This window comes from Esox lucius, chromosome 6, assembly GCF_011004845.1.
Source record: "Esox lucius isolate fEsoLuc1 chromosome 6, fEsoLuc1.pri, whole genome shotgun sequence".
NCBI lineage: Eukaryota > Metazoa > Chordata > Actinopteri > Esociformes > Esocidae > Esox > Esox lucius.
In genome coordinates, this window is record NC_047574.1 from 19,769,271 (window position 1) to 19,913,449 (window position 144,179).

Consider the following 144,179-nt stretch of genomic DNA (forward strand, 5'->3'; position numbering starts at 1 on the left):
CCTGCTGCAAGCTTCTTCAAACAGGGGACCAGCAGCCAACATCAATGGGTCTTTCTACTAGGTAGGGAAACCCCACACACACACACTCACTCGCAAACAGCCATAAAGGACAACCCTCTTGTCCATACACCTCTCCAGGCCAGTGTAAATGTCAGATCCAGGGTTTGTCTTGGAGCAGCGATGTATTTTTCCACCTTTCATAACAACGTCTCATGTAGACATACAGATGAGACAGACACACAGATATGGACTTTAACTGACAATATCACTGCACTCTTTCTCTACGCAGAGCCTTCTCTTCCTCAGCACCTCCCTAAGCAGACTGTTTAGCCTGTGGCTAATGATGCTTAACTGGGCAATAACAATTGTCTACTGCACTTATTTTAAAGCAATGGTATGGTGAAACTATATATGTACAGCCACATCATGAGTCTTACGATGATTAAGGTGTTTAACATTATTTCATGGAAATTTAAGAACGAGGGCCTTGCCTTTTTTAGCCTTGCCCACACAAGATGTTCCTGTCAAAATGTCCGCAAATTCAATTTGCATACCTACAAAACAAACATGACCGCTAATACTATTAGACCCTCTTTCTGTAATCACCATCCTCTGTCACCCATTCATCGCAAGCAGATAAGCTTTAACAGACTTTCCACCTTCCCATCCCGGAACACACCCACTCAGAGCTCAGTGTTACGGCGTACACATCCATGCCTCTGTCCTTCCCAGCCTCTAGCACCCTCTATCTTTCTGGCCTCTCTTTGTTCCTTCAACAATGTGTCCTACCCCCTAGAGAACGGGCCCTAATAGAGCTCAATGACATACATTGTTCCTGAAGGAGAATTTAAAGCCTGTCTCTTGCCTTGCCCCTCCACTGGCTACCAACAGACAGGCCGGGACCGAGACTGTGACGAATGTCCTCCCTATAGACCTGGTTGGCCGTGCGTGAGTGCGGGCGTGTGTGCGTGTGCGTGACTAATGTAGAATATACATCGGGAGGCTATTAGTAGTTTAGGCTCCTGGAGGACACAGCGGGGATAGTCATTGTTGAGGCCTCCATCCTCCCCTATCGCATTCCTAAAGCACTGGGGTCCATTATCCAGATACTACGTGTCTTATAGAGGTTAGAGAAACAAACAACAGGGCCACATTTTGGGATGTGTTGATCTAGTGCAGGGCTTTATGCAGTCAGATTGTTTTTGTCCACTGTGCGGCATTGAGAAAAACTTTGGCAAACGTTTGTTTTTTGTTTTTTTTTTAGACTGAGAGGAATTAGGGGAAACGTATTCATCTGCATGGTCACGTGGATGGGTGTGATCTTACCACTGTGACGTTTTCCCACACACCAGGAAACTCTGTTCTGTGATGCCCTCTTATGTGGGCTTCAAATAGACAACTTCATGGCATTGTATACACACACCTCTTGGAACCGCTGTGTATTTGTGCAAGCGTCTAATGTGCATGTTTATTGTGCCACTTCCTCTTATTTTATTTTTTTATCCAAGACCTAGTTGTAACTGAAAATGGACTCTACTGTTCACTAGTGGACTCTACTATTCACTACTCTAAAGGAGGTCCATGGTCCACCAGCTACCGCTCTCTGACCTAAAGCAATTGCCCTATGTTATTTGACGTTACTCATTCTAACCCTGTTCATTTCATAGGCCTCCACCTCCGAGTCTCACACACGACTGTAACTCAACCGTGACCACACGACTGTAACTCAACTGTGACCACACGACTGTAACTCAACCGTTACCACACGACCGTAACTCAACTGTGACCACAGTGCCTTATAAAACACACAGGGCCTGTGACCTTATAAAGGAGCAGTAAAAAAAACATGCAGGGTGCTTTCATTTACTCTCCGTTACACTGGAGATTTAAGAGACTCAGAATTCTTCTCATTCCTCCTGGTGTGATTCACCTCTGCCCTGTTGTCTGTCTGTTTGACTGTCTCGCCTTCTATTTCTCCCTTCTCTCACATCCTCTCTCTTACATTGCCTTCCATTCTCTCTCTCTAAGATTCTACCAATCATTCTACTCTTTCATGCACACAAAGGCAATTTTTAAACTGCAGTCCCTTAGAATGGCTGCTACTGAAACATGATGTCCATAGGAAAACATATTTGGGCCTAGTTCGGTTTCACATCCTTGCAACAGTTTTGTAAAGACTCGAACAGATTCAAGTGTGTGGGCCAGCACGTGTTTATGTGCTTGGGTTTTAAGAAACTCTGTTTGTTTTCCACCATTGGAAAGTCAAACAAGCTGGCAAGAGATGTAGGGGGATTCCATTTGTGCAAACACCTCATAGGGCTTTCCTCAACGTCTAGGTTGTTCCTACACCTGTGCAACACGTGCACACAGCTGTGCACACACACATACACAAAAACATACACAACGTCGTTTACATGCTGCTTCTCTTGGACAAAGACGAACGTTTGCAGGATTGCCAGGCAGTTACATCTTGATTCCAAGGAGATTAAAGAAGAACAACTACGCTTTTTCTAAGTTCTCCATGTGTTTAATCTGTCGTTAGCCTTCTGAAGGAGCCTTCAATATACACACAAGCCTACACACAGTCTATTTGTTTAGCTAGTATCACTGACTGAGGTTAAGGACTAAGGAGACAGCTACTGCTTTCAACTACAACTATGATTAATTATCTGTTTTGTAACCTGAAGCCACTGCTGTGTGTGTGTGTGTGTGTGTGTGTGTGTGTGCGATCCTGGTTTTACTATGTGTGGGGCTCCCACAAAGATTGTAAAGTTCTGACAATGTAGGTTTAGGTTTAGGCATTTAGGGTTAGGGTTTGGAGTAGATTAAATGTAGTCGTAACGGTTAGTTTAATGGGGGTAACTTCGGATTAGAGTTAGTGTACAGGGAAAATGAAGAATTATTTTTCTGGTCCCCACAGGGATTCAAAAGAAATGCGTGTGCATTGGGGTGCCTGTGTATAGGTCTGTATGTGGTTGCGTGCATGTGTGTGTGTGTGTGTGTGTGTGTGTGTGTGTGTGTGTTGTTATTATGGTTCATGTCTTAACTGTACCTGCGGTGTGAGTCTACTGATCCCCTGTAACAACATGTTTTCATTTTCCACTGGTTTATATGGTTCTTCTGTTTACCAGCTAGAGACCCCAGAGAATCAGGGATGGAAATGTAAGCGAGTGTGGCCGTTTTAATGGGAGAAAAAAACAGCCCTTGCTTTTCATTTCATTGTAAATATACAGTGTAATGTAACTGGTTTATAATAGCAAGGAGGACATATTGACAGGTGAAGAGAATGGGAGGGAAAGTATGTGTGAAAAGAAAGGGGGGGGGGGGAGAGGCTAGATAGAGCCAGAGAAGAGAGTGTGAAAGAAAGGAAAAGAAAAACATTACAGTTGGTTGTTTGGAAATCAATCAAAACACTGCAATAATAGTGTCTACTTTCAAGTATGCCGATGGAGAAAACTTGTCTACTGTCAGACCTAGTCAGTGAACCATCTACCTGAATGTGACTTTAAACATCACAACCAATAGAATACTTGTTTAAAAAGAGAGGAGGGGCTACAGAATGAAGCCAAATTGAAACCTCTTGACACTACAGTCATATGTCATCCATTTCCTTACAGAAGTTTCCATGATATCATTTGCTTTGACATATGACATCACCCTCACCAATCTAAGTCACCCACCTGAAAGGTAGGGATGAGATCATTGGACAAGTGAGATGAGCGGGTTTCAAAGGGAATTGCACAATGCGTGTGTGTGTGTGTGTGTGTTTGTGTGTCTGTTGAGAGGCATTACTAGTGAGGACCGGAATTCGTCTCCTTTTAGGAATTATATTTCTGGTTAGGGGATTCGGTTTAAAAGTTAGGGTTTAAAGTAAAAATTGAGATTGAGGTTAAAAATAGGCGTAGGTTTAGAGTTAGTTTAGATTCTGGTTACTTTCAGGGAACATCTGAATGGGAATGGTAATAATGTGTGGGGTCCCCACAAGAATAGTACATTGTGTGTGTGTGTGTGTGTGTACTCCTCACACCGGTTAACCCAAGTAGAGCCCCTGTGTGTTGGGAAATGCCACCAGATCATGGACAGGTCTGAGTGAGGAAGGACCTGGATACTGGAGGATGGTCCCAATTGGACAACTAGTGCCTTAGTTTTGACCTGAACCTATGATCCCTGGTTAAAAGCAGTGCCCTTCTAAGGGAACAGGGTACCAGTGGGGATACGAGCCCGTGTTTGGAGTCAGGTATTCACACCTGCGGTAAAGCTTCCACATCTGACACCACTTATCCCCCAGTTCAAAGCCCCACATCATTACCATCCCTACACCAAACACAATAGTAATCTGGACCGGAGTGGACGAGGACTCATCAATCTTCCAGCGTCTCCTGTCTGTTCATGATCTGACACCAGAGGGGTCTGGAGAGTAAACACACACCCGCACTCTCGCAGGCACACCACACACACACACACACACGTACACACACACACACACGTACACACACACACGTGTGTTTGTGTGTGATTTTGCGAGTTTAAGGGTGCACATGCTGCGCTCTCCTCGGTGCAGACCTCCTTCGACAGTACGTTTATTATGCTTTCTGCCCTGACATGTTATGTGCTCTTTTATCTGTGGATAAAGTATGAAGGCCTTTCTTGAAAACAGTGTCCCATTGGGCAGGCCTGACTCCGTTTATTTGGCTTCGCTTTGGGATGTGGAGGAGAGCCTGTGTCATTAAAGTCTGTCAAACCTCAACTCCCCACCACACACACACACACACACACACACACAATACACACCACTGCCCCCTAAACCTCTCTGTAGCTGACTATAAGTCAGTGTTCTGAGTGGGTGTCTGTTGGACGAAGCCTTGGTAAGGTTGGAGTGTGGTGCTGGCAGTGGTCCTCCATCTCTTGCCTCTCTCCCTCTGTCTGCTGTTTCGTTCCCAGCTTGCCCCAACGCCTAGTGGGTGTGCATAGACTGTGCCCAGCATGTCCTCCTCCCTTCTACAAAGCCTGCTTCTTCACAAGGCTGAGAACGCCAGCTGGTGAGAACAGAGTGTGCGTGTGCATGGGTTTCTGTGTGTGTGTGTGTGTGTGTGTCTGTGTCGCAAATAATGTCTCTATCTACTACTCAGCGCTGACCTGTGTTGTTTGTGGGTTGAGTGGAGGGAGGGAGGGGGGAGAGAATGAGAGAGGAAGGGAAATAGAGAGGAAGGTACAGCAATGGAGAAAGGGCAAGGGGGAGGGAAGGAATGGGAGGGAGGGAGGGAGGGAGGGAGAGATGGAGAGAAACAGGGAGAGAGTGGGGATGGAAAGATATGGATGGAGAGAGAGGGGGAATATACAGGGAGGGAGGAGAAGAGAAAATAGAGGGAGTGCTGGCATGAGGGAGGAAGGAAGAGAGAGGCATGGAGATAGAAGGAGAGAGAGAGAGAGAATGTGTAAGAAGGAGCAAGAGGGGATGATAAATCAGCCCGGACTGTGCGGTGAGGTTTTATGGTTTTAACAGAGGCCCAGCAGGGCAGGCGGTGAGAGAGGACCAGTTAAAGAGCCTCAACTCAGCTGCATCCCAACCAGGGAATGAAGTGAAAGAGGACCACTGGGTTTGGAGTAATTCAAATTAACTACGGGTCAAACGACTTTCTCCCTTACCTAGTCAGTTCCATTGACAGATGCTTTATTGGCATGACAAAGGTATTTGTCTCAACGGTGCTCCCTCTCTCTCCTTTTGGATGGATAGAACATGTAATGAAAGTGTAGCAGCTGGAAATAAGAATAAAGAGTTGGAAACAGAGTGGCTCAACTAAAGTAGGAACAAGGAGTATCAAGTTGCCGAGCTAAAGTACACCAACCTATGAGAGGGGGACCTTTCACCAGTTCCCATGGAAATCCTGGCAATTGGATTCTAGAGTGCTGCGTCCTCACTACAAAAGCCCTCGGCTAGAGAAAACATAAATAAAGGGAAAGTACGAATTCCGCGGTGGGGACGCCGACTGAGATGGAGGTAGAGAGAGAGAGTGGGAATATTTACCATGATTGGTCAGTCAGTTAAGATTTGTTGTACCAGATTTTAAGACCTCTGTAGACGAAAAATGCATTGTGATCTGATTGTTATCAAATGTTGTATGTGTAAAGAGACAAGATCAAGGTGAAGATTAGATTGAGATCAGGGCAAAATCTGGACAAAGGATGCATAGTGGCAAATAAAAACAGGGTTTACTGTCCTAGAGATGGATTACATGTTTAAATCAAATTCATGGACTGAATCTAAATGATTCTGCTTAAGACACACTGTCATGTTACACCAAAATGTTTCCCCATTTACATTATCCAGTTAAAAGCATTTTTCCCCCCAGAACAGACAGAATTAAAAATTCTACAGCAGTTGTGTGTATTTAGAAATTCGCAAGAGATGGTAGCATCAGTTTTTATGAAATTCAATATACTCAATATACTTTTTAAAAGTATAAAACCAAAAACTTTGTAGAAATGATTGTTACAATTTAAAGACAGTAAAGAAGCACTGAAAATTCCAAATGTATAAATAGAGGACTCATACAGTATGATTTGTAAACCAAATTCTGATGAGGATATAAATTATAACACTAACTACACTATAATTGCCTTGGCCAAATATTTTAAAGTAGCAAGCCACACTATGAACAGTAACTTGACAATCCCAAGCTATCTAGCTAATACATTTTTCAACATTGTAAATCAAAAAGCAATCAAATCATGTAAAGCAACGATCAATGTAATGATCGTTATGGGATGTTATCTGGTCACATATATTTTAGGTTTATAAAATTATTAGCTAAAAACATAAGTGAGGAATGACTAACAGTCGTTTAGTGTAAAAAGTTGATGTAATACGTTCAACAGTCATACTGAAGGAGGAGATGGGTTATATTAATGGGAACTGCGGCTAACCAAAGTGGAATGCTTGTTTAACAACAGTGATATCTGTTGTGAAATGCTGTGTGAGTGAAGTCAGACACTGGCCGGTGTTCTGACACAATGGTTTTGAAAATACTCTGAGAAGAGCGAGACACGATGATTTGGCCATTTCTTATACTCCTCTGCAATTCTACACTCATTTCTAGATCTCGTTCTGGGTCCAGGCCTAAACACTACCCAGCAACAAAGACCGTTTTTGAACTTGTATTGATGGCAGCTCATTGATTAAACTGAATGCAAATACTTTCCTTCCCAAACCAGAGAACAGACATATGCCAGACCCTTTCCAGTACCGTCTCAACGCCAGATGGATGTTCCAACCAGAGAACATTACAGATGTATATCACCACAGCTTCGAAATGTCACGGCCAAGAATCGAGACACTGAGACGGTATGCCGGAGAAACAGATGAAACCCTTCTATACTGGTCACTGTGGAGGCATGCAGCAGACAGACATGGAAACATCAACTGGATATAGTTTCAAAGGCCCTCATTTAGACAGACACTTCTGATTGCCAGGACTGTGTTCCAAATTGCGGCTTAGCTACTCCCTTTGTCATTGGGTGCTTTTAAAAGTAGCTCGCTACATAGCAAGTAGGTAACCCTTTAGTCCGCCGACAGGGTTTAGACTTCCGCTTCTAATTCAGGCCCTGGTACGACAGCCAGCCCCCATAATAATACCAGGCTTATTGTTGGGGGTCCGGAGCTGAAATCATAAAAAGACACTCAGAACTTAATTGAAACAATTTGACTGGACTGAAGAACTAAACGGGCTTAATGAGATGGCTGAAATGGAATCTACTGGATTTTAAGGTCCTGAACAAACTTCATTAAATAGTACCCACAAAACACCAGTATCAACGTCAAAAGCCATATCACAGACTGGCCAATAAAAGGAAAGATTAAGATATGTAGTGTTTAAGATTAAGATATTAAGACGTATACGTAGTGTCCCTGTCCCTGGGTATGTGCACTAGCATGCGTGTGCGTGTTTGCAACGTGTGCATGCATGCCGGTGTGACCTTGATTTCTGGGCATGTGCGTGAGTGCATGTGCACGTGTACATGCTTTTAGCTTTAGCTCTAGCTAATGTAGCATTGGGGTTGGGGAGGTCAAGGGCAACTTCCAAACAAAAATGCACCCATGTGAGTGCGTGATGGATGATTCTGTTTCCTGTTTACATTCTAAAAAGATCCACGCTGAACCCAGAACCTGACCGATACTCAGGGATTGTTTGTAAAAAGGTCCCACTTACACTCAGTGTCAAGGTAACTAATGGTGATCACTTCTAAACTGTAGGTTAGCTATTATGAAGCGTTTGTCTCGTCAATGAAAAGGTATTTGTGTTCTAAAAATAGCTAGTAGCCTCACATATTCCAGGATAGTCTCTGGGCAGTTTGGCAATGATGTACAGTACCAGCCAATAGTTAGGACACACCTACTCATTCAAGTGTATTTGTTTAGTTTTACTATTTTACACATTGTAGAATAATAGTAAAGATATCGAAACTATGAAACAACACATATAGAATCATTTAGCAACCAACAAATTTGTTAAACACATTTAAATTATTTTCATTTTGTTGATTCTTCAAAGTAGCCACCCTTCGCCTTTGCCCACTCTTTGCATTCCCTCAACAAGTTCCATAATGGTCTGCATAATGGTCTGCGTTTTATGTGTGTGTGTGTGTGTGTGTGTGTGTATGTATGTGTAAGTCCTTGTCAGTCTGGGTCTTTATAGGCAGGTTCTATTGGGGAACCAAACGAAATGCCAATCAGCGTACTGAGCTGTTCTCTCCCTCTTTATCAATTATTACTTTCTCTCCCCCTACTCACTCTTTGTCCAGTCATCACTCCATTCCCTCTCCTTCTTTACCCTCTCTTTGTGCTTTTTTTCTCCCTTTCTCTGTGTCATTCTCCCTGTTTATGCTTCCATACATTTCTTCTCTACAGTCTCTCCTCTTTTTTCCATCAGATCCAGGGCATTTTGTAATGCATGCCTCAGCCTTTGAGCCATCAATCAACAGACATTTACTGCAGCCAGACTTTACAATAATTTTTACCGGTGGTTTGACATTTCCTATGATAACTTGTCTGTTTGTGTAAAATCTGAAGGTATGTGTCCATTTTTCTAAAAGGTCAGAAGCAGATATTTCCCTTTGACAATTTGCCTTTATTCACCAGCCTTTACTTCCTTGTTTTACACCACATGAAAACTGGCCTAGTACCAAATCTGGTCATGCTGTCTTGTCAGATCTGGAACCAGGCTACTGATCCTCAATAGAGAGATGAATGTTGGCTAACTTCAGTTGGCGTTCATGTAAAAGCTTATTTTATCTTCTCAAATATGTCAGTCTTACTCAGGCTCACTAACATTGGGTTGAATAAGATCTTTGAATGTGTTGCACAACTGTTGTGTGTGTCTGGGGAATAGTTAGCGAATTTCTTCTTTTCAGCACCGTAGCGTCTCTGTAACATGAGCCCCAGTTTAACCACTCACAGTGATCAATGAGACATGCTACACACAAAAAAGACATTTGGCACACACCCATAAAAATGTAAAAACTGTGCAGATTTAGGTTGGGCTTTGCCTTCTTGTCTAGAGACACATTTGCAGAGACAGAAATAAGCACATGCTCAAGTGTACATATACAAAACACCTAAATAATTAAATTAGGCTTTGTGAGATCTAAGACATACAGTCAGTGTCCAGATTTCAGTTACTATTCCAAGGCATGAGAAGAGAATAGGCATCATGACAGAACTATGTTGGTACTAAGTCAATATTTTGTGTTTTGTGGTCACACATTGAGATTTGTGGTTTTAAGAAAGAATCACAAATATGTTTGTTTTTTTCATTTCTCAGGCTCGTATTTTGAAGAGTTGAAAATGTACCTTACTGTAACCATTTTAGCCTGTTCAGGGGCTGCAGCTATCTGCTGCTGTGGTTAACACCGTGCAGTCTGCACAGAAGTTCATTGGCTGCCACCTGCACTCCACCCAGGTCCTACACCCCTTCATTGCTTCAGGGCAATGAAGGGGTGCCGACAAGATCATAGCAGAATCTTTTCTAACCAATCCTCACCGTTCCAAAAATATATTGCAGAGAAGCCGATGGTTCCCCGAACAGCAAACAGATATAGGAGGTAATAATAGAGGAGAAGGAACTAGCTTAGGCATGCAAAGAGCCTCTAAGACAGAGAGGAGCGCTTTCTCAATCGAATGTCCCTGAAGCCTGACTGTTTAGGGTCGAGAAGATGTTTCATAGGAGAGATAACAGGAGCGTTGCTCAGCGACAGCATGCTCAAGTGTTTTTGAAAGGGAATATCGCTTCGTAGTTTTGGACATCAAAAGGTCAAGTGTTGGTTGCTGGAGGAGGGGAGTGACTCTGGCTATCATGATGTCAGATGGGATACAACCAGTGGTCAGGAATGACTTGATGAGGGAGGTGAACAATAGGTCTCACATATGTTGTTCACTACTCAATTCATTTAAAAAAAAGCTGAAAGAGCAATGCATTCATTTTTCATACTGGCCCCCCATGGGATTGAAATACACAACCAGGCATTATAAGTGATAACCAACGGAGCGACAAAGGACCAGCTACTGGGTGTCACGTCCTGGCCATGCCCCTAGCCATCTCTGCGCTGGGCTGGGGGCATAGCCAGGACAGGACAGGAGGTGGCTCATCTAGCCACCTCCAATCCTTTTGGTCTCCCCAATTGGAGGCAGGTGTTGGTCGTTGCCTCCAATTGGGGCCCCTATTTAAGTCCTTTAATTTTGCCATGCTGGTGTAGTTCATTTTTGTTTCTCCTTTGTATGGAATACCCCACATCATTGGTTGCTGTCGCTGTTTGTTTTGTTTGAGTCTTTTGCTTCATTAAATCATGGATTATACCCTTTTCCTCGACTCTGCGCCCGTGTCCTACTCCTAACACAACCATGACAGAATGAACTACACCAGTATGGCAAAATCAAAGGACTTAAATAGGGTCCCCAATTGGAGGCAATGACCAACACCTGCCTCCAATTGGGGAGACCAAAAGGATTGGAGGTGGCTAGATGAGCCACCTCCTGTCCTGTCCTGGCTATGCCTCGAGCCCAGCGCAGAGATGGCTAGGGGCATAGCCAGGACGTGACACTGGGGAGGAAAATATGCTTTCAGAATATATTTCACAAACATACTGTGCCTTCAGAATGTGCTCTTACCCCTTCACTATCACCAAATGTTCTAGTGTTACAGATTTGTTTGGTCATCAATCTACACACAATACCCCATAATGACAAAGAGAAAACATGAAAACATTACTTACTCACATTTCAAACCCCAGCTACTGTATCAAACTTAGTACATCACAATTTATTTTCCTTACAAATTACATTTAACTCATGCTAATCCTCACACTAAACCCAATGTTATCCCTAAACTTAAGTCCTAAACCTAACCACTAATTCCTAACATCATCTCATCTCATCTTCATCCACTTATCCAGTATCGGGTCACGGGGGCAGCAGCTCCAGCAGGGGACCCCAAACTTCCCTTTCCCGAGCCACATTTGCTAGCTCTGACTGGGGGATCCCGAGGCGTTCCCAGGCCAGTGTTGAAATATAATCTCTCCACCTAGTCCTGGGCCCACCCAGAGGTCTCCTCCCAGCTGGACATGCCTGGAACACCTCCCTAGGGAGACGTCCTGGGGGCACCCTTACCAGATGCCTGAACCACCTCAACTGGCTCCTTTCGATGCAAAGGAGCAGCGGCTCTACTCAGAGTTCCTCACGTATGGCCGAGCTTCTCACCCTATTCCTAAGGGAGAAGCCAGCCACCCTTCTGAGAAAACCCATTTCAGCCGATTGTACTCGCGATCTAGTTCTTTCAGTCATAACCCAGCCTTCAAGACCATAGGTGAGGGTAGGAAGGAAAATTTACCGGTATATCGAGAGCTTTGCCTTCCAACTCAGCTCTCTTTTCGTCACAACAGTGTGGTAAAGTGAATGCAATACCGCCCCCGCTGCTCAGATTCTCCGGCCAATCTCCCGCTCCATTGTCCCCTCACTTGCGAACAAGACCCCGAGATACTTGAACTCCTTTACTTGGGGTAACGCCTCATTCCCTACCCGGAGGAGGCAGTCCATGGGTTTCCTGCTGAGAACCCATGGTCACAGACCGATGATGCCATCAGGACCACATCATCCGCAAAAAGCAGCGATGAGATCCCCAGCCCACCGAACTGCAACTCCTCCCCACCCCGACTACGCCTCGATATCCTGTCCATAAAAGTTAAAAAACAGGATTGGTGACAAAGCGCAGCCCTGGCGGAGGCCAACCCCCACCTGGAACGAGTCCGACTTACTACCGAGAACCCGAACACAGCTCTCACTTTGGACATACAGGGATTGGATAGTCCTCAGAAGGGACCTCCTCACCCCATACTCCCGCAGCACCTCCCACCAGTATCACCTCCCACAGTATTCCTAACATCAACACTAAAAATAGCCTTTTCAAATGGGGACAGAACAGTTTTGTAAGGATAAGGACTATGAAAAATATATTTGCTAGGAGTAGACTTTTAGTAATAATTTGGGGGGGGGGGGGTGTATCTGGTAAACTAGACAACTCACCTCTAGGTAGCTTGTCTTCATTGCTCCAAGAGGCCCACTGAGCATTAAATGTTCAGAGATAATTATGGGAAGATTTGGCCCTTGGTGGAGGGCTCCAGGAGAGGTAATCTGGCAGTAGTGCTGACCTTCTGAAGACAAGAGCAAATTGTCCCTCTCAATGGTTAGACAGCTTTTAAAACCAATGCAGCTCAACTTTGCTGCCCACTCCCTGTACTAGACTCCCATCTATCAGATTCAAAATCTTTTTCACACTACTGAGCCAAACCAAACCGAGCCAAGCTGAACTCTTCTCTCCTGGTTTAGTTTACATTATAGTTACCGGAGCTGTGCATGAAAAAGACAATATGGAAATTGTGTGATAGTACGAACAGACAACCCAGACCCTAAAGTCCCAGTGTCAACACTCCAGACTCAGTGCTTTGTCTTTATGTAACCCACATGGCCACATCCCTATTTCCCATTGGCTCTATCTCCTCCATGGTTGGTCTAGGATCAGCCAGGAGGACCAGCCTTGATCTGTGTCCAGCTGTCACTCAGCGTTAGTCACCCCCAGGAGAAGAAAGCATGCTCGGGCAAAGGAGCAAGTCGTGCGTGGTCCAATCTTGGAAAAAGCAGGCCAATGTGTTAGTATGATGCTAAACATCATGATATTTGCGTCCAGACTCTATATTTGTTAGATAACCTTTTGGGTGTTACATGTCTAACTGTGGCTAGCCACAGGAGTCACTATAGCACAGCAAGACAAGCAACCTTCTCGCTCTGTCTGCCAATTCCTCTCTCTCTGGTTTTCTTTTGCAGTGTTGTTAGGTGCACCTGGGAAGGTTGTCAGTGTTTGATTGAGCAGATTGTGCTTGACTAAATAAATGCTCTTTTCTTCCTTTACCTGATATAATTACCAGAATTGTGGTAAGTGATGAAAATGCACAACATTTTTATCCATTAATTTCAGAAACACACATGGACACTGCGGCTGGATTAGGGTTCTGTGAAAGGGTTACCACCCTGTGTCTGATACATACTGCACCATGCAATGCCTGAAGTATATTATGTAAATATTTTGCATTCATACATACACCGATGAGCCAATACATTATGACCACTCACAGGTGAAGCGAACAACGTTGATCATCTCCTAACAAGGGCACACGTCAAGGTCTGGGTAGATTGGATGGTAAGTGAACAATCAGGTCTCGATTCCTGGACGGTCAACGTGTTGGATGCAAAAATAATGAGAAGGATTAAAGACCTGAGCGACTTTGACGAGGGCCAAATTGTTGTAACCAAAGATTGGGTCAGAGCATCTCTGAAACGACACAGCTTGTGGGGTGCTCCCGGTCAATAGTAGTGAGTACCTACCGACAGTGGTCCGAGGAGGGACAAACCCCAAACTGGCGACAGGGTATTGGGTGCCCCAGTCTCATCGATAACGCAAGGGCAACAAAAGCTATCCCGTCTGATCCGGACTGACAGAAAATCTACTGTGGCACAGGTAATGACAGTTAATAGAGAAATGTGTCACAACACACAACGCGTCACACCCCTGCTGCATATGGGGCTGTGTAGCTGCAGACCCATGAGAGTGCCCACGATGAGCCCTGTCCACTATCGAAAGCGCCTACAATGGGCATGCGAGCATCGAAACTGGACCTTGGAGCGGTGAAAGAAGGTTGTCTGGTCTGACGAGTCCTGTTTTCTGTTACATCACATGGATGGCCGTGTACACTGTTTACCTGGGGAAGTGACGGCACCAGGATGCACTGTGGGAAGATGACATGCCAATGGAGGCAGTGTGATCTGCTGGCAAACCCTGCCTAAACATCGTTGCAGACGAGCTGCACCTCTTAGTGGTAATGGTATTCCCTGGGGGCACTGGTCGCTTCCAGCAGAATAATGCGCTCTATCACACTGCACACATTGGAATGGTTTGAGGAACGTGATGAAGAGGTCTAGGTGTTGCCCCGGCCTCAGAATTCCCCAGAACTCAATCCGATTGAGCGTCTGTGGGATGTGCTGGACCAACAAGTCTGATTCACGGCAGCTCCACCTCCCAACTTACTGGACTTGAAGGATCTGGTGCTAATGTCTTGGTGCCAGATACCATAGGACACCTTCAGGGGTAGTGTCCATGCCCCGGCGGGTTGGTGCTGTTTTGGTGACATGAGAAGGAGCAACAGCATATTAGGCAAATTATCATGTTTTGGCTCCTCAATGTTTATCATACACCTGGGTACCATACCTGCATAATGCTTGTAGGCATAAAAATAGAAATATAGAACCATGATGGAAATGTACCATTACCAAAACCTAAAACTCTCTAGAAAATAACGATCACAGAAGACATCTGCTGAGTCTTCGCCACAAACGCACATGCACAGACATACACACACATAAACACAGCTTCACTAACCAGGCTAACCACAAGTGTCTAGCCATATTCTGCACATTTCCTCACCTGTGTGTTTCTGAGTGCATTTCTTGAGAAGTCTTAGCCAATGAAAATAAACCCATTAATAGAAGAGGTGAGGAAAAGGAATGGGCGTGTAATACTGCTTTTTTGGAAGATATTTGAAAAGGGGCAGAAGGTAGACTAGCATTTAAATCATTTTACCAGTATGTGAAAGGCTGATCAATCAAAACCCTAAGACAGTCCCTGGAGTTGTTCTGTCCCTGAGCAAGGCCATTAAACCTAATTGCTCCCAGGCTATTGGTGTATATAAGAATGTGTCAGCAGGGGGCGGGTGTAATATACAGTGTCCATATTAGGACAGCACCGTGGTCCAACTTCCGGATATGGATGCCATACTGTGGTAAAGTCCCTAGTCTCAAGAGCTTAGTGCGCAATCCAATCATTCATTGACTAAATTAATCAACCTCTACAAAGGGAGTCCTGCTCTCCTGGGTCTTCTGTCAAGGACCCCCCTTGGTTTTCTGAATGGAGTTAATAATGGACAGGAAGCTCATTTTGCCCATTGATCTCAAACCAGGAAGTCTTTTACAAAGGGATGCTGTTACTGGTATTGTTGATCTGCATACCTGTGTGTTGAGGTTGAGGTGAGGCGTAGGGCAATGTGCGGTTCCCCTGACATTTGCTAGTTGTTCTACACAATGTTTTATGTAGAGCCTGACCTTACAGCATGACTCCAGAACCTCTGGGTAAATAATCTCTTTACATGCCATTGTTGGTTTATGAGCAATCATCTGACTATGACAGGGAATTTGGACTCCCTAAAGTGATGGGCAGGAATAAGAGTAAAGACACCATACTGTTAACTGCAACCCTATTCACCATCTAAACTTTTTTTAAAGTGTATATTATTGGAAACATCAAGAACCAGGTCTTTCACATGAGCCTGTAACATACACATGCACAACATACACAATTAATGAATAATTATAAAGTTGCGTGGTATTAGCTTTTTGGTTGGGCTTTTAAATAAAGAGTTTTAACAGACGGACTCCGATTTATTGTTTGGCACAAAAAACACTGAACAGCCATCTCGCTGTTTGGATCAGTGTTATTATTTTTAAATAGTGGTTAATATTTATAAAAATTAAAGGGCACTGTGAAGAATGGTTCCTCTAATGTTTAAAATGACAATTTATATTAATAATAATAAATAATAGATTAAAAAAAAAGACAACTTGTGTCATCCTTCTCTTACTGAACGAGTCTGGAATAGTATTAGCTAGTCCACATGGAAAATAAGCAGCTGGGGGGGACACCACTGAGATTTGGTGTGTGAGTGAGTGTGAGGGGGCTACAAGTGAATGCAAACTGATTAACGGAGTGGTGACAAAGTTTCAATGGCGAATATCTCAGGCGCCTGGAACACTTTTATAGAAAAAACGTGTTTGAAACATTAACTTAAAACATTCCCAACAGATGTCTTCTGGTCATTCATGCAAGTAGTACATTTGAAAATGCCCCCCCAAAAAAGTCTAACACTGTTAAAAAAATAAGTATTCTTCATGTCTTATACAATATATAACAAATACGTCATTGTAATGATATATAAATCATATTGAATATGGTGCCCAAACTAAACAACCACAATGTTTAAATGTCACTATTTGTACCTAATTATTATTGTTACATTTTATATTTTAGTTGTTTTGCAGATGTGGTTATCCAAAATGACAACTCAATAGTAGTATGTACATCCTACTCAATTTATTAGCTCTCATCAAAGTCCATGGCAAAAAGAGATCAATAGAAATAAAAATTCCAAAGCATTTGTTCACACATGCGTAAGTGGCTGCAGAGTTGTTTTTGATGACAGTAGGGTTTCAGATATAAAATGCTCAGGGACTCTATTAGCCTCACCGAGAAGCTGACTCCTCCATTGGGGGGCAATTATGAAAACAATACCAATGTTGTTGCCACATCTGATAAATGAACCTACACTCTTTTAAAGAAGACAAATACCATTTACCTCTAATGTATTTTCAGCAAGTCCGTTTTCCAGTTATACTTCATTTCCCCTGGTATCATTCAGTTGTCAGTGAACTGAGCACGTCTGGGTTACCCGATCAACTCTTTAAAACCGGAGATGGTTTCAAGTCCGTTCCTCAGACCACATGTCAAACTCCAGTCCTTAAGGGCATTGTTTCAGCCAGCTTCTCTCCTTGATACGATGTGGTCGTGTAGGCCTTTATTGGACACATGATAAAGAAATAACAAGACCCTCCAGGAATCGAGTCGGCTCTAAACTGTCAATCATCTGCAGATAAAGTCCCACTACTGTGCTGTTTTCCCACTTCCTGAAACCTACCCAGTGACATCACCTTAGAACCAGCCAAAGCCAATTACAACAGAGAGACAGTAAGAGTTGGAAGGGAAAAGATATGGAGAGTTATAATACTCTATTATAACTCCTTGTGGACATCAGTTTATGGAAAATCAGATTCCAGCCAGCTAAATGATGGAGACAGGACAAATGAACACACACACACACACAGATACACACACTCGCACACACACTGGCCAGCTAAGTAGTTGGAGACTGGAGGAATGTAGGGCGAAGGTCATAGAGACAGAGAGATGTATCCCATCAAGAAACGAACTTACTCGATTTTTACCCAACTTATACATAATTTACACTTTCTGTTTTTAGGGCGCTAAATTGATAGGATTTTAGGACATAGTGAATCTAAAGGCAGGTTGGATAAACAAGACGATGCATTAAATCTCTACAGGATACAGTTCGCATGTCACATTTTGGTATACACCCACATACATAAGCATTTCAACTTTTATGCAAGGACATGCATGTTTTCTGTAACAGTTACATACATACAAAGCATATCATATTCTGGTAAAATCACATTCTGCGTTCTCCAAATTGCAACAAAATCAACGTTGTAAAATAGGAGAGATGGATGTGGAGTGAGTCGATGAAGTGACAAATCTTTAGTCTTTGATGACTGTTACAGTAATACATTAAAATCCAATTCCACATGTTTGATTTCTGTTTTCTGTCAATATTATGAAATCCACAGGAATTCTCAAATAAAACCTCAAATTTCAGTCTAATCTGAAAAACATGAGGTCCTACAGTGAAGTCAGTTTTCTTGAACATTCCTGTCATCTTAGTTTTGCCAAGGCAGTCACTCTGGCCCTGTTGTGAAATACGAATAATTATAGGATTTTGCCAATCAATGCAATTTCCTCCTTCCTGGCTGTAGCCCAATGGGGTTCGAGGGGGAAGGTCATGGGCCTATGGGACGTGTTCAGGAAGTAGCTCAGCCTGTAATGAATATCAAAGCAGTCAGTGTCAACATAACACCGCCAGTCACGTTTTTTCACAACAAACTCTTTAGAAGATTCTTTCTCAGATTTTCAACATGTATGTGTTTTCAGTGACCCGCAGACTCCTAAACCGTGGCTTTCTGAAAATCATCAAAACAGAAAAAGTTATTTTCTAAAACGTTTGCCACATACAGCTATTGATTTTCGTATATAAGGCTATGAGTAACTGCACACCAGAGGTTTTAAGTAACCTTAAGATTGCGTGTGGCCGTGGGAGCTGTTGGGACGGGGGTTGAGGGGGGTCACATTCTCTATAATTCTGAAGGCCTAAAGAAGACGCTTTCAGACAGTAGACACACGCAAATCCTCTCAAAAAATTATCAGCATTTAGAACGATGCTGAACACAACATAGTAGTCTGTTGGTGAAAAAGTGGCTGTAAAGATTGAGGTAAGAACCGAGCCTGAAATATCAACCTTGTGTAAGTACATCAATCCTGTAGAATGCACACACAACATCATATATTATCCCCAATCACCTCCACTGGCAAGTGGTGGAACCTAGATCACTCAAAATGAATCTACAACTAAATGTATTTGTGTGAGAGGCCTTGATATTCCACCTCGGTATGTCAGGCACACTAAGCACAAAAGTGTGTGAACAATAATAAAGCACAATAATAGCATACACATACTTAAACACACGTACAAACAAGCCAGGCCATCACATGAACTACAGTTGCATTTCAACAAAAGTGTCCTTCTCTTTCGTATGCTTCCCATGAAACAGCCACCTGTGTTCTATTGTGAGTGTGTGTTTGTTTGTGAGTGTGTTTGTGTGTGTGTGCATGCGCACGCGCGTTTGAGAAAGCTTCTCGGTGGCTCATGGTCACCCTATCAAACCCACAGTGAACCAAAGAAGAAAGAACAACTCAAACGCTGTAGTATTTATTGAGACAAATTCAGAGCAGGAAGGGAAATATTTGGTTAGCTCTGCGGTGTTGGGGCGAACCATGGTTGATGTGGGGGGAAACAGCCGGCCCTTTGTTAGTGGACAGAATGGAACGCTCCGCGGGGTCACCGTAGGTGGCTCCACATCACACCCAGACAAACACACATATTCTCACTCCTTACAGTTCCTGAGATGCGTAGAGGAAACGAAACGTACGCAGAGACACTTACACGCACACACACACACACACACACACACTGTGCAGAACTAAACCTGCATACCTCGTCTGGTGGGAATGTTTTATTAGCCACGCGAACAGGTCAGAAAGCTATGCAGTCTGCTAATCTACAGCAGAGGCAACACACTAACAGTGTGGTTTGGGCTGACTGATCTGGTGCTCGGATCAGTTTTAAAACACTCTGGTTGAGCTGATACATTAGCAGGACAGAGAGAAGGGCACACTGAATTAATGGAAGGCACCGTAGACAGAGGGAGAGAGTGATGAGTTCAAGAGAAAGAAAGGGATTTAGGATTCAGAAACGTGATCCGGCACTTTTGTGAGCATTTGCTTTTTCTTGGTTCCCCGACCCGTCAGCCATTTTAGTCCTCTGTCCTTTGGCGACTTGTTGCTTGTCCTGTTGTGCCTACCTGTTGATCGCTTGTTTGTTAACTTATTGAGTACTACTATAAGCCAATTCACTTACAGCTCCCATAAAATGAAAACCGCAAAACACACCCCACATATTGGTCATGCAACACTATCTAACCTCAGTGCCTGCCACACACACACACACACACACACACAAGCACCGTACCCCAACTATAAACCCCTGCAAACAGCATCCATTCCCCTGACACCACACAGAGGAGTTAAAAAACGAGAGAGTTTCCAGAACCAACCCCGATATTACGCCCCCCACCCTTCCACACACACACACACACACACACACACCTCCCATACAATCTCTTATGCCGTCACACAGACCAGACCGTGGAGTTGTTTGGTTTGGGACCCCATATAAGAGGACCTCTATTGAGAACACCCCAGAACACCTCGTAGGTCTGTAACACTACTCAGCTTGCACAAAGACACGGTCAGCATGCAACAGATATGATTGGACACCGCTGATTGGTGTATGGACTCACAGAGTTGACATAGGTGATTTTGCCAAACTGCTTCATCCGGGGGACGTTTGCTTCATCCGCGGACGTTTGCTTCATCCGCAGACGTTTGCTTCACACGTAGACGTAAAACATTTCCGTCATCCCTTGACCAGGGTTTAATACTAGTCTCTGCACCACTATGGGTCCTCTACATCTGTCACTTTCTCTGATTCTCTCATTAAAAAGAAAAGAAAAACATCTGACAATAAGGAGTGACTCTGGTCAACAACAACAAAAAACCTGTGAGTTGTTGTTCTCATTTGAACAGTGTGTTGTCCAGACATTTTATGGTGGATAGTGCCTCACATTAATCTGTCTGCATCCCACTTACTGGGGTTCAGAGGTTAGAGTAATTTACTGCTCACCCGCAGTCCTCCATCAGGACATGTACTTCCTGAGAGTATTCCTCCTGACCCCAATGACCTGTATTTTTATACCTCTTAGGCAATCTCCCAACCCTCTTCTACTCCCTGTTTTCTCTCGCTATCTGCTCTTTCTATCCAAAGTACTTACTCTGATGCACAGTAGATGAAAACTAAGCCTAGTGTGATGGTGTTTAGGGCTAGAACAGTGGCCTAAGCCCTTGAGCAACAACGACCTAGATAAGATAATGGGCAGACTACAGCCTGATTCAGTCCAGACAATAGGAGGTTTGAGTCATATAATTTAAAAAAAATTCTTTGGATTTAGTAGTAGCTAAAAAATAGTAAATGTTAAATATTCCATGCTATGTCTAAACCACAAGAAATGTATGTAATGTAAAGGGCATAGATATATAGATACCCTTGGAGAATTGATAATACAGTATATGTACCATTTGTAAAGACAACATGAGTGAGCAGGCAAAACATGTCTTTTATTTCTTATGGGATTCACATTTAACTGCAGGTCATAAAAGAATGGCACGATCATAAAACAAAACATGGCAATAATGAAAAAAATGAACTGACCCCTGTTCAAAAATCTGCATACCTTTAGTTCTTAATACGGTGTATTGCCCCCTTTAGCATCAATGAAAGTGGTCAGTCTTTTGTAATAGTTGTCTATGAGGCCCCAAATTCATGCAGGTGGTATAGCTGCCCATTCGTCTTGGCAAAATGCTTCCAGGTCATGCTAAGTGTTTGGTCGTCTAGCATGAATCGGAAGTTTGAGATCTCCCCAGAGTGGCTCGATGATATTAAGGTCAGGAGACTGTGATGGCCACTCCAGAACCTTTACCTTTTTCTGCTGTAACCACGGGAGGTTCATTGTCAGGCTGGAAAGTGTCCCATGCGCAGCTTTCGTGCAGAAGAATGCAAATTGTTTGCCAGTATTTGCTGATAACATGCTGCATTCAACTTGCCATACATTTTCACAAGATTCCCAGTGACTTTAGAGCTCACATACCCCCAAAACATCAGTGAGCCACCACCATGCTTCACAGTGGGGATGGTATTCTGTTCACTATAGGCCTTGTTGACCCCCCTCCAACATAGCGCTTTGGTCTCGTCACTCTAAATTACAGTGTGCCAGAAGCTGTGAGGCGTGTCAAGGTGTTGTCAGGCGTATTGTAACCAGGCTTTTTTGTGGCATTGGCGCAGTAAAGGCTTCTTTCTTGCAACTCGACCATGCAGCTCATTTTTGTATTGTTGTGTTGTGCTCCTTAAAACAACCACACCGTCTTTTTCTAGAGCAGCCTGTATTTCTCCTGAGGTTACCTGAGGGTTTTTCTTGGTATCCCGAACAACTCTTCTGGCAGTTTTGGCTGAAATCTTTCTTGGTCTAACTGACCTTGACTTGGTATCAAGAGATCCCCAAATTTTCCACTTCTTAATAAGTAATTGAACAGTACTGACTGGTATTTGCAATGCTTTGGATATATTTTTATATCCTTTTCCATCTTTAAAAAGTGTCTGCTCCCCATGGCTCAGTAGCCTGCTCAGTGCATCCACGTGAGAGCTAACAAACTCATTGACTATTTATACACAGACACTAATTGCAATTTTATAAGCCACAGGTACGGGAAATTCTACTTTAATTGCCATTTTCACCTGTGTGTGTCACCTTGCCATTTTCAGGGGTGAGTAAACTTTTGATCAGGGCCATTTGGGTGATTTATGTTATCATTATGATTTTAAAAGGAGCCAAACAACTATTTGATCATTTTTCTGGCCCACGGAGGAGAAGCGAGGAGAAGGAAAATTATGATGACAATGAGTTGAGCAGAGGAGGTGAGCAGGGCTTTTCTAAAAAGCACTATTTATAGAGACTTCACATGGCATCATAGCGGCGCATTCCTTGCAGTTCAGTTGTAATTTTTAACGGGTTGTAGTTGAAAATTATATGATGCCCACAAAAATTCCAGAACAAGTTTGAAAAACGGCTAGGTTTGTAATTTAAAGGGTTAGTGTGGAAAAAATTACAGGCAATGTTAATCTCAATTACATTTTTTTCAGACAAGAGGGAAATTAAGGCTGGCACCGATTGACAGGCTCACCACATCAGTCCCTCTTATTCTCACACAGACACACACACAAAGAAATACACCCACGTCTCCAGTCGTGGTGGAGCAGATTTAGGGCCAGGGCCGTCAGTCTGTCTGAGCATGGAGGGGATAGAAAGGGAGGATCCCGCCAGGACCCTGGGACCCAGAAGAGGTAATTAGGGTGTGGGAGCGTGTGTGTGTGTGTGTGTGTGTGTGTGTGAGTGTGTATGTGCAGCTTCATGCCAACAATGCTAGTTCTGTGAGACTGGCGGTCTCCAGCAGAGAGGCTGTAACTTGCCGGGCCTCTCGGGTCACCCTCTGTCACCATACACACAAACACACTCACACACATAGACACAACGCACATCATGCAAACACACACACAACACACACACATATCCGAGGTGGTAGGACCACTGGTAAAAGTCATGTTCAGAATACAATGGAGAAAACGAGAGCCTTCTACTCGGGAGCATTACTTCACCACAACACACATGTATATGTTCTCTGTCTATCACACACACGCAAGCATGAATACACACAGCAAAAACCCCATTCATAACAACGTTTGGGTGGTTATGCCCATGCTATTATTGTAGGTGTAGTTCACTAATCATGTGTGACTGAGCTGCTGTCAAAAGCACTTATTGAAGACAATGTTGTGATGCTATTTGAAGCAGGAATGTTGACAATTTAACTAAGGTTATATACGGTTTGTTACAATTTTGACAAATTGTAAACACCAAGAGCATATGTTCATTACTTTTATCATCATCGTTCAGTTTAATCAACAACATATTTGAACGTTTAGTTATTGTGAGTGGGCGTGTGTGAGAAGGTAAGAGAGCGATGGAGAGAGAAAGAGAGAGAGGGAGAGAAAGAGAGAGAGAGAGAGACTCCGGGCATTTGGCTACGAACTGGAACTGTATGGACTGAGTGAGTACATGTTGGCTGCAGAAGTGGATGTCAGCGCCTTTTACTTCTTCAATGTTACCCCTCTCACCTCTGAAACAAGTGTAAAAGTAGATGAACTATATGGAGAGTAAGCGAAGGTATATCGACCAAACGGTTTGTCGCGCCTGAGTCACAAGTGTGACCCAGAAAAGAGCAGCGAGCACGGACGCGGACGCGAGGATAAAGAACGATTTACGCGGCACATATAACCTTGGATTTTATTTACCTTTACAGCAAGTTGGTCCTCTGATAAGCATTTTATCCCTTGGATTTAAGATTTTGCGTTAGGTTCTGTAATGGCAGTTTGGTTTGAGTTTTTAGTGCACATTCTTTTTCTTTTGCTTGGATGTTATCTTGGCGCTTTGGAGTGTCAGACTAGGAGCCGAACCCCAAAGAGCGAGCATGGCAGGGATGGTATCCAGTCTCGGTTTGAACCAGACACCGCCAATCAGGACATGGTTTCCCATCACATGTACAGGCTGTATGAGAAATACAACAGAAAACTTAACCGACTCACAGAGGAAAACACTGTCAGGAGTTTCAGAGCCAGTCAAGGTGAGTGTTGCTCCGGTAAATCTGTCTGTGATGGGAAGTTAAGTGTTCATCTCCAGACAGTAAATTATGCCCTAGGTGTATACATGATGTAATAAATCTTCCTAATTTCCGTCACATATACTAGTTGTGGGCTGTTTGTGAAAGGACCATACCTCTTCCAGCTGATGAGTCTGTCACCGAGAAAAAAATCAGCTTGAATTGATAGTTAGGCCCATATTATTACAGTATACAACAACCCAGTGTTTATGTTTTTTAATGACATCCATTATGTTGACTACTATCCGTCATCTCCCTTCTATATTGCAACGTAATGTGCTGGAATAGAGCAGGCTTTTAAAAAAAGCCTAGGCATGGCGCATGTGGTCAGACACCCCAAATAGGTAGGATTGTTTTGGAACAGTCTGAGAATGCCTGAGTACTTTTTAGGTAACACTTGTTGGCAGGTCTCTTGCGTCGCGTCAGCTGCCGTGCGGCCCTGCATTGCGCTGTGTCTGCCGCAGGTCCAGCTGCAGCGCAGAATATGTCCAATTCGCCCCCAACCGGAGCGCAGCTGCCGCCCAGGCGGCGAAAACAATGCGGTAACTAGGAGACAGTGGGGCACCAATAACGCTCCTAGGCAGGACCGCTCTATTTTCCCCTAGGGACCGCTATATCCTGGGCTGGAGTCAGATAGCTTAGCTAGCAGTGACCGGGGTATTGTCCCGTGGTGTTTATAAAAACCAAAACTGATCGACATTGACTAAACCAGCTCTCAGATGCCATATCATAACACATATTGTGTTTTTACTACAGAAGCCATGTAATCTAAGCAGAGATGTAAGGGAGTTTTGACAACAAGAAGAGATCTATGAAAACATGAGGTTAGTCTCTTGGTGCTGGGCAGACAGTGCTGGCTGTGTTAGGGGCTTAGGGAAAGCTTTGGGGGAAACTGAAGTAAGCGTTTCCATATGCCTGAGGCTGGATACAGGGTAATGAATATCTCTTATGTCACTCCATACATCTGCAGACGCCATATACAATGGACAATACCTTTGCCATTTGACCTAATGTTCATTATGAATATGTACCTCGTTTCTTCCCCTCTCCCCTGTCACATCTTCACTCCTACCCTCCCTTTTCATCAACCCCTTTTCTCCTCTCCTATATATTAACCTCTATTGTCTTGTGTTCTTTTTTTCCTCTCCTGGGTATCAACCTATCCTCTGCCCTCTTCTCCCCTACAGCAACCTCTCATCTCTTCTCATCTCCTCTCCTATATATCAACCTCTCATCTCTTCTCATCTCCTCTCCTACATATATCAACCTCTCATGTCTTCTCATCTCCTCTCCTATATATCAACCTCTCATCTCATCTCTTCTCATCTCCTCTCCTATATATATCAACCTCTCATCTCTTCTCATCTCCTCTCCTATATATCAACCTCTCATCTCTTCTCATCTCCTCTCCTATATATCAACCTCTCATCTCTTCTCATCTCCTCTCCTATATATATCAACCTCTCATCTCTTCTCATCTCCTCTCCTATATATCAACCTCTCATCTCTTCTCATCTCCTCTCCTATATGTATCAACCTCTCATCTCTTCTCATCTCCTCTCCTATATATCAACCTCTCATCTCTTCTCATCTCCTCTCCTATATATCAACCTCTCATCTCTTTTGTTTTTTCTCCTCTTCCCTCTCATCTTCCCCCTCACCGTTCTGTTTCTCTCTGTCAATCTATTCAGTCTATACTCTCTTCAGTGGCATGCTGTCCTTTCCTCTTTGCGATTCCCTCACTCTCTCCATCACCTGCTCCCCTTCTTCCTAAACGCTTTCATATATCCTCATCTAAAAGTCGGTGAATAACGGTTTCCCTCTCCGAAGTCTGGTTACTCGTAATGTTTCTTTCTACTTTGCCTCTGCCTGCTCTTCAGGGCTTTAGGCTAGGTTGCTGGAAACACAGTCTTCCTGCAGTAACTGATTTCTCCCCTTGTAGACTCTGCCAAAAGGACGTTGTTCCATCTGAACCTGACGTCTCTCCAAGACTCGGAAATCATTCTCTCCGCCACATTCCACTTCCTGTTCGACCAGCGCCCGTGGCCAAGGGCCTGGTTCTGCAAACGCTACAAAACTGCGGCCTGTCGCTCTCCAAAACTCCACCATGCTCCCTGCGTCCACCTCATCCTTCGCTCAAACCCCTCTGGGTCAGGGGTCAATCCAGGGTTGCAGGGGTCGTTGCTAGGCAATGTGACCATTCTCCCCCACCGGAGAGGGTCTTGGCAGATGAAGGACGTGACCACGGCAATACAGGCGGCTAGGGAGTCAGGCAACCATTTTGTGTCTTTGGAGTTGGACTTTGGGCTACAGTTCTACAAAGAGCCGGAGGAGGCGCTGTCTGGGCCCAGTCTACCTTATCTGTTGGTGTATGCAGACGACCAGGAATTAGATGAGCCCAACAGTGTGGCACAGACTTTACAGAGGTATGCCCCCGATGCTCACCAGGAAGAGTCTCCTCCTTCTCTTCCTGTTAAACCGGTATCAAAGGCTCGCTTGAGAAGAGAGGTACTGTCACATCCAGACTCAGTCCAGAACAACGAGCTGCCGGAGGTGGAGTATAGGCCTGGTGGATCTAGGAAGCACGACCCATTTCAAACCCCCTACCACGCCCTAAAACCCATCAAGCCTGGGAGGAAAGAGAACAGGGGGGGTGAGAGCGGGAGGGGTGAGAGCGGGAGGGAAGAAGAAAAACACAAAGGACGTGACAGTGGAAGTCAGCCGCCGGTTCAGGGCTTGGACCGCCGGACCCCGAGGAAGAGGAGCGATGGAGAGAGTAGACTGCAAGACAATGGCGACGGAAGGACGGCTGGAAAGAGCGAAGGAGAGGCAGGAGGAAGGACGTCTCCGGTGCTGAGTTTCGACGAGCGGACCATGCGTAAGGCGAGGAGGAGACATTGGGGCTCCGAGCCCCAGGTTAGGGGTTGTTCCAGGAGAACACTCAGGGTGGACTTTGCAGACATCGGCTGGAGTGAGTGGGTCCTGGCGCCCGAAGCCTTTGATGCCTACTACTGTGCAGGCACCTGCGGATTCCCCATGCCCAAGGTAACGACTGACTAACTGGGCTCCTCAAAGACGATCCTTGTTAGACGGCTGAGCTAAAGCCTGGCAAGTCCCAGTAAATATGACCTGTGTCAAAGCACAGAACAGAGGTTCTGCAGGGCAGTGGATAAACTCACACTTATTTGAAAGAATTGCTCCACTGCTCAGAGCCTGATGTTATGTCTACAACATTTTGGAAACAGTATAAATCAGCAGATACATTACCAGCCGGTGCAGACACTAAATGTACTACTTTTTTACTACTGTATCCTGTTTCCTACATGCACTTTTTTAAATGAATGAACCATTGTGTTGCTAAACCACTGACAGCTTTTATCAGGACCACTTTTCCTTTTGGAATTAATTTGTCATTTTTGCAGTTGAATTATTAAAGGCATTGGCTGTAATGTTTCTGTAACCTCTCTGTCTCTCTCTCGCTGTCTTTCTGAACCTGCCCCCGCTCTCTCCATTGCTCCCTTCCTTTCTCCCAGGTGCTGCGTCCCTCAAACCATGCAACCATCCAGAGTATAGTCCGTGCCGTTGGGATAGTTACAGGGATCCCTGAGCCCTGCTGCGTCCCAGAAAAGACCAACCCACTGGGGGTTCTGTACCAGGACAGGGGGGCCGACCTGGTACTTAAGGTCTACCCCAGCATGTCTGTGGAACGCTGCACATGCAGATAGAGCACTGAGCAGAACAAAGCTGGAATGAACAGGATGGACCGAGTTGGGTTAAGGACAAAAATGGGTTAAAAGAAAGATGTTGTGTATTGATGAACGGACAGATGAGTGATGGTGTCTGTACATTTGCTCGTCCCTTGCATCCCTCAGGCTTTGACAGGGAGAGACGGATTGTTGAACGTGAAGAGGCGTTGAAGAGGCACATTGTTTGATGTTGGCAGCATCCATCATATCCGCTGTTAGCAGCAAAAACACAACCATGACATCAACCATAATCGCCACAGAACAGAATACCTGCTTTAATGACGAGAGGCTCTGAAAGTCCCTCTAAACTAAAGTGGAATTAAAATGTTCCTTCTCAAAGACAGGTCTGTTTGACTGGTTCCTAGTGAAAGATTGTTTTTTGAGGGACCGATAGTGCTTGTTGTCCAGGGTCTTGTTCGTAAGAGCACACAGAAGAAAGACATTTTTTTTGAGAAAAATAAACAATTTCAGATCTTAAAAATATGGAAGTACAGTGGGGAGAACAAGTATTTGATATTGCAGGTTTTCCTACTTACAAAGCATGTAGAAGTAATTTTTATCATAGGTACTCTTCAACTGTGAGTGACGGAATCTAAAACAAAAATCCAGAAAATCATATTGTATGATTTTTAAGTAATTAATTTGCATTTTATTGCATGACATAAGTATTTGATACATCAGAAAAGCAGAACTTAATATTTGGTACAGAAACCTTTGTTTGCAATTATAGAGATCATACGTTTCCTGTAGTTCTTGACCAGGTTTGCACACACTGCAGCAGGGTTTTTGGCCCACTCCTCCATACAGACCTTCTCCAGATCCTTCAGATTTTGCTGGGCAATACAGACTTTCAGCTCCCTCCAAAGATTTTCTATTGGGTTCAGGTCTAGAGACTGGCTAGGCCACTCCAGGACCTTGAGATGCTTCTTACGGAGCCACTCCTTAGTTGCCCTGGCTGTGTGTTTCAGGACGTTGTCATGCTGGAAGACCCAGGCACGACCCATCTTCAATGCTCTTACTGAGGGAAGGAGGTTGTTGGCCAAGATCTCGCGATACATGGCCCCATCCATCCTCCCCTCAATAAGGTGCAGTCGTCCTGTCCCCTTTGCAGAAAAGTATCCCCAAAGAATGTTTCCACCTCCATGCTTCACGGTTGGGATGATGTTCTTGGGGTTGTTCTCTTCCTTCTTCCTCCAAACACGGTGAGTGGAGTTTAGACCAAAAAGCTCTATTTTTGTCTCATCAGACCACATGACCTTCTCCCATTCCTCCTCTGGATCATCCAGATGGTCATGGGCAAACATCAGACAGGCCTGGACATGCGCTGGCTTGAGCAGGGGGACCTTGCGTGCGCTGCAGGATTTTAATCCATGATGGCGTAGTGTGCTACTAATGGTTTTCTTTGAGACTGTGGTCCCAGCTCTCTTCTGGTCATTGACCAGGTCCTGCCGTGTAGTTCTGGGCTGATCCCTCACCTTCCTCATGATCATTGATGCCCCACGAGGTGAGATCTTGCATGGAGCCCCAGACCGAGGGAGATTGACCGTCATCTTGAACTTCTTCCATTTTCGAATAATTGCGCCAACAGATGTTGCCTTCTCACCAAGCTGCTTGCCTATTGTCCTGTAGCCCATCCCAGCCTTGTGCAGGTCTACAATTTTATCCCTGATGTCCTAACACAGCTCTCTGGTCTTGGCCATTGTGGAGAGGTTGGAGTCTGTTTGATTGAGTGTGTGGACAGGTGTCTTTTATACAGGTAACGAGTTCAAACAGATGCAGTTAATACAGGTAATGAGTGGAGAACAGGAGGGCTTCTTAAAGAAAAACTAACAGGTCTGTGAGAGCCGGAATTCTTACTGGTTGGTAGGTGATCAAAGACTTATGTCATGCAATAAAATGCAAATTAATTATAAAAAAAGCATACAATGTGATTATCTGGAATTTTGTTTTAGATTCCGTCTCTCACAGTTGAAGTGTACATATGATAAAAAATTATAGACCTCTACATGCTTTGTAAGTAGGAAAACCTGCAATATCAAATACTTGTTCTCCCCACTGTAGATCTACAATATTTAATATTGACCAACAATTTTTCCCTTTATCCTACAGTATTTCACATTAACCTTTAGTATTTCCTTGTCACAAGTCTATCCGCAACCCCGAAAGTGGATGTTCTCTTTACACGATACGGCGATGGCATGTTAAAAAGGTGAACACTTTTGGAATAAAGGGGATGACCCTTGATGTCATAGCTGACCCTAACCTTGATGTCATAGTTTCATCTTTTAGACTAAAAACAGAGCACTGCGTTTCTCTTATAGGATAAGAATTGTGGGGTACATTTGGGTAATGGTTTTATTCTTATATGCTGACTTCTAAGTATTCCTTGGCTGTTGGGAGTAATCCTTGCCCAAACACTTAGACTCCTTCACTATTCATCAACAACCATACAGAATTCTATGGTCAGGAAGAACAAAATTGCAATTAAGGGTCTGCCTAATTTCTTAGGTTTCACCTTGATCATGAAACATTTTGGAAAAATGTAGTGTATGCACAAGACCCTGGCTCGTCATTCATTTATACTGAATATACCTCTTTATACTTACCTCTACTTGAGCAATGGACATCAAGATGTTTTAAAGGGATGGAGCTTCTGTGTTTTTGGGCTTCAAAATAACTGGGTGATCGGTCAAGGGAAAATGATGGTAAACAATTTTCTCAGTGTTCTATTGGCAAATAGGTACATTATATGCACAGAATGCTTTAAACAGATGTATTTTAGTGTTGCTATAAAGTTATGCATACTGTGTAGGCCTACATACCATAAGTATTTTTAAAGGGACGATTGTGTTATGTTGTAAAATATTATTCTAAAGTTTTTTTGTCTAGTACTAAAACTCTGAAGTGAATTGTAAAAGGAGCATCTGGATTTCATTTGTCTTTTTCCTTCCTTAATAGTATTTTCTCAGCCTGCTATATAACTGGAATATTTTTCTATATTGTAAGTGAGAGTATTTTTAAAATGAATTTGTCTTGGTTGCCATGTTATTATTATATTTTAGAAACAGATGTGTCTTGTAAATGTGTTTTAAATTATGAAAAAAGTAGCCCTTATAAGAACTAGAATAAAAAGTAATTTAATCCAACTTTGTTAATGGAATTTATCATTGTTTTGAAATCAGCTTGTGTTCAATCAATCAATCAATCAAATGTATTAAAAAGCCCTTTTTACATCAGCAGATGTCACAAAGTGCTTTTACAAAACACCTGGCCTTAAACACCAAGGAGCAAACAACAGTAGTGTTGAATTATGAAAATAATTTCTGGATGCCAGTTATAAACATGATTAAAAAAACATTAATGTATCAACCTTATTGGCAAAGAAGCAAACACTTTAAGGCCACTGGCCTGGCTCCTGGTTCCTGTCTCCTGGTTCCTGGCTCCTGGTTCCTGGCTCCTGGTTCCTGGCTCCTGGTTCCTATGTCATGTTTCAAGAAGGAGATTAATTTGAACTGTTGCTCCCAGCTGTAGAAGGGGCTCAAAGTTTGTATTAGGAAGGTAACATTTTATGTTGCTATTATAATAAGATGGAAAGATTTAGTTATTTTTTTATTATTCTTCAACTAAAACACAAAATGTTTCTACATACATGTTCTGCCAGGTTGTTCACAGTGGACAGCCATCATATTGCATGGATCCAAAGCTCTGCAAGGGTACACTTTTATTTCTTACACACATTTTAATCCAGCTGAAATCCAGCTGCCCTTACGAGCCTCACACCTACTCCTGTTGTTGTCCTGCCTGCTGTTCTGTCTGTTGTTGTCCTGTCTGTTGTTGTCCTGTCAGTTGTTGTCCTGTCTGTTGTTATCCTGCCTGTTGTTGTCCGGCCTGTTGTTGTCCTGCCTGTTACTGTCCTACATGTTGTTGTCCTGCTTGTTATTGTCCTGCCTGTTGTTGTCCTGCCTGTTGTTTCTCTGCCTGGTGTGTTTGTGGGTGTGTTTTTGTGTTTGTGTGATGCTGCTATATGGATCACTAGAAGACACTGGAAAATAATAGGGAGCAATTAGGATGTCATCTACATGAACTTCAAAAGTAGCATGAATGTTTTTCTTCTATATGTCAATCTGCACCCTCTTTTTGAAGTAAACTGATCTAATATTTCATAATTTTGTATGATATAATTGTTAGAAGCATACACATTCAACTTAATGTATACAACATTAGGGGAGCCTAAAGACAAACAATTAAATTGTTTGAAGATAAACATTTTACATGGTACAAACACTGTAATCGGCTTTTATTGAAAACGTCAAATGTAAAAGAAGCGTGTTGGGGGACAGTTGCCCTTCAGAAATCTTACAGAAGTTAGGCCTACTGGTACCTAATTGAGCCTTTCAAAAATATCTAAAAAGTTATCTTTTTGAGTTTCATAGTACTTTTTCAGATACTTTAGGATGACATGATTTAAAGTAAATACAAAGCAGGACGGGAAGACAGAGGTAATATTTTATATAGCTAGCTATTTGGTCAGATGCGCGATTTACATTAATATTTTATTACTGTAATAGGCTATATTTTTATTTTATTTTAATGCAATCTTCGAGGAAAGTTCTTGTCAAACATATTTAATAAATACTAAACTAAATACCAAAAACTTTTTATACTGTAGACTGTCATGATATATATTAGAGATGCTGCCTATTGAGTTGAAGACAGATTTCAGGTCAATACATTTTCTCGGATTTCCTGTTTCTCTGAACGAGCTCATGGTCCAGCAGCTGTGTGCCGTTTTCTGCAGTCTGATTCGGTCCAGACCAGTACCATAGGGCAGAAATTAAACTTGCAATCCGCATCATGCGGGAAAATACCCTCGAGCAGTCTGAGACTTCTCGAGGGCGGAGTGGTGACGTTTTTTATATGCAAATTAGGTTTAAAGGCCTTGGTTTATGTAAGAAGAACCACTGTCCCTATTCCTATTTTGAAGTGGAGTTAGCGCGGAGGACCAAGTGCAATATTTATATTTCCAAATGGAGGCATATCAATTAATGCAGGATATGAGGGCAGCTATTGTGCGACAGAAAATGTCCTGTACTTCTTGTCTGAATGGGCTCTTTCTGCATGTGATTAGATCCCAGTGAATATCGTCGTTCTGTTAAGTTAGGAGGAGTGATATTTTAGGGCTTATATAATCACATTTACATTGATTTTATAATACCTGAAACAAAACCATGATTGTTTGGCTGAATAGTCATAGATGTTGTACTTACCATGGTAAATGCTATTAGGTTAGATTACATAGGCCTATAGTGATTGAGCCCTCAGAGGGTGAACTTTCAGGGGCTGGTGCCGCTTCCCGCCTCATTTACTTGGGACAGAAAGGTAATGTCTGCAGCCTAAAGTTTTAGGTTGAGACTGTTTTTCACAAAAATCTAAAATTATCTTTTAATGGTTCATATAAAAGAATAGGCTTAAACTGAAAACGCTGTAGGCTACAAATGAAAGATTCCCCTAGCATGTATCTACACAACATACTCCTCACTTTTAATCAGATTTTCTGTATTTTTGTGAAATAAAAACTATTTATTAAAACTTCTAAACTAAAACAGTGTAATTACATCTAATTAGAATTCTCTACCACTTCTAAAAAATCTATCCTAAATTAGTTTAGGTGTAACCAGTTCAATTTTAAAATTACACACCAAGTTCATTGGCCTTCATCTGTGTTGAAGTGTAATGAGTCATATTTTACAGATTAACTCAGTCTTTCTACAGGTTCCCTCTGTTAGGTAATTAATTGCATAGAAAACACTCCACCAATAGTACCAAGGAGATTTAAAAACAAAGGGACACATTTGTGGAAAGACGAGGTGAAATACAGCTCTGGAAAGAATTAAGACCACTGCAAAATGATCAGTTTCTCTGGTTTTACTATTCATAGGTATGTGTTTGAGTAAAATGAACATTTTGGATTTATCCTATAAACTACTGACAACATTACTCCCAAATTCAAGATAAAAATATTTTTCATTTAGAGTATTTATTTGTAGAAAACAACAACTGGTCAAAATAACCAAAAAAAGATGCATTGTTTCAACCTCAAATAATGCAAAGAAATCCAATTCATATTCATATTTCAACAACAAATTATTAATGTTTTGAACTTCAGAAATCAATATTTGGTGGTATAACCCTGATTTTTTATCACAGCTTTCATGCGTCGTGTCATGCTCTCCACCAGTCTGTCACATTGCTGTTGGGTGACTTTATGCCACTCCTGGCACAAAAATGTAAGTAGCTTGGCTTTGTTTGATGGCTTGTGAACATCCACCTTCCTCTTGATCAAATTCCAGAGGTTTTCAATGGGCTTTAGGTCTGGAGATTGGATGCTGCTTTTGAACTGCGCACTCATAAGAAGCCTCTTTAGACGGGTGGACGCAGCGTCCATGATTCCCAAAATTAGTCAGGCCACAGGACAGTTTTCCACTTCACCTCAGTCCATCTTAAATTAGCTCAGGCTCAGAGACGGCAGCAGCATTTCTGGATCTTGTTTATATGGTTTATTCTTTACATGGTAGAGTTTTAACTTGCATTTGAGGATGCAGTGATGTACTGTGTTCACAGACCGTGGATTTCGGAAGTGTTCCTGAGCCCATGGAGTTATTTCCACTACAGAATCGTGCCATCTGAGGGCTTAAAGATCACGGCCATCCAATATTGGTTTTCTGCCTTGTCCCTTGCATACAGATTCTCTGAATCTTTTAATGAAATTATGTACCATAGATGATGAAATCCTAAATGTTTTTACAATTATATGTTGAGAAGCGTTGTTCTTACATTGTTGCACTATTTGCCTTTGCAGTCTTTCACAGAGTGGTGAACCCCTCCCCAACCTCATTTCTGACAGACCCATCCTCTCTGGAATGAATATTTAATACCCAATCCTATCACTGAACTGTTGCCAATTGACCTAGTTAGTTGTGTGATATTCCACCAGGTTTAGTTTTTCAGCATTACACAACATTTCCAGTCTTTTGTTGCCTGTGTCACAAATTCTTTGAAACGTGTTGCTGGCCTCAAATTCAAAGAGAGGCATATATTTTTCAAGAAACAAAAAATAGTCTCAGTTTCAACATTTGATATGTTGTCTTTGTAATATTTTCTATTAAATATAGGGTTTACATGATTTGAACGTCATTGCATTCTGTTTTTATTTACATTTTATGCAGCGTCCCAACTTTTTTAGACATGGGGTTGTAATAGAGTGTAGACATTAGGCATTGTAACTCAGGTCACTGTAATGAAATAAAATTCTGTCTTTTGTGGAAGTAATCACTGGCAGCCAAAACCTTGTAAATGGATTCCAACGCTTCATGTTCAACGCCTAAAGTCTGCCTAAACTGTTCTATTATGTTGACCTATTCCGAAAGGAGGTGTCGCCAATATCCTAAAGGGATCAGTCTTCTTTATGAACTTTGAACACACTATGGTCACAAGATCATTCATCTGAAATCCAAGTTCAGGTGAGAAATCACAACCCGTCATTGCTTTCAAAGCCAAAATAGATGAGAACTGATTATTTCATGCTGAAGACGGCAGTGCATCCTCCTCCCCAAATCACCAGCTGCACTCCTGAACCTCATTTTGAATGGTATTGTGATAGTTGGTGATACTGTATGTCTGAGACAGGTTGAGGTCACATTTTGATAATGTTTTGTCTTTGGAGGAGCTTGGAAAATTTCAGTGGATGATAATGTGACTGAAGTGAACCTTTATCAATATAAATTGAGCTAAAAAGCAGATTAAGTGATTGATCACCATCAGTTCAGGCAGTCAGTATTTAAATTCTGGTTTATAAACTTAATGAGTGGTAAAGACAAGATTCAGACTATTGCAAGTGAATGCCCATGCCGGATGTTTTTTTTCAACACCTATAAATACCATGATTTCTATTGTTGATTTTGCACTAACCCCAACTGGCCTGATTGAAGATACGTTAAACCTTTTAAACATGGTGAATATGGGACTGACTAACTAAGACAACAGTTGCTGGAGGAAAGTTGGTGACTGATGCCACCTGTTGGTGTTAAAAGGGTTAAGACATAATCTTCATTAGACATCTTAAATATGGTTCTCCAAATTATGGCAGTAACAATATATATAATTTAGTATCATTATTAGGGGACAGGTGTCTATTTTCAGATTGTGTATGTAGGGTCACTTACTGTAGGGCTATGGTTGATGCCAGTGATAGGTCACACAATACTAGATATATTTTACACAAATTATCTTTATGGGGGGAAAAAAGAAAGACGATAAGTTAAATTTTGACTTTTATGTTTTTCATTCAAAACAGATAAATTAATCTACACATCTCTGTACAATCTCTGGTAATACTGTATGGCAAGTCAAACAATGCGTAACAGACATCGCTAACATGTTTATAACAATCAAAGGTATATAGCAAGAACTCCGGCTATGAGACATATACGCTTCTCTCTCTCTCGCGCTGTCTCTCTCTCTCTCTCTCTCCAGTCCCACCCTGAGTTTCATAAGGCACAGTGAAGACATACGATCACCCACTAAGCAGATAATTCTCCTGTAATGTAAGCCTTTTTATTTCGTATTTTGTGACCATCTAGTGGAAACATAGCGAGCAATCCAAAAAGGTCACCTACACGCGCGCAAGAGCTCCCTAATGATTAATGATCGATAAGCACAAGTGGACCGCCTTACATTCTGTTTTTAATTACTTTAAATTGTCATGTTTAATTAATTTAAATAGTCTGGTCTATTCTTGTGATTAAATACGGAATTTTCAATATAGTTTAATTTAAAAACACTTTTTTTTCTTAAATCCAACAGGCTTTAATTGTGAGACGTCATGTGGCGTGACAGGTGGTGCCGTTCCCGGAAGAACTCTTGACATATAGGGCAGGTGAGTTTTTCCTCTCGCCTCCTCCTCACGTGGGACTCGGCCGCGAACTCCTTTTTGTGGTGCGAGCGCATGTGGAACACTAGGTCAGATGTCATGCGGAAGGAGAGGTTACACTTGGCACACCAGTTCTGAACAGATACCCCAAATGAGGTAAACGTTGGAGGAAGAATCGTTAGAGACGACGTGGATTGCAGTTGCGCTCCAATGTTCCTTGACCATTGCTCCGGTGCATAGGGAAACGTGTTGGCAGTAACCGTGGTAGCTATTGTCTGTGCGCCTGTTAAATCACCATTCAACATATTCGATGTCAACAAATTGTTGTATCCTAGAACAGTTTTTGAGGTGAAAACGTCCCTCGCGTTCTCTATGCTGTTTGATGGGGAACGTAACATGTTGGATGAGTGCACTATAGAACCGTTAGAAGTTATTTTACTAGGTTTACAGAAAGCACTTTTCTGTTCCTCTTGTCCACTGCGCAGAACGAATGAAAACGCACTTTTTGTGGTGTTTGAGTTTAAACCACAGCCCATCTTCCTCACTGTCTCTGATTCAGCCTCCGTTGGTTTTTCTTTCTCGTGCTTTAAACTATTTTTCGGTGCACCAACTTCTGTAAACGCACTTTTTGTACATTCCACGTGGTCCTTTTTGAACGGATACTTCTCCGTCTTCGGTTTTAATGCAGAACCAGTTGATTCTGGCGCTATGGTGTGGTAGTCCCTAGTTATCTGTGTGATGTTATTGTCGTTCGAAATATTGTTTTTTTCCAGTAACACCGGTTTCCTCCATCTGGGGTAATCCGTCTCCTCGTGTTTCCTTTTACGCGTGGAAATCTCTGCGTCCTCGTTGATGCCAGGACGTTTATGTTCCAGATCCCTCGCGATGTTGTGGAAGTCTGTGATGCGGTGTTGCCGCTTTATCTCCATGTGTTTGTGTTCGTAGGCCTCTCTGCTCTGCGCGTCATTCTTCACCTGCGCGCACAGGAAGCGGCAGTGTGCCAAGTAGGGATGCTCATTCTCGAAGACCAGGTTACATTTGGCGCATGTGAACTCTGTGCAGAGATATACATTTTGTTAGTTCGTATGTACATTATGAAACCCGTTTGCACAACATTAAGTCAGATATAAAGTAGATACAAATTATTTTGCATAACTTATATACAAGTGCAAATGTCTACGGTTGATTTGGTCCTTTTCATCACGGATTTACGCACAGACAAGAACAAAACTCCTGACCAAATGGTGAACAAAATTACAACCACAAGGATTACATTAGGACTTCTCTGTTGACATTGGGGGTGAGGAACAATAAGATGAGTATGATGACGAAGATATATCCTGCAGCGCTTTTCCCAGTGTCTTCGCTTCTCTCTCACCGTCATTACGTCCTCTTGTTGAGATGTCAGTAAAGCCTAGTAGATGTGACAGCTCCTGGTCATACCAGACCAACAGTTCCTCTTCCTGACGTATGTCCCTGGTGGTCCGGAAATACAGCTGGCCTCCCTTCAGGAACGCTTCTGTGTTCTGCTCCTCCCGGCCACGCGCCGCCTGCACCAGCCGCAGCCAGGAGAGCACGAGAGCAGAGCTGCGCATTGCCTCTGGGTCCAACTGTTATACAAATCATTATCAATATGATTAATTCATATGGACATCATTGTCTATATTCGATTATTCTCCAGAGACATAGTGAAATCACTAAATATATAGATTTTTTTTAGCCTTTAATAGTTGGCCAGGTATTTTCTGCAGGTATGAATATCTATACCAAACGACATTTTAAAAGTGCGAGCTATTTGGTTGATGATTACATTACCATTTAGTCTATGATTGTGGCATCATCGCTGCGTATCTTTGTGGTATCAGCTTACAAGTTAAGTTGTCTAATTTAAAATGACAGTAACTTACCCTGAAAACATATGATTTGCTTCTCTTTTCACTGGATTTGAGCGCTATGAAGGCGATGGTGTCATAGAAAGTGTTCTGAAGTACGCAAGGGCCGAACTGTGCCCCGGCCGGGATGTCACGCGTGACGTGCACGCTTGTATAGAGATCTGTTGCGTGATGGTGGAGAAATTTACCCTCACTGGTCCACAGGGAACGAGGTAAAAAACTATGCTCCATGGTTGGTCTGTCGGAGAAACAATATACGTTAACAATACATTATTACAATTATTGTTTTTCGTTGCCCTGTAAATCAACGTTTGACATTTTCAATTGTCAAAGGACATTTATATTGGCGATATGATTACGCTTAGTCTATTTGGCCTAATTCTGTTTGCTTAAACATTCGTCATCCCAAATAAATAGGCCTGTATACCTTTAGGCCTGTCTTTTCCTCCCAATTTGCTTAGGATCAAATTGGAATTGGTATACTATTATATATATATATATATATATATATATATATATATATTATATATATATAAGAGACCACTATATATAGAACGGTTCTGTTCCTCACTCAAAACCTTCCTTTTCGACTTTTTTGGAAAGGAAAGAAAAAGTGCAGTGGTCTCTTAATTTTTTCCGTAGCTGTATATACAATTAAGCCCAAAAGTATTCATATCCATGCCACATTTTGAGCCATAGGGAATTTTTATGTGACCAGTAGGTTTCTTCTGTCTGGAAATGACATAAACATGTGACAAAACACGGTAAGCCGGAGATACAAATAAATAACGTAACTATTTATTTGGAGACAGGTTTAACGTATATAACTGAGAACAGCTGAATAGCAGTAGTTCTCTAGTCAGTTACTATACAACTGCAAGTCATGGCTAAAAACAGCAGTTGTTACGTTATTCATTTGTATCTCCAGCACAGTGTCTTACCGTGCTGGGGAAAACTTGTTTTTTTCCAGGAATCTTCATTTTTCATAAGAAATCGTGCAGACTACTGAGACAGTTACAGCTTAAATGTTTGTGGTTAATTATTGTTACTATGCCTATATTTTAATTTAATTTGCTAATAACATACGAATAATGTACCTGCATGACATTGCTGTCAAGTTTTTACTCTTTCACAAGGTTTTTTTCTTCTGTTTTTGCTGGCAAATTTGTATTAGTTTTTTTCTCATTCAGCTATTTACTCGGTACTGAATGTTGAGCTGGCGTAGTAAAATGGGTTTGACTTCTAGCGTCCTTTGTCTCTGTTTTCATTCGGTTTGTTCCATTGTCTTCCCATCTGCGCCGGAACTGCCTCTTCGGTCTACACGCGTCTCTGCTTCGAGTCAGTTTGGTATGATTAGTATATTCATTATAGCCATACTGAGATTTGTTGCACGACGTCTGTATTGGTCTCTTCACTTCGGTTGCACCTTGTATACATTTTGGCGTATGCTATTGGTTTTGATTAATGGGATTGTCGAAAATGCCATGAATTAAAATATTTATATCGGGTTAAATTTCTATTTCCAAGAAACCTACTAACGTTAGCCCTGGAATCTCTCTTTTAAAAAGAAGTTTCTCTATGACGAAGAAACATCATGTAGGGTGCGTGGCATAACAATGTCAAGAAAACATTACTTTCCCTTACTTTCCTTTTGAAAAAGCTCAAAGAAGAAACCTCATCAAAGCTGTGCGCATTGCCCACTCACCGGCTGAGATCGTGGTGGTAGTGCGGTTCCGTATGTCCGCGAGCTGGATGGTTTTCAGCAGGTGCACCCTGGCTGAAATAACGATTCTTTCCTTCCGTTGCTGTTACGGTCTGACACCGAGAGTGATCACCACAGTGTCTGCCTCGTTACTGCCTCTCTCCTCCACTCACACACACACACTTATCCCCATCCGTGGCAGGTGCAGTGAAGCGTGCTGACACGCTGACACACACACACATATACACACGCTAGAACACACAGGTTGCTCTATCCCCGTTGTATCCCCGTATTGACAGATTCATTCCATGATTTTTAAACGTGGAACTCAAAGAAAAAACGATTATCCATTAAATTAGTACTAATTATATTTAATGTTATTGGTTAGGAGCAAATGAGTAGTCCTAGTCCTATGGCTATTAATTACTCATCAAATGGAGACCCATTGAGTAAAACCATTTGAACATATTTCTTTTAACATGTTCTAGGGTCGGCTATGGCCTGCTGTTTGAAATCCACCAAACACTGTTGCTATATTTTTGCTGAAATATTTCTAAGAATATAGTTGTATTTATTACTTTCATATGTATGAATGATACTGTATGTAGTGAAAAGTTACAAGCATTTTACACATAATTCATGTTTTAATTATCGGTATCATAAGGAAGCCGCTAACCCAAGCTGAAACTTTGGCAATGGTAGCCTGTGTTTTTCAGTTTTCTTATCCTTGATGAAATGTGGGCCTAATCATACATTCTACCCGAAATAATCCCTTGATGCATAATAATCCACTAAATGCTCGTTAGAAGAAGAAGAAAAAAAAAACATTTCAATTTGATGAATAATGGATTTGCCCTGTGGCGACTCGGGATCCTCTGGAACAGTTAATATTACAAGTAAAAAAATAAATGTTGCACCTGAAAGTCGACCATATCTTCATTTTCAGTGTAAGGTCAACTTTCTTTTCTTTCTTAATCAATGTAACATATATAGAGCCTAATCCATTTCCTGAAACTTGAATTCCTACATATACTTGAATTATGTAGTTAAATTGGCTTTCCGTTAAAGGTATGTGTGTAGGAACTTTGGGTGAAATTACATAAAATGCATTTGTTTACATTTTACATCCATAGGTTACAATCCAATCAATCTAGAATCATTGTTTTATCCGATGTTTTGGAATAATTATTAATTAAAATATAATGGTAGACTTATAACAGAAAGACGCTATCTTTTACCAGACAACAATAAGATGTCAGGATATTTCTCCTACTACCCTGGAATTATCTTAATTGGGATTGGTGCAACCGCGCCCGAGGGTTGTGTGCCCTAGCCACTGCCCGTTACTGGTGTGCCCTCATTTCAGAAAATGGGTGGAGCATGAATTCATTTGAAATGTAATTGAATGTACAATAAATGTATGTTTGACAACTTTCACTGAGAATAACAACACGGTTTTGTTGATTTTTCATCTGAATTGAAAAAAAATCCATCACCTATTTCAACTTTATAACGGATCTCAAGTTTCATATTTTGTAGATTGGGCACTAACGCTGTACATCTTTCATCATCCATGCTGTTTTGTGTGGTGATTGAAAGGGGCATTGTTTTTGTGCATGTGGATCATTTCCTAAATCTCTGTAGACATTGACTTCTCACCGGCTATTGGCATGTTCATTATAACAATATTTGACATGATTCGTTTTCCTCCCGAAAAAAAAAAAAAAAAACTATGCTCGCTGTTGTGCGGCTGACTTAAGCTGAATACTGTCCTGTACCAGTCCACCAGGGGCTGCTTGAGGCAAGGAAGCCGGAGTACCAGGGATTTGAACGGATTTATGTTTATCTCGTCACTTTGGACAACCGATCTTTCACTACCATATCGATATCCTATTTAACAGTTTTTTTGATCGGGAGTATATCATCAATTCATCGTTAAGACTCTGCACAATAATGTGGGAGTCGTCTCTGACTCGGTGATGTTTTGGGGTTCTAGACTACAGAACAATCCGGTAAAGATGGCGAGGGCTCCGGTTCTCTTGTCTCTAACCATGATGTTGTTGGGAATGGGGCTTTTTATTCTCAGACTTCCCTCAGTAAACGGAGAGATTGAAGAAGAACTGGGGGAGGAGAGGTCCTGTCAAGGAGCTTTTGACTTATACTTTGTCCTTGACAAGTAAGTGTCCGTTTTTTATTTATGAGTTATTACTTTCTCCTCACTGCACATCACCATGCAACCCGCACATTCGTTTGAGAACGCGGACTGCTCCCGCGAGCAGCGCGTTTGTCTTTCAGTTCTTCTCACAATCTTGAAAACCGCATTAAGACGCAAGACGAGCTAAGGCTGTAATAACTTTTCTGTTAATGTAGCCTACATTAATGTATTATGTTCGCTTTGTAATATTATATTCACTCGGTAATAAACGAAAAACAACAACGTTCAACATATAGTTACGTTTATTGTTTCAGAATCAACGTATGGAATGGAATAGTACTTGGCAAAGTGACCGTTGGACTGTGTAGCCTATTTGGATGTGAAATCCTCGTTCATTAGGACAAATGCACGATACACCCCTCCAATTCACTGAAAGCGTGGGGAAAACAGTCCTTGTCCCCGAGGGGATAGGCAGGGCAGGCAGGATGAAGGGATTGAGTTACCGGCTGACGACGCTGGCGGCCACAGCTGCTGCTGCCAGGCCATAAGAAGCTATTCAACACACTGATCTGTGGTCAGTATGAGGTTTTCCCCCAGTGGTTAAGAATAGGATCACAATGAGTAACTGGTCCTAGATCTGTTTACAACTTTCTCACAGGCACATGGAACAGCAAGTAATGAGTAATGTGGCCTTGCAGCCTATATACATTAAGTGGCAGACAGTGAGACATTTTCTAAGAATGTATTTCAGAAGCACGGTGTACAGCAGCTGCATTAGATAGAACAAAGACGGACTGTTAGAGGCCACATTTGTCTTCAGTAGTTTGTCCTCTATGGCATCCTGCTGTTGATGGCTTATTGTTCACCACAATAAAATTGGGGAGGGACTGTGGATCATTTCCGACACCATGTCATGACCCTCCCCAATCTATGCCCCTGTGTTCATCATTAGCATTTTGTGAAAAACACATAAAATGTTACTCTGGCACCAAATTACAGATCTGTATTACAGTTGATATGCCACATCTGTGTAGAAAGAATATTACTTAACATCCTATTTTCCAGATTATAAAGAAGTCTGCCATTGACCAATAGAAATGAACGTGGGCTTATATTAATCTGTTTAACTCAGATTGATCTTGCCAAGCCATACTGCTTTTTATCACACAACTCAATCAACACAAAAGTATCGGCTGATAGGAGAGCGCATTCTTCTACCAGCCGTCTTGCAGGCAGCCGACATACCACGAGGAGTCACTGGAGTCCAGCAGCTTACCCTTCCACCACGCAAGACAATTCAGCACAGCTTCTGGCACTGTCAGTATGCAGCGATTAGGTTTTATACTCCCGGCCGCAATGATGCAAGTTTTACTGCTAGATAGTGGTGTAGACTACTGCATCACTCAGGGGAGAAATGGAATATAACAACAAAAACCTGTGTGATTGCTTTAATCCATGGGCAGTGGCTCAGCCATCGAACATAATACGATTTTGGTTATATTTGACAGAGATCCAAGATGTGAGGAGAGTTCATAGAGAAATAGAAATGACAGACATGTCCAAGCATGCTTAGAACTCAGAAATCTCTAAAAACAGCTTGTCATCACAATGCCGATGGGCTGAACCGACAACGTGTTGGGGACTATAGCTCTAACAGTGTTCTTTCACAAGTCTTGTTCTAGAACCAGTGTAAAAAAAAATCCGGTAGGATTTTTATTTAGGTATTCTTCAAATTGGTACTGCGAAGGAACCTTAACTGAGGCTTTTTCAGTTTGTCAAACACTTTAAAATGATTATTCAAATGGTCCATTTTGTTTATTTAAATTGTTCTGTGAGGTCTAAGAACCTACTTAGACTGCACTATTTGTCGTGCTGGTGGTAGCAAAGTTGTTTCTTGCCGGTGTGTGATGTTTTCATTTGCTTCCCAACTAAGTCTTTTAACTGAGCTGGATGGACTTACAGAACCAGACTTTATATGTCACCACTATTTCCAATCCAATAAACATTGAGTGAGAGGTCGTCTTCAGACCTTAGTAGGAAAAGTTACTTTGGAAGATGACGTGTGACAGTTGCCATTTTCACACGTAAACATTACAAAAAGTATCTCTGTCGCAGATCTGAAAGTGTCGTTCATCTGAATAAAGCTACAGTAGTGTAAAAATGACATGGCAGAAAGTCATGTTGAAGACAAAGAGAGAAACAAAGAGATATGTTTTGATCAGGATTTACAATTTTTTTTCCCTGTAATGCTTTTCTACCTTTGGAATTGTTGTGCCGCTTCCAACATCAGTTGGCAAGCCCCCACTTGTTACCCTTCAGCCCTGAAAGTTGAACACAGGCCTATGGTATCTGGGATGGCACACATTGACCACACCTCACATAAACACACATGCCCGCACACATACAAATCCAGCCTCTAGTACCATGTATTCTCTCCATTTTTTTAGTCAGTCTGGACGTTGAGGATTTGGGGCCTCAAGCAACATCTTCTGGATGAAAGTATGAGAATGTTTTAGCTACAGGCTTTAGGTGAAAAAAAGCTTTGCTTTTTTTTACTCTCCCTTGTTTCCAGCTCCTAAGTAAACTGTTATGTACTTGTGTGCAACATTACATTCTAGTTTTGTACACAACATAGTGAAGTAGCCTAACAGAGTTCCTGACAGTCTTACACAGAAAGCCTCCACTCCGAAGCACACATGCACGAATTGACTGATAAACGTCTCACACAAGCACACTTACACCTAACATTGACTGAGAGCCTGTCTTATGGAATATCTGCTGTACCGACACAGTAATAAAACCAGACACCTCCCTCAGAGTTTATCATTAGTTTGGTTTACATACTGAACACTGCTGCCATTTACAGGGTTTTTAACTAAGATGCCTGCAGGAAGAAATGTGTTAACATGCCCACTCAAAGAGAAAAAAATATATTTCTGCCTAACCCATCCCCTGAATATACTCACGCACTCTCCAAGATCACCCTGAATATACACACACACTCTCCAAGATCACCCTGAATATACACACACACACTCCATGATCACCCTGAATATACACACACACTCTCCACGATCACCCTGAATATACACACACACACTCCATGATCACCCTGAATATACACACACACTCTCCAAGATCACCCTGAATATACACACACACACTCCATGATCACCCTGAATATACACACACACTCTCCATGATCACCCTGAATATACACACACACTCTCCAAGATCACCCTGAATATACACACACACACTCTCCATGATCACCCCCACAGAGTGTGAGCCTGGTGTCCCTCTGTTGCTCATACAGCAGCCTTTTCACTCTCTGGACCCCAACCTGTTGTTAGGTTGTTAAGCTGGTCCTGCTTACTAGGACCATCTGTTCCCCCTCACATAGACAGGCACTGGGGGTGTGGAGAAGGGGATGAGAGCGGGGGTGGGGTGGGGGATGGGGCAACCAGCTTCCTGCTGGAGGCGGAACGGAACATCTGTCCCGGTCTAGCCCCCAGCCTCCTGGCATTATTAGCATTTAGCATCAGCATTATTACCAGCAATTAGCCCCTAATTAGCAATATTAGCGTTAGCATCAGCCCCCTGGGAAATGAGCTGATCCAACTGGCTGTGGTTGAATCCTGGATGTTAGGGCTCTGCATTCAGAAGTTCTGGAGCTTACATATCACTTCAGCGACATGCTGACTTTCCTCATTCACTCTGTGTCACCTGTATAGTGGTTAGTGGATGAGAAGTAGCTCCCAGTTACAGTGTTTAATTTGTTTTCTTCCTTCAGATCTGGAAGTGTAAAAGACCACTGGCAGGAGATCTACACCTTCGTTGAGCAGCTAGCCCATAAATTCATCAGGTAAGAAGTATCCCTGCAGTCTAAAATAGTTCCCTTTCAAATCAAATTCAACTGTTATTCTTCCTACACAGTGGCAACACAGGTTCAGCAATCTTCTTCTCCCTTTACAAAACACAGCGCATTAATCAGTCTCAACAATAAACAAGGTTGAAGGGGTAAGACGCTGGTGCTCGTGTCCTAATGTGTCCTAAGTTAAAATATGGGCCATCGCTCTTTCAACAACAAAATCCCCCCAATATCTTTCCCCACTGTCTCTATCAAAAAAAGGTTATATGTTTGAAAATATACACAAATACAATAGAGTAGTAACATAAGGCATAAAATAATAACAATATATTTCATTATAAATGTGACTTGGCCACACTGGGATGAAATATATTTAAATCGACAGAGGCATTCCATGCATCCCCTTGTGCACGGACATAAAGAAACCCTTGACCATAATGTGTTTCCTGTCTTTCTGCAGCCCCATGTTGCGGATGTCCTTCATTGTCTTCTCCACCCGAGGAACGACTATCATGAAATTAACTGAAAACAGGTGTTGAGATAAAGCACGCTCTGCCACTCATTTACCATTTCAGCTGCCAAAATCTCACCTTTGAAACGCCATTGAGGGATTTCTCTCTTTGGTTTTGTGTACGTGAGACATATCAGTAACAGTGTATTTGTTGACAGCCTCTCATTTCCTCCTGTTCCTGTCCTCCTCTCCCCAGGGAGGCCATTGACAAAGGTCTAACAGCACTGCGGAGAGAGTTTCCAGGGGGAGACACGTTCATGAACCTTGGCCTGGAGAAGGTAACACCGTCCCCTCAACAGCGACCTTAAAAAGCAGTAACCATCCTGTTTCGATGCTGGTTATCAATAGGATCTTTCTATTTGCAGGCCAATGAGCAGATCCACTATGAGAATCGTGGTAAGTGTGCTGCGCCCAGTAATTGTATCCACTGTATCCAGGTCTCTGTATATGTTTAAATGTGTGTGGATCGATGTGTAGAGGCTGATGTGTAGGATACAATGGCGTTTTCTCGTTTTAAAGGGACAGCCAGTGTGATCATCGCACTGACTGATGGAGAACTGAATCCGTGGCAGTTTGATACTGCACAACGTGAGGTAGGCACACACACACATACAAACAAACACACACACACACAGTTATGATTTAGTGTAATTCGAGGTGAGAAACATGAAAGATGGCGTGTGTGTTGTTCAGACCTGTGTGTGTCCTCTCCATGCAGGCTGAGAGGGCACGGTCTCTTGGTGCCATCGTTTATTGTGTGGGAGTCAAAGAGTTCAACGAAACACAGGTAACTCTCACACACGCACACACAAACACGTGCACACACTCACACACACACCTGTTTCTGTGAATATCTTTAATGAAACAAATTGTATGTCATCTGTGTGTATTCTATAGCTGGCCACCATAGCAGACACCCTGGACCATGTGTTCCCTGTCTGGGGGGGCTTCCAAGCCCTCAGGGGGATAATAGACTCGGTAAGTATGGTATTTATGAAGCAAAAAAGAATTGTACACAGCACATGGATGAAGGAACAAGTATATCATGTAATAACTTGGAATAACTTGTCCAGACTCTGTGATCAGTAATCATCCCCAAGAGAAGGGGTGTTAACCTTTGTGTCCAGGATACAATCTGACCCACATACCAGCATAGCTACCTAATCATCCTCGGATCCCAACTAGCTGTATAATTTTCTCTCCTCCCTCTAGAACTAGGTTGATGCTGTAAATAAAAAAATAGCCATGCATGTGTTTTCCTTCAACTTACTTGGTTAAATAACGGTTCTGATAAAATAAACCTTTCCTTATTGTGTCTTTTGTCGAAAAATATTTTTTTCTAAAATTTCTCTACGCCACGATGACCCCAATGTCCGTTATGCTTCCTCCTCAGATCATTAAGAAGTCATGCATCGAGATTCTAGATGCTGAGCCGTCCAGTGTGTGTGCAGGAGGTAAGAGTTGTTGGTAGAATCGTTTGGTAACCATTCTTATAAATTCATAATACGTTCGTTTTAAATATCTAATGAGCACAGAGCACATTTTCCTGTGCAACTGGGTCTCTGGGGAAAATGTTCTAAGAAACCGACTACAGACCAACCTCGTCCAAAAAAATCTATAGTGAATTTGATGATGCCTATAATTTTTATTATAATTAATCTAATGATGGCATTGATCAGAGATACAGAGATATTGATACAGTGGGACACTTCTTTGGCTGAAAGAATGAACTTCATGTGGTGTGTGAGGCAAGCGTACGGTCGGTCACAGGAAGTGACAGCAAATGTATTACTTTGCATGGTCATGGGAAATTAGCATGTGTGTGTCCCGTATGCGTGGTGTGGGGGCATGTTTTTAGATGTGTGTGTGTGTGTGTGGTTCCAAGACAGTCAGGCAAAATTAGCCATGCATCCATAAGCCTGGCTGCCTCTGGCCTAGTTTGCCACATCTAATATGTTAAGTAGCTAGTCTGAATGACCCTGAATCATCTGCCCTGTCACCCTCCCAACCAGCCCATTACCGCATAGAGAAAGCACTTTTGTTTAATTGGATAACTCAGGGGTGTGGTTTTTCCAGGAATTTGTTTCTTTTGACATTTATCGTCCACATAAAATCGAAGCCGACCTATCTCCTTGCTAGCCAACATGACTGCAGACTTGTTAATTGTCGTCTCCAAGATTAAAAATACTTCTCCGAAGTATTGATTTAAAAACATACAATTACTTCACTTTAATTTTAGGTTATTTGTGGAACTATTGGTTTTACAAATTACTAATATTTAGACAGTTTATATTAAACATGCTCACCCTCTTTCATAGCACCAGCTGTTGAGGGATGGACTCATGGAATATGCACAAATTGAGCATTTATGTTTAGTATTTGGTAGCATACAGTATCCCATGCATGCCTTAACTATCTGGAGTCTGCAATCCATTAGCCTAACCAGACACTGTGTATCTTCTCTGGTGATGGTCCACCAAGCCTGCCAAGCAGCCATTTTCTGTTGTTGTTTTTCTTTTGTTGTGTTATTGCCATGAGTCTAGGCTTCCACAATTGAAAAGCATGTTCAACTGGAATTACATTTGATGATTGACTTGGCTCTGAAGAACTTCATTGTTGAAATGGCAGTGTGTTTGGGAACATTGTCTTGTAAGACAAAGCGACATCCAATAAGCTGGCATTTACTTTCGCTTTGGCATACATACATTATGCTTCTGCCCATCACCATTTATATTATAAACAAAAACAGATAAGCCATAATACCCCCTCCCCCCATATCACAGAATAGGTGGTATGCTGTTGATCTGCAGCAGTTCTTTTATTCTCTGCTCTTTCCTCTTGCCATCACTCTAGCACATTCATCTTTATATCATTGGTCCACAATACCTTTTTATAGAACTCTGCAGGCTCTTTAAGGAACATTTTATTAAACTAACCTGGCCATCTTGTTTTGAGGCTAACTAGTGTTTTGTACCTTGCAGTACAGCCTCTGTAGCTTGGCTGATGATATCCATGCGATCTGCTGGAGAGTATTTCTGATCTTTCTGGAATTATTTTATTTTTCATTATGTTGAGCATTTTCTGGTCATCCAATACAAAGGTCTTCTTTGGCCTACCAGGCTGTTTGCAATTACTTAGTCAATGCTTTCTTTTTTTATTCATGACGTTACAATAAACTTTTCTTTTTGTTGTGAGCCTATGGTTTTATCTATGTTTTTTATTTTATTTTTACTTTTCACCTTTGTAATGGCTTTCATGAATTTAATTGACAGTAGCAGACTCCAAAGGTAATTGCCGAGCCTAGAATCAAAGTTAGACACTGACTTTTTCCCTCACAAATAAGTGGTAGTGTTTAGGGTTAAAAGTTAAGGTTAGGTCTAGGTTTTGGAAAAGAATGATCGGACAGAGATTCCTAAAATGTCCGTCTGTGTATCTGAGTGGTCTGAAGAGGTTTAGTGTGTGTAGACAGCAAAATGGACGAGGTCTGACATGACCTTATTAGCACTTAATATGTACTCCCATATTGCTCTACAGCAAGTAGCGGAAGAGATTTGCTTTCCCTGGACATGATCAATGTTCATAATGGAATATGAGCGTGTGGAGGTTGGGTGGAGAGCGAGAGAGTACCAAAGTAAAAAAAAGAAAGGAAGACACTTTGATAAAGACTCTGGCCCTTATAATAATATACTAATCAGGACCGGCACATCCTTGCCTGGCCAGTCTGTGAGTGGAAACATCCCAGGCAGTCTGATTTACTATTCGATTGATGACAACAATAATGGTCAGTGACCTAAGATGCCAGTTTCACACACCAGGAATAAGTAGATATAAAGGTTAAGTTGTCAATCAAGAGAAGTATATTTAAATGAGATGTCCTTAACACATATGATTTATTACATTAAATTGGTTCATTGGATAAAGCCTTTTAGTCCGTTAAACAATACAGGACTGTAGCAAGCAATGGCCATTATACTGAGACTTATTTTTATATAAGTTATTTGAATATTAGGGGACAATATTTAATTCATTTTTTATTAAAATATTAATAATATACATCTGCTAGTTAGAGTAATAATATATGGTTTAATATTAGGGTGTATATACCACATTTATCAGCAATCAGCATTAAGGATTCAAAGGTGTATAATACATAATATTAAAATGTTAAATAACTCCAGGAAAAAAAACATCTTAGTGTTCTAAAGTGGCCTCTGAATCTGGATGTTAATCTGGAGGCAAATGGATGTGGTTAAGAAACGGATAGAGAAGGACAGGGCTGATTTCTATTTACACTGAGGCACTGATGGAAAAAACGATTTGAGTTAGTGCCACAGTCGCTTCAGAATTTTGAACAGGCTTTACTGTCAGTATGGCTCTCACTTCCTGCCATGAGCACAAAGATAACAAAACAGAGTCACAGTCCACCAACACACAGACGCGCACACACACAAACACACACACACTGACGTTCTTTTAACCAGTGCACAGACACGTCCCTCACGTTGATGTGAAGTGACCAGACCCCGGTGCCTGCGAACAGGCCATCAGACTGGACAGTGAACGGCGGCAGTGAACGGCGGCTTCACTATCTAACCTGACAGCGCTGGTCACGGGCACGCGCACCCACACAGGGCATTGATAGGTAGTCCCGCTATCTAACATGACAGCAGAGATTGCTGCTTTCATTAACATCTGACCTCTAACCTGCCTCTTCCTTTCACCCCCCCCCCCCCACCCGCCGTCTTCCCCCATTCCCTCAGCCCTATTACTGTCCTGTCGTACTAACTTGATTGAAGTGGCCACATTCGGACTTGCCAAACCCCCTTCATATACATACACACCCACACACACCCCACACACAGTCAATCACACTACCCTGGTCGGCTGCTGGTCGAACACACACACACACTCACACACAAGTTGTCACCTTACATTCATACCTGTAAGTCTGACGAGTGTGTGTGCGCATCAGCTCACGCCCACTACGAGGGGAAAGGAGAAGAGAAGTTGTGACAGGTTCATTAGAAAAATGGATGCCCCGTGGAGGGGGGGGGGGGGGTAATGTTTGTGTGTGGAAAGGGAGTTTTGGTCATGCAGGGAGACAAGAGGGCTAGTGACGTGTCGCTATCCCCTGACTAGTCACAGACACACACACACAGCAAATGAATACAGTCACCGGCAAACTCAAATGAATATATAGGTGTACAACAAAGTGTATAGGACCTACATGAATACTGATGTCTTGCTGGCATTTCAGAGAGTGAGAATATTATACCAGTTGCATTGCCTTGACCTTTTTGAAACACTACTTTACCCTGGTGACAAACACCCCCCCCCCCCACACACACACACACACACACACACATAGTGATGTCTTTATCCTGTGAACTTTAATCTTTCTGTATGCAGCTTTAAATGTTAAAGGTGTGGCAAATGTTCATTTCTATTAGCAGAGATAAGGCTAGAATAGGCCTCAGTGCACAGTAAATATCACACACACGCAGGAATACGCACACACATACACAGAAGCACATTGACGTGCAGTTGATGCCATAGGTAAGGTCAGATGTAGTCTGTCTCTTTCAGCAGCCCTGCAGACAGTGTTCTAAGCGGGCATTTCTTTCTCCCTCTCTTCAGCATATGCTGTACAACACACACACCCTGACACACATACACACATTCCAGCATATGCTGGTTAGCTTCCGTCAATGCGCTTTAGTGGTGCCTTGGGGGACTGAAAGGTCAGAGACACACACAAACGCACACACACACCCATTCACAAACACACGCACACACACATCACTCTTGGCTATACAGACTGTGATTTGGGAACAGCAGCACTTTTAGCGTTAGCACCAGTGAAGCATATGCCTGTAGACACACGCATACACACATACGTACACACACACACCGTTAGCACCACTGAAGCATATGCCTGTAGACACAAAAATACACACACACACACACACCGTTAGCACCACTGAAGCATATGCCTGTAGACACAAAAATACACACACACACACACACACACCGTTAGCACCACTGAAGCATATGCTAGATGTTTCTCTCCTGCTTGAGTTAAGTCTGCCTGAAAGGTTGAACACCAAAAGACCAGGCAAGAAGACACTCATACACGCACATACACACAACTTATATAATGTTAAACAGGGGCACATGAGACAAAGAGGTAGCAGAGAAGTCATGTTGTCTTCTGAATAGGTTGTAATATCACACTTAATACAAAAGAATACAACCCCATTTCCAAAAACATTAGGACCCTGTGTAAAATGGAAATAAAAACAGAATGCAATAATGTGCAAATCATTTAAACCCTATATTCAATAGAAAAGTGTACAAAGACAACATATCAAATGTTGAAACTGAGACATTTTATTGTTTTTCGAAAAATATATGCCCACTTACAATTGGATGCCAGCAACTCGTTTCAAAGAATTTTGGGACAGAGGCAACAAAAGACTGGAAATGTTGTGTAATGCTGAAAAAACTAAACCTGGTGGAATATCACACAACTAATTAGGTCAATTGGCAACAGTTCAGTGATAGGATTGGGTATTAAATATTCATTCCAGAGAGGATGGGTCTGTCAGAACTGAGGACGGGGAGGGGTTCATCACTTTGTGAAATACTGCGTGGGCAAATAGTGCAAACATTTACAAATAATGTTTCTCAACCTAAAATTGCAATGAATTTGGAGATCTCATCACCTACGGTACATAATATGATTAAAAGATTCAGAGAATCCAGAAAAACCTCAGGAACACTTCCGAAAGCCACTGTCTGTGAACACAGCACGTCGGTGCATCCACAAATGCAAGTAAAACATTACCATACAAAGATGGAACCCTATATGAACAAGATCCAGAAACGCCACCACCTTTTCTGGGCCCGAGCTCATTTAAGATGACTGAGGCAAAGTGGAAAATTGGCCTGTGGTCTGATGAATCAAAATGTGAAAATGTTTTGGGGAATCATGAACGCTGCGTCCTCCAGACAAAAGAGGAAAGGGATCATCCAGCTTCTTAACAGTTCAAAAGCCAGCATCCGTGACGGTATGGGATGCATAAGGGATGCTTATTTCAGCAATGCCAAACCACATTCTGTAGTAAAAGGTTCTGGGCGCTAAACTGGCCAGCCTGCAGTCCAGACCTGTCACCCATTGAAAACATTTGGCACATTCTGAAATGATAAATATGACAAAGGAGAACCCGAACTGTTGAGCAGCTGAAATCCTATATCAAGCAAGAATGGGAATCAATTAGTCTCTTCAGTTCCCAAACGCTTACAGAGTATTGTTGAAAGAAGAGGTGATGCAACACAATTATAAACATGCCCCAGTCCCAACTTTAAAAAATGTGTTACTGGCATCAAATTAAATATGGGAATGTATTTTTCCAAAAACAATAACATTTCTCAATTTCAACATTTGATATGTTGTCTTTGTACTATTTTCAATTAAATATAGGGATATATGAATTGCACATCATTGCATTATTTTTTTATTTATATTTTACGCTGTGTCACAACTTTTTTGGAGACAGGGTTTTAAATGAAATCCATTTCCAACCTGTTTGAATGTTTTCTGTTATTGTGTTCCTAACCATTTGGTTTTGTTCTCTCAGAGTCATTCCAAGTGGTTGTTCGAGGGAATGGTTTTCTTCATGCCAGAAATACCGACCAGGTCCTCTGTAGCTTCAAACTCAATGACACGCACTCTCTGGGTGAGCCATGCCAAAATGTATATGCATGTTCTGTGGAAAATGGTGATATCCTTTAAACTTATGTTCTAAGAACAGTTTGAATGAATCTTTCTCAAACGCAAAACAGTTTATCAAACGTTTTTTTGTGAGAGCAGCATTTTTCATTTACGGCCCATGGAGGAATGGAAACCAAAACCCTGGCATTGCAAGCACCCTTCTTTTCCAACAAAGATGCTCGGGACTGTTTGCCTTCGTATTATTGAAGTGTTTATGTGATGTTAAACCTGTTCAATTAACAGAATGTCATTTCTCTTTAGATGAGAAGCCTGTCGGTATAGAGGACACTTTCTTGCTCTGTCCTGCTCCAGTCATAGAGGAAGTCGGAAGGTACGTTTCTCCTCTAGCTTCTAAAATGTTCTAGTGTGTACTTTAGTCTGGACAGTTTTACAGATTGGCAGTGGCAACAGAATTACCATTATTCACTAATGCCTCATTTCCATTGGTGCCAAATTCCAGTGTACTATCCCAAAACACCAAGGTGTTTGGTTTCCGCTAAAACAGGGTAGCACCAGTTGGCCTTAAGCCTAGTAACCCAAATCCTACCTGGCTTGTTGTCCTACATTCCAAATTGTTGTGGTAGGTAGTAAAGTGATCGTTTTTTCCCAGTTAAACAAAGGAATTTACTTGGACTGTAACTAAGAACAGCATTTTGGTCCATTGTTTTTCTTGAAACAAAACCTATGTATCGTATGGCAAAAAAAATCAATTTCAGTAACTCTTAGTACAGGAACTAGATAGTTACAATAATACCACTAGAAACAAGATATTCAATGTTTAGTTTTGTTAGGATTTATATTCATTTATTAGTTCGTACCTGCAGTTGTAGCAAAGGCCTGAGGGCAAAGTTCAACAATTCATTGCCCAGTACCCTGTTGTCCATATCAATGGCAATAATGTTTCTTATAGTTATCACATTTCTTAACTGTTCATACTTGTACACATGACATACTTGTGTCTGCATGCAGTCTTTTTTTTTTTACATTCTAGAATGCCTACCTTCATAGTTGTGTTCAGTATTGGCACCCTTGCAAAAGATTCACATTGTTTCAAAAAATAGGTTGCATTTGGTCTCCATAATTCTTTAATTCACTGTTAATATTACAGGACCTTTATTTTTGTTTGAGAACCTAACATATCCTTTTACAGATACAGCAATGGTATTGGCAAAATTATTGAAACCCAATATTTGATAGCACACCTTTGGCCAAAAAAACTGCAATCAAGCGCTGTGGATGCAAACAGCTCCAGTGTGACTTAGATCTGGACTCATTACTGGTCACTTCAGAACAGTTCAGTATTTTGTCTTGAATTATACCTGGGTGCTTTTTGAAGTGAGTATGTGGTATTTGAGACCTTTGACAGAGACCAAGAATCCTGACTCTGGGTTTGACATTGTGCTCCAAAATGCATTGTTATTCTCTTGATTTCATGATGCCATGCATGCATTCAACCCACCATAGCAACCCCACAGACTTTGAAGGCTTGATTTATTTCTGTAAAAATATAAATGGTGCACTTTACCAACATTTTCCAGCTTAGTCAGCTTGTATGGCAGTTGATCAAGGTGCTTTCGCAACCATTTGAACAGTCCTTTCTATATTCAAATTGGTTAAATGAGCAGTTTTCATATTGCAGACATCTGCAACTCATGATAGCTCAGTTTATTCTAAAGTAAAGGAGAATCACCTACTTTAAATTCATTTTTACTTCTAGAAGGTGCCAATTAATATTGTCCAGGGCCACTTCAGGATTTATTTGATATTCTTAAGATATTGTAAATTATTCAGATTGTTGTGTTTTGTTTAACTATAAATCCAATAAATATATATGTGGATACCCCATTTAAAAAATGTCACCAGTTTCACCATGAAGTTCAAGGGCACCAATACCTTTGGCCAAAACTGTATTTGTATAAATATTTACTTTTTCTATTTAAAGTTAATGGGTAATTTGAGCTCATGGGTAATTTCCACCATCTCTGTCTGCCATCTCTGCTGCTCTGTGCCTGTCTAAATCATTGTTATCTAGAAAGGAAATAAACATGGCCATTTATTTGATAAAACACATAGCTTGCAATCCATTTGAAAGATTCAAGAAACAAGTAGCCATACATGGTCAGGACATGAAAGTTGAGTCTTTTGTTTTGTGGGAAGCACATACCTTGGCTTAGCTAATTATAAATGAACTAAACCGGGTATCAAAATGAAAGAACAAACATCTATTTGACAAAGACAGTACCCTTTCATTAATTAACTATTTTAGCCAGCCAGTATGAAACACAATTTGGATAGTACACCCAGAATGTTCTACCCACCTCTAGATAAAGAACATCCATCGGAGCCCTTGTTTACATCAATTACAGCTGTTGATTTGGATCTTTGTCATCAGTGGAAGATGGGTTAAAAAAGGCCTTTGAAGGATTTCTCTTCCCTCCCCACCACAAGTGCCTTAGTGGCAAACTTCTAATGAAAACACTTTGATGTCAACAAACCACACCGGTGTTTCGGTTAAGTACCAGTGGAAATGTGGCATTAGTATATTTAAACGTACCATTTTACCTAGTGTAATAGTGCTGCTTGTGGTAGAGGACATATAAGAGAGGTAGAGAACAAAATACACACCAAGGGTCCAAATATACCAAATATATGCAAAGTTGACCTTTAATTATCTTCAGTGGTTAGTAAGCATATAAAGAAATGCAATATGATTGGTGAGTGTATAATATATATTTACGGTTAATTGGACATATTTGCAGTTTCTGTGTTGTACCGAAAATCTACATGAAGGTAGAGCAACAGGGGGTTTGTGGTAAATTGCAGCTACTCTGTTAGCAATTTTGAAGGTGTTTGTGCCACAGTATGTGGAAAGAACTTCAGGTGACAGGGGTTTTGGTCATGATTAACCAGTACGTCCAGGGGTTGGGAGTTTTCAGCATAGATAGAAAAGGAAATTGCCTTCATTCTGGCACCGCAGTAAACAAGCCTGATAGGCTGCACACACTAGAGCGCTCTGACACCTCATCTGGATCCTTCTATTGTTTGGCAGATCAGTGTCCTTGAACAAATTAGGGCCAAAGTCATTTGTTGCTGTGATCAATCAGTCACCGCTAACTAATGTAGACAGTAATCAGAGTGAGAAGGACTTTTATGGAGGATAAAGAAAATAACGGAGGAGAAAAGTAGAGCCTAGTTTAATGAGACTTCTGTGTGCACACGTGACGGAGGGGGTGAACAGGCTTACTCAGATCTATCCATTTCTTTATTTGCCCAGTTCAGCATGAGAGACAATTTGAAAACACAGCCATGTCGAAAGCCTTGACCCTAGCATTTTCCTGAACCACCCCAGGTTTGAGAGCTCCTCTAGGGAGAAAAAAATAATATTTACGTTGTGCCGGAAGCTGAATGCTAGGAGTAACTGCCTCCCAGCCCTGAGCATAATTCTTCTGTCGCTGTCCCTGGAGCCCCAGACACCTCCGGGTGATCAGCTGTCTTGTTGCTGTCACTCAGATGTCTGAGAAGGGCTTGAGCTTTTCTTGGCTTGCGGTCAGAAAGACTCGACACAGCAACCCCACTCTTAAAGACACTTTCTGTTCACAAGCCATATCAAGAAGTGAGTCTTTGTTGACCAGGGGATTTGGTCATTGTTTCTCAGTAGTTACATTCCTCAGTTTCTCATTGCTTGCAGTCAGAGTCAGTCTACTTCGGCCAACTTTTTGTTTCTACTGCTATGCATAAAACGAGGCTAGAACGAAGCAGCCCATACCTGGCTGTCAGGTTGGCATGCGCCCACCACCCCCACGCCCTATGGCTGTAACACGGAATAATTGGGCTGCTTCTCCATTTATGCGGCCATAATGGTGCCCAGGAGGCTATGTGTTTTTGCCAGCGCCATTACTGTGTCAGCCCATTAGTATTCACTGTACCAGCAGGACTCAGGGCATGTGAGTGCAAGAAAATTAACTGGGAAAAAAAAAGCTGAAAGTCCAGACGATGACGCCTGTTGTTATTTGCCCGGATTTTTGGGCCAAAGCCATTTCATTTTTCGGGACCAAGCCATTCCAGTTAAAAGGAAAGTTTGTCGAAAAATCTAATTTGAGTGAAATTCCCATTACCTTGGGCTCTGTCTGAAAGCCCATGGTGTCATCAACCACAATAAGGATTTGATTACTTTCGGGCGCAGCCGGGAGTTAGCTGAATTAGTGTTGTTGATATTCAGGAATTGAAACGTTGCAACTTCTATAGCAAAAACTGGATAGAAACATATAATTAGAAACAAACTGTTAGCACTCTTATCTACATCAGCTTATGTCAGTAAGTGCGTACGTCTTCATGCAGGCCCCGTGCCGTTGTGATGTCGTGAGCACCATGCTCTGACCACGTGCACCACACGGGTGTATCATTCACATGCTCTATTTTCAACAAGACGTCTACCTGGAGGTGCCAGAGTGAGTTGTGTATGTATATTGACAATGTCAGAGGGCATTTAAGGCCGCCTCCCCGCCCAACCCGCCTTCCCGCCACCATCAGCCCCCTAACACACACTCACACCCCTCAGCCCTGTCTCAAGAAGTCAGCGTTGCTGCTGTCACAGGGATACACGGGGACTGGGAGGAAGCTACGCTGCTCGCACACCCGGACGCACACACACACGGACGCACACACACTCACGGCAGGGGGCTGATTGATGGGTGGGACGATGGGTCTGTCACCAGGGTGCTGATCGCACTGTGCCCCCCTGCCTGCCCGGAGAGAGAGAAGCGAAGAAGGGGAAAGAGAGTGGGAAGAGGGGGTACAGATTTCCTTCAAAGTCTGTGTTTGTCTGGTACTCTTTGTGTGGAGCTATACACGGTGGAACAGTTTCATACTGTGCTCGATTTAGCGAGAGGAAGGGGGAGGTCTCGAAGGATGTAAAACAGGAAAACCCCCCCCCTCTCCTTCAGTCTGCACCCTCCTTTCCCATCCCACCCCTCAAATGACCTCAACCCCACTGTCCCTCTCTCAACCCGCAACTACTTTCAATGATCTACTCTTCTTCTGCCTCCTAAATCATTACCACAACTCACTTCCACTCTCTCATCTCCAGTGTCCACCCACCAGTGGGTTTTTGTTATTGTTGCAACAGCCCCCAGAAACACACACACCAGCGTGCACACAGACACACTGTACATACAGAAACCCTCTCAGCTTGCTCTCATCTGGGCTATAGCTTGCTAGCAGCAGTTACAGAGTCTCTAGAAATACCCCGCGGGTTCCGTCCTTGTTTCACTCTTGCAGGCGGTCAACAATGCAGTCCTAATAAACCTTGCTTTGATACCCTGCACTGTACGGTTTGCAGAGATGCATTCTCAAAAAGCTTCACAAGTCCGTTCCAATGCCAAAGTCCCTGTGTGCCATTGCAGTGTAGGTAGAGTCTGTCAGAGAGCAGATGTTGGCCAGAGAGAGTACAGATAGCCAGATGCAAAGACTGGAATGTGTTAATATGCTATGTCTTAGTCATTGCCTTAAAAATGTCCAAGGAGTGGGCTGTTGGACAACTGTTTGCAATATAATAACTGAGTTAACTACATGAAATGGCGATCATAAGCAGTTTTTGTCAACCTACGAGCACAGGATGTTGAAAATCTGTTGTACATTTGTTTTTCTGGTTCAAAAATCGTCTCTCAAATAATTACTGCACAGTTCAAATGAGTGCATATTTCTGATACGCACGTACACAGAGCGGCCTTTGTGTAAAGCAAAGTGCATAGTTTTGTTTTGTATGTGTTTTAAGGTATACATTAGTTCTTGTAAGGGCAGGCAAGTGCTTTTTAAGGAGATGTTTGAAAATGTTTTCATGGGTTCTGAAATATGTGTTTCATGGGTTGACAGACAATATAGTGTTGCAGGCTGATCTATCTACATATCAGCATGAATAAGTGTACATTGTTGGGGTTGATGGGTACCATGGGGTTGTGTGTGCTGCAGGGTGATCTACCTACAGGTCAGTATGAATGAAGGACTGTCCTACATCACCAGTTCCGTTTACATCACAACCACTGAATGTGTGAGTATAACAACTTTAAGATTTAGTACTAAAGTTACATTCAGCCACATTTAACCACACCCATATGACGGTAAAGCAATGCAAATTGTACTGTAGGCTTATATGACATCACATTACCAGTTTTTGTCAATTTCTGTCCTTGAGTTTTCTATCATTTGTTCTTATCTATGTGCCTCCTCTTTATCTTCTTCCTTCTCCTCTTGCTCCTCTTCTGTGCGGTCTCCTCTTGCTCCTCTTCTGTGCGGTCTCCTCTTGCTCCTCTTCTGTGCGGTCTCCTCTGCTCTCTCTGTCAACAGAGGAGGCTGTGAGTATAGTGTCTCTCATCTGTCCGCAGACACAACAGGGTCCTGTTCATTAGGACATGTTGCAACAGAGAATGAGAGTCTGTCTTTCTTATTGGAAAACATTAACGAAATAAACCAAAAACTCCCCAACTTTTGGCATCCTCCTGCTTGATTTTCAATTAACACAAACCAGACCGGAAAACTTAGCAAGTTACTTTAACCTTTATTTTAAATAACAAAGATTTTAAGCCTTATTTTACACAAGTTTATCTTCAAAAATGATTCAGCATTTTAGTTTGCTATGACATCCAGTGACATCTCTCTCGCTGTAGTTTGACGGGACCATCCTGCTCATCTCGTTGCTGATTCTGACTCTTTTGCTGGGCCTTCTATTCATGTGGTGGTTCTGGCCCCTGTGCTGCACGGTGGTAAGACTTGCTCATGCGCTCGTGATTTGGGAATTGTAGGGTTTTTTGTTATGTTTCATTCTGCTTGTTGTTCTGGGTCTCCTTGATTTATCCATTCAGTGGGTTTGTTTCTCTCTCCAGGTCATCAAAGAGCCACCGCCGCCACCTCCCCCAGAGCCAGTAAGTCACCTTCATGGAGATCCTCAAATTACTGTCTGAGATGATTTATTTTTCCGGCCTGTGGCTTGGTTCTCCATTGTGGTGTTCTATTAAATTATGTGGTAACTGAAGGAAACCCCTCTTTGCGTGCGGATGGTTGCATCTACACACAGCCCAACTGTCTTTCTCATATTCGCATTGGACGACAGGCGTTATTGCTGACCTCTGAACAGCTGTCTCGTCTCCTTTCAGGAGTCTGATGATGATGATGGGATGCCCAAAAAGAAATGGCCCACAGTGGACGCGTCGTACTATGGAGGGAGGGGGGTGGGGGGGATCAAACGCATGGAGGTATACACACACACACACACACACACACACAGACACGTACACAGACACGTACACACAATGATTATAGCAATACAGACCCTTGTTTGTATGCTGGATTAAACAATAGGTAATCCAAAACTGATCGTTAATCCTATTGTGCAAGTGTGTATATATGTGTGTGTGTGTGTATGCATCTAGGTGCGGTGGGGGGACAAAGGCTCTACAGAGGAAGGGGCTAAGCTGGACAAGCCGAAAAATGCGGTGGTGAAAATGCCTGAACAGGAGTATGAAGCGTACCAACCGAAACCACGCACACCCAAGTCTCAGAAACCTCCTCGGGAGAGGAGTTGGTACACACCTATAAAGGTAACACTCATACACGCATTCAAATACGAGTTGAGATACTCAGAAGAACGTTTCACAGTGAAGCTGTGAGAAACCCTATTGTTTTTTTTTCATTCATTATGCACAACTTACCATAATCTCATCATCTAATTGGATTTTGAGTTCTGATATTTGGCAGGCATGTTATGGAGCATATATTTAGCTTATCTAGATTTGTGTTATTGTTATATTATTGAAACTCTATCAGTGTTGGTCTTGCGGAATTGCGATATTTATTATTATGATCCTTCCTGGTGTGGAGAAACACCAGACACGCTGTATTCGTTTCCTGCATTAGCTGTCTGTGGTAGGATTGAAGCAACATCTCTCTACCTTGCTTCTCTTTCTCCAGGGAAAGTTGGATGCTCTGTGGGCTCTGTGTCGTCGAGGATATGACCAGGTATCCCTTATGAGACCACAGGCTGGAGACAAGGTGAGATGCTTACTTACTACAGTATTACACTGTTATTCAGAGTCAGATTTGTGAATATCACTTTGAGGTCACTGAATCCAGCAAGTTAAAGCTTATTTTACAAGCTAACACTAACAAGCATCCAGACAAATATTTTATTTATGAGTTTATCTGAATCTGAAGATAAACAAAATCCCAAACTATCAGACTGAAATGTCTGCATGTTCCTCTCAGATGAGGAGGGTTCCTCCTTATAGTCGGATTCCAGGTTCTCTTTTGTGTTTTGTGATCCTTTTCAATGACGTGTCTCCATTCTGTACCCCAGACATGGCAGGTGCAAGTGGAACCATTACATTCATTCACTATAAGTCACTGGTAGTTCCCATAGTACAGCTAGCCTCTCTAATGCTTTTACATTCACACACACACACACACAGTCTGAGTCTGAATGAACAGCTAATAACCCTCTTGCTGTCCTACACACAAAGCCACAATTGTTCAGACACAGGGAGAGTAATGTATTGATTCTGACTGTGAGTTGATGTAATGTGGCTGTAATACGGTCATACATTTGGCAGGATGTTAGGAAGTGCAGCTCTGTTTCCACCTAATGTCGTGGACAATGTGCACAATGCCTTTCTTCTCTCGAGAGCCATGTCTGCTTATGGTAGCCTCTCTCAATATCACGGACATGCTTACGAAGTCTGTACATACACTTTCTTTTCTAGGTTTTCACTCTATAGATGAGGGCTTTGTTATGGAAGGTTAGAGAGTTGCTTTTATGAAGTGGGTGTGAAATTTTCCATATTTTTTCTGGTTTTTGACAATTATTGGTTATAGTCCCAAAGCAACTCTGCATGCATTATTTGGGATTTTCCATTGAGCTCTGACAGTACTTTGGAAAATGTTGCATGCAGAGACTCAATTGGGATGTTTATCACATCTAATGAAGTCTTGGTTGGTAAGTAGATGTCACCTCACAGCTGTGAAGGGCAATGGGTTCTATGACGGATTGCAGGATTTTAAACCCGGATTGGTATGTCTTATTTTATGTTATTTTAGATTATGTTGAAGGCCTTCTTGCCTTGTCTCTCATGTCATTCACAGCCTAATTGAGATGACATTAGGCAAAGGAAATTGTAGTTATTTGTTTGCTGTTGGACAACAGTGTCTGGATCTCATTTATGTTTGTGGTCCTGGCATCTGGTCCATTACTTGTGTCTTACTGATTCAGTTTCAGGGCTCTCATAGAATTTGTGCAGAAGATCTATACTCTAAAAATAAAAGGGTCTTGGAGTATTCTTTCCTTAGAAACAGTGGGGAAACCCAAAAAATATGAAATGAGGATGCAAATGTAATTGTTACTCAAATAACCATATGAACAACCAACCCACTTAAAAAAATACCCCAAAAGGTTATTCAAGTGGTTCTGTACACTCATATATGTACATTATTTGTTTGCAATATTGGTCTCTGCTGTTAAAGATACTTCTGTTGATGATATTACAAACATGCGTCAAACGTTGTTCATTTTATTAGCTTTTCTTTCTTGGAAGTTTGCCTCCTTTTTCCCATCCACCCCATCCCCCCTCTCTCTCAGCGTAAGACTGGAAAGGGTTGATGTTCTCCCTGCCTAGCCATGTTAACAGAGAGCTGTATGTCTGAAGCTCACTAGGGCCCCATCAAAGATGTGGAGTGTTCTGAGTTTTCCGTGGCCCACCTGCTTCATTATGCATGTGGTCAATTGAGAAACACGGAACACCATAGTGACCCGTTAAGAGCCTTTAAAACCCAACTTAACTCTTCCCCTCCCCTCTCTTCTCCTCCATCTCCTCTTGCCATGGACATTGAAACCAGAACAAAGCTCTGTGTGTGTGTGTGTGTGTGTGTGCTTTAACGTGTGAGTACGTCTGTGTGAGGTCACAGCGGACACATTGAAATGCGCGTGGGGAAGGTTAACTTTATGACTGCTTTGTTGGTGCGATTGTTGTGCAAAGAGGGAGAGGACACAGAGAGAGAGAGACCCCCACGTTCTCTATATTTCTGTTTTTCTGGTGTTCTAACCATCTCTACATGTCAACCAGCAATTTCTCATTTCTCTTTCACTCCACTCTCTCACTCAACCTCTCTTTGTCTCTCCTTTTTGGCCTTTTTTTTGCACTCTGTCAAAACACTTTTTTTGGTCTCTATCAATAGCCAGTTGTTCTTTCCTTATGTTTTTGAGAGGTGACTGGGTTAGTATTGGGGTTAGGTGGGCCTGTCACTGTTCCTTGGTGGTCTAATTTAAATTATTTGAGGTAAGGGGGTGGGTTGGAGGGAGGAAATCTCTGCAGTGAACTTGCTTGGGGTTTCAAGTAAGGGAGAAACATGCCCTAGGCTCCAGAAGTCCGAGATTAGTCTGTCGTGGCCAAGTCTTTTCATTGCGTCTGTGGCACATTTGAAATGCTTTAGTTGAATCCGCACATTACATCAATATCGAAGGGATACCAACAGTTTAAAGGTCATGGACGTCTATCCATTTATGGTTAAAGGGAGCAACCGCTAGGCTGCCCATGACCTCTGACACAGATTCGTACCATTGTTCGAGACAGGCCTGTGAGCATGGCTGACAGTCCAAAATAGCAGCATTCCAAGTACACAACAACACCCAAGGCTGTTTCGGTGTGACACGAGGGGCTAGTATTTTAACACTATGTCACTCCTGAATAGAGCTGGTTTCACTTAAGGTAGCTGCCGTCACAGAGGGGGAATTGTTGGGCAGTGAACAGAGAGAGATGGGAGGTAGGGAGATAGAGATGGGAGGTAGGGAGATAGAGATAGGAGGTAGGGAGATAGAGATGGGAGGTAGGGAGATAGAGATGGGAGGTAGGGAGATAGAGATAGGAGGTAGGGAGATAGAGATTGGAGGTAGGGAGATAGAGATGGGAGGTAGGGAGATAGAGATGGGAGGTAGGGAGACAGAGATGGGAGGTAGGGAGACAGAGATGGGAGGTAGGGAGACAGAGATGGGAGGTAGGGAGACAGAGATGGGAGGTGGGACATTAAAACGATCCACTCCCTTCGCTCAAACAAGCACTCTCAACGCTTCACAGGCCACTGTTTAAGGTCCATACCTCACTCAGCCAATGATCCACTTACACTAAGCCCAGAGCAGAACACCCCTATACTGCATATGAAGGTATAGGCAGAGAGACTTTGATGGGAGGTCCACGTTCTTCAATGAAAGAGGCCCTCTACCCTTTCTCCCCACCGCTGTGTGACAGGGCGATCAGGGGACAATGAAAGGGGATCTCTTCTGTCACAATATGGCTCGTGGCCTTTCAACCTCCCATCTGGTTGGGTGACGCACTTTCAGAGGACACACACACAGGTCGGGGCAGAAGCGGGTAGCCCCATTGACGGACATTCATGGGCCCACTGCAGTGTGAGTAATGCAGATGGGAGGGATGTGTGATTGTCAGAGGCCAGAGTTCTTCATAATTGGTCTGGATGTGTCGGCGCGTTATGGTATATTGTCGCACTGGTCGTTACTGCTGCGAATTTATGGTGGGTTGTGCTTTTTGTCAGTGCTGCTGTGCTCTTTATTGCTTTGTTTAGTCCTATTTGTTTCACTTTTTCGTCATTATGATTTTTCATCGGTTTCAGGTGTTGCGGCTGTGCTGTTGAATTATCATGTTGCTCACAAATTCCGGTCTGATTTAGCTGTGTTTTATTATTCACATACTGAATGCATTACGTTTTGTCCAGTGTAATGATGTGTACGTTTATTTTTCTTTTAAAAACATCCAAAATTACAAATAACAAAACCCAGGGAGGTGAATCAGCAAGGTCAAAGACATTCAGGGAGATAAAATACTGCTTGACTTTCAACAGAAATGTATCTATGCCAATGAGTTAGGTTCTCTCATAACAGTACACAGAAACAGAAAAAAGTTAGTGATCACTGTGGTCTTTCTACACCCTGACACAATAAGCTAGCCTAAGCCAATAGCAACTATCTCCTTGGAACAAAAGTGGAATTCTCCCCTCATTTCACCTCATGAAAGAGATTTTTATTCTGTCCAGTTAATGACGCATGATCTGAGTTGGGTTGGCCTTGTTTAATGGGGCCTAGTGTGTTTGTGTTTGCGTGCATTTTAGCTCACAGACAATGTATGACAGACTGTGGAAAGTTTGGTTTCTCGTGAATTGGCAGATTTTTGAGATTGCTGCGACACCACACATTTAGACAGAACATTGACAAAACATTCCTTAATGCCAAAACCATTATTATTCCTAGTTTATATTGTTTGACAACATCCACCCTGATCTTGACATACCTTGATCCAAACAAGGACGTATTCAGGACATACATTCCTGGCGACCATGTTAGTGTGACTTAATGAATAGTATGTTGTCTGGTCTATATACTGTTCTGTACTCATGTGTTTGATGTTTTATGTGAACCCCAGGAAGAGTAGCTGCTACTTCTGCAGTAGCCAAAGGGGGTCCTAATGAAGTAAACAAATCTTGTGAAAGGTGTCCGTTGTCTAGCCCTGGTCTAATAGGCCTCTCTGTCCATCTGTTGCAGGGTCGTTGTATCAATTTCACTCGAGTGAAGAACGATGAGTCTGCTCGGCCCTCCCCTGCCCCTCACGCTCACATCCCTCCTCCCCCTGCCGACCAGAGGCCTCTGATTCGGTCGTCTTCTCCTCCTCCTCCCACTGTCCCTGCTGCGCCCCCTGTCTGCACCCCTCCGTCTCGTTCCGCCCCTCCCTCCCGCACCGCCCCTCCCTCTCGCTCCGCACCTCCCTCCCGCGCACCCCCGCCCAGCCGTCTTCCGGCTGGTCCCCCTCCAGCCCGTGCACCTCCAGGCCTCCCCCCAGCTCGCCCTCCACCTAGGCCCTGAGGACAAGACCAACACCTACTACGACCTCCACCTAGAATCTAAGGACAAGACCAACTCCTACTACAACCTCCACCTAGAATCTAAGGACAAGACCAACTCCTACTACAACCTCCACCTAGAATCTAAGGACAAGACCAACACCTACTACAACCTCCACCTAGAATCTAAGGACAAGACCAACACCTACTACGACCTCCACCTAGAATCTAAGGACAAGACCAACACCTACTACGACCTCCACCTAGAATCTAAGGACAAGACCAACACCTACTACAACCTCCACCTAGGCCCTGAGGACAAGACCAACACCTACTACGACCTCCACCTAGAATCTAAGGACAAGACCAACACCTACTACAACCTCCACCTAGAATCTAAGGACAAGACCAACACCTACTACGACCTCCACCTAGAATCTAAGGACAAGACCAACACCTACTACAACCTCCACCTAGAATCTAAGGACAAGACCAACACCTACTACGACCTCCACCTAGGATCTAAGGACAAGACCAACACCTACTACAACCTCCACCTAGAATCTAAGGACAAGACCAACTCCTACTACAACCTCCACCTAGGCCCTGAGGACAAGACCAACACCTACTACGACCTCCACCTAGGCCCTGAGGACAAGACCAACACCTACTACGACCTCCACCTAGAATCTAAGGACAAGACCAACTCCTACTACAACCTCCACCTAGAATCTAAGGACAAGACCAACTCCTACTACAACCTCCACCTAGGATCTAAGGACAAGACCAACACCTACTACGACCTCCACCTAGAATCTAAGGACAAGACCAACACCTACTACAACCTCCACCTAGGATCTAAGGACAAGACCAACACCTACTACAACCTCCACCTAGAATCTAAGGACAAGACCAACTCCTACTACAACCTCCACCTAGGATCTAAGGACAAGACCAACACCTACTACGACTTAGTAGGTTTAGGCCCCGAGGACCAGACCAAGACCTACTACGACCTCCACCTAGAATCTAAGGACAAGACCAAGACCTACTACGACCTCCACCTAGGATCTAAGGACAAGACCAACACCTACTACAACCTCCACCTAGGCTCTGAGGACAAGAGCAGCACCCACTACACCGGCCCTAACTTTGACCTCCAATGTTTGTTGCTGGACAGCAAATTTTTTATGGTGAATGCCAAATCAACTACTGAGTTCACAGTAAATGTCTCCGGTCTCTAGCAGGTGTAGACAAATTCTGTTGCCTCAAGATTTCTGTGCCTTTTGAACCGAAATTCAACTGTAATTGTATTGAATCGTACATCACTTTTAAAAGTTAAATGTAATTCTTGTCTAGCTAGAAGAGCTGTCTTGGGTGCTGAGATTTTTTCTTTCAGATCTGGCATAGCAATGTTTACACGGGATGTTTATTTACAGTATTTATCACATGCTCACACACTTCTAATTCTGAAAGGTGAAAATGTAACTGGTTGGGGACCTGGTAGTAGGTTTATATACATTACCTCAAACCGGTCTGTTCATTTGACCTTGAAAAAGGAAGCTACTGCTTGAATATTGCGATGCAGGTTTGATAGAATTTTGCCTTACTCACTTATTTCATTTTAGTGATTTCAGTCTGCATGAACAACATTAATGGGCTTATCTAAGGTAATAGGTGGATGAAAAGCAGGAAGTAGTATCAGATAGTTGCCTGACATCATAGTGTTTTATTGGAACATTACAGAAAAGAGAATGCATGGTCTGAATATTTTAGAAATGAATAAAGTTGTTGCTGTTGCAAGAAATGAAATGTGTTCATAACAGTGAGATAGTATGTAATCCTGGGGTGGGCAAAGTAGGGTCGGATCCATTTTAAGAAAATGATTATGGGTGAAAAAGAACATTTCAGGCCACACTTGAACATCTGAAACCATACAGAAAGTATGTAGATAATGAACCTAGATATATTCAAATGAATGCCATTGTCTGGCCAGCAAATAATACTGGGGCCCACCATTGAATTCCATTATCCTGGTGTGGAAAGTTGTGATTTCTAACAGTTCTTTTCTCTGCTGGTTATCTGTTGTCTGAGTGTGCAAAGAATTGTGTTTTATTGGACGATTACAGGAAAGAGAATCACTGTAGATGGTCTGGGACAGGTTTTATAAAAGATGTCGCCACAGGAAGAAGTTAAGATTGCTTATCCTAGTGAGATCAGTTAACCACTTATCCTTAGTGTCTATTGAACCAAAGTAGATTATAATTCTAGAACCAATTCAAAGTTTTCTTTTTTTTTCATCAGTCACTGCAGGGCAGTTTAACTTATTTTTGACTGGGGGGCTTAAATCTGCTTATAACATAACATATGTAAATCTATCTACGTTTTATTTCCAAAGGGGTCTGTCTTTTTGATTACTGGCAATAAAAAGGCTGTAAGCTAAGAACAGTACATTAGATTTGGTTTCAGTTTATTGAGCTAATTAAATGAGGCCTGCATTGGTATGCAATTTAGGTATCTAGACTTACCTGTTCTTGGTTGGGGTCTCTCATAAGAAGTTCAAAGTAGCTTTTGAAGCTTTATCATCTTTATTCTCACAAAAATTAATGAAACAAGGGGGAGAAAAAGGTAATTCTCTTTGAAATTCAGGCTTAAGTTTCTTCACTGGAGACCATATGTCATTAACAATGACAATACAGATCTATTGAATTAAGCATTTTTTTAATTATTATTATTATTGACATTGACAACTGTTATTCTGTGTACAGAATTTTGAATTAAATAAATTGCCCTTTTTTTTTTCTTCTAAAAAATATCTTAAATGTAAATTTCTTAAGTAAATATCTTCATATAAAGCAGTCCTTGGCAAGTGAATTTCTTAGTCATGTTGACCTGACATTAATCACACAGCAATACAACCATTACATCTGTTTCCAAAATGACATAGTAAAAATTCAAGTTACATAATGCAGAACATAAAGACATGTTTAATGATTATGTATGTTTCAGGATAATAAAACATGTCATGTTTATCTCTTCTATAAATGTGCTTTAATTAAACAGATTACACTTTCGGCTCTGGCCCCGGAAGGCTTTTTGGCATTATATTGGATATAGAGGTCTTGATAGATTATTAGATGAAGTTTATAGTTAGACTCAGTGCTTTTAAATATATAAAAAAAATGCAACATGTTTATGAAGCATTTTTTTAAATCACCTTCATTCTCACATTCTGGTAGACATATGCATTGTGGCCATTGACATAATCGATTAGTTAAAGACAAAAACATCTGCCTAGCATTTACTTCACACTTTCCTGGTCTGTACAAAACACTAATTATATACTAAACATATTTGAACAAAACTAAATCACTTGCTGACCAGGCCAGCACTGAGGATGATCAATCTTACACTCACCACACTAAACTTCCCTCATGCTAGGAAGGTTTCAAAGCAGATTTAGATTTGCTTTTGGGTGCCAATATTAATAAGACAGGAGCGAGAGGAAGGAGAGAGGAAGGGAAATGATGAGCAAATGACCAGACAGACTTCCTTTGGCCTGCTGCCATTTGGACTTTGGTGCAGATTGAGGTATAAAGACTGCGTCCTCTGGATTTCCTACTATGGTCAGTGCATGGACAGCATTACTAAAGCCACCTACGTTTCAGGTAGTACATTCTATTCATCACATGTATACTTCACTCCTTGTTCACTAGTGATGCAACCAGGCAATCAGGAAGGATCAGCCAATGAAGAATGACCCAGAGTGACAAGCTTCTATGGAAGAACATGTTTGGTACTGAAGTCCAATAATAATAAAAAACAACAATTATATACTATAGTTATTGGCTTAAAAATACCCATAGAATTTTTACAGAAATGTTCCTCTAGGACAAATTTCCATCACTTACCGGTGAAGATGATTAAATAGCAACATGCATAAGGTAGGAAAAAACTGTCAGTAGAATCAAAACACATTCAATCAAAATATCCTAGTAATGAAAAAATATAGACAGCAAATTATAGAATTAAACATTAGTACTAACTGTATTTTAAGTTTTGGAAATTGAAACTGCCTTCTTGTGGGCAGAGCTGATGGGCCAGAGGTTTTCTAGTTAATGTTATTGAATGACATTTTGATATTGGCGCTGATCTCAATGAGAGCTGGTGCCCTTTCATTATCAGCCCAATAAAAAAATGCATGCGGTCACCACGAACATGAGTACACGATGTTCAAACAGAGGTCAGCCATTTTAGATAGTGTCTCCAGTTCTTGAGCTTAACACCATGTCCATGCTAAAACAGAATTTGGCCACAAGATGCCTCTACTAATCTTTATGCGTCAGTCAGCAGCAAACAGAGAACAGTAGGAGTGTTGTATGGTGTTCTTCTGAATGGAACCTTTCTGTTTGCCGGCTCGTGCACGCACGCACACACACTTCTGTGTGTTGCGAGCTGGGAAATTGCCTCCCAACAGAAGACACACTGCTTCATTCAATCACAGCCACCCAGTGATCCCCTCAGCCTACAACCAGGTCTTCCAGATCTTGGGGAATGGGATGAGTGGAAGTTACACAGAAGATGCCATATTGCCAGGGACTGTCAAATCAACAAACGCCAAATGGGTGTGTGTCTGGGGTTAGGATTAGGAATTAAACAGTACTGTGCATTTTTTTTGCCATACTCATATAATGAGTGAAAGGAAACAATGTGACAGATGTTTAATTAATGGTTTAATACATAAAATCCACATTTTTGAATACAGGAAATTCAACCAATCGCTCGTATTGCACATTCAAACGTAATCTATATCGCCATCTAGCGATCAAACAGATCAATAACAAGCATTTTTCCCTGTTTGTTCTGTCGTTTGAAGCTGGGTACATAAATACATTTCCAACAGATGTAAATCCATCTGTACATACTTGGACAGCATGTCACTTGTTGCAACTGATAGACTGAACAAGTCAGTGTCCTTTGTGTGATTGAGTGAAAGGTCAATGGGGGAAAAACATTTTTTAAGCCCTCTTTTCAAGTCCCCTTCTCGTTCCGTTTCTCACTCTGATTCTTGTTGACTGACAAGAACTGCCCGTTTTGTGGTGGGTTACGTCTGAACAATGCACTGTATATTCTCCACATCAATTCAAAAACCTGTGTGAACAACAAGGCAGACAGGACAGACACAAACACACTTTCAACAGGGTGGAACCTTTTCAGGTTCTCCTCTTGGTTCTCTGCTTCTTCCCAGACAGTGCCCCCTTCTGGGCACCTCTCACCATCCCCTTAAACTGGCCCTGCATCTTTGCCTTCTTCCTGCATGCACACAAACAGGAAACACGTGGTCAACACAAACTAGACCGCAATCGTTTCTTTGCTTACGACCTGTTTAATAGCTTGCTCCTACCTGCGGTTGAGCTGGGCTTTCTTCAGAGGGATGTAAGCATAGGGATCCACCTTTCCTTTCCTCTTCACATCTCCTTTCCCCTTCTGGAGAGAACAAACACACAGGATTCACCCACGGCTACAGTCAACGGAGAAGAGTTAACACACCTTATATACTCGTATCGGTAAGTTGACAAATCCCACATTTCTATAAAACCATTGTCCAAATTGCTGTTTATACATTTCTTAACGCGTTGATGACCATTAAAATGTAAGATGTGAAAATGTCAACAATCAGTGCTTTATGTACGTTTGGGATAAAAATTCAAATTAGTGATTTATCCTACATTTTATATCAATTTGATTCAGAACATTTTTGTAATATGTATTAGAAATATCTAAACTTGGATTTGGTGGGCTTAATATGTAGCCTAGGCTGGCTCTAGTTACCTGTTAAGGATATCTAGAGAAACATTGTATTTAGACGAGAGTGTTCAACTTGAATATCTCCTATAAATGGTAAAGCTTAGATACTGTAATTCAAGTGGGCACTACTGCACTATTGCTGTCGTTTCATGCAATTACACATTGCTCAATGTAAACGATCCAGACAGGTTTTAAATGATAAACAAAATATAATAACCTAACAAATAATTGTTTTGCTACAGCTGTAAAATTTCTATGCAAAGATTTTCGTGCAACATTGCTCAACTTTTCGGGCCGAGCAAACCTTTCACTGCTGACATCTATGGCACATCTACACAATCAAAATTAATCATCTACATTTGCCACATTATTTACAACTGATCTACTGCTCTGTTAAAATGTCTGGCTTAGCTCACAACATAAAGACATTGGTTTTCGAATATCAACTGAATACCAAGTTGCTGCTTACACCAAAAAACAATGGTACAACACCAACCACGCTGACAGCAAATATAACTAGACTGACAGCAAGAACCACAATTCAAAGTATTCAAACGAGTATGATTCACAGACCCTGATTCGATAGAGAAGGAAAGATAAGCTATGCTTTGAGTGAATGATCAGCAGGTGTGATGAGGGGTGAACAGTGCTTCTTCTAACCCAAATTGTGGCAGGTACAAACTACAGTTCGCTTAGACATCCGAACAATCCAATTACGTTTTTACAACGGCAGTAAAAAAAATTCTGAAGGTTCTCTGCATCTGTATAATTTTTTGTAATGTTCTGAAGGTTCTTTGTATCTGTACAATTTTTTTGTAATGTTCTGAAGGGTTTCTGTATCTGCATAATTTTTTGTAACGTTCTGAAGGTTCCCTGTATCTGTTGCAGTATGTGTTCAGCTTGAGTTCCTCGGCATATCCCTACTAGTCATCCCAGTTGGACGTCAAGCCAGACGTGTTACCTTGGCCTTGTAATCTCCCCCCAGGTCTCTGCTTCCCCCCAGGGGTCTGTGAATCCCTGAGCCTCCAGCTGAAACAGAGAAACTCATCTCAATACACCCACATACACAAGACAGGACTGACAAGAGACAGACAGGACCAAGACACCAGCAACCAACAAACACAAACCAACCTTTGTATTTCTGCTCGCGGTCAATCTCCATATCATCGTCGTAGTGAGTGTCCTGGAAATTCCTCTTCTTGGTTTTAACCTGAGAAAGAGTGGGAAGTTTTAGATGGGTGTGCCGGTAACCTCGAAAGACGAACCTTAACTTTCCTTAGTCATTCATTGATCTCTTGAGAGGTAATGATGGTTCTGGTCTTAATGGGTTGGGGTGATTTCAAAACAAGTTGCTGACCCTCCAATGAAGAGTTTAACATGGTTTATGCCCTTTGTCCCGATGCCACAGCATGAAAAGGAACATTCTGAAGACTATTTCGAGACAAGGGGGAGGTTCTGTACCACGCCTAGGAAGAGAAACTGCCATGATGAGCACAGTTCCCATGGTAACGTGGACAATCGCTAGCCAGCGTTGATGGACACTCACACTCTTTACTCCGGCCTCTTCAAGGATGTCTTTCATCTCTCCATCTTCATCTGAAAGTGGACAAGAAAATACACTATTTCAGAATGAAAATAATCACAAAAATGTATTAATAAAGAATGAAGAGACAAAAACTAGCAGAATCAAGTAGTGAATACAATTTAGCTAATGTTGGTGAAATGCCAAAGAATTTAAAATTGGGGACAGTGTTTCTAAAACAAAAAAATAAGAAATACTTTTAGCTTTTTCTCCCTCGTCATCCTCCTCTTTGATGATCAGTCTTCCATCTGAAGTGACCTTGAAGCCGTGTTGAACCTTTGACCGCTTCTTTACATCCGGGTTGGTGGCTGTAAACACACACATAGCCATGTCAATACACATACACCATTTAACTACTGGCTCATAGGGTTTCATTGCCTAGCCCAACAAATTCAATGGCGGAGATCCATTAAGCAACAAAGGTTTTTCCAAAGCTTGTGAAACATTGCATGCCCTAATAAACAATCCAGGTGTCAATCCACATGAACATGGTCTGTCTTAAATCATCCCAGACAAGGCTTCCTTCCCTCAATTACTTCTTTTTTTTTTTTTCAGCGAGCTCAAAAGATATCAGCAACAGCTCTAAAATACATCCCTACTGACCTGAATAATTGCAATAATTACACCCTGAAATGAATGAAGGACAGAGCTTCAACACAAGAAAAGGTTGAAAGGAAAGACTCCATTACCCAGGACCCTCTGCGAGACAGTGGGGTCCAGGAAGTTGAGTGGTTCGTCTCCATGTCCCTCCTTCAGCCAGGCCTGCCCCTTCTGCCTGGCAGGCTTATTCTGGGTCTTGGCTCCCTTGGGCCTTTCATCGTCTGACATGTCAGAGTCTGACTCTGCCAAGATCTCCTCAATACTGAGAACAAAGTAGAGAGGGGTCAGAAAACGGTCACAAATCAAATGTACAGAAGGATTTGTATTAAAGGTAACAGCGGTCAGCATGGTGTGTGCCTACCTCACGCTCCTGCCCCTGGGTTTCTCGTCATCACTGTCCGAGTCGTCGTGATCTTCGCTGGCCAGTTTTGACCTCTTTGTTCTGGCCTCAGCTTTACGTATGTTCCCCAACACCTTATGGTGCTCTGCAGGCAGCATGCTTTTCACCAACTCAAAGCTACACACAGCGACACACAACCAAAATTGTGAATACTGTACCGGAGTATTTCAAATCAACAGTATGTCGTAATACAATATCCATGTATTTCACTGGCTATTACTTCTAGATGGATATTACTAAACATTAACAAACGTGTCAAACACGCAGCAAGAACATACCCAAACTTCCTGATTAACTTGGTGAAAATGTTCTTCAGTTTTGTCCTGAAGTGTCTTCTAACGTCCTCCCTGATGTTCCCGATCCCTTCCATCTGACAGAGAGTGAGAAACAATGAGAGCCCACGCAACCTTGTGTCGCAAACTAACTTCTGCACAGACGTAAATGGCTTTCTTAGCTCACAGACAGACAGCCAACACAAACAGGGCTCACACAGAACACCTACCACGACGGTGATGTGTCCAGCCAATGTCTTGGGGTCCATGACGAAGATGATGACCTTGACGAAGCTGAGTGCTGCTTTGACAATCTCCCGGGTCCGAGAAGTCAGTAGCAGACACACGTTGTGAAGGAGCTGCTCCATCGTCCCCATGTCTATAGAGTCTAATGCGCACACACACACGCACACGCTTACTTAGCTATCTAAAACCGGGACACCTCCCAAACAAATCCTACCATTAACTATTCCTAACCCTAAACAATAGGGAGAGGAAAAATATCCCAATGTTTCACCCTTTTCTGATCCTACCACAGTTCGGGGACATTTTGTCTCCGTAATATAATATAATCAGAAACACACATCGGAAAATCGTCTCAAACGATGCATCAGTTGATACCCTCGCTGCTTTTCCATTCTAACTACTCAGACTGAGTATCTGCTAACTTACTAAAATATATATATAAAAGTGCGCTCTACCTTTGTACTCAAAGACCAGCCGGGTGAGAGCCAGGACGGTGCAGGTAATCATGGTGACCGAGCCGGTCAGCCCCACATACACCAGCAGCAGGAACTTCTCCAGGGCTTCTACAGGGAGACAAGGAGGTTAGCCTCCGGAATGTGGGATCGGTGAGCTTCACCCAAACCTGATGGCCCAGTCACCCTTACCGTTGGCATCGCCGTAGAACCTGATGAAGGCATTGCCCATCTCCACCAGAAGGGTGTAGGCACTCTTACGAGCACCGACCGACACCTCCTTGGTACATATGATTACCTAGGAGGGAGAGAGAACGACAGGAGTGAGACAGAGATGGATCCCGATAGAGGGAGTGGAGGAGAGAATGTGTGATAGAATTAGAATGTGACAGACAGAGGGGAGGAGAGAATGTGTGTGATAGAATTAGAACGTGACAGACAGAGGGGAGGAGAGAATGTGTGTGATAGAATTAGAATGTGACAGACAGAGGGGAGGAGAGAATGTGTGTGATAGAATTAGAATGTGACAGACAGAGGGGAGGAGAGAATGTGTGTGATAGAATTAGAATGTGACAGACAGAGGGGAGGAGAGAATGTGTGTGATAGAATTAGAATGTGACAGACAGAGGGGAGGAGAGAATGTGTGTGATAGAATTAGAATGTGACAGACAGAGGGGAGGAGAGAATGTGTGTGATAGAATTAGAATGTGACAGACAGAGTGGAGGAGAGAATGTGTGTGATAGAATTAGAATGTGACAGACAGAGGGGAGGAGAGAATGTGTGTGATAGAATTAGAATGTGACAGACAGAGGGGAGGAGAGAATGTGTGTGATAGAATTAGAATGTGACAGACAGGGTGGAGGAGAGAATGTGTGTGATAGAATTAGAATGTGACAGACAGGGTGGAGGAGAGAATGTGTGTGATAGAATTAGAATGTGACAGACAGAGGGGAGGAGAGAATGTGTGTGATAGAATTAGAATGTGACAGACAGAGGGGAGGAGAGAATGTGTGTGATAGAATTAGAATGTGACAGACAGAGGGGAGGAGAGAATGTGTGTGATAGAATTAGAATGTGACAGACAGGGTGGAGGAGAGAATGTGTGTGATAGAATTAGAATGTGACAGACAGAGGGGAGGAGTACCTCTGGTAGCAGAGCAGTGATGAAGTCTTTGTGTTCTTCGCTCAGCTGCTTCACAATGTGGATCAGGCACTTTAGTCTGGGCTGAGAGGGGGGTGACAGAACAGAAGTTAGACGGCAGTGGAGCACGCGGCAGGTAAGGTCGGCCATGTCAAGCACACTGTACCCTCTTGGCAGGAGAGGACGCGTTCTTCAGTGCCCCCAGGAGAACGTGTTTGAGCGTCTCGAGGTGAGAAAGAATAAACGCTGTACACTGCTCTCTCTCCCCTCCGCACATCTCCTCCAACACGCGGTAGGCCTTCTTCTGCATGTGTGGCTCTTTCATCTACTCACAGACACAGATAGGGAAAGATATGAGCCCCAAGCGGTTCCGATTCTGTTCTATTCGAAATATATTAGGTATAGTTTTGGAAATGACCTCCACAACGTTACGCTGTTAAAACAATGTGCTGCCTTACCTCAAGGTACGGCTTTATCAGATCAAAGGTCTGACTCATGGTGACCTCGTCGACACAGGGCGCCATGGCAACCACCAGGTCCATGACTGCCAACCTGGGGGGGGGGGTATGCAATGTAAGAACGAGAGAGTGGCGGCTTGGTACAAGTGTGTAATTGGCATTGTAACGCAACAACATAACTGCCCCAAATACAAATAAGTAAACTCCTACCGTATGAACTCGGTACAGTCCGGGCTACTGAGTCTCTCTGTAGCTTTTGACAGGAAGGTACATACCATCTGATGAAAGAGGGGTTTGCAAAGTGATGCCATCAGGACAGACAGACTTTTGTAAAGGTTGATAAGGCAGCTGAACAGTGAATAAATGACAGGGTATGGTGGAAAAGACTGGAGACAACCATAAATAACTCTATTATGACACTCCGGGTTCACTAAATATTTCCCAGGGAAATGTTTCAATGTTGGTCGTAATGAGTATGCCTCTGGGAACAGCCTGCTCTTTGTGGCCCCTTGGCGGGTACCTGTTGGTCTGTCACACTCAGGTAGACTTTAATAGTGTCTAAGACGGCCATCCTGTAGGGAGCGCTGTCTCCAGGAGCAGGTTGCTGACTGTACACGTTGAAGAGGATGGGCAGGAAGTTCTTGGCGAAACGGCCTACCTCTGCCTTCTCTTCATCTGGGGGAGAACGAGAGAGAACATAGGTTAGAGACTGGTGATCGACCGAAGTAACCGGTCAGAGTGTGCGGGTGCGTGCGTACAAACGTACCTGTGTTACAGCCCTTGGTGATGACAGTGCGTATGGCCTGGCAGATGGTCAGTCTTAAGTCTGGACGTTCATTGATGGCCATGCCCAGTGCCCTTGCTATGCCTTTAAACGACACCATCAGGTCCAGTGGACCCAGACAGAACCCTGGCAGCATAGTCCAGATCTGACAGGGAACAGAAGCACAGGCAAAACCAGTAAGCACCGCCCAGAAATGGAAATGGTATTGGTGGCAGGCAAAACATCACAGGCCAGAGGGAGAGGTTAAACATGTCACGGTGACCGAAACAAAGCGGGAGACAGCGGAGTATGTTACAAAGGCTGAAGGGAGCAAATGACTAAACTATCATTGCTTTAGTTCCACACGTCTACATCAAATGGTTTTAGCATAGAGAATATGCTGTGCATCTCTACTAGAAGCATGGGGAAATCATTTGGATAGGGGACATTTCTTTCATAACATCATTACAGTTGAGACGATTTTACAACTTGACAGGCATTCAGGGATAGACAACACCTAAGATTCATATAGACCAGTTGGTATAGGAGATCTAATCTAACGAGATCCTTACCTGTAGCTGTACGGTCTTGTAAACTTTAGCCTCCAACTTCTGGCCAGCCTTTTCCAGCTCCTCAGCTATATTATACAACACAAAAAACACATTTCCATTATAGACATACACAAATGAATGTAGTTATTGAGAATTGTGAACACCCTAAACATACACACCCTGGACTTGGCCCAGGAGCAGACTCAATCTCTGTTCGGGTATGAACCACTGTGTCCAAAATGAGATCCAAACTAAGTAAAGACTCTTAAAGACGGCCCATTTGGACAAACATAACATACATAACAAAAATGAGGCCCCTTAAGCCAATAAGGTTTGTTCACCCCTGCTCGACACAAACACACACACAGAATCCACACCACACACACGCTTACCTCTTTCTCGGAGTGTGACAGCGAGTGGTAGGAGGTATGACGTGAAGTAAGCCAGGTGTGTGTTCTTAACATGATCACGTATGACAGGGATCAACCAACTACGGGGAAACTCCATATCATCCCTGTCAACACATCCCAAAAATTATTCAACGGATTTAAAAAAAGAAAAATCTACACACAATCCAAAGGAGCACGAATCAGAAACTATACAATGCTATGTGCACCAATGACCCCTAATAACTCCAATAGGTAAGTAATATCGGCGGTAGCACACGTACTCCTGTCCAGTGATGTTGAGTGGCACCGCGGTCAGCACTACCTCAGGTCCCATGCTTTCCACGGCGCCGCCAACAGCTAGGTCCAGCTCCCCGCAGAACGGGAACCTAGGGGTGGCCCGCAGGTCGGCTAAGGCCTGGAGAGACTGGGAGAAAATCAGACACGCGACAGTTGAATCGACAAATGAAACGACAGCGGTCATTATGTGACGCAAGGTGATGACCACCGAAGTGAAGCTGGCCTCTTCACTTTCCTTAAGTGTCCCTGCAACCCAAAGGCATTTCTTTTATTTTGGGAAACATTAAAAAGCAGACTCATTTGTTTTGTATTTTGTGATGTATTTGGGGGCGGTTATTTTGTCTGAAACCAGTTTTAGGGGTGCGGTAACACTAAATCATCACACCTTTCTGGCATTAATGATGGCGGTGACAACAGGAGAGCATAGGCTGTGTTAGCATGTAACAGTAGTATGTCAGGCAGCCTGTTACCTTGGTCATAACGGGATGGGCGTATTTCCCCGCTGCTTTGTAGAAGCAGCCCAGCAACTGCAGAACGAACGGCCAGGCGGCGTGGAAACGATAGGACAGACCCTCCTCAACGATACTACCACAAGAGACAACACTGGAGGTCAGACATAACAAACATCGCTAACTCCAAGGTATGCCTTTGACCATTGGGAGAAGTAAACCGAGAAAGAAACATACAGATTTCTATATAGATTGAGTGCTGTATACAGGCGAGCGCCTGTACTCACCGGAAGACTTTGCAGACATAGGCCGGGTTTCCGGAGGACGCGCCAGAGCCGACAGGGCCGATATCCTCCATGTGAGGAGCCACGCACTCCGAGAGCAGAGTCTACCGCACGTGAAGAGTTAGCACCACGTAACAGACAAGATGGACGCAAAGCACTGAGCTTGAGTGCGTGTTACCTTGAGCGTGTTGGTGGCAGCAGAGACGACCTGTGAATGAGGTGACAGGAGGCAGGAAACGGCCGTGGCGAAGAGGCGAGGGAAGTGGCCCAGACTCAGAGGTGACTGAACACTGAGGAGACAAAGAGCAACTCAGCGTCGTTGTCATGGTAAAGCTGGAACCATAAACTCTGTCTCGACGTGTCGTCCGTCAGAACAACGGTAATGCCCCTGAGGTCGTCTCAATTTGACCCCACACCCAAAGGGGTCGACCGATTAATCTGCGCCAATAAGATGTTTTACAAACTACTGCAATCGACAAAACTCAGCTCCGATAGTAGCCGATGGTTACGCAGTCTCTACTGGTCACTTGCGACCTACATCAAGTCAAGGTAATGTCACTGTGTACTGAACCTGACATCATTTACATTTAAATGAAAGGTTTAATTTAGGTTTATTTAAATTAAGGTTTTATGAGCATGATAAGTTTATTAGTTATAGACTGACATTATTAATAAATTAGACTGAAGATGTGCTCTCTGCTTTGCTAGCAAGCAAGCTTGTTAGAATTATCCTAGCTGTAAGTGCAAGCCTACCACAACTAAGGGTCAATGGCCATATCTGATCACTTTTTGCTTTTGCTGACAATGTACGCATGTGATTAACCCATGACAGTAATCTAAACAAGAACTGTTAAAGACCCTATAGAATAGCACACTTCCTCCATTTTATGAGACACAAACGCTGGCCATAAATGCGCGACAGACTTTAAATTAACTTTTCAAATTTAGACTAAACCAGAGATATTTTCAAAAAGCAATTTTCCACTCCTTTAAAAAAACCTTCAACGCATTATTCTGGCGATAGGGTTAGAAAACGCCAAATCTTGCGGTCCCAGGGTAAACATTGGATCAGCTGACTGCACAGCAAGGCTGACAAGTGGCATTCAAGTAGTATCGGTTTTCAGTTTATTTCTCCCCACTAAAGTTCTCTTTAGAATATATAACGCAATACTATCAGCTCCTTGTTCAAGATACAAGACAGGGAGGAAATATGGTTGGAAATGACAGAATTCGACTTACAATATTAGTCAAAATATTTTACACACGCTTGAATGTTTTTTTTTGTCAATCAGAGCTGATCAAATGACAAATAAGTGATTGAAAAGCGATTTCTACTAAATAATAATGAGAAATAAGGCTACATTAAGGTGCATTGCAAAACAATTCTTAACTAGGTTTAAACATATTGAAATTTAGAAGCAAACAAGTTTCAGTAAAAGATATGCGCTTATAACTTTACGCAGCACTGTCAAACGCTCTCCTGCACCCATGGTCCAGACATCCTATGGAAACTGACATCATTCACATGGTATTTGTTGAGCTGTTTCTAACATTGGCAAAAATTGTGAAGAGTTCATTCTGCTGACAAATTTACATAAAAAATATTTGTTGGATCATGGTGTTTTAGTTTTATTGCAGTTTAAATGCAGGCTATTATATGGCTATTTAAAACATATGTCCGTTAGCTGTTCTATATGACCGGATTTCTGGAATTTTAACGGCTATATTGGCAGTGAAATAAATGGCTAATGAAAACTCAGATATAGCTCCCACACACAAAGTATTTTGCATACTTGAATCAGTCAGTTTGATGTTCAGTTCAACATTTATTTGTTTTATTTAGGTATTTACCTCGACTTAGATGTTCAGTTCAACAGTTATCCTGTTTCTAATAGATTGTTCATTTCTGACAGTGTGGGGGGGGGGGTATCGGATGATTAATTGGCTATCGGCTTTTTCCTGCTCCAAACTATCGCTATTATATCGGCCTTTAAAAATCCACCATCGGTCGACCTCTACCCGCTATGGCTGTACCTTACCTGGCCAGGTAGACGTGGGCTTTCTCCATGACGGCCAGCCAGGCTAGCAGAGGCTGCAGGTCATTCCCACTGGGCAGATAGTCATAGAGGGCCTGAAGAGAGGAACAATTTACTGAATTAAACCAATTTCCACCCAGGTCAAGACTGAGATCAGAGCATTTGTTTCCTCAAACGGGGGCAAAGAGTGCCGCGCACATGCGTGTACTTGTGCGTGTACTTGTGCGTGTTGTCTTACTGTGATGATCTGAGCGCTGAGTTCTGCTGACAAGGTGGAAGGGTTGGGTTTCCCACTGAACAGCTTATGGAAGGCCTGCATGGCACACGCTGTCACCAACTAGAGAGGGGGTCACGTGGGGACAAATTAGCATGTGTTTCAGGCAGCAGATGGACTGGCAGTCAAAGCACCTGACCAGTACATAACATCAAATCCATTAACCGGCAACTTAAAAACAAAGCCGTAAGTGAGACTCTGGTATGTGCTCTAAAAAGAAAATAGCATTCTGCTGTAAAAGAAAGTGCGCGTCTTTGTTCTCACCACGTGGCTCAGGGTCATGACCCGAAGCAGGGTCTCACAGCAGGACTTGACTGCACAGAGAGGGAAGGTGACAATGAGGTCCTTCAGGAGACCCAGAATGTGCAGTGTGGTGACATCCTCCTTACTGCCTGAAAGAAAAAGAAAAACAGAGACATATGAGGGGTAAAGTAGAGGGTGAATGAGTCATCTTGCTTAGTTCAGAACCTTCTTGAAGACAGGGTTGCACAAGCAAGGAGCGGAAACAACAGGTTATAAATGACAGAGGTAAATATAAACGGTGGGCATGGGAACAAACAGGGAATGTTTGGGAACTGTACCTCCTGCCTGTTCAATTTCTCTGATGCAGAACTTGGCCGTGGTTTCGGCTGCAGGGTGGTGGGCCGGAGCGTTCTCTGTAAACAGGAAGTCGCTGCCTCTCAGGATGGAACACACGCCATGCTGTGCCGCTTTACGGACCTGAGGTGGAGAGTGTAAACAACTGAATACCCAGCGATTTCTAATCATACTGTGAGAGAGATATAGAGCAGCGAGAGAGAGAGAGAGAAAAAGAGTGAGTGAACGTACCTTGGGCTTGCTGTGGACGGTGAAGCTGAGCAGACCATGATACACCTGCAAAGTGGATGAGTAACTCCACACCGTTACGTCCTGCTTCCTCAACAGAGTGGAAAGGCATGACAGGACCTACGGAGTGAACATATTAAAAATGTCATTCAGATCCACGCATGCCCGTTGGTCAAGCGCGCGCACCCCCCCCCCCCCCCCCCCCGCTGGACACAAACAGAGCTCTGGGTATACACACTCACCCATCGCAGTGCTGCAGCCGACTCCGAGCTGGCATGGTTGGACATGACATCCATCAGAGCTTTGGCCGTGTCCGAGAATTTCGAAATCAACACAGGTGCTGGGACCCTGTATGGACACAATATTCCAATGACTTCAGCTGCGCCAACATTTACACGGAACAGTCAGATGGGTGACATGGAGTTCACTCGTGCGGTTGAGAGCTGCGACTAACCGTTTCATGACCAGGTTGAGCAGGTAGGCTACGGCTGCTAAAGACTCATCTGACTCCACCGCTTCCAAGGTGGTCATCTGAAACCACAGAGAAACACACACCATTCATTTCGATATGCCTCCAGTTCTTATGCATTTGCAGGAGTACAATGCAAGTGCGCCTTTGTAGGTGGGGGGCATTACTCTAGCAAAACTAAAACTATGAAAGACTGGCGTAAGCTACGTTATGGATACTCACCAGAGCAGCAAAATACTCCGTCTCAGTCTCCTTTCCCCCATAACTGCGGATCACCTCGGTCACGGCAGCCAGCACCGCACAGATCTATGGGACCAGAGATGCGAATATTGAAGTTACTACTTCAGACTCCAGTGTAACAACATCACTAAACTAATGATGTCAGCTAATGAAACATTTGTAAGATAGGGTCAGGTAGCCTAGTGGTTAGAGCTCTAGGCCAGCATCTAAAAAGCTGCTGGTCCAAATCCTCAAGCATCCAAGGTGATGTGCCCTTGAGCAAGGCAATTAAACCTATTGCAAGTCGCTCTGGACAAGGGCATCTGCTAAAAGACTAAGATGCCAACGTAAAATGTTAAAACAGCAACTTAAACAGTTGTGACCAGGTCATGTGTTACATACCTCTTTGTGGGCGGCTGAGTTGGACTCCCAAAAGCGTTGCACCTTTCTGAAGGTGAGGTTTGAGCAGTCCGACAACCCACTAAGAAATGTCCCTGCACTCCTATCCGATAGTGCCTCCTCTGCTGTCTCCTCCATACAGGCATTTCCCCGGCCACCACTACCTTGCTCCAGGGGCCCTGACTGCAAATCATTATGCAGTTTGAGAGCATCTACGGTCAGGTCACTCTTCCCTGGAGAGAGCAAATATCAGTACACAATCCCTCTCAAACGCACCAAAACAGAAAATCTATTATTTGTATTTAATTTTCATTTTGACATTAGGGCCTTTTTTGTGATGTGGCAAAACCTAATTCAATTAAATTGATTTAATGTGCATCATAACATGTGGAAAAGTCCAAAGGGGGTGAATACATTTGACAGACACTATATAAAAAGTAACTACCGACAACATTTTATTGGATGATGGTCGAAGAATTGGAAATGACTACTTTCCAAGCAGTATGATGTGTAGTGTTGTTTTGGGATAGGCGTATTCCAAGTGCATGCAAGTCGTCAAGAAAAACAGTGTACAATCAAACATCTGACGGACCAGTATACTGAAGGTAAACATTCATGTATCGGTCACGATTCCCATGAGCATAACAGTCAATAGCATTACGTAAAAAAAAACTGTGGAAGTTGACATAAGACAGCTAGCAAGTTAACCAGCTCCATAGTAGTTTAAATAATTTACAGAGAACTGCGTAGTTTAATAACAGTAGCTTATGCAGCAATATGTTTAAAATACTGTGGCTTATGCAGCAATATGTTTAAAATACAGTATATACTACAAAATGTTTAGTCAGCTATATTGGTTAACGTTATCCCAGGGCAGCCACATACTGAACTGTTACAAATGTTGCTGGGTGGCTGACTTTCCACGTGTTATCCCGTCACAGGCCGAAGACCATGCAATGCTTACCCGAGGGGCGGCTGAAGAAGCGGCTTTTGGCAGCTTGTCTAAATCTGCTAGTCTGGGGATTCGAGTCACTGCTGTGTCCTTTCTTCCATCGCTTTAGTTTTGATGAGGCTCCAGATTTTAATTTTCCAGATTTCACCATATTTGTGTATAACAGCAAGCACACTTGTAAAGCAGCCTGGGTAGATGGTTCTGCTGTCGCTCTTCTGATGACGTCACGCAAGAGGTTGCATGAGATTTTGGTAATCGTTGTACGTTCTGTAAAAATAATGAACATCATTCACACATATATTTTGACTGACGTAACATTCTGGAAATAACGTATATTTTTTGTACAAATAGCCAGCCCGATACTTATATGGTCAAAAGATAATATACAATATGGTGTTATTCCAAAGAGAACAAATACATTGACTCATACAGGTGCTGGTCATAAAATTAGAATATCATCAAAAAGTTTATTTATTGCAGTATTTCCATTCAAAAAGTGAAACTTATATATTATATTCATTCATTACACACAGAGAGATATATTTCAAATGTTTATTTCTTTTAATTGTGATGATTATAACTGACAACTAATGAAAATCCCAAATTCAGTATCTCAGAAAATTTTAATATTACTTAAGACCAATACAAAAAAAATATATTTAGAGATGTTGGTCAACTGAAAAGTATGAACATGAAAAGTATGAGCATGTACAGCACTCAGTACTTAGTTGGGGCTCCTTTTGCCTTAATTACTGCAGCAATGCTGCGTGGCATGGAGTCGATCAGTCTGTGACACTGCTCAGGTGTTATGAGAGCCCAGGTTGCTCTGATAGTGGCCTTCAGCTCTTCTGCATTGTTGGGTCTGGCGTATCACATCTTCCTCTTCACAATACCCCATAGATTTTCTATAGGGTTAAGGTCAGGCAAGTTTGCTGGCCAATTAAGAGCAGGGATACAATGGTCCTTAAACCAGGTACTGGTAGCTTTGGCACTGTGTGCAGGTGCCAAGTCCTGTTGGAAAATGAAATCTGCTTCTCCATAAAGTTGGTCAGCAGCAGGAAGCATGAAGTGCTCTAAAACTTCCTGGTAGACGGCTGCATTGACCTTGGACCTCAGAAAACACAGTGGACCAACACCAGCAGATGACATGGCACCCCAAACCATCACTGACTGTGGAAACTTTACACTGGACTTCAAGCAACGTGGATTCTGTGCCTCTCCTCTCTTCCTCCAGACCCTGGGACCTTGATTTCCAAAGGAAATGCAAAATGTACTTTCATCAGCAGCAATCCAGTCCTTTTTGTCTTTAGCCCAGGTGAGACGTTTCTGACGCTGTGTCTTATTCAAGAGTGGCTTGACACAAGGAATGCGACAGCTGAAACCCATGTCTTGCATACGTCTGTGCGTGGTGGTTCTTGAAGCAGTAACTCCAGCTGTAGTCAACTCTTTGTGATTCTCCCCCACATTTTTGAATGGGTTTTGTTTCACAATCGTCTCCAGGGTGCGGTTATCCCTATTGCTTGTACACTTTTTTCTACCACATCTTTTCCTTCCCTTAGACTCTCTATTAATGTGCTTGGACACCGAGCTCTGTGAACAGCCAGCCTCTTTACCTATGACATTTTGTGTCTTGCCCTCCTTGTGCAAGGTGTCAATGGTTGTCTTTTGGACAGCTGTCAAGTCAGCAGTCTTCCCCATGATTGTGTTGCCTACAGAACTAGACTGAGATACCATTTAAAGGCCTTTGCAGGTGTTTTGGGTTAATTAGCTGATTAGAGTGTGGCACCAGGTGTCTTAAATATTGAACCTTTTCACAATATTCAAATTTTCTGAGATACTGAATTTGGTGTTTTCATTAGTTGTCAGTTATAATCATCAAAATTAAAATAAATAAACACTTCAAATATATCAGCCTGTGTGGAATGAATGTATGGAAGAACAGGGATACATTATAACTTGTATAACTTGTACATTATACAAGTTTCACTTTTTGAATGGAATTACTGAAATAAAACTTTTTTATGATATTCTAATTTTTATGACCAGCACTTGTATAGATTTGATAATCTTTGCTGACAATATTTTGTTATCCATAAACAGAAATTCCAAAAGAAAAAAAAAAGAAAAAAGCATAATGTATTCCTAACTGACATTAAATGTTTAATGAATTCCTTCAGATTTGTCAAAAAGATCAATGTAGCCCTGTTAACTCACTTTGATATGCTTTTTCATGTCAGTCACAGGGAAGGTCTTTGCACTCCTATTAATCAAACAGGATTTCTCCAGAAATAACTGAACTTCCACTGACTCTTGCAGGACTCAAACCTCCAACATCTGGCAGTAGAAGCACACTGCACTACAAACTGAGCTACACAGTCAATAGTGACAGGAAATATATGGAGTAAATATGGAGTATGCAGTATATATGGAGTAGGGGGCACAGATTCTGCCAGCCACCATCCACTAAAATCCATGTCCCCAATCAATCAAGAGTGATTTTCCCAAAATCGACTTATACTGGATTGTGTATCTCCCTCACCAACACATCCAACAGGTTACTTTCATTTTAAAGTAGATTGAAATAAAAAAAAATGGCACTCTATTTCTGTCAGCCACAAGGAAAGTCTTTGCCCTCCTATTAATCAAAAGGGATTTTTGAAAAAATAACAAAACCTACAACAACTCCTTAGGGATTCGAACCTATGGCAGTAGAAAAACTGCACTACACACTGAGATACAAAGTCAACTGCAATTTAATAGGAAAACATAGGAAGTAGATATGGAGTACATGGGTGGCACAGATTCTGCCAGCCACCCAACACCGAAATCCATGTCCCCTGTACATTTTAAAAAATTGACACTATTTCTGCCATCCTTTTAATTAAGCAAACTTAACTAAACTTAGAAAGAATCCTGCATGATTTGAACCAACCACATCTGGCAGTAAAAGCACACCACCCTACAAAATGTGTTACACAGAGAAACATATGTGGACAATATTTGACGTTCATATGGAGTATGTAGGGGGCACATATTCTGCCAGCCCCTAACCACAAATATCTGTGTCCCCTGTCAATTAACTGGGATTTTTCCAAAAATGTATTATACGGTTTTGTGTTTCTCCCTCACCTGAATATTTAACAGGTTCATTTTATTCTAGAGTTTAATTTAATACAAATTAGGAAACCATTTCTCTCAGCCAGTGGCAAAATCAGTGTCCTCTTATTAATCCAAAGGGATTTTCCAAAATTAACTGAATTGAGCCCTATGCTATTTGAACTTACATCGTCTAAAAATGTGCATTTAAGTTGCAATTTAGTGTTGACCGACACTATTCAAGAATAAAATTGCAAAATGAAACAGAGTTGGAAAATGTCCCTATGATTTAGGAAGTTAATCAAGATGTTATGTTTGTGTTTCACATAAGGTAGTTTGGCCATAACCCACAGGTGTCAAACCGGCTCCATGGAGGGCCGAGTGTCTGCAGGTTTTCGCTCTCACCTTGTACCTGATTGATTAATTAGTTCACTAATTGGTTAATTTCTACCCCCACCTGGTTGTTCAGGTCTGACCTGGGAACCAATTTAAAGGAAAACCCAAAGACCTGCAGACACATGGCCCTCCGTGGAACCGGTTTGACACCCCTGCTGTATAGCATTGGAAAGAATAACCTACAGCACAGGTGTCAAACCGGTTCCACGGAGGGCCGAGTGTCTGCAGGTTTTCGCTCTCACCTTGTACCTGATTGATTAATTAGTTCACTAATTGGTTAATTTCTACCCCCACCTGGTTGTTCAGGTCTGACCTGGGAACCAATTTAAAGGAAAACCCAAAGACCTGCAGACACTCGGCCCTCCGTGGAACCGGTTTGACACCCCTGCCATAACCTTTAAAAATGCTAAATTTAGGTGCTGATAATACAGTCACCCTGGTGGTTGCAGCAGGTACACCACTGCAACCTGAGCTGGATTTTTTTTTTCCCAATAATAGTTAAACAGACAAAGTGCGCAATTTGTTTACTTAGTTTTAGTCCATGGGCCCAGGTCACAATTTTCACTAATTGGTACCACCCAAGATGACAAATTCTAGTTAGATTTTTTTTTGTTTGTCCATATCTCTGAATGATATTTCAACATGATAACCTTTTGTAAGTGGTAGCTTTGACACAAAAATTAGCCTTCAATGACACTAACCATTGAGCCAAAAAAAATTTAAAAAAACGTGTAACTTTATTTGAACAGAAAATGTCATACAAAGAAAAACTTAATATATACACCTTGTTCATTAACTTATTTGGTCATTGCAAACTGTTTCTGTTTATTCATCATCATCATCATCTTCGTCATCATCATCATCATATTCAACCAGTTTCATGACATCAGTATTCTCCTCCTCCTCCTCCTCCTCCCTCTGATTGCTGCAGGTTTGTAGCTTGCACATTTCTGTGCACTTTAATTTATTGACAAGACAGGAACAGTCAGGAAGCTTGCAGGTCCGTGAACACTTGCAGGCCATAAGCTCCAGAACAGCCATTGGTGCTGGGGGTCCCCGCATCCAGTCTAACATCAGCATACCTGTACAAATAAGTGGGAGATATTTCTCATCCATTTCAGTGAGGTCCAAATGTCAAGAAATTACCTATAGATATTTATACTACTGTATTATTAGTTATTAGAAAATTTTATTATTGTATTTATTATAAGCATACCTTTGTCATCAGTTGTCCATCCATGTCCTTTTGGTTCGGGTATGTCTGGCTGTCCTTCCAGACAGTGCCTCCAGACAGCTGTCTGGTAATTGGCACGCTGTATATGCAGCTTTAAGCAGTCCCTGCAAGGGGGAAGTAGGCTGGACTCCACTTCAGGATGTACCACTGTAGGATGTTCAATCAGTCCTTCCCTTATGTATGCAAAAACTTTATAGAGCGCCATTCTCTCTGCTGCTTCATAATGACATTCTGCTTGGTCCAAGTTAATTTCACCTTTGTCTATGTCTGTATTTGGTTCCTTTGTGTACACCCTGTAGCATGATCTGTGATAATGACCTTCAGCTGCTACTAGTTCACGACTGACTATGGCTAGCATTCTTTTGTCACCTTTCCTGACAGCCGCTCTCCTGATTGTATCATCAGCTCTCAACTCTGTGCATTTTGTTAGGCTCTCTTTTGTCCTTTGACCTTTCAAATACTTGCTACATTTGTCACAAAATATACATTTGGCCTCATACACCCTTGATGCCTGTGAACCTTGTCTAGTGGATTTTCTTATGTCTTCTGCAGATATTTCTGAAGAACTTTCTTTTGCAAGGATGCTGTCAAGAAGTTTCTTCATAGTGAAGATGCTACGACATTTCCTGTGATATAATACTGATGGTATGCTACCTTCAGGTAGGTCTGTAGCAAGATCAAGGATGGGGCTGTAGCCTCTTATTTTAGCTGCTCTGAGTAGTGTGTTCCATGAATCTATATTCGTAGGTGCCACAAGGTTAGAGTCATCATCGGAACAGTGTATTAAACACTCTGTGTACCCCTTGCAGTTTGTTCTGCCATACTTCTCTATTCTGAGATGTACCTTGCTCTGAAAATAACAGAAATACCGGTATATCAAGAACAATGAACATTTAAATATGTGGTGCTAAAAATGGCATCAGGACTAGCCGTTTCCAATCATGCTATGCGCTAGTCTGTGCAACAAAGTATTGTGAAGTAATCTGGTTTTGAAATCACAAGAAATTTCAGCTGTCTTAAACTACTTCCCATCAACTGCATCTCCACACACTCATCAATCTTTTTATAATTACTTTTAAGTTGTTATTGTATAAAACAGGTATCAAATGAAAGAGTGGACCTTCTGCTGTGAAGCTAGTAGATTGCTTGTAAAACAAAGATGGTCTGAGTAATCGTGATTTGAAAAATCTAATTAAAATAAAACAAAGTGGCAATCATTGGTCATTTCTTCACTAAATTTCACACAGCTGAATCATAGCTAAATAAGATGAGAAGTGCCTGTAGCCTCCAAGGGTATCACATATCAAAATAAACAGCAGGACTCACCTTATCAGATGAACATAGTGGCTTATCTGTACAATGTGGAATGGAGGAGTTTTTTAAGATAGATTTTCAAATATAACAATTTAGTAGATGCAAAAAATAGTTTTCTTTAATATGAAAGCTAATAAAAAAATTTATACCACATATATCATGTCAAATTTGGGCAGATCTAAATAGCCCTGACTGTCCTGAAAAAAATAACATATAACATGTATGGCTACCTCTTATAATAGACAAACCTGGGGGGCAGATACTGTAGGACGATAATGGCAAAAATAATGATTGTCCCAAAATATTAGTAAAGCTACTCATTTGAAAAGGTTATCATGCTTCAAAGTACTTATATGGACTCTACAAACAAACTGGTACAGAAGAGATTTTGCCACCTTAGGTGGTACCAAATTCTGGCTCGGCTCATGGACTATTTGGTGTGTGACATAAATACATGATAGCCAATTTCATTGAGCTGAGAAAAGATTCCGAAGTGTAAGAGTTGGTATGATAATTGATTATGATTGGAAAGAGTTGGGCTTAAGGCTCAAAGCAAATCAAATTGGTATTTTAAAGGAGTTACCTGAAAAATGAAAATACTTTTTGGGGGTTTTCTGTTTGCATAGTTATAATGGAGCATTGGAATCTGCTATGTTTAACATATTCTATTCTTAGGATTTGTTTTAATGGTTTATTTGCAAACTGTTTGTTTGATGTAAGGTCTAACATTTTAATGGTGGAATAGCATAGATCTTACCATTTTTGATTTAGTTAGGCAAAGTCAAGTCTGATCAAACAACGGAATCTCATTCTACTGCCAGGTGCTATCCGGCATAAATATAGCACATTGAATGAAACATCAACCAAGCTAGTTCTGGATGGAAAATGAACATCGACATAGACTTTTATGGAAACTTGTCTGAATAGGGTGTAAGCTTCACTCTAATGATGAAACTTCTGAGATCCACAAGTTCCAAGACTGATCTATTGTCTTCATTGTTGGGAGTTGACGGAACCATACCCAGTGGATGAAAGAGTGACTGTTGAACCACACAAATCATTGTTTTGTAGTTATACTTTCAACAGATCAGGACATTACAACCCCTTTTCTGATGATACATCACGTCACTGACTGGACACAGACAACTGAGTGTGTGAGTACCAGCAACATGTTCAAGAAGGATTTCAACCACAACCACGTGGGTCCCATCTGTTCCAAATCCTCCTGACCACTCACATGGCAGAACGATGCCAGGGTCAGATCACTTGGCTTCACATTCCATTTCCAGATGAATCTTCGACAGCAAGATGAGAGGAGAGTCCTGAGGGACTCCACATACTACAGGTCAGAGAACCACGGGCCAGTTGACTGGAAAGGTCACATGGTCCCATCACAGTGGAAGATACCATTCTGGTGTTGATCTTGAATTAGTGAGGTTTTGGAAACTCACAATTCCACTACACAACTAAACTGACTTGTTAGGACAACCAGGCAATTTGCTGGGTCCACATCACACTGACTGCAATAACTGATATTGGAACTTTACATCACTGATGCAAGACAGAGAAGACTGAAGACAAGAAATACAGGACATTTGATGAGAATCTAGGGTCATTCTTAACAATCAATAATTTTCCTAAAGTGACTGGTATTTTGATCTCTTATGTATGCATGTTCATTCCTCACAAAGCAGGTGGAGGACTACATATGATCACTATTCAAACATTGGTCATTGATACTTGTCTTTTTGTGAAGTTGCTTCATAGTCATGATTACATCAGCTATCCTGATATGTTTATTAGTGCCATATTCCTTTTGAAAGGTAGAAACTGTCACTAGTACATTCATTGGAGTTGAGTGTTGCGTTACGTTCAGGATATGTTGGGTTGTTGGTATGATGTTGATGCATGACTCATGATATGGACAAGTGGGGACTTTGATTGTTTAAAGGGTTTATTGGGAATTAATTATGCATTTCATTAATATGTCATGTCAGGTCAGTTTCTGTTGGACACAGGTTAGACTGATAGTAGGCTGGGACTTGATGTGTATGGTAAAGATTGATCATGATGGTCAATACGACTGCAATGCCATACAGTGCTATGTGTCAGGGCAAGCTGTGTCCATTGCACCTTATTTTCATTTCATTTAAGGAATAATAAAGCCTCATAGGCTTTATTATTGTGACTGTATGTGACTGTCATAGGACTCTCTGAATAGACCCTTGGGTCATAGGTTGGAATATGCCATACAAGGGTATTTTGTAGGACAAACTATTTCTTATAATAGTCTGTGTAATGGTTGGCTATGAACACTGACCACCTCCTGTGTGTCCTGGTATATTTGACTGTGTTTACGTTGTAAGCATTTGGAGAGAAAAATGAAAGAACTATGGAAGGTTATCATCGTAAACCTCATGCTGAATAAAGGCTCTCCCCTGACATCCGGTTGCATTCATTTAGTTCATGGATCACAAATGGACAGAATCTAACAACACGTATACTCTTATTTATACACACACTCATTTTATTCTAGTAATTAATTAGTTCCCTCTAGATTCCAAAGAGGCAACCATCCATAGACAATAGTTGATAACTTGGTCACTGAGTCTAACTACCACAGCTCTGACCCTGACACATGACCCTGACACATCACAGATTATAAAGGGAGACATAGCAGTGATGCTCGTCCCACCACCTCACTCCCTGATGAGCTCAACACCTTCTATGCATGGTTTGAGGCAACCAACACAATTAATTTGGGGGGGGCTTGCTGAGGACCAGGACAACAGCACTCTGTCCCTAGCCATGGCTGACGTGAGGAGAGCTTTTAAAAGAGTAAACCCTCTGAAGTCACCAAGACCAGATGGCATTCCAGGCCGTGTCCTCAGGGGGTGCACCGACCAGCTAGCAGAGGTTTTCACCTCCATATTCCACCTCTCCCTGACTCAGTCAGCAGACCCCACCTGCTTCAAGCAGACCACCATTGTCCCTGTACCAAAGAAACCTTCCATCACCTGCCTGATTGACTACCGCCCTGTAGCACTGACTACATGTAGCACATCATCATAAAGTGCTTCAAGTGGCTGGTCAGAACACAAATTTGCTCCACATTTCCTGACACCTTGGATGCCATCACCCTGACTGTACACACCGCCCTCTCCCACATGGAAAATGTTAACACATAGGCGAGGAGGCTGTTCGTGGACTACAGCTCAGCATTCAACGCTACAGTGCCCACTAAGCTCGTTCCCAAGCTCAGGACCCTGGGACTTAACACCTCCCTTTGCAACTGGATCCTGGTCTTCCTGACGGGCAGACCCCAGGTGGTGAGAATGGGCAACCTCACCTCCTCTGCGCTGACCCTGCGCATCGGAGCCCCCCCAGGGCTGCGTCCTCAGTCCCCTCCTGCACTCCCTGTTCACGCATGACTGCGTGGCCACACACAGCTCCAACGTCATACTTAAGTTTGTGGATGACACTGCCATCCTGGGTCTCATCTCCAAAAACTACGAGCCTCAATACAGAGAGGAGGTAAGTCTACCTGGTGCCAGGACAACAACCTCTCAATGTCTACAAGACTAAGGAGATGATCGTGGACTTCAGAAAGCGGCAGAAGTGGGATCACGCCCCCATACACACCGATGGAGCTGAAGTAGAGAGAGTGTCCAACTTCAAGTTCCACGGTGTGCTCATCAAAGATGACCTCACCTGGTCCAGGCAAGCAGTCTCAGTTGTAAAAACTGCCCAAAAGCACCTATACTTACCTAGGAGACTGAAGAAGTTTAGCGTGTTTGCAAAAACTCACCAACTTTTACAGGTGCACCATTGAGAGCATCCTCTCAGGCTGCGTAACTGCCTGGTACGGCAGCTGCTGTCCGCAAGGCCCTCCAGAGGGTGGTGAAGTCAGCGGAGCTCATCGTCGGCTGCCATCCCCCTTCCGTCCAAGGCATCTACCATACACGATGCCTTAGGAAAGAAAGCATCATAAAAGTCTACAGCCACCCAGGCTGGTCTGTTGACAGCGCTGCCGTCTGGTAGACGTTACCGGAGCATCAGGACACTCACTTCCAGACTCAGACAGTCTTTCCCCCCAGACCATGAGGCTCCTCAACCAGCAACACTAATCTATTGATCACATGTACACTTCATATGCTGTGGTCACTTTCTTTCACATTTTAATGTTTCCATTTATAGGCACTACAACACTATAAAATTGAAGATTTCTATTCATACTGTCCATATTCCCATTTCTACATTACTTGAAATTGCTTCTAGTCTCTATTGTTATGTAAATTCTGTATTTTCTCTTATTATTTTTGCTTTATATATTTCTTAATTACTTCAGAAGTTCAGAATTACATGTTATTTGGTGCATTTGACAAATAAAAAAACGTTGACTTTGACATACAAACAAGTTTTTCCAACATAGGAATTTCATTTGGAATGATAAGGACATCTTATACAGAAACAAATCTTTATTTCTGGAGGATTCGGTTTGATACTAATATTTAACTGATATAAAAAGCAAATTATTCGGTGATGGGAATAGGCTACACTATTGACTTTCATGCTTTCCATCTGAAATATTTATGTTTAGAGAATGACCTTGACCTCTCCATCTTGAGTTACACTCATTAGTCCACCTGACTCACCAATTGGTAAATAGGTAAAAATGTTTACTTTTTCTCTAAAGTCTCTACTACTCCATGTAGCTATATCATTTGTATAAGACTTAAGATATTATTTTAAAATTAAGCACAAATCGCTGCTGAAACGTCTGGGTTGTATTGACCAGCATAATTACCTATTTGGGGTAAACATTTCAGGCAGAGAGAGCCAATATTAGTGGGTGACACTGTACAATATTTATTGCATGCGGGGCAGAAAGGGCAACATGGTGCAATACAGTAGCCAACTGCCTTACTTTGGCCCTATTTTGCTTCTTATTTTGGATCCTCTTGGCTACACTGCTTGCTGTGGCAGTTGTTATTCAATGTTGAGAACTGCAGTTTTTTCAAGAGGCAAGCTTTGCTTCAAGTCTGCTCTGTGTGTGATGACTTGCAAAAACCTTGGTGACCTCTGTGCCTGGATGTACTTATAAGTTGGCTACACTGTAAATGCAGGAAAGAGGCCATACTTTTGATCCAGCAGGTTGTTGATGAAATCCCTCAGATATGAGTTAGAGTTTCCTTGTATCCCGTTTTGAAGAAAAGAACATTAACAATATTCTAAAGTCTGTATCCAAAAGACCCCTTACGTGTTCCAGAAAATACAAAAAAGGTCTGGGAGCAAATAAATAGAGGTAAGAGATAATTATGCCTGTAATAACTTATGTGAATCTGAGATGTTAAACTCTTCTGAATGTCAATACGGCATCAATGTTACCTTTTCTCTCATGATGACCCCTTATTTAATATTGTGAGATGTGAAATAATTATTTCACTGTGTGTGTGTGTGTGTGTGTGTGTGTGTGTGTGTGTGTGTGTGTGTGTGTGTGTGTGTGTGTGTGTGTGTGTGTGTGTGTGTGTGTGTGTGTGTGTGTGTGTGTGTGTGTGTGTCAGACTGACTGATTCACTATGAAAGTGAACTTAAAGCCAAGCTACCACATTACATATTGCAGTAAGCAACAGCACATTTTGGGCAAGAATATCGTAAACAAGTGTCTACTAATATCGTAAACAAGTGTCTCTCCTTTGTAGTGTCATGGAATAACCCACAGTCAGTGCAGCATAACTTCTGTTTGAAAGAAACATAAACGAGGCATATGATTGTTAACTATAAATGTCCAGAACTGGCATATTACAATTACTGATGTAACGCAACAGGTTTCCTGTTTATGGGGGAACACGGCTTCTCACATGAACTAAATTCCTCTATCATCTCATAGCAAGGCTATTGGTTTGCAAAACAGTAAAAAACATACTATTGCTAGATAGAACAAGGTTCCATGTATCTAGACGAATATATGATGAATGACAAGGACCATTGCATGCCTTTTAGCCTACATGGCAACAAATCATATGGGTATTTGTTATTGTCCTTTTTCCTGTAACATGTTCTCTGTTTAGATTTGACCCAGTCAGGAGAAGGGAACGATGAATAATGAATTGATAAAACGTTTAGTAACAAATTGAAGAATGAACATTTGGTGTAGTTGTTGTGGTTTGTTGTTTTATACTGGGTCTTCTTGAAGCCTTCATTTGGAACTTATGTTGGCCACAGAAGGTAATGAACTCCTGTTTTACTCCTGATTTGTATTTCCATGAAGACTATGAATAAGCTTGAGAAAAAAAAATCCACATCGTGGTCTTGCATAGTGTTCAAAATGTAATAAAACATTTTGATTAAGTTCTATAGAAGATTCTTCCCATAGGTGGTAATTTGCTCTGTAAAAAGTACAGAGCTAATTATTTAAAAAACAAGTTCAAATGTATTCGATTGGACAATGCAATAAGAGTACACATCCATTGCTTTAATCATATTTTATTTAACAAGCAATGTGACTCAAACAAAATCCCGACTTGTGGGATCTTTATTTCCATTGTACATTTACCTTGCCCATTATCGGAACAACATACGCAGCACTAGGGTGAGGGTAGATACGCTTTTTTGTTATACATGCAACAAAGGAGTTACATGAGGTAAAGTCATGGGCAACCGCCAGGGTAGTCAGGACATACTAGAGGTCTTGACATGAGTTCGAGAGCAGAAGTGGTACAGCATTGCAATATAATGAGATAAATAATCATCAAAACGCTACGAAAAGCTATCCGGTTGATGATACTTGGAAATGATTTCAAATGTTTATGCCGTCCCTGTATTTATGGCAATCAGAGAAATATCTCGCAGCAATAAAGACCGTTTCTCTCCCAGCCTCAATCATGCCCATTTAGTTGTGCATAGAAAGAAAAAGTAGAAAAACAACCGTCATGTGGTATTTATTTCAACGTTCACTAAAGCCGCACTCTCGTGACTTGATTGAGAGACATTGTGAGTCATGGCTTTCAAAGGCGTGGTACAATCAGTTAACACAAAAAAAAATTGGCGAGCAAAGCCCCACATACTGGTCCTGCAACGCTCACGATTCAAACAGGAACTGGTGAAAGGATTCATTGTATCCCTCTCGCTAGCTGCTTTATAAACATATAGCCACAGTTAATAGTTTAGTTAATACAATGTATGCACTCGGCTGTACGCCGTTTATTTCATATGTTATCAGTCGACAGCGTGCGGCTACTATAGAATACAACATATTTTGTTAATTCGTTCAACTCCGAATTGCTTTTATACCCACACAGTGAGTGGCTCTCAAAAGAGCCTTTGGGGTAATTGGACCCTTGGAAGTACAGTAGCGGTTTACTTAGAGCTGGTGTACTTGGTCACGGCCTTAGTCCCCTCGGACACGGCATGTTTGGCCAGCTCACCGGGGAGCAGCAGCCGCACGGCGGTCTGAATCTCTCTCGAGGTGATGGTAGATCGCTTGTTGTAGTGGGCCAGACGAGATGACTCCCCCGCGATACGTTCGAAGATGTCGTTCACGAATGAGTTCATGATTCCCATGGCTTTGGAGGAGATACCGGTGTCCGGGTGAACCTGCTTCAGGACTTTGTACACGTAGATGGCATAGCTCTCCTTCCTGGATTTCCTGCGCGTCTTACCACCCTTGCCTACCGTCTTGGTGACGGCTTTTTTAGAGCCCTTCTTAGGGGCGGACTTTGCTGGTTCGGGCATGATGATTTCCTGATGATCCTCAAAAATGAATGCGAGAGTGGAGGTGGCGCTAACCCGTATTATAAAGGGAACACTATGCAAATTTATCCGCGGAGGACACACGGCTCCATGTCATTAGCTCAGTTAAGCTGGCCAAACGAGAATTCGCTGTGTGCGTGCTCCCACCTTGTATGTGCGCGCTGGTCTAATGACACAATCTTTTTGACCTTTTTTACAGACATGGTTGTATCTTTTTTTGTGGTTGTATCTAATACAAGAAACACATAAGAACAGTTAGTGACTGCATACTTTTAAGACTTCGTCTCCATGTTGCTAAAGGGTGTTTTTCAGCAACACCGCTTCATTCATTCGCAATGCGTTTTTCTACGGAAGTGGGAGAAATTGCGTCTTGTAACTATAGGATCATAAATGTTCCTTATGTGTTTCTTTTGTTTGATATAACCTTGTTTGTATTTTACTAAAATGCAAAAAATATATAATTGTTTTATTAACCCACCCACCGGGCGCGCACACCCACACACTTGTGTATGAAAGGGACGCCCACATACTGGGAGGGAACGCATTAGCGTCATGCTGGATACATTAGACATTCCGTAGCAACAATAAGACTTCCGGTTTTCGTATTTTGCCTTTAAAATAGTAGTCCGCGGTAAAACGCGATTTTAATAATATTAAATGTATCGATTTTGACACTTTGGTTAGTGTATATTGTAAAAATGTACTATAGGAAATGTTCAGGAGAGTGGGTAGAATAATTATATGCAAAGAAATCAAGGGGCACTGTGTATTTGCAATTGTTGTTGGCATTTTACTGCGCTCATCACATTGACCTCAATGCAACTCAATGCAGATGAAATAAATATTGGCCTATAAAAAATATATATATATTCTATATGCCGCAGTGAATGTATTGTAGGAAATGTTCAGGAGACTCTATAGATTGATTATATGCAAAGAAATCAAGGGGCACTGTGTATTTGCAATTGTTGCTGGCATTTTGCTGCGCTCATCCCATTGGCCACAATGCAACTCAATAGATATGAAATACATATTGGCCTATAAAAAAAAAAACTATTCTATACGCCACAGTGAATGTATTGTAGGAAATGTTCAGGAGACTCTATAGAATGATTATATGCAAAAAAAAATCAAGGTTTAGGGTTAGGCCAGTTAATATAAGTAATTGACAACTACATTAGATCATTGGCTGAATTGTTAAGTAATCACCAAGTGGTGATAATCACCTCCATTAACAAAAGGAATAATGGATCTAAAGGCTATTCAGCAATTTGGAATGTGGCCAATGGGGTGGACAGAGTAAAACACCAGCAACAATTGCAAATACACAGTGCCCTTTGATGTTTTTGCATATAATCAATCTATAGAGTCTCCTGAACATTTCCTACAATACATTCACTGCGGCATATAGAATAGATTTTTTTTATAGGCCAATATATATTCCATATCCACTGAGTTACATTGTGGACAATGGGGTGGGCGGAGTAAAATGCCAGCAACAATTGCAAATACACAGTGCCCCTTGATTTCTTTGCATATAATCAATCTAAAGAGTCTCCTGAACATTTCCTACAATACATTCACTGCGGCGTATATAATCTTTTTTTTTTTTTTATAGGCCAATATGTATTTCATATCCACTAAGTTACATTGTGGAAAAAGAGGGTGTGGAAATATTGTGTTGCTAGATGTAGCACACCGTTCCCCATGATTAGACAGGTTTGTCTTACTCTACACATTCTCCTGGACATTTCCTACACTGCTTTCTCTGTGGAATATTCAATAGTTTATGAGCTATGAGGCAATATGTATTCCATATTCTGTCATTGGCATTGTCTGAATTTTACACTTGAACGTTTTTTAACACCGACTTTATCAAAATTACTCTTAAATATGATCATATTTGAATTGTTGTCAATGTTTTGAGAGGTACATGTTTTCAAACAATTAATAAACTCAATTTATTTCAGTTTTTAAGTCTCTTTTATTTTGGGAAATTCCAGATTTTCGTGATCCGGAAGTGTTTCTTTAATGTTGCTCACAAGAAGCTGATAGGGAACGCGCACTCAGTGAATTCATTTTTTTCAACTTAGCCAATGACGTGCAGCCGTGTGTCCTCCGCAAACAGATTTGCATAGTGCTCTCTTCATAATACGAGTTAGCGCCTACCCAGCTCATTCGCTTCCGAGAAAGAACAAGGAATTGTCATGCCTGAGCCAGCGAAGTCTGCGCCTAAGAAGGGCTCAAAGAAAGCTGTCACCCAGACAGCTGGCAAGGGTGGCAAGAAGCGCAGGAAGTCCAGGAAAGAGAGCTACGCCATCTACGTGTACAAAGTCCTGAAGCAGGTTCACCCGGACACCGGCATCTCCTCAAAAGCCATGGGAATCATGAACTCGTTCGTGAACGATATATTCGAACGTATCGCGGGGGAGTCATCTCGTCTGGCCCACTACAACAAGCGATCTACCATTACTTCGAGAGAGATCCAGACCGCCGTCCGGCTGCTGCTCCCCGGAGAACTGGCCAAACATGCCGTGTCCGAAGGCACTAAGGCCGTGACCAAGTACACCAGCTCCAAGTAAACTGCTACTTCCGAGTGTCCTAATACCCCCAAAGGCTCTTTTAAGAGCCACCGTATCGTTAAAAAAGCAATTCCACGTCGAACTAATGAACGAAATTAATTGTATTCTATTGGAGGTGTACGCTGTCGACTGTCTGATAAATTGTTTAATAAACGGCGTAAAGCCAAGTGGATACATTCTATCTGGGGCTATATAATGAATGATTCGGAATTGCAAGGAGTTGTGCTCCTGGAGGCCCTGATTGAAACCGGAACACAGTAGAGAGCGAGTCGTCTTGTAAAAAGGGTAGCGCGTTCACGCTGCTGCAGCACAAGACTGAACGGTGAACACGGTTACTGATAGCCTACACCCGAATGCAGTTACCCCCGTTACACACGGGAATCCCCTGACAGAATAAATGTACTTGATAAAGAACAGTGGCATTATTCGACCCAGAGGATGACACCTGAATGCATTATGAAAACACTGTGACCAGCAATGGTCCTTTTGGTATATGGTAAAAAAGACACACTAGCTCATTGATTATATATAAAAAGAAACAGACTAGGCATACACAATACATGGGTTTAGGAATAAAAACATTAAACCACAACTACACCAAACTGTCATTCTTTGATTTGCTACAAAATCAATCAATTCATTATGCATCATTCCCTTCTCAGGACAGGGTCAAATCTAAACAGAAAACATACTACAGGAAACAAACAAAAGTAATTGTTGCCATTAAGGCTAAAATGCATGCAATGCTCCTTGTAATTTATCATAGATTCATCTTTTTACCCTATTTTATCCAACAATAGAATATTTTTGCCTTCATGCAAACCAATAGCCTTGCTCTGAGTGGGTGAAGAGGAACTAAACTTGTGGGATGCCATGTTCCCTCCATAAACAAGGAGCATGTTGCCCTACACCAATGATTGTAATATGCCAATTTCAGCCATCTACAGATTCATGTAAAAAAAATGGGATATTGTGGAAAAGTTTTTTCCCATAACTCAAATCAAAAAGTGCCACGTTCATGTATATTCTAGATAACACAAAGTGAAACATTTCAAGCCTTTTTTGTTTGTCTTGATGATTACAGCTTACAGCTCATGGAAATCAAAAATCCAATATCTCAAAATCTCAAAATAAAAATTCTGAGAAGAGCTCTAATCAGCTAATTAACTCAAGACACCTGCAAAAGTTTCCTAAGTATGTTAATTTATGCACTCAATACTTGCTCTAGGCTCATTTTGCACAAATGACTGCATCAATGGGTTGTGGCATGGAGGCAATCAGCCTGTGGCGCTGCTGAGATGTTATGGATGCCCAGGTGGCTTTGATAGTGGCCTTCAGCTCATGTGTGTTGTTGGGTCTGGTGTATATAATTTTCCTATTGACAATGCCCCAGAGATTCTCTATGGGGTTCAGGTCAGGCGAGTTGGCTGGCCAATCAAGCACTAATACCATGGGCAGCCAACCAGTTAACAGTCGTTTTGGCACTGTGGGCAGGTGCCATGTCCTGCTGGAAAAAGAAAATAAGCATCTCCTTAAAGCTTGTTAGCAGATGGAAGCATGAAGTGCTCTAAAATCTCCTGGTGGGTGGTTGCATTGACTCTGGACCTGATAAAACACAGTGGACCAACACCAGCAGATGACATGGCAGCCCAAATTATAATTGACTGTGGAAACCTCACACTGGACTTCAAGCAACTTGGATTCTGTGCCTCTCCATTCTTCTTCCAGTCTCTGGGATGTTGATTTCTAAATGAAATGTAAAATGTACTTTCATCTGAAGAGAGGTCTTTGGACCACTGAGCAACAGCCCAGTTATTTTTTTCCTTCGCCTAGGTAAGATGCTTCTGACGTGGTCTCTGGTTCAGGAGTGGCTTGACACTAGGAATGCGACTCTTGTAGCCCATTTCCTTGACACGTCTGTACATGGTGGCTCTTGATGCACTGACTCTAGCCTCAGTCCACTCCTTGTAAAGCTCCCCGAAGTTCTTGAATTAGCTTTGCTTGACAATCCTCTGAAGGCTGTGGTCATCACTTTTGCTTGTGCTCCTTTCCCTACCACACTTTTCCCTTCCAGGCAACTTTCCATGAATATGCTTTGATACAGCACTCTGCGAACAGCCAGCTCTTTCAGCAATGACCTTCTGTGGCTTACCCTCCTCGTGGAGACCGTCGTCTGGACAACTGTCAGCAGTCTTCCCCATGATTGTGGTTGTGTGTACTGAACCAGACTGAGAGATTGAAGGCTCAGGGAGTTAATTAGCTGATTAGAACTTTTCTCAGGTCGACATTTCTGTATTGAAAATGTTTTATTATAAGATTTTGAGATAATGGATTTTTCATTTCTATAAGCTGTAAACCTTAATCATCAAGATTAAAACATTTCTAGCCTTTTTTGTTACACTTTGTGTAATAAATCTAGAATATATGATGTCATTTTCTGATTTGAATTATGAAAAAAAATTTAACATTTTCATGATATTAATTTGTTTTGAGATGCACCTGTATATGCTTTGTTTATGTTTCTGGTGGGGGATTGAATGACACTACAAAATGTTTATGAAATTATTGCCCAAAATTAACTGTTGCTTACTGTCAGAAGTACAGTAGCCTGGCTTTACGTTCACTTCCAAAGTGAATCAGTCACTCTGACATAGACACACACACAGTCCAATAATTCTTTCACCCACAAACACTGATGCTGAAGATACTGAATTAGTCTAAAGAAGGCCAGTTTTGTTCCTTTAATCAGCAGTTTTCAGCGGTGTTAACATTTGCACAAGGGTTTTCTAATGATCTATTAGGTGAAGCGAATAACGTTGATGCTCTGGGTAGAATAGATGGTCAGTGAACTTCAGTTCTTGTAGTCAATGTGTTGGATGCAGGAGAAATGGACCGGAGTAATGACCTAAATGACTTTGACAAGGGCCAAATTGTTATGGCCAGATGATTGGGTCAGAGCATCTCTGAGACGACAAGGTAGTGAGTACCTATCAACAGTGGTCAGAGGAGGGACAAACCACAAACCGGCGACTGGGCGTTGAGCGCCCAAGGCTCATCGATGCGCAAGGGAGGGAATGAAGGCTATGTCAACACAGTGGATCACACCCTGCTGCATATGGGGCTACGTAGCCACAGACCGGTCAGATTACCCATGATGACCCCTGTCCACCGTCGAAAGTGCATACAATTGGCAAGCGTCGGAACTGGACCTTGGAGCAATGGAAGAAGGTCGCCTGGTTTGATGAGTACCGTTTTCTTTTACATCATGTGGATGGCCGTGTACGTGTGCGTCGCTTGCCCGGGGAAGTGATGGCATTTCATTGATGCCAGCACTGTATAAGACTCGACATTTCAGACAGACACAGGCTATAATGTGTATCAATGGGCTGTACTGGACTGCACTGTTTATTGCATGGGGGGCAGAAATGGGTGCACAGCACTGTTTCTACAGTATACAACTTTGTTACTGTAGCCCTATTTTTTGTGATTTGTCCTATATAGGACACAAATTGTAAAACTGCCATTTTTATTAGCATGTTGCATGTTGTTTTACTGTTTTAATTGTAGGACGAATAATAATAAAGTAGAGCTTAAGGTAAAAAAAGAAAGTAAATGAGCTGTGTGAATAATACATCAGGAAATACTGTACACATGCATTTGAAGCCAGCTCTGACACTGTAGTTGCCACTGTTGACCACTAGATGTCCTTGTTTCTCCAGTGTAAAGTTCTGGGTGCTGCAAGTGAATCAAAAGTCTTGGCCTCTTGGTTGACTGGTCACTCACTATATATGATTGGTTCTTTGTTTTCTGTTGGCCCCCTGGATGCTCTCTAAGGGGCATGATGTCATGATAATGACTGTATTACCTTACTGTTATGCTGGCCATGTAGAGGTATGGCCCAAACATTGCCCTAATTGGGATGTTTTCTACTGCCTGTAGTGTAGTCAGGGTTTTGTGTGGGAAGCCACAACAGCTATTACTATTATGCTGAACCTTACAATTGTGCTATGTGTCAGAGAAATTATTGTCCAAACATGTGCTGACAAATCCTACCAGCCTATTCCCCAATTTAAGGAAAAATAAAGCCAGATACTATGACCTGGATGTCCTTAAAACAGTTGTGCTCTTGGATATATCCAAATAAAGTAGATGGGGAAAATGTTATCCTCTGTTTATTTATTATCTGTATTTATATTTCTTTATTTGTATTTATTTATCGGTATTCTGCATACATCACTGTTCTCTATAACCTCTATTGTCTAATATTATCTCATGTGTGTGTTGTAGGGTAGGACAGCTGTTGCCTTCATTTCCCACTGACAATAGCTAAAGGTTCAATTCGGTTAACCATAGGTTTTCTAACAGATGGCCTTAGTCCTTTTTGGCCTATAATGACCCTCTGACCCCTTCCTCTAGGGACATATTGAGTTAAGACAAGTCTGTTTTTCTAACAGGTCCGGGCTAATAATCATTAGTTGGTACCCAACACTGAGGGTGTTGGGGGAAGACATGAGCCATGAATACCCATCTCCTAAAGTGGTACCTGAGATTCTGCCCCTTTGTTTTGTTTCCTCCTTCAATTGTATAAATACCAAGGATGAGCCATTAAACTGGGAGATGTCTTTCAGCTGCGTTCAATAAATCTGCTCCCTGGCTTCTGCTTGTGCGAATAAAGATTTTATGCCACCTAAACCCAAACCTTTCTCACATAATGTGACTTATGCCGCAACAATCTTATTGTTGAAGTTCTACCTATTATTTGAATGGTTTCTTTTGCTACAAAACAGCTTGAACAGTGATGGAAGGAGACATGCCACCAAACACAGTGGTCCTCTCCTCTACCTTGAATTCTACGGTTCAAAAGCAGTAGTGAAGGGGTCCTTAGAGTCTCCACAGCCATTAGCCACATGGCCGTGTCTACCAATGAGGACACCAAGGTCATATAAGGTCATATAAGCCATTGGTGGATCCCACTCAGGATCCCACACCTGGTATTATTTACAGATGCACCACCAGTCCCCAGATGTCCTGACCTTAGTTACTGAATCTGCTTCATCTATCTTTCTTCATCCATCTGTGGAAGGTCTTTGTGTGCTAACTAGATACAGTATCGAACTAGTGGAAATGGATTTATAAGCAAAGCTAGCAAAACAATTTATGTTAGGGACAGTTCACAATTTGTGTAACTGGTACCAAGAAGAAAATGGAGGCCAATGCTTCTTTTTATGTCCATTCCCACTTTTAATTTGATGCCAGAAACACATAGAGTTGAGTCCCAAGTGCGCCTGTGGCTGTGTGCCCGCTTGGAGTTTGCCAAAAGGGACCTAAAGGACACTCAGCGGGACCCTGTGTGCCTTTTACTGAGGACTGGCTTCTGTCTACCCACTCTACTAGAAACAGATGATTTAGATGGAGTGCTGCAGAGACGGTTTTCCTTCTGGAAGTTTCTCCCATTTCCACAGGGCCAGTGGGATAGTAAAATAATTCTTCCAACATTCACCAGGTTACAGATGGATCCCATGCGTCACCTTTGCCTGTTAGTAGTTTAGGAGTCTGTAACATTGATATATTGGTGAGAATCACCTTACATTCCAGTATTTCCATATGTCTCGTTGACTTGGTGGGGGATGTCAGTCCCGGTGGGTCAGGGGTGTACTGACACACAAGTTCCACATCAAGCAATTTATTAGTTATTTTGACCAAATGAACCAAAAGATCAGTAAAAAGTACCACTATTTTTACCTTAGTATTTTTCTATAGGCATTTACATGGACATATCCATAAATGAAATAGTGTGATAACATGACTCAAAAAATGTTTGTGCCTTGCCATCATTTTAAAAGCTTCCATCCTTTGATATTCAGAAGGCAGTAGGGGTTATATCAACCCATTAAACCACAAATGCTTGGACAAATTACTTCTGTTGGAAATTGTTCCCTAATAAGCTGTATTGCTTTTCAGAAAGGAAATTGTCCAGGGTGGTATCTACTAGTTGACTAGTACAAGTGTACTAAAACACAACTAAATTTACCAAAACAAAGGCAAATTAAAATAAATGCCCAATTTAGATGGCAGTTATTTTGTCTAATCCAACCTGACATGATAGCAGGTCAAGATAGCAGGGAAAGTCTTAGCTAGCAATTGGAAATATTGCTGTCTAACAGCAAATGACATTTTGGAAATGAATGTGATTGCTTCCTCGTCCAACAATTACAATTTGCTTTTAGAATTATTGCTTCTACTTCTGATTCTATTTGTGGACCGTATGTTGCAATATTGTTAGGCATGGTCAAGGATTGGATTGTGTTAAAGTCCTCAGAAAGAAAATATCTGTATGTTGCAGACCAGACAAACACGCCAAGGCCAGAAGTGGTGGACAGGACGAATGTCCAAGTCTAATGTATTTTATGTATTCTTTTTTGCCTGCTTTATGGCCACATTGCTCATAAATTCTTGAGTACTATGCTTATTTTACCGGGATGGGCAACTGATCCAGTGAATGCAGCTGGCCTAAAACGCCCATCCCCTGTTCTCTTCCTTCCCTCCTGCCTCTTCTTTCTCTTTCTCTGTTGTTTGTGTAATGATATTTGATAACACTCTTTGTGCGTCTGTGTGTGGGTGTCTTGTGCACACCAGACCATGATCAATACTGTGGCTCCCTTGCTGCACAGACAGCACGTTTTAACAGGTCTGTTCTTAGTTATTCTCATGCTGGCTGTCTCCAGGAAAGGCCTCCACAATCAGATAGCATTTGAAGATGTGCCACGGAAAGTTGTTAATAGGGACATGTGACTCGTTGACAACTACGGATCAAATTAAATCTAGTATGCCATACAAGGAAAACATTTTGTCTATTAGAATGGTCGACAAAGGGTAGACTGAGAAAGCGAGTTGCCTTGAGAAAGCCTAAAAAAAGAAAAAAACTTTTACTATAACTTTGAACATTTGAAATGATTGCAATGGGACCCACTGTGATTTATAATGGGAAATGTTTTGGGTTGTGTAAAACCCCAGTGAATAGTTGGTGTGGGGCTGTTTTAATTGATTTACAGTATATTTTAATAGTGAACTCATCCTTGCAGACATCTCTGGCGGTTGAGGAAGGTCTAATGATGGAAGAGTGGCTTTGAAGCAAAGCATAGAAAGGGAGAGACAAAAGGGAGGGGAGGAAATAGTTCAAAGGCCGGTCAGCTGACTAGTGCCAAACTTAACATTCTTTATGTCTGCCTGAACAGCCCCCCCACTGTGTAGGGTCCTCCTAGGCTTTCTGGGTGTACAGTCCCATGACAGACTTCAACATGGCTCTGAGGTAATTCCATGAAATGGCCCAGGTTACAATGGTGGGAGGAGTTTGCACTGGGTGAAAAGTTCATTTGTTTTGATGCAGCATTCAAAATCAGATTAAACAATAATGCTCCAAAATATGTGTTCATGTCAATCCACCATTCACACGGTATGAACCTACAACTAGTATTAGTTGTATTAAGTATTAAGATTACTGCACCATGCAATAATATGTGGTTTGACCATGTTCTTCTATATTATATCAGCCATGGGCAAATTAGTTTTGTCTGCCCCCACTAGACACAAATATATAATGCAGTTCAAATGAAAAGTAACTTCAATTGTGAGCAAATGAAATTATTTTATGGACAGGTGAACATTGAGATATTTCTCTAGGAAGTTGATTAGCATATGTTTCACCTGTGCTAATTAACTCGTTGGGATGTCTTCTGTGCTGGTCCTGCAGATACAACTCCGGAAAAAATTAAGAGACCACTGCACCTTTTTCTTTCCTTTCCAAAAAAGTCGAAAAGGAAGGTTTTGATTGAGCAACTGAAGCGTTCAATTTGCAGTGGTCTCTTAATTTTAATCCTTCTGTTCCTCACTCAAAACCTTCCTTTTCGACCTTTTTGGAAAGGAAAGAAAAAGGTGCAGTGGTCTCTTAATTTTTTCCGGAGCTGTATTTCAGATCTGCACATACAGTAATTCAGTTGCAATGAAAAATTCTGAGAGCACAGTGTTGGTTTTTGTTCCACTTTTGACATTAACACATTTTATTATATTTGTGTGAATATTTATTTTCTACTAGTGTTTTCTGTGGCAAATTCAGTGCCTTTTAGAAGAAAAATACACTTTCTAGTAATTTGACAGCCTTTAGTGTGTACCCATAAAGATGACTTTCAGAGGCCATTTTACATTCCTGTTTACATTTTAGATGTCATCAAATACTTCTCTAGTTCCCCTTTGCTTTAAATTACACACTTCAGGGTTAAATAGGGACAATGATGGACTGTCAGACATAGATTTACCTTTCAATAAAACTAGAAACAATCTTAGAGGGGAGCATAGTCCTGACTGTTAGGATACAAAAAGAGACAAACAAGACAGTCTGTGTTTGTTATTATCACGTAATCTGTCATGACGTGTGTGCACGCTGGCACTGTTCCCCTCTCCCAGACTCATTGTTTTGTTTAAATTTAGAATAAAATTGACATCCTCAGACAACTTCAGTGTCCTTTTGAAATCAACCTCATGGCTTACTCATGGTCTTCATTCACAATAGTTGATGCTCTTAATTTCTTACACAGCCCATTCTGAATGTGGAGTACTACATGGCTATTTTCACTTACGACTACGAGTGTAATGGTCAAAGTAAATAAACAATTGTTTAAATTTTTCAGGAAATATAAAACCAAGTAGGGTATTAATAAATATAAGATGAAAAACAACCACTGTTTTAAACCGAATCAATACATTTTATATCTCTATGGTCTAGTTACATTTCAATGAATCATCTGCAGTAGAAGAAGAAAGTAAATGACCGCCGTTTCCCAAAATGTTTAATTGGTCTTTGCAATAAAATAGAATTTTAATATTGATGTGTAATTTTTTAAACCCTCTAAATCAGGGATTTTTAGCTCAGACATAGCAGTCCTCCCTTCATAGATAATCTGTGTACTGAAGTGACGTCTGTCGCCTGGTGGGAATGAAACATTTATCATGTGTGCCAAGTGCTGATGGCTCAAACTCTCCCAAAATGAACCCCCTTTTAGCACAACTGGTGACTATGAACCCTTCCAAGTTGAAGTGTAAAGTAAGCTCCATACACACAAATGACCGAAAAAGCTTTCACCAGCATTTCAAAATCAAAATATGTTATTGATCCTAAAATAACCAGTTCATTTAGTACAGTGAACTGTAATTATTTTTAACATTTTATTATTTGCCTGATGAGAGGCATTTTTGTTTGAAGACTGAATTCTTAATCTACAAAGTATGATGTCTATATAACTTTGTAAATATGTACAGTGCTGCTTAAAAGTGTGTGAATTCCTTGGGCTATTATATACACTCACCTAAAGGATTATTAGGAACACCATACTAATACTGTGTTTGACCCCCTTTCGCCTTTAGAACTGCCTTAATTCTACGTGGCATTGATTCAACAAGGTGCTGAAAGCATTCTTTAGAAATGTTGGCCCATATTGATAGGATAGCATCTTGCAGTTGATGGAGATTTGTGGGATGCACATCCAGGGCACGAAGCTCCCGTTCCACCACATCCCAAAGATGCTCTATTGGGTTGAGATCTGGTGACTGTGGGGGCCATTTCAGTACAGTGAACTCATTGTCATGTTCAAGAAACCAATTTGAAATGATTCAAGCTTTGTGACATGGTGCATTATCCTGCTGGAAGTAGCCATCAGAGGATGGGTACATGGTGGTCATAAAGGGATGGACATGGTCAGAAACAATGCTCAGGTAAGCCGTGGCATTTAAACGATGCCCAATTGGCAGTAAGGGGCCTAAAGTGTGCCAAGAAAACATCCCCCACACCATTGCACCACCACCACCAGCCTGCACTGTGGTAACAAGGCATGATGGATCCATGTTCTCATTCTGTTTACGCCAAATTCTGACTCTACCATCTGAATGTCTCAACAGAAATCAAAACTCATCAGACCAGGCAACATCCTTCCAGTCTTCAACCGTCCAATTTTGGTGAGCTTGTGCAAATTGTAGCTTCTTTTTCCTATTTGTAGTGGAGATGAGTGGTACCCGGTGGGGTCTTCTGCTGTTGTAGCCCATCCGCCTCAAGGTTGTGCGTGTTGTGGCTTCACAAATGCTTTGCTGCACACCTCGGTTGTAACGAGTGGTTATTTCAGTCAAAGTTGATCTTCTATCAGCTTGAATCAGTCGGCCCATTCTCCTCTGATCTCTAGCATCAACAAGGCATTTTCGCCCACAGGACTGCCGCATACTGGATGTTTTTCCCTTTTCACACCATTCTTTGTAAACCCTAGAAATGGTTGTGCGTGAAAATCCCAGTAACTGAGCAGATTGTGAAATACTCAGACCGGCCCGTCTGGCACCAACAACCATGCCACGCTCAAAATTGCTTAAATCACCTTTCTTTCCCATTCTGACATTCAGTTTGGAGTTCAGGAGATTGTCTTGACCAGGACCACAACCCTAAATGCATTGAAGCAACTGCCATGTGATTGGTTGATTAGATAATTGCATTAATGAGAAATTGAACAGGTGTTCCTAATAATCCTTTAGGTGAGTGTATCTTTTGTGTTAACCATGACATTTTTACTGAATTAGAACAATTGTTGTATCTGACATAACAGGTGTGTATCTATCAATTCTATATGTTGGTTTTGAGGTAAAAAAAAAATTGTTTAAGCAAAAATAAGTGAATCCCAAGATTCATTGGTTAAATCATAATCAGCTTTATTCGACAGGTATGTGTACACATATGAGGAATTTGATTTTGGATTATACAGGCTCATGATGTGGTTACTCATAAAATAAAACATAAAGGACATTCAACAAGAGTCACCGACTGCAATATACAGTACACATAAATACACATAATAAACCAAAACAATAACATAGTAAGAGTGATGAGACAATAGTGCAATGAGCAGGGTTACCTAATCAATTAGGGAAGTGGAATTAGATGGGTAAAAAACCTGGCACCAACTGAAACAATCAAAGGAGGGATCTTTCAGGAAGCCTTTGGGCGAGACTGATAAATAGAAACAAGAGAAACCTGAATGTTACCCATGCAGTTGAAAGCAAATCACACCATGCTGAGCGGAAAGGAGAAGAAGACATCAAGAAAAGAGCAGGCGGACCACATCAGTCTGTGGAAGGCTATGGAATGATTTAATATTTTTTTTGCTTCATCAGGCCAATGTGAGGCAAATCATTTACAAATGGAGACCAGTTAACATGACAACAACCTGGCCTAAAAGAGCGACTAGAAAAATAACCAACCCGGTAAATGTCAACACAAACATAGCATCTGGAGAGTTACAGACCTCCCTTGCTACATCTCAGGTTACTGTGCATGTTTCAACAACAAGAAGAACACTGAATCAATAATGGCTGTCATGGGAGGGCTGCTAGGAAGAAGCCGCTGCTGTCAAAAAAAGAAACAAACCGCCCAGCTTACCTTGGCCAAAAAACACATTTTCTGTGTTTGGTACTGGTCGACTGAACATCATTAAGGGAATCATGATTTCATTGGTATTCCAGGAGAGGAACAGAACGTCAAACCCCCTAGGCTTAAAATGGGTCTACCTAGAAGACAATGATTAATGGCTATAGGAGATGTTTACTCCAAATGATCTCTGCTATGGAGGTGCCATAAGCTATTGAATTTTGAGAGTTGATGAAAATATATAATGTTTTTTTATCTTGTATGTCTTAATTACTAATTGGGGTTTACATAAGTAAAGTTTTTATATTTAATACAAAATATTGACCATCCATGTAGGCTTCACAAACTTTCAAGCAGCAATGGAAATGTGTACATCTTCTTCTGATAAATTATTGACAGCACAAATGAAATAATGAGCATGAAAACTATATTGTTTCAAACTGTATTGTCTACCAACTTCAATAAGCACAGAGCAAAGGCAACCCTACTTCTCTGATGTGGTGTGTACAAGTAAAGTCAGGGAAAATCTAAGGTATTGCTGAACTGATGTTTGTAGCTGTTAATTTCTTTGCATTTTTAGTGTAGCACCCAAAAAAACATGCTCCCGGTGCTATGACAGAATGCTCTCACAATATCTGTCAGCTAGTTCAAGGAAATAGGGGTATTTTGCACAGTGATAGTTTTGCAGTAAATGGTTATTTAAATGCATTCCTCCCATAGTTTTAGCATTATTGTACCATTCAAATTACAACCCTGTTTCCAAAATAAATACAATAAAAACAGAATGCATTAATGTGCAAATCATTTATCCCTATATTTAATTGAAAATAGGACAAAGACAACATATCAAATATATCAAATGTGAAACAGAGAAATTTTATTGTTTTTGGAAAAATACCCATTTTGAATTTGATACCAGCAACAAGTTTCAAAGAAGTTAGGAGTGGGACATGTTTACCACTGTGTTGCATCACCTCTACATTTAAAGTAAAATGTATTCCCAAACTTGATTACTATTGGATTTCCGCAGCTCTCCTTCGTCGTATTTTTCATTTCAAAACATGCAAAATGTTTTCAATTGGTGACAGGTCTGGACTGCAGGCAGGCCATTTTAGCACCCATACTCTTTTACTGTGGAGCCATACTGTTGTAATACATGCAGAATGTAGTTTTAGCTGATATAAACAAGGCTTGGCTGCATATGTTGCTCCAAAAACGTTATATATTGTTCAGCATTAATGGTGTCTTCACAGATGTGCAAGTCACTCATGCCATGTGCACTAATGCACCCCCATACCATCACCGATGCTGGCTTTTAAACTGTGTTGATAAGAAGCCGGATGGTCCTTCTTTACTTTAGTCCGGAGGATGCGGCATCTATGATTCCCCAAAATAGTTTCAAATCTTCATACATCACACCACATCTTAAATGAGCTTGGGCCCAAAGAAAACAGCGGCGATTCTGGATCTTGTTTATAACTGATTTCTTCTTTGCATGGTAGAGTTTTAACTTGCATTTGTGGATGCAGTGACATACTGTGTTCACCGACAATGTGTTCACCGACAATGGTGTTCACCGATATCATGGCCCATGCCGTGATATCTACTACAGAATTGTATCTGTTAATAATGCAGTGCCGTCTGAGGGCCCGTAGATCATAACCTTCCAATACTGGTTTTCAGCCTTGTTTCTTACATACAGAGATTTCTCCAGATTTTCTGAAGCTTTTAATGATATTATGTACCGTAGATGATGAGAACCCCGAACACTTTGCAATTTTACATGGAGAAAAGTTGCTCTTAACTTGTTGCACAGAGTGGTGAAACCATACCCGTCTTCATTTCTGACAGACCCATCCTCTCTGGATCCTCTCTTATCTTTTAATATCCAATCATGTTACTGACCTGATGACAATTGACCTAAATAGTTGTGTGATATTCCACCAGGTTTAGTGTTTTTAGCATTACACAACATTTCCTCTTTTGTTGCCTCTGTCCCAACTTGAAATGTGTTAAATTTAACTTGGGCATATATTTTTCAAGAAACAATAAATGATCTCACTCTCAACATTTGATATGTTGTTTTTGTACTATTTTATTAACATTTTACGCAGTGTCCCATGTTTTTTGGAAACGGGGTTGTATCTACAGGTGCCGGGGCACGGAAAGGATGAGAATACATTGTACATCTTGTTTACATTTTAGTCATTTAGCCAATTATCTTATCTTGAGCAACTTACAGCAACATCCATTTCCCCCTGTTCCTCACACCACTACTTCTCTGTGTATGTGGAGTAGTTCGGTGAAGATGATGTTCAGTAGAAGATTTCACTTTGTGCAGTAGACTGTTGGAGGGAGGCCGAGGATAGAGCCTGCCTTAAAACACTGAGGTCCACTGACATGACGGCAAGCCCGATTTAGGTCATATCATTATTTAAAATCACTGACCTCTTCAGTACGAGTCAATGTACAGCCAATGTTCGTCCACGGCAGTGTGCAGGATTATATAGTGTATAACCCTTTTTTGTCCACTCACATTAAGATTTGACAACTTCACACAAAAGCCTTCCAGCTTATCCTTAAATTGTGCTCAAGTGGTCAAAAACAATAGCAGACGATTAACCACATGATTTTCTTATCGTTTAAACAAGAAAAAAAGACATTATCACACACAGACAGATTCAAGCATTGAATAACACACTGCTGCTCTCTACCTCTTTCACTCTAATGCCTTTATTGGCCCAAATAATATTCCACTCTCTCTTGGGCCTATCGCTGTAACTGGTGAGGTGGTGTCTTGTTAGCAGGGGTGGAGATTGTTACTACGGTGCCAGACAGGCTTATGAGTACAGGAGGGTGCTATTGATCCGGACCATCTTCGCACCTCAATAGTATTGATTGGTGGCTCCAGCGAGTGGGTGGTAATGAAACAATGCTGCTCCTAAATATCTCCAGCTTGTGAGCATTACCCAGTGTCTGACGGTTTGTTTCCTATTGGTTTTGAGCTTATGTCAGTAGCAGGCTGGCACCACTATTCTGACTCACCTTCTTCAAACTGGTGTCTTAGGGTGCTGTGATATGCCACTCCCACCGGACATTAATCTGGCATGACAAATGAATAGGTATATGTTTCATGTTTAATCCCTAGGAGTACAAAGGAAAAAGAAGTAAAGTAATATTACATTTGGTTGTAACAGAACACACTGATTATGTAATTGTTTGAGGGTTGCATGATGTTTATGAGACAGCTGAACCCTGTGATTTTTTGCACATTTATAAGATTTAAGTGTTGCATCAGTTGTTGAGGTGGTAGAATTGGTCTGGTGGTTAATGCAGCCATGTAGACAGTGTCATGCCTTCCTCCAGGGTTGATCAGGGAAATATGCCTAGCTTTTTTGGAAGCTGATGCTCAACTCAAAACCTTAAAAACTTAATCCAGAAACATTCAATCTAATGGAGCACTGGGGCCTTTTCTAGTCCACTGCACTAATAGGGCCTTTTCTAGTCCATCAGCAATCGGTTCTAACAGGCTCTCTGGTAGTCCCTCTACAGCTTAAAATACTTCCATTGCCTCCACCTCTGTATCGAGAGTTGCCACAATTCCATAATGATCACTCTCTAATGTTCACCATCAGCCGGTTTGGAAAGAAAAGGGGACTGCATTCAAGGAAAAGCACCTCACACCCACAACAAACACAGTGACATCATTGTGTGAGACCAAACACCTCACATAAAAGTACAAACATATTTGCCAACTGGTTGTGTTTTTTTTTCTTCAGTTTCCAAAACAATCCAGCTTCAAAGTCCATCAGAACTAGTATTCTATGCTTTGGCAAACATTCCTCGGCCCGACTCAGTGTGAGCCACCGGTGGACAGTGATCTGTAAAAGAGATGATCTGTGAATCCTGTTTGCTCAGACTGCCTTTCTGAACTTCCTGAAGACATCTGAAACTGTGGATGATACCTAGATTTGTTATGTTCTAAGTATCTTAGATTTGACTTCCCTGCATCCCTTCCTCTCCTACTCCCCAGCTGCACCTTTGGTCATTCATATGCAAATCAATAACCAACTGGCCCTGAGTGTTCACTAGTTCAAAAGCCTTCTAGGGGTCAAATCTCACAGGTTGCACACTCTCACATCAACAATCCCCCTACCTCACATGCCACAGTAAGAAACAATAAGTTCCAGTCCAGGGCACAACAATTTATCCACTTTACTAAATACTTTTGTAATCTCAAAATAATAGCACTTGCTTTTTTCCACCAGAGTTTTATATAAAATGTAATGTTTCTTATGCTTTCTCACCATCAGGTGTTAATTAAGCAAAAAGGCACAAGTAGGTGTGGTATATGACTAATATACCACAGGTAAGAGCTGTTCTATTTAGTTGTGATATATTGACAATATATATCACAAACTCCCAAGATGCCTTACAGCTTTAATGAACCAGTTACTAAAACAATTGGAACTGTGAAAAGTAATGTAGACTTCTAATATACCACAGCGTTCAGAAATTGTCAATGAGGATTGGAATCAACTGGTTTCTAATTACTTTGGACGGAGTAATGGCACATTTCTGTTTCAAGTCAGTGAGCATTTTAGAGGTGGGTTAATGAGATGCTACGTGTGGAGTCATAGTAGAAGGGGAGCTTGGCATGTCCCCAGGAGAATCTCAGAGTCATCCTTTCCATCCTTTCAGATGCAGTGTGGCATTGAAACAATGACGAATACATTGTCTGCTACAGAGGGACCAAGAGACCTCTCTTTCTCACTTTCTCAGCCGCAAGGTCTTACGCTGCTGTATTATTTTGCTAGGGGAGTAGGGTCAGTTCTCCTTCTCCACTATAAATCCTTGTAGATATAAGGAATGCATTTTCAAAATGTTCCCTGTCTCCTGCCGTTTAAAACTTAGTAGGACATGAGGTCTTGGCCCACACCTGAGGAGTACCTGGCTTGAAAGACCCGTTGTTGTCCCTGTCCAAAGTCCCCCTGGTTGTGTTGCAGATCAAGACGATACCTGACGATTTCAGCTGCCACTGTGTTGACACCTCCCCCTCCCCCGTGTTGTCCCTGTCCTAGTCCATCTGGTCATGCTTCCGACCTGGACTAAGTTTAAAAAGACTCTGGACTCAGCCCACATGTATTTATTAATTATTACAATTTGTACTCTTGTTATGTTCAACTGGCACAGCCACAAGAGTACTGGTCACCCCTCTGAGCCTGGGTCCTCTCTAGGTTTCTTCAAAAATTTCGGCCTTCCTAGGGAGTTTTTCCTAGCCACTGAAATTCAACACTACTGTTGTTTGCTCCTTGGGGTTTAAGGCCGGGTGTTTTGTAAAAGCACTTTGTGACAACTGCTGATGTAAAAAGAGCTTTATAAATAAATTTGATTGATTGAGTGATTGACTTTCAGTAACCCCTTGGGGCAAATGGAAGATAAAAGGCCCGTTTCCCACTGTTGCTTTGTGTCACGTTTCAAAGGATTTTCAAAGCATTCATCAGTATCACATGGGCAACCATGTCAACACATTATAAATTGCCAAATGTCACCACTAAAATTTAACCCACACTGGAGGAATATTTTAATGTGAAAATACTATCAATGTCTATTACATAAAAACATGTACTCATTTAAAACCCGGTTTGAAGTAATTTGTTTGCAATTAGGCAGCAATATCTACATTTTCACCACATCTGACATTTCTTCAAAGCTGGATTTTTAATTATTTGTTCCTACTATCAAAAAAACTGATTGAGTTGTGTTGATATTGTGATACAGATTGTTATAAACATTCATTTTACTGTTTATGACATCTCCCCTCGAGTCCCCATGTTATTTATAGAGTGGATAAAAAAAATAGTGCTGCTCTATCATTTATACAAATATTTCTGTCCAAGCTTTTTAACAGCTACTAAATATCCTGATCAGCCATAACATTATGACCGCCTTCCTAATATTGTGTAGGTCCCACTTTTGCCACCAAAACAGCTCCACTAGACCTCTGAAGGTGTACTGTGGTATCTGGTACCATGATGTTAGCAGCAGATCATTTAAGTCCTGTAAGTTGCGAGGTGGGGCCTCTCTGGATCAAACCAGTTTGTCCAGCACATCCCACATATGCTCGATTGGATTATATGATGATTATATGATCTTGTTGTCATGTTCCTCAAACCATTCCTGAACCATTTTTGTTTTGTGGCAGGGTGCATTATCCAGCTGAAAGAGGCCATTGCCATCAGAGAATACTGTTGCCATGAAAGGGTGCACATGGTCTGCAACAATGCTCAGGTAGGTGGTATGTGTCAAAGTAACATCCACATGAATGGCAGGACCCACGGTTTCCCAGCAGAACATTGACCAAAGCATCACACTGTCTCTGCCGGCTTGGCTCCTTCCCATAGTGCATCCTGGTGCCATGTATTCTCCAGGAAAGCGACACACACGCACAACCGGCCATCCCTGTGATATAAACAAAAATGGACTCATCAGACCAAGCCACCTTCTTCCATTGCCCCGTGGTCCTGTTCTGATGTTCACATTGCCATTGTAGGCACTTTCAGCAGTGGTCACAGGGGTCAACATGCAGCTACACAGCCCCATACGCAACAAACCGCAATGTTCTGAGTGTTCTGACACCTTTCTATCAGCACCAGCATTAACTTTTTCATCAATTTGAGCTACAGTAGCTTGTCTGTTGGATTGGACCACACGGGCAAGCCTTCACTCCCCAAATGCATCGATGAGCCTTGGCCGCCCGTGACCCTGTCGCCAGTTCATCACTTTTCCTTCCTTTTTTCTACCACTTTTGATAGGTACTGACCACTGCAGACCGGGAACACCCCACAAGGGCTGCAGTTTTGGAGATGTTCTGACCCTGTTGTCTAGCCATCACAAATTGGCCCTTGTCAAAGTCCCTCAGATCCTTACGCTTGGCTATTTTTCCTGCTTCTAACACAAACTTTAAAGAACAGAATGTTCACTTGTTGTCTAATACATCCCATCCAGTGACAGGTGCCATGATAACGTGATCATTATGTTATGGCTGATTGGTGAATTTGAAATGGGGACAATAAATTGCAGTGATCAAGAAGTCATACATGGTTGCTTGGTTCCAGAAAGATGCATGCACTCCAGTTACATTTTGCAATACGTTCTGTATATTGGGATACAATCACGTTTCTGGTTAAATACTCATTGCCAGACCTGCTGGTAAAAATGTCTTTTAGGTAAATTCCGCCCCTTAGCCCACTCATGCATGACCTGTCTTGCAATTGAATGCCTTTGGGCAAGTATGAAAACTACAATTGTTTCTGAATTGACTTGACCTTGTGAATTGACGTTTACAAAAAAAATATATGCCAACATTTTGATTCTGTCTTTTAAAATAATACAGATAATATTAATTATTTCTAAACTAGTTAATAAAGTATTCTTTTAGAAATGTACTTTTGCATTTCATCTTTTTAATGATTATTATTTCTAGATAGAGAAGACTACTGCCAGAGAAGACATTTAGAATTCTGGTTTGAAACATGTGCAGCCCCGTTCACAAATAGCAGTAAATTCACATTATTCAAAGAGAGGGATAGACAAATATAAGCCACTGAATCATACTGATCTGTGATACAACAAGCAGAAATGTAACACAATTCAAAAGATAATCAAATCTCAAAATGTCACAAAATGCAACATGTTTTTGGATGCTTAAAGTGGAATGACAAATTAACATTTATACAAGTTAATGAATTGCTTGAAGTTATTGTTGGACTGTCTGTCCATGCATGCAACTCCCCCAAAGTATGGTCGAGCTAACACGGGTGCAGTGTCATATGGTTAAATTGCTCTCCCCCCAGTTTCAGCACCAGTTGAAAGCTTATGTTCCCTGATCCAGACTGGCAATTCAGGATCCCCTAGATAAGGATCCCTTTGATTTGGATCAAGGTCATATGGGCCCAGAGGTCACTAGAGACGGAACCTGCAGCTCCCTCTGCCATTTTCAAAACCCTCTGCTTCACTAATTAAGCTCACGACCAATCATCATCCTCACATTTACGCATTTTTCAATGTAAACATTTTCAGCATTTCAACAGCTTTATAGTCACTATGATCAAAAAGATGCCATAAAGATAAAAAAAAAATCAACATATAAACTAAATTGGCCATAAAATGTGCCAATTCTTAGTCATTTCCACTGTTTGACCACAGCATGGAGTGGCTTAATGGACAATGGTGGGTAAACAACTCTGGAGACAATGACAAAATTAGGTATTAAATTGCAGGACATGCTTAAAGATGTAGGTGGCATTTAAACCAGCGATAGCCAAAACAACAGGAACCAACCCCATTTCTCTATTTCTTCTCGCTGTCTCAACACTGTCACTATCCTCACTCTCTCATCCCTCCCACTTTCCTCTCATTTTTCCTTTCGACTTTGTCCTCATCTATACAGCCAGAATATCCTGCTCTAAACATCAGCCTCAGTGCAATTGATATTCATAAGGTCGGGACAATAATGTGCTCCAGCCCCTATTCATATGTACAGTATGCAGGTGGCCAATAGCCCCACACAGGGCAAGCCCTATAGTTCCCTTCCCGCATTCCTCTGTAGTGGGGGACCTAGAGATTAAACAAACGTTGAGGTTCGGATCATGGAGATGACAAACACAGCCATAGTACTTTAGGAGAATACTGATAAACTTTCATTGACCTCTTCTGTGATGAGGGTTGATGACTTTAGACCATCTGTCTAGGCCATTGCATTCAGAATGCCTGTATCAACACAAACATAGGTTTGAATTAGTGCCGAACCATAACTTGAATTAATTAACTATAAATATGTACAATTTCTGCAGTTGTACAATATTCATAAATCCTGTATTGGAACAGTTTAGTTTTTTTCTTTCTTTCTTTTTATGAACATGCATTATTATTTATTTGGCGAGAGACCTAGCCCCAACACACATGCACACACTATTCCACTGATGCCACTCACACTAACTGCAATGGTTCCTCTTAGCTGAAGTGTTTCTGTGATCCAAAATGTGGTGGCCCTCCACGTTCGGGTTTGGAGGGTTGGTGTTTGAGTTTAGCCTTGTCGTGCCCTTGCAACACCTCGTGGTCACTTGGCCACTCAATGAGGTTTCTAGTCTAGATGTTCTAGTTGAGTGAACGACATTATAAGAACCCGAACAGCATCAGATGTGCTTTAGAGGACCCATTTCGACATTGACTGTCCCGGTTCCACAGAGACTTGCAAAAAAAGTTGCTGTTACAGCAGGCCAATGCATAAAATCACAAGACAATGAACCATTTAAACAATGTTTTGTGAAAAATCATGTAATATTTCATTCAGCTGTGCTGCATCAGGTAAACCATAGGTAAAGCGGTTGCTGTGTTTTTCATTTTCTGTTTACAGAGTTTGGGATGTCTCACAAAATGTTTTGTCTACAATTTTCCTGCGGCTGTGGCTTGTGCTACTGAAACATCTGCGTCATAAGACGTTATCAATATCCACGTTGAACCTTTGCTCCTGTTTAATAGCTGGTGTTCCTCTAAGTTTTGCACTCATCATAGTCCTTTATACACTTCGGTAGGCTGGCACTCTGACATCCAGAAGGGCCAGAAATTAGTTAATGTTTGTAAGCATTTAACATTTTATTTCACATTTTCTTATGTAATTATATTTGTATGTTTTCATTTTTCATTATTGCTGTAATAATGAAAGATCACAACTGCAAAAGAGAATTAGGTCTCTGCTTTATTCCCTTGTTTAATTAAAAATAAAAATTATAGCAATTTCTTGTAAATGTCTGTCAGTCTCTTACATCAAATGCAAGGCCGCGATCACGTTTTGATCCTGGTTGAGCGTGGGACTTGCATCAATAATCTTTTATCTTAGATAAGCATTTTGGTCTTTGCATTATGTGTTACAACACACTCATACAGTTAACAGCAAACCAGACCAATTGTTTTATCTTTATGAAAAGCAGGACCTGTTTAGATGCACTCGATTAAAAATGTCTACATATCATATGATGGTGAATATAGGGGTGTACTAACTTTTCGCGTTGTTTATTTTAACTCCTCAAATGTTATTAGTAAACCTCTCCAGTCCTCCCAGATTGGAAGGGTGCCTATCAACTGCCATTTTCCGATCTCTCCAATAGGATTTTGATCTGGACTCAATGGTGTGTTTGGTGTCATTGTCCTGCTTAAAGACTGATGACCTTTGACAGACACCCGCTTTCTGACCCCGAGTTTGGCATTTGCTTCAAAATGCCTTGGTTTTCTTGTGATTCCATGATGGCGTGCACATGTTCAAAGCACCCAATGTCTGAGGCAGTAAAGAAATCCCCAAAAATCACTGAAACCCCTCATGTTTTACTATGGCAAAGGTGTTATGTTCTTTAAAGGCTTAATCTTCTTTTTTGTACTTGAGATGTACTTTCCCAAAAAAGTTTGGTTTTATTTGTACTCAAGAGATTGTCTGGACGGTGTTAATAATATTGTCTGGTCCATTTTAGGATTTCTTTGAATATTTGTAGACTTTTTGTATAGTTTTCTAGATTTTATTTTTAATTGTTTGAATGAAGTGCAAGGGTGAAGATAATTGTTGCCACAACTGTATTTACGTACTGGAGGGGACGACTAAGGGCTTTAAATGACATTTTCCGAGAGATATCAAAAAAGACTTGAGATGCTAGATTCTTTTGTGGTGCAAACTTATAGATATTGATCGCTCAAAGTGCCACCTTTGGAGGTAGCTTGCACCACATTCTCGATCAAGCTCGCATGGGGGTTTGCAAGTGTGGAGACAATTGTTTCGGAACTTTATCACGTTTCTTTGCAGGGCACAAAGCATATTGATCTTTCTACCGACTGGGGAGTGTTAGTTGACACTGATTGGGGTAGGCAGCCCCTTGTTTGTCTTTGGGATTACTTCATGTAGATGAAAGAGGAGAGACCCCTGCCCCCCCCCCCTTACCCATCTGTGACCTGATCTGAACCAAGCCAGACTTTAATTAACACTTGCCTCTGGGACACCATTTGTTGTTTTTTGTCTTGCCTTTGTCTTTCGTCTGTTTTGTCTGTTTTCTCAAAAGAACAGGTTTGTTCAGGGTTTGGATTAGATTTTAGGCCAAACAGTCCTTATCCAGGAGCATGGTCGGGGGAAAATGTTTAGCATTTGTGTTGCAAATACATTAAATTCAGTTGTATGAACTTATACTTTCTATTTATACCACAGATGAATTCTGATTGGCTGAAGGGTGAGAGTTATAAAACATTTTATTGTTGAAGTTATAAAAATAATTATTATGCAGTACTGTAAGAATTTGCCTAGTATGATTCAGAAGACAAAAATGGCCACACACCCAAATCTCCAAGGTTGTTGGTGCAGGAAGATTATAAACATCTCTTCCCTCCTGCTGTGTTACAGAATAGGTCTGGAAGGTTAACGTTGCCTTGCTGTCATAAAACAGTTCCTGGTCTCTTTTTCTTCATTATGGTGAGCATTCTTTGGACATCCACTCTAGAGGTCTTTTTAGGTCTACAAGGATATTTGCCATTGCTGAGCAAACTAGTGCTTTATGTCTTCTTAAGGTACCAAACAGTTGATTTTGTCACATCTAATGTTTTGGAAATGCCTCTTTTAGATTTATCATGATTTATCTGCATCATGATGGTCAGATTGACTTGCACTGATGCTTGGTCTAGTTGTCAGACACAAACAACTGACTTGAAAATGCCAATGCAAGGTTTAGAATCAAGACTAGACGTTAACAGCTCTCTTGTGCATGCGCTAATGATGCAAATAAACAACTGCCTAATGAAAGACAGCTGTGAAGGCAATTGTCCACATACTTTTGTTACATTAAAAACATTTGTTACCACAAAATGTGCAGATATATACAGCTCCGGAAAATATAAAGAGACTACTGCACCTTTTTCTTTCCTTTCCAAGAAAGTGGAAAAGGAAAGTTTTGAGTGAGGAACAGAAGTGTTCAATTTGAGGTGGTCTCTTAATTTTATTCCTTCTGTTCCTCACTCAAAACCTTCCTTTTTTGGAAAGGAAAGAAAAAGGTGCAGTGCTCTCTTCATTTTTTCCGGAGCTGTATAAATGGTTTATGTAATGGAAATGGAAGACAATAGCCTCAAATTGAAGCTGATGACGGTGTGCATTTTAACTGGATTACCATCTTATCATATCATTTCAAAAGTAATGTGCTTTAGTACTTTTGCCACTGTCCAAATACGGATGGACTGCACTGTATGTTGTTCAGATAAAGTTACAACATTTCTCCTCAAAACAGAATACAAATGTTAACCAGCATGAAAATCAAACCATTGGCCAAAAAAATAAACTATATAAAAAACAAGTTGTTTTAAGCAGAAGTGCGTTACTCATCCTTACCTGTTTGTATGTAAGGGATGCGTGAGGTCAGGGGTCAGTGATTTTTGGTCCATGTATTCCTGGGTGTACAGATCAATATTCAATGTAGCAAGGTCACACGTAACATTGTAATCCTCCAGTTCTGCCTGACATCCCCCTATTGGGGCACACTTCATGATGGACTTTATTCATAGTCCTCCACTCCTTAACCCATAAATCCTCATGTTAAATCACACCCCTGGGGTTTGCCCCAAAGCTACCCCTGTGATATAAATCCTATCCTGGTAAAAGCATACACTTACATACATTTTTCCTGCCAAGGGCACTGACCCCATGTGGCCCATATAATCTACAGATATCAGCAAATTTAGAAGAAATCTAGATTTCACAGAAAGTGGTCAACAACATAGGGGTAAACAAAGGGTTCTGTAAGGATTTGCCGTCACATGATCACACCCCTGACCCCTTCATTATGTGGAAATGTGGCCTAAATGAATCTAACCCTGCAGCTGGGAAGATCAGCAGACGCACAAGGTCAACCCTGTTCTGCAGCTCCAGATCCCCTCTTCAAAATCAAAAACAGTCCCGTTGCCCAAATCCTTCTCCCTCTTTTTAAGCCTTTCACTAATCCCGCAGATGACCCCTCTTCTCCCTCCCTCCATTCTATGTAGGGGTCAAAGGTCACATGGTGCAGCCTTTTTTAATCAGAGAAAATTGTTAACACTTGTGCACCTTGCAGGACTAAGATGTAATGTTTAGACAACAGAACATTTGAATCAAAACTCTGAAATGACATAGGACTATTTGGAACAAAAGTCGGCAGTAACTGGACTAAAAGACAACAAAACAATTGCTCTGCTCTGTTCATATTTGAACCTATACAAAGATGAACACTTACCGATGGATTCATCCACTCACTGTTTTGATTACTAGTGGAAAATAATATTGTGACAGTTGACTGTAAGTATAAAATTACCTAAGTAAATTTCACCCATCAAAATAATGAAAACAACAACATAGTCACTATACAACATGGGTTGTCAAGGTGAAATTATGAGATGGGTAAAACTTGTAAAAAGTTGATGAAAATATTTGTTAGTCCTATAAGCCTCTTAGGTGGGATATGGGAACTGTCAGGTCATGGTTGAATCTGCTTGACAGAATAGACTGATGTGATTCCATATGAACTGTGGGCCCTGGGCTTAGTTGTTAGGCCTGTGGCTTCACTTCTCACAGTAACCTTGTCCTCAACCCTCTTTAAAAATAAAGGAATTTTAATGGAAAGATACCAGGGCAGATTTTCTAAATGAGATTGGGAGATTCTCTGTATGCAGCTGTCCTACGGTCTTATCTCCTGTGACTGTGCTAAAATGAAAACCCTCTTATCATCTGTCAGTCCAGCTTAATCCCACGTGTCTCTACCCTCACCCTGCTCTCATTAACTCTTTAGTTTTCCTCCCAGCCGAAACCTGAGCTGCACGGCTGTTTTTCATTGAAACTGTGTATGTGTTTGAGAGAGTTTGTGAATTATTAAGTGTTTGCCCAAAGGAAGTTATCTTTGTGAAAATACATTTCTGTAAGAGGATCCACAACGTGTCTGTGAGATTGTGCAGGCCTAACTCTAGAGACCTCACAGAAATTTAATTTCTGATTGCACCTGATTGTCTAGGTTGATTGTGAGATAAGATATGGCTTATTACCTCACTTATGAAGTTGTGACTCCAGAAAAAAAGACAGATAATGCAGAAATAACATTGCCGGTGCAGAAATTACATTTCCAAAGGTTTACACCAGTCAGAGACACACATTCTGTAGTCAAAGACACAAATAATTTCTACTGAACTTTAAATAGTGTTTTATTTTAAAATGAAGGTTTTGCATAGATAAAAGTGAACATGAACAAAATTAAAGACAAAAGATGGAATAAAATGAATTTTGATAAAATCTACAAATGATATTATAATCTCTTAAGCAGATACAACATTTAGAAATCTCGTAACAGAGTAATAATGGCAGCCTGTTTCTGAAATTTAACAGTAAAACTAAGCAAGGTTTGGATAATAGTATACACGCTTAATCATATATATATTTTTTTTTAGTTTCTGTTCCTTGTTTTTTTTTTTTATTCAATCTGTACAGTGCAAAAATCTTTTTGTCCACATAGTTACGAAGAGTAAACATGGACTATAACTTCCATTTTTTTTGTCAAAAAATTTGCTTTGCAGTCTATTGCTTCCGTTAAATCAAAGTCATTGGGTGATTATATATCTCGGTGTGTGATTTGATATGTCTTGATGAATCACCACGCAATGGCAGTGTCTACTTTAAGGTCCGTGAAGCCATTAAGTGTTGAACGTTTCAGGGCCTCAGACTCTACTACACCAAGGTCATGACCTTCATGGAGGCGGGCTGGAACCTGCGGATCTTCTTTTTAAGGGCTCGGGATGCTTTGATGCGGCACCCCGGGGGCTCCGGGTGGGGGAGCTGCTGAAGGGGCAGCCCGGCCGCGACCGGTCCCAGTGTGGCTTCTGCCCAGACGAAACCCCCTTCCTCCTGGCTCCCCTCGTCCAGGGACAGGCTGCTGCAGGAGTCCGAGTGGGACTGGGAGTCACTTTGGCTGGACTCACTGTCGCCAAAACGGTTGATGGTGTTGTCGCTGAGCTCGCCCTCGCTGCTCTCCGCGATGGTGGAGTGGAATAGAGATGCGCAGTCGGCCGAGTACTCCGACTCGCACGTGGACGAGTTGCGCGTGGACACGGGGTAGGGTGCCGGAGGGTATCTGGTGTTGTGTTGGCTAAAGTAAGAGGAGGAAGAGACGGAGGAGCGAGGAGCTCGATGAGGCTCAACCCCACCCCAGTGGGTGGTGTGGGGCCTGGCACTCAAACCTCGGCCCATGGATAACCTGCTCTCCGGCCCTCCATTCTGGACCACTCTGCGCTGCCCGTTAACCTGCTGAGCGCACATGGCTTGGAACATCTCTATATCAGAAGGCCATTTAGGAGTCCCCTGCTTTCTTTTCCTCTGGTCAAGAGGTGGCTGGTCGGACTCAGAGTAGTGGGGTCTACGGACTTTGGTTGACTTGCTGGCAGGGATGGTCAGTGGCTGGGCATGGACCTGTGGTTTGGCATATGAGAAGGTAGAGCCACAAAGGCTAGACTCGGAGCCTGAGTGTCCGCACTCCTTTACCAGACAGCTGGCTGGTCTCTGGGACTGGCACGTCCTCCCTGGTAGCTCCCTTTCTACCCTAGCTTCAACACTAGCCTCCCTCGGCCTCTCGTTAGAGGAGTGGCCCTGCGGCTGGAGCCTCATGGCACAGCTGGGCTTCTCAAAGCTTTTCCTCCTCAGCCTTACAGCCTTTGTCTTGGGCTCCGCCGGCCTCACCTTGACCTGCTGTGAGCCTGCTGGGACAAACTGAGCGTGGACAAAGTCGGACAAGTGGCGTTCCTTCTCAGGGCCCTGGGCTTCCTCTGTGTTTGAGCTGTGGGCCACACCCATGAAACCTGACCCCAGCCTACTATTTGACTGTTTCCTGTCAAACTCTCCTCCTGGGACCTCCACATGGCACATACCTGGATTGCCTCGCTCTTTCACCCCACTGGACAACACCTTAACTACATTTGTTTTAGAAGCCGTGTACACCCCTCTACTGTACTCCCTGACTGCTGTAGGGTACGAGTAGCGGTATGAAGTCTGAAGGAACGCGGCTCCCAGTGCCTGCTGGGTGAGGTTCACATCATTTGCCGGTTCCTCTCCAATGTGCATCCTAGACTGCCTCTGTTTGTCCACTGGTCGGACATCTGACCGTGACATTATGACTGCCTGCGGCGGAGGCCCCTGAACCACTGTTCCAACTTCATTTCTGGGGAGACAATTCTTGGGTATCTGAATGGCGTCCCTGTTAAGTTCTGTCGGGACATTCATCTTGCTCACGCTTCGCTGGAGGAGCTTGTCAATGTATCCCAGGGGTTTTGCATCGGTCCCCTCCACACGTCCCGTCTGAACAGTCTCCAGAACGGCATCCGATGGGGACCCCAGGGCATCTGGGACAGTCGGCTCCTCTCCCAGGGAGAAGATGGGGCTCTGGAGGGCCACGACGTGGAGGGGGCTCGGGTACAGGTAGATCTCTGCCCCATTGCGGGACACCAAGTTACTCTGGTACTTGTGGTCAACTGTGGAGGAGCTCCGGATGTTGGAGCACAGGGGTGATTTCTTCACGTCCACATACTTGCTTTTGCTCAGTCCTGGGGTCATCATCCTTTCCAGGTCACCTGAGGCAAATACAAACCAACTCAAATTTAGTGTTTGAAAGTGAAACCCTTCCAATCTCACAGCACGAGTTTGAACGAACATCTCTTAGTCGCCACCCAGGGCGCAGCGGTGTAAGCGGTGCTCACCTGTGGACACGGGCCGCTGTCTGGCCCAGCCGGTGGCCGCCGCGCCGGTGCGTAACCTGCTGCTGCCCAGGTGCAGCCCTGTGACCCGCGGGGGGTTGGGCAGAGTGGTGGTCTCGTCAGCCGAGCGCCGGCGGGACTTCTCAGTCGGCTGGGCCGCCGCGCTGTGAGTGTGGGATTCAGAGGAACCGTTGGGAGGGAGGAGGCTGGTTTGGGATGAGGATGAGACGCACTCGCTGTACACTGAGGTGCAGGAGTTGGACAGAGAGCAAGAGCCTCCATCACTGAGGTCATAGAAGCCTGAAGGAGACGAAGGGATAGATAAGTATTTTTGACCTACTCCCTCATAACCCAGACAAAGAATTGGAGGAAATTCGTTTTCAGTTCTGACCTGAGCTGGGTCTACTGTCGCTCTCTTGTTGCTCGGTGGAAGCCTTGCCCACGTCCAGCTTCAGCTCACTGATCTGTTGATCCAGTTGTTGCAGGTGTGTCTTTAGCCCTGCATCCTGTCTTCGCAGACGAGACTGGAATACACATTAGACACAGTCAACATAATTATATAAGATTTACATAACAAGCAAATTAACAGTTTCCAATTCACACTGCAACGAGAACTGAATGAGCTAAGATAAGGTTTGATTGGCATTCTAAAGTAATGCGAATGACGAAGTAGCCACCAGCCAGCAGCCTAAGCATTATGTTGCTAAGTATTCAACCGCTAACCCTATGCAGGCAGCGAAAACATAAGCTGCTAATAGCTGTTCATCAAATAACGTTAGCCTATCAAAATGTAACAACAACCATACACCACCCATATGAATACCTTCCATATGATCCCCAAAAAAAGGTCCACAGCATGTCACATATAAAAGTCCTCAGTTCTGGAAGATATAATCACTGACTGTTTACCTCACAACTAACATGGCGCTCTCTGCGGAACAAGTGCAGCTGTTGGTGATACTACAATTTTTAGGTACCAGTGTAAGATGTTTTTAGTCGCTTCCCAATAATAAAACGTATGGAGCAGGAAGGACCTACAGTACACAACCAGATAACTAACATTGCTGCACATTCCAATTCAATACACAATGAGTCAGCCATCCTTTTTCGACCTCAGTGATCAAGGGGAGTGTCTGCCAGAAAAGTGTCCCATGTTACTTGAGAAGATAATGCGTGACAATTGACAGTTTCATCCTTTTACACAGTAGAAACATTTATCCCTGATGCAAATCTGCCAACAAGTCTCATTCATCTAAATGCAACTATCATCATGTAAAACTGCTCTAAGGAAAACAGTAACTTATAATGAATAATGATTTTCCATTGCCTCTTAGCAAATCATCATAGAATGTTACAAATATAAAAAATACATAGTTACATTAACCTACTTTGATGTTATACTACAAATCAAATTTCAAGCATTAGGGCATGTAGGGAAGTGCTTTATTATGAATAGTCACAGGAACATGGGTTGACTGGCTCTTCACTATCATGTGGGGCTGAACAATGCCATTTTATACGGGCTGTTACTCAAACAAAAAATACATCTGAAATAGCAGAAAGTCTCTAGGTTTCACCTGTTTCAAAATATTGCTCTCTAATTCTGAAGGGGCTTAAATGTAATGTTATTAGCTAAATAGGGAATTTACATTGCCCTGCTTTGATGGGTGGAAACATTTGGACAATTATCTTGCTACCTCTATAGGTAGCGGGCGAGACGTAGCAAGTTTGCAAGTTTACACTAGATTAAAAGTTCTGTCCTAGGGTATCCTCCCTGAGAGAGTTGCTTGTAGTGTGAATAGGCCTTAAGAATCTCCCAGTGTGCTCACTAGAGGCTATACACATAATTTTTTTTTTGAAAGAGCATGGCTGATGATTAACCACAGGAGAACAAGAGGAAGCCTATGGTGACGCAATTGGTGAATAACCAATTTCTCCCCCGCAGAGAGGGTCTGGCTATTGTGTAAACTTTAGAAGGGGGAATAAGGGAGAGGAGGGACCTGCCATGTTTGCTTAAGCAGCCAGGACTAACAACTGGGGGTAATACTAGAGTGCAGATGTAGCCTTCTTTACTGGCCCTTGGAAAAGCTAATGGGTGAGGGGAAAACGGGCGGAATTTTCTTGTTAAGTGATGTTGAGCTGGGTCATTCTTAAATTGAGGTGGTAAATGCTCTAGCATAGATTATGGCACCATGTAGAAAGAACACCAAAATTACTTTTATATTTTGCCAAGAAAACATGGAAGGACTGTATACTGTAATAAAACATACAGACAAGTGACAAATTAAAGGAAAAACCAGAATAACGTGTTTTAGTGAGGTGTTGGGACAGAACAGATAAATTGTGCCTTGGCATATATTCTAAGTCTCTGAAACTCTACTAGAGGGATGGAACACCATTCTTCCAAAAGATATTCTCTCCTTTGGTGTTTGAATGATAGTGGTGGAAAGCGCTGTCGAACACATTGGTCCAAAATCTCCCATAGGTGTTCAGTTGAGTTGAGATCTGGTCATTACGAAGGCCATGATTCACATGCTTCTCATACTCATCAAACCATTCAGTGACCCCTGGTGCCCTGTGGATGGGGGCAGTGTCATTCTTAAAGAAACCCGATAATGAACCCCCTTTCAAAGTCACTTAGAGCCTTTCCTCTTGCCATCTAGATCCAAAATCGAGGTCACCTGGGCCTGCTTAGCATTTCATACACGCAACAGTGCATGACACTGTATCACTGTATGAGAAATACAATGATACAGTGGACGTGGTGACCAGCAAAGCAGAGCAGGCATACATTTTGTGAATAATGGTTGATTCAGATGACTCGCTGTTCAAAGTTGTAAGAAACAGAACATATTTCTCCAGCCAACGAGAAAGGCCTTCTAACCCTCTAATCCATCTGTTGTGTGCCAGTACACAAGTGGGTTATGGCTTGAGGAGAAAGAGAGACATTACTTCAGTTTCAGGTATGACTCTAGCCTAAGGAATAATGACAACAGACTACGCTACAGTCAACTCTAGTAACCAGCTTTTAAGTTATCATTCCATGTTTGTTTTTTTTATGCCTAAGCTAAGCATTAATGTCGCTGCCAGTCCTGTATCCACTGAAACAAATTCTAAAAGCGGAATTATCAACTTTCATGCTGTGCATAAATTACAGATCTCCCCCTGATTACCTTTTATACATTAACATCTCTAACTATTCTAGCCACCTTGCCCACCATTTGATCTTACACGCCCAAATCCTATAATGTTTGAGGAGGTAGAAAAACACATAGAAAGGAGTGCTCTGTGTGCTCGCATACTTCTAATGAGGGGAGTGAGAGGTAATACTACCCTGGGACCAAGTCAGGTGCGCAATTCTTTGACCAGTCACAGTAAATGAGCTACCCTTCAAAGCGCAACTCCCGAAAACAAATAAAATGTATGCAGTCTGTGCACTAATGGTGACCAGTCACACATTTTAAACTGGAAGCATAAATGAACCTTAAGTCCTTGCTTGTGGAATCACCTCTTCTGCTTTTAAATAACTGGTTTAAAGGGTGCATGTGCATGATCACTTGCTACCACCACAAAGCACATCAAAGATGACATGAATGATAATTATACCATGGTATGGTTCAACACTGTGGTATACTGATTTGCTATAAGGAGTTCAAGAATACACATTAATTCCTGATATGTGGGAAAGTTGGATGACTTCACGACAGATATACCGGACCAAATCATTACATATTGAAAGTGATAAATGGCAACACGCGCTGAGGCGTTTATCCTGGCTATCTGACAGTTGCCAATGAACAACAACTTTAGCATGTATATTCTACTAGAGATTACATGTTTGTTTGTATTTACATGTTTTATTATTATTATGCATCGTCATGTTTTGATTGCTACATACATAAAAAGTTTGTTCAATTAGTTGTATACTAATACCACATTTTTGAAAGAATTGTATGGACTGGGTTGTGTCTGTAGCATCTAAAACAGGAGAAAGCATAAAGGAATAATAAAACATGCAAATACAAACTAAAAAACATTTCTAGTAATAAAATGTTCGCTTTTGTTGTAGTTTATAACAGTGGTATAAGCGGGACAAACACTCTTTTACATATATTAGGAAAAACTAACTCAGGGAAAGAATTGTGTTGTCCATTATTTCTAATGTAATGTACAAAAGGTTGGTGTACATCCCATACATAACAATAGTAATACAATTCAAATTTCACAGCCTTGCTGGATTAATTTAAAAGACAACTTTTATAATAATATTGACGATGATTTGATGGTTAACTCTCTCATGAAAAAGTTTGGCGTTCCACAGTTACTACTACAGGTTGCGGCAGGTAAACAAGGATTATTTATTATACAGAGATGTACAAACATCTGATGTGATTGAGGGACTTCTATTAAGCAGGACCTGGTTTAACTCGGCAATGGCCGGCCAAGTAAACCCCCTGAAGTTGTGAAGGTGTAGAGAACTTTTATAATCAAAACAGTAATCTGGGCTCATCCCCTCACATTGTCAACAAAGCAGCATGGTGCATCTTCCAAAAACATACAAACACTGCTTTTCCATTAAATACACATTGGAATCTGGAAGCAGATAAAGCATTTGTATCAACAGCAATCTGACTTCATGTGAAAACACAGAGCCCTACTCATTACTACATACTTAATTACACTTCTGTCTTGAGCCAAGTTCACCTTGGGCTTTGAAATTGGCACCTGGCTGACACCTGGGAGACAGCCTGGCTCCAAAAAATATATATAATAATCTTGCATCCAGGACAAATAAGAAAACTGCAGCTGTGAATTGATCAGAACTTTGTTTCCCTTCTAAACGCAGCACTAGAAATGCAGTTGGAAGCAATCTACCTGTGGGGTGTATTAGCATATTTAGAGGCATGGTCTAATACAGTGACTAATGAAGGTCTACACACCCCTTTCTCTTGCTGCTTTCTCCTACTCTTTATGTTCAAAGTTAAGGAAAATTATAAAAAATGAATTACAAATAAAAAACAACATTTCTAGATTGTTTATATCTTCCCAGTCCAGACATTCCAGATGTGAATCATGGTGAATATAATTTCAACCAAGTTTTTACAGTTAGCAGAGCAACTGGCCAAATTGCTCATGCCCAGTAAATTTGGTTGGGTTTCAATGACATGGAGAGACTCTGAAACCTTGTCTCTGCTCTAGATCCGGATTGAGACTGGACCTCAAAGTAACAGTAAACACATTTTGGAAAGCCATATCTCTATTTTTGGCAACAAACATTTGTGCAATTGTCCCATTGAAAATAAAATGAAGAAAACACTGTCCCAGGGTTTGGCTTACATAACAATTGCTCTTTAAATAAAATACTTTATTGATAGAATAAAGTTGGAAAGATATAGGTTGCTTAAATAGCTATATACAATGTGTTAGACTGCTCCAGAACACCATCTATTTTCGGGCTATGCTTCTTTATAAATTATTTGGATCCTAGAAAAACTATCTTTGCCACAAACAGAAAAAGTAGTTGCCAGTGACAAGCATACTCATAATAATGAATAAATAATAATACATTATATTTTTATAGCGCTTTTCCAGGAACTCAAAGACACTGTACAATAGTGACATGGAACAGAAAACATCAAAAACAGAAATTCTTAACATGATCATAGTTGTGTCTTTACTGAACTGTTAAAAAAGTTCATATATACATATTATAAGGACGAAAAGTTACATAGGGGTGTGGTGTCTGGTTATGCAGTCCTAAGGATCTATGCATTCTGTTGATATTTCAACCTTCCAAATGAGAAATTTGTAATAAAATGTTGATCAAGGGTAGTTTTATTTTTATTTCTTAAGCATCAACAAAAGTTTTTTTTCTTCTTTTGAAGTAATAATGTTAATGTCCCACATGCCAATTTCATGTAGCATCCATAACAATCTTAACATAACAATCTTTGTTTGGATGCATTCAAGTTTAACTTACATTGTTTATATACTTTTAAATGTATTTCTGTTGTGATCAAAGCTGGAATCATTCCTAAACAATAATGTGGGTAGAATTTGGCAATGTATGATTGGAGACCACTGAGTCACACATACTTTAATGTGTCGATTGACATATTCAATCTCTTACAACATATTAAATACAGATAAAGTTAGGTCAAACTATCTCTAAAGGTCAAACTAGGCTTGAACTTACAACCAACGGCCACTTCTATGTTTCCACTGCCATTACAATGGTTAATGATCAGAGACATTGCACTGAACGACCCTCTCCCCCAGTGTCTCGTGATCCTGCAATGAACCTTGATTTATGGCTCTCCATATACCCCCTACTGCGAAACAAAATGGGTCCTACGAACAACAAACTACCAGGATACATCACTTTATTGTTTTTACTGTAAATTGTAGAACCGATATCGACCTTATATGCAGATAATTTAGATTTCAGACACGAGTAAAAATCGACTACATGAAACCATAAAAGCGACTGTCCAATGCAAATGAAATAATAACTCCGAAAAAAAAACATCTAAACAATCTTCACCAATGGGGTTCAAACTAAATTAACCCTATATATTTCACAGGTAATAAAATAGGTTATATAACTTAAAAAGAAAACGAATGTTTCAGAAGGAAAAGGAGGACCCTACCAGCTGTTGCTTGAGGGCTGATAGTGTTGCCTCTAGGCGCAGTTCCTCGGTCACCGGACTCCGACCGTCAGTGATGGTCTCGGTAGAATCGCCCGAAACCTCTCTGTCCATACGTAGTGCCCAGTTTACCATGTTGCACTGTTTCTCCTTCAGAAAATGCAACTCTTGCAGTCCGGCCAGTGCCGCTTGTAACCTCTCTCCAACACGTCCGCGATCGATTCCTGCAGCCATCACTCCAGATTGAGAGACCTTCCTGCTATGCAATTTAGAGGGCGACGTCCGGTCGTATATAGCAAACAAAGGTTAACTCACACCAGTCACAAGGCAATTTACGTACCACTCACAAGCTAAATAAGGTCAACTTAGGTCTGCGGCTATCTCTGCTGGACCACACCGCAGTATGACCGAGTGGCGGCCGCTGCCAACCTGTTACCTGCTGTGGACTGCATTCGAAAATGGCCCGCCTTCTTGCCAACTGGTCACATTTCCTATTGGCTTGTTGGTAATACACACAGGCACATCTGTGACAAACCCCCATTTACAGACAATGGACAAATTCTCCCCTTCATTGAGGGCTACCGAATTTGTCCCGACATGTTGGCCTAATTGATGTCCCTTTAAGTGTTTCTATTTATTCCCTTTATTTAAAAAGTAAAAGAAAAAACAACAGTAGTACACAATTAATGTTAGCGGAAATTGATAGCAATTTTTTTCTTGCTTAGCTGTAGTCCCTTGCAAAAAGGTTAATAGATGGCGACCTCTGGAGTCTAAAAGCGTAATTTTGGTTTTGTTGGTTCCGATTCCATGGAATCAACCAATAATTATAATTTTGTCCATCTGGCAATTCTGGCAAATGCCAGAGAAACGGGACGATCATTTATTGGGATGGGTTGGTAAAAAACAAACAAACAGGTATGTAACATTTCTATATAATTTAGGATTTCAATAGGATTTCAGCCAACAGGAGCGTTTATTAATTGCTGAATTGTTCTGTTACAATAATCTATATTAGGCATTTGGCTAACCATGACAAGCCCTCCAAAACAAAATGGGCAAGCCTGATTCCTGGATTGGCTGTGCTGAAGTTGTTCAAATTCACATTCAAAGTCAAATGGTGGGACACAATCTGCCAGTTAGTTTGGCTACTTCCCCCTCATTGTCAGAGTATTCCATGGATTGTGAAAAACAAAAAGGTTCTACAGGTCAGTGATGGTGTCATTGAGGTGGGATGAAAACTTAGAAATGACATTTATGGCTTTAGTCAAACACTTCATAAAGCAGTTGCAGCCTTCTAGCTGCCAGTGTGCCACATTTCTTTCTGAACCTTAAGGAACCTACTTCCACCAGTGGCAGGGTTAGCCTTTTGGGAGCCCTAAGCAACATATATTTTGGTGCCTCCTATAACCTATCGGTTGGGGGCTTTTTAGCAGTCAAAGGCCCCCTAGTAGTTGGGGGCCCCAAGCGACCACTTATGTTGCTTATGCCTGGAGCCGGCCCTGACCTCCACACTGCAGTTTTGTGACCTAAAGGTGTCTCATAGATCCTTGTCTCATAGGTCCTTCTCTTTTGGTCTTTTTCGTCTATGGAAATTGGGCTAGCCATCCCACCATCAACATGCTTGCTGGGTTGACGGGTGACCGATAGGGATAGCAAAAACGAATCCTTGTTGAACTGAAGAGGCTTTCCAGCCTATTGTGTCGCCAAAAGTCTAGATCCCGGAGGCCTCATTCCAAAGGTGTACACTACTGACACTTGTTGGCTGAAGCAGTTCAATTATTGTGACGTATCACAATAAATCTCAATCAGAAAACTTGAATTGGCCTAATATTATCATAATAACTATGGCATTAGAAGGTTGTTATTAAGCTTACCCTCATTGCACATTTTATGATTTTATATTAAGGATTTTTTTTTGTGGTGCTAGGTTTTAGCCAATTCTTTTAAATAGCATCGGTAATGCTGGGCTGCTCCGGCTCTGGACAGCCAGGTCAAACAGGTTCTTCTGATCTTGGGATATTCACCTTTCTGAAGCTGGGCTGGACCGCCACATGCAGTCCTTGTGTTCTGGATCCTCCTGGTCTGCCCCACATGAGTGTCCAACAAATGCCACAGATGTTTACAGAAGAAATGTTGAAAAATAAGTATGAGGTTTTACCCACGAGCAGAACAAATGGCAAACCTCAGTCAGAGATCTGAGCAGGAAAGGGTGTTGTTAGCAACATTAGTCACTAGGCATATGATTGTGTTTTCTATCCCCCACTCCTCAATCAGGGATGTTTTGACTGTTTTTAGGTTTTCGGCTCTGTGGGTCTTTGGAAAGTGGCCAACTCCAAGATGACTGTGGCCAGCTTTTCCTCCTCCTTTTCCTCCTCTACAAAGTAGCAGGTCAACGCCAAGTAGTCATGGATGGGCCTTGAGGTCCATGGTCAAACTCACTGCAGCCACCTTCTTCTTTCTAATTAGCTATGTTTATCTTGCAGAGAAAGATAGACAGAGAGACAGAGACAGAGTCCATTGTGGTCATGCCAGAGCTTTCCTGGTACGTAAATATGGTGCATCGGAGAGTACCCCCTTTTCTCGCTCTAGTTGACCTTTACTGGCGGTTTTCTTCTCTGGTTATCTGATTGGCTCCGGGCTAGAATTTCTCTGACCCACTGCTGCATTGCTAAAGACTTGGTGCTAGCAGTGGGTGGTGAACAAAACACAGAATGAGTTAATGATCGAAGGTGATCCCTTAGAAGTCATGTGTGCGTGAGAATTGAACTGAGTTGGTCAGGTGAGTGAATGTGCCCTCACATGTTGACCCACATGCCATTCTTAGCAATTACAGTGTGGAAATAGTGAAATGGGTTTGCACAGATCTGTAACTCTCCCGAACCTCCTGTGATTTGCTCTTGATGAGACAGAAACACTTGGATACATCCAAATTGGGAAAGGAGCAAAAAGGTTACAAAAAAATACAGACAGGAAGAGTGAATAGTAATCAGTGAACCATCAACCATTTGGCCCTAAGCCTTGCATGCAAATTATGCTAAAACCATCCTGAAGTGATTTTTGATGTGAAGTGGAGGTACTGTAAAAAACAACCTGTTTAGGGCAGTTGGTGAACTTTTCATGATATATCAAATTCACTAACTCAGGTTCACTAACTAATTTTTGACCAAATGTGCAATTGTGTATTAATGTTCAAAACACAAATGTTAGTTTTACCATCTCATCACGCAACACCAGGGGGGGCTGCCACACTATAATTAATGATTTGGCTCATTTTATAAGGCTCCTGGTGATTTGAGGCCTGAGGTAGTTAGTTGCCTGACTTGCCTGATGGAAAATCTGCCACTGTCGTCCATGAGGCAGACAAAAGATATGAAAGATCTCTAAAGGCTCTATGAACCAGTGGTCTGAGATCTGTGTTTTACAATAGACTTGCAAGGGGAGGATGTTGGAGGCTTTTAAACAAGTGTGAACTTCTGACTTTGTAGTTATGCTATGGAGGTTTAAAAAACATTTATGCCAACTGAGACTTTTATTTATATCGTTTTGCCCAAAGTGTCTGCTTTACATTTGTAGAAGCAAAGGTTCCAAAGTGGTTCTTTGACTGTCATGGGGGTGGGGGTCTTAGAATAACCCTTTGGGTTCATTTTTTCCACTAGAGGGCAGCCTCCCCATATTGCTGAATCTTGTAACTTTGAGCCATGATATTCAGTAGAATTCCCAAAGTCTCTGCAATCAGCTTAAATATGACCATTACATGATTCTTCTATGATTACACTACAATTAGGCATGAAGTTGACAGCTGATGATTCGTTAACCATCACCACATGATTACCAAAACGTCAACCATGAGAGTGCAGAATATAGTTCAACCAGTTCAACCATGAACCTGCAGAAAATAGTTCTAGTGTGCTCAATGAAGTCATGTAACTTTTTTTGTACACAGCAATGACAGATGGGGATGAGGGACATCCTCAGAAGAAGGTGCAAATATTATGGCCCTTATTCATCAGAGGCATCCTGCATCCCGAGGGGATGGCGTCATCTTCTGAGGATGCTGAGTGCACAACGCCACATTGTAATGCCTGGATCTCCCTGGCCCCCATTCTCTTCAAAGGACTTCCTTAGGGTGACATCAACCAGGGTGTCCCCCCACCTCAATGGGCCCTCTTCTCTTCAATCAAGCGTGGGCTTGTAATAAGCGTTCCCTACCAACATCCCTAATCTACATAACGCCACCAATACGCCGTGGACACGGTACCCAAGTAAACTAGAGTTTCCGTTGCATTCTGGTGATTATCCTTTGGCGCGATCAAGACAACAAAAGGCAGTGGTATCATTTCCTCTTTAATACATGGCTCCTTCCACCTTTTACTCCTCATTCATCAGCAGGCTTTGTCATAAGCAAGGCTCTCCCCTGAACATGTCCCTAGTCAACGTATCCCATCCCCCACCCCGTGGACAAGAGATGCAAACATGTTGGAGTTTACGTTGCACTCTTCTGAAAGTCCTTGAGGACGATGAAAACAGCAGGGCATTGTTTCCTTTTTATTAAAACCTTTTTATCTTTGGCATTTTCCACCCTCCCTGTACCCTCCTCCCTCACCCGCTCTAGTTTTGAAAAAGACAAATGTAGCAGAACACAAACGTGGAAAGCTATTGTGGCCTAAAGTCTGAATCACGCACTGTGGCAGCCCATGTTTTAATCCAGCCCATTGCTCTTTCGGCCAAGAAACGTCTCCTTTTCGCCGTTTGCCTGTCCAAGAGACCATAAAATGCCTGAAAATGCTATATCTTTCAAAAGTAGTGCGGTATGTAGGTGGTAAAGTTTTATTTGGGACTGGGCCATGGGCTTTTATGCTTTTGTATGTGGGAGTGAGGTTATTACACCTATGATGGAAGGAGGTCTGCTGTCAGCTTTCAGTTCACATGAAAAACATCCTCTTCACATGTAGGTATTATGGGTTCAGGACATCAAAGGAAAACCATCTGATACTGCGTGGCATTCCATGGTCTAAAATAAAGAATAATTCACATGATGGGTGTGTGTGTTATTTATTACATAGGTATGTGTTTGTACAGTACATTTGTTGTGCATATAAAGACAAAGAGAGAGCTAGTGCTTGTTATGGTTGGCCGTCAGGGAATTCCCATGCTGGTTCTCTGATTGAAAATCCATCTTCAGGACCTCTGTCATCAACAAAAGCAAAGAGATGGAATTTCAAAGATCAAAGTGTCCTCTCGCTTCACATAAAACAAACGTTTAATCGCTCTGCCACCTCTATCCAAAACAATTATATTTATTGTAGTAAGATACAACTATTACCAGAGAACATTGCACATTTGCTGTTTATCACATTACAATAGATTATGGACATTTCACAGACGGACACATTTATAGATGTTGACTTTCCAGCAAAGAATGTTGAGCCGAACACCACACACTCACCCACATAGGATTTATCGAAGCGGATTGCAGAATTGGTTTTATGTTCAGCTGAACTACACTAACAATGTAATGCGTCTGCATCTTATCATCGGCCTCTGAAGTCTCGCTCATGAAAGGGAAGATATCTAGTAAAGCATTTCCCAGGACTTTGGCTCAACTTTTAATACCGCTGACTAACTTTTTATTACTTACAACCAATCCGAGAATCTTAACCCACCCTATCTCACCCATAAATGAGATATATGTATCCACCAGCAACTGACATTGTAATCTGACAAGGCAGTCAGAGCCTGTGTTGTGTGCAGACGTGTGTGGGCATGTTCCTATGTGGGTCCGCTTTAGAAATGATCCTGCACCGTAGCTGATGACGCTACCCGCAATACGTACTGATCGGTGCCTTTGCTGTACATTTAAAGGTGCATTTACAGATTTGTACTTTAAAAAAAAAAAAATTAACAAATCAGACGCAGCAAGAATGTACTCATATATACATTACCTATGGGCTCATGATCTTAATTATCTGTGATATGAATGTCGTACTATACATTTGATAAATCCAGTTTAATAATGTCAGAATAACGTTGTAACCGGGGTCCTAGGTCTGAAAAGGTTCCTCGGAAGTAGTGGATGACAACCAGAGGTGGCTTTGCATCAACACACTTGAATATACATTCCACAGATGGGCAGTCATTGC

General features: G+C 41.9%; 7 protein-coding genes across 7 annotated transcripts; 3 read left to right on the top strand and 4 right to left on the bottom strand.

Moving 5' to 3' along the window:
- Positions 1-23,833: 23,833 nt before the first annotated feature.
- Positions 23,834-28,697, top strand: gdf10a (growth differentiation factor 10a). The gene is made up of 3 exons (XM_010899236.3): positions 23,834-24,407; positions 26,386-27,488; positions 27,977-28,697. Exons 1-3 carry the CDS (start codon positions 24,149-24,151, stop codon positions 28,166-28,168), a joined length of 1,554 nt encoding a protein of 517 aa, XP_010897538.3. The 5' UTR covers positions 23,834-24,148; the 3' UTR covers positions 28,169-28,697.
- Positions 28,698-35,386: 6,689 nt separating this feature from the next.
- Positions 35,387-40,855, bottom strand: prdm8 (PR domain containing 8). Its single transcript, XM_010899215.3, has 4 exons — positions 40,716-40,855; positions 39,026-39,248; positions 38,497-38,728; positions 35,387-38,172 (listed from the first exon to the last, which is right to left on the bottom strand). Exons 2-4 carry the CDS (start codon positions 39,239-39,241, stop codon positions 37,055-37,057), a joined length of 1,566 nt encoding a protein of 521 aa, XP_010897517.2. The 5' UTR covers positions 39,242-39,248; positions 40,716-40,855; the 3' UTR covers positions 35,387-37,054.
- A 1,313-nt stretch (positions 40,856-42,168) lies between these two features.
- On the top strand, positions 42,169-68,054 carry LOC105027241 (anthrax toxin receptor 1-like). Its single transcript, XM_013134254.4, has 18 exons — positions 42,169-42,888; positions 46,661-46,732; positions 47,199-47,270; positions 47,446-47,527; positions 47,615-47,645; positions 47,769-47,842; positions 47,968-48,036; positions 48,147-48,227; positions 48,643-48,703; positions 54,890-54,988; positions 55,285-55,354; positions 60,991-61,069; positions 61,686-61,781; positions 61,902-61,940; positions 62,172-62,270; positions 62,448-62,615; positions 62,986-63,066; positions 67,616-68,054. Exons 1-18 carry the CDS (start codon positions 42,692-42,694, stop codon positions 67,931-67,933), a joined length of 1,788 nt encoding a protein of 595 aa, XP_012989708.2. The 5' UTR covers positions 42,169-42,691; the 3' UTR covers positions 67,934-68,054.
- A 4,577-nt stretch (positions 68,055-72,631) lies between these two features.
- rrp12 (ribosomal RNA processing 12 homolog) lies at positions 72,632-87,019 on the bottom strand. The gene is made up of 34 exons (XM_010899214.3): positions 86,791-87,019; positions 85,830-86,059; positions 85,431-85,514; positions 85,194-85,270; positions 84,982-85,087; positions 84,743-84,859; positions 84,496-84,634; positions 84,179-84,306; positions 83,879-83,977; positions 83,644-83,735; positions 81,783-81,894; positions 81,608-81,708; positions 81,342-81,456; positions 80,856-80,998; positions 80,578-80,699; positions 80,207-80,271; positions 79,638-79,800; positions 79,392-79,546; positions 79,082-79,149; positions 78,872-78,965; positions 78,580-78,738; positions 78,417-78,497; positions 77,464-77,569; positions 77,275-77,382; positions 76,804-76,961; positions 76,580-76,671; positions 76,263-76,418; positions 75,991-76,163; positions 75,499-75,609; positions 75,266-75,315; positions 74,851-74,929; positions 74,681-74,748; positions 73,316-73,398; positions 72,632-73,224 (listed from the first exon to the last, which is right to left on the bottom strand). The coding sequence occupies exons 1-34, from the start codon at positions 86,927-86,929 to the stop codon at positions 73,125-73,127; spliced, it is 3,873 nt and encodes a 1,290-aa protein (XP_010897516.1). The 5' UTR covers positions 86,930-87,019; the 3' UTR covers positions 72,632-73,124.
- A 12,726-nt stretch (positions 87,020-99,745) lies between these two features.
- On the bottom strand, positions 99,746-100,585 carry LOC105027228 (histone H2B-like). Its single transcript, NM_001310976.1, is given in 1 exon segment — positions 99,746-100,585. A coding segment is annotated over 1 exon segment (375 nt). The 5' UTR covers positions 100,553-100,585; the 3' UTR covers positions 99,746-100,177.
- Positions 100,586-102,640: 2,055 nt separating this feature from the next.
- Positions 102,641-103,744, top strand: LOC105027227 (histone H2B). The gene has a single exon (XM_010899212.5). It carries the CDS (start codon positions 102,778-102,780, stop codon positions 103,150-103,152), a length of 375 nt encoding a protein of 124 aa, XP_010897514.1. The 5' UTR covers positions 102,641-102,777; the 3' UTR covers positions 103,153-103,744.
- A 25,140-nt stretch (positions 103,745-128,884) lies between these two features.
- On the bottom strand, positions 128,885-138,538 carry dact2 (dishevelled-binding antagonist of beta-catenin 2). The gene is made up of 4 exons (XM_010899211.3): positions 138,043-138,538; positions 131,784-131,916; positions 131,396-131,692; positions 128,885-131,269 (listed from the first exon to the last, which is right to left on the bottom strand). The coding sequence occupies exons 1-4, from the start codon at positions 138,271-138,273 to the stop codon at positions 129,378-129,380; spliced, it is 2,553 nt and encodes an 850-aa protein (XP_010897513.2). The 5' UTR covers positions 138,274-138,538; the 3' UTR covers positions 128,885-129,377.
- Between the last annotated feature and the right edge of the window lie 5,641 nt (positions 138,539-144,179).

Bases quoted from the DNA above. Each gene is read 5' to 3' on its own strand.
- gdf10a (XM_010899236.3), top strand. From the start codon at position 24,149: ATGGCAGTTTGGTTTGAGTTTTTAGTGCACATTCTTTTTCTTTTGCTT. The intron at 24,408-26,385 runs GTGAGTGTTGCT...CTCCCCTTGTAG, and splicing joins GAGTTTCAGAGCCAGTCAAG to ACTCTGCCAAAAGGACGTTG. The intron at 27,489-27,976 runs GTAACGACTGAC...CCTTTCTCCCAG, and splicing joins GCGGATTCCCCATGCCCAAG to GTGCTGCGTCCCTCAAACCA.
- prdm8 (XM_010899215.3), bottom strand. From the start codon at position 39,241: ATGGAGCATAGTTTTTTACCTCGTTCCCTGTGGACCAGTGAGGGTAAA. The intron at 38,729-39,025 runs GTAAGTTACTGT...TTTGTATAACAG, and splicing joins GCAAATCATATGTTTTCAGG to TTGGACCCAGAGGCAATGCG. The intron at 38,173-38,496 runs GTGAGAGAGAAG...ATCTCTGCACAG, and splicing joins AACAAGAGGACGTAATGACG to AGTTCACATGCGCCAAATGT.
- LOC105027241 (XM_013134254.4), top strand. From the start codon at position 42,692: ATGTTTTGGGGTTCTAGACTACAGAACAATCCGGTAAAGATGGCGAGG. The intron at 48,704-54,889 runs GTAAGAGTTGTT...TTGTTCTCTCAG, and splicing joins GTCCAGTGTGTGTGCAGGAG to AGTCATTCCAAGTGGTTGTT. The intron at 55,355-60,990 runs GTACGTTTCTCC...TGTGTGCTGCAG, and splicing joins GTCATAGAGGAAGTCGGAAG to GGTGATCTACCTACAGGTCA.
- rrp12 (XM_010899214.3), bottom strand. From the start codon at position 86,929: ATGGTGAAATCTGGAAAATTAAAATCTGGAGCCTCATCAAAACTAAAG. The intron at 83,978-84,178 runs GTGAGAACAAAG...CCCCCTCTCTAG, and splicing joins TCATGACCCTGAGCCACGTG to TTGGTGACAGCGTGTGCCAT. The intron at 78,966-79,081 runs GTAGGAGTTTAC...CCCCCCCCCCAG, and splicing joins GACTGTACCGAGTTCATACG to GTTGGCAGTCATGGACCTGG.
- LOC105027227 (XM_010899212.5), top strand. From the start codon at position 102,778: ATGCCTGAGCCAGCGAAGTCTGCGCCTAAGAAGGGCTCAAAGAAAGCT.
- dact2 (XM_010899211.3), bottom strand. From the start codon at position 138,273: ATGGCTGCAGGAATCGATCGCGGACGTGTTGGAGAGAGGTTACAAGCG. The intron at 131,693-131,783 runs GTCAGAACTGAA...CGTCTCCTTCAG, and splicing joins CGACAGTAGACCCAGCTCAG to GCTTCTATGACCTCAGTGAT. The intron at 131,270-131,395 runs GTGAGCACCGCT...TATTTGCCTCAG, and splicing joins ACAGCGGCCCGTGTCCACAG to GTGACCTGGAAAGGATGATG.